The sequence below is a fragment of the Phalacrocorax aristotelis genome, chromosome 15 (genome assembly GCF_949628215.1).
Source record: "Phalacrocorax aristotelis chromosome 15, bGulAri2.1, whole genome shotgun sequence".
In the NCBI taxonomy this organism is placed as follows: domain Eukaryota; kingdom Metazoa; phylum Chordata; class Aves; order Suliformes; family Phalacrocoracidae; genus Phalacrocorax; species Phalacrocorax aristotelis.
The window spans coordinates 13,324,513-13,468,691 of record NC_134290.1 but is presented as its reverse complement, the minus strand read 5'-3'; the positions used below and the strand labels follow the sequence as shown (position 1 = coordinate 13,468,691).

The window sequence follows — 144,179 nt, the reverse complement described above, 5'->3', positions numbered from 1 at the left end:
GGGAAAACACGCAAGAAGCAGGAATTAGAATACGATTAAAGCAAATCAGTATTTGCTGGTGCCTGTGTTGTTTCACTGATCTTTATATATTTCTTGTGGGATCAGGAACATCTTAGGTACTGTGGGAGGATAAGAGTTCTTGACTAAATAAGTAGATCTCCTGACATCTATCTTTCACATCCTTTGCTCTGCACACATACTAGATGTGGGAAAGCTATTGTATCCCTCTGTCAAATTTTTCCCTACAAAAAAAAAAAATTATAACATTAAAAGAGACGACATATTTGGAAAATAAAAGACCTGCAGAGGTCTGATTTGAAATTCATCACACCATCACACCTCCTGCTCCAGAGACATGCCTAAGGACAGATACTTCAGAACATATAAAACTATTTTCAAACTAAGACATGTCCTGCCTGCCTGTTTTGCTCTGATATTTGCTTCAAGAAAAAAAGCATCACAGGGGCTGCTGCAAAGACTTTAAAGGTAGAAAAGACCCCTTTGGTGCCAAGAGAGGCAAGCAGTCCCGTAAAGGGAGAAAGGCACTACATTGTATCAATAGGGAGTTTGACAGATAAAGTGTTTTATTTGTAGAAACTAGCAATAAATCCCCAAACAACTCACCGTTCATGATAACCAGAGAAATTAAGAGAATGTCCTGTTATCCCCCCTTCAAACTAATCTCGCCAAAACAAAGCACTTCTTCATTCTGATGCTTAAAGGACTGCCATGAAGATCTAAGAGTTAAAATAGAACCATTCATTTCAAAAGGTTGTAGTAAAAGATATATAATTTTAGCAGCAGTTGCCTGTGGGCAGCGGGAAGAGAGCTGCTGAGTGTGCCATCAGCAGAGAGGCTGAAGAAAGGTTAAAGAGGAGAGCTGGGAGAAGACATTCACCTTCCTGAATGGGCCATAAACTCGAATGACTAACTGCAGCCAAGTAAAAAGCAAGGATATTTCCATTGTGTATCAAAATAACAGTCAGGAGGCTTGCTGGAGCCCCAAGGATGCTTTAGTGGAGCATCTGACATGAAGTGCTGTTTTATACAGGGAGCAATGCAATTATCAACCACCACAGTCAAAGCGATTAGCCCTGTCCCAGAGCTGAACACCAGCATGAGCGTTGGCCTCCTTAGGTAGTGCTGTGTTGGTAAATTGAGATCTCTGACACCAAAAACCCCGCAGTTTGCCCATCTATTAGCTATTGACAGTCATTTCCCCAGTCCTTAAATCACTCAGTGGCAAACATGGGGTGACTGGATGCACCAGACCAGCTGATTTGCAGGTTACTGGTGCCCACCTAAGCCCATGATCTCCCAGGGTCCTGGCTTAGCCTCAGCAGCCTTGTTCCCAGCTGGACAGCAGGTAAAACACTTGGAAAGAGCCTACATCAAGTAGCCACGAGCAGAGGCATTGTCGCACCCTAGCATTAGTATTGTGCCATTAGCCACCGCACACCAAAGGGACGACGAGGAGGCAGGATGGGTGGGCACTGAGGAGGAAAGGAAAGGGACAGCCTGTCCCAGCCGCTGGGCTTGGCGATGGAAGTGGGTTGGGTTACAGCCAGGCACTCACAGGTGCTTTGAGGAGAGGTTTTGCACCTTCCAAAACACGACAGGGGTGAAGTTCGTCAGATGATGCACCTGCGACCACCCCGTGGCTCCTGTGCTGCGGGGATGGGGAACAACTCCCTGCACACCTCCGATCTGCTTGGAGGCAGCCTGGACTCCTGGTGTTAGACCCGACACCAAGTCCCCATCGAGCACAAGAATTGGCCTCTTCTGAAACCATTGCACCAAGGAGAGAGAGGCACACACAACAGACCCAGCTGGGTGGGCTTCTTTGGCAGCATAAGGCAGAAAACACAATGCCATGGGTGCCCACCACCCTGCCAGAGAGGGGCTGCTGCTCTTCCCAGTTACTTCCAGGGAGGAAGACACGCTGTGTGGACTAAAGAACAAGGTGGTGAGAGCAGTTCTGGGGCTTCACATAACAGATTTATGCCCCCAAAAGAAATCCAAATAAAAAGACCAGTTGATTATATTTGCAGCATTAATAAACCATTTCGGAGGCAGGCAGATGCCCCCATGTTTGACATGGCCGCACACCAGCTCTCCCCAAGCTTAGACCAAGTGAAAAGTACATTTCATTGGTGCCAGGCTTTGTCAGATGCTCAGCAGTTTCTGGAACTCAGGTTTCTCCCCTGAACTCTCTCAAATCCAGGTCATCCCTGTCACCGGGTACTCGGGCCCCAAGAAACCCATGCAGGTGGGAAGGAAGGATGGAGGCAGGATGTGGAGGTGGCAGTGTCCCAGAGGAGCAAGCGAAAGCACAGGCAGGCGTTGCTGGAGAGGTAGGAAAGACTGAGCACACAGAGGGTTTTTGTTCATAGCTGTGGGGACGCCCACAAGAGGGGCTGTTCATGCAGGGGAGATGGAGCCAGAGGAAAACCAGAGCCTCTTCCCAGGCAGCGACCAGAGCAGGAGAGACAGCCCCAGCTCTCGTGCAAGCCATAAAGAGGAGAGACTCTCCGAACTAGCCTGCCGCAGTGCCCCTTGCGAGCCTGGCAGCGTTTAAACTCAGTAAGTGATGCTCCAAGTCAGCCACGTGCACTTTATGAGACCCAGGAGCCAAACAGCAGCTCCTTACTCACAGATTTATAGTGCTGCAGACTTAGACCACCTTCCACCACCCCACCCAGAAAGCCACTTCGGGATGCATCAGGGCAGCACCCCCCATCAGCCTCCTCAACCCCACCGTGGCTGGAGCTGCCTAGCCAGGGGCACAGGAGCATCCCCCATCCCTGCCAAGGTCCTGCTTTGCACTTTTCACTGCTACTATTGCTGGGTTTTTCCCCTCTGTTTTCATCCCCCCACCAAGCTTTTCCTTACAGCCCGTCACCTTTACGGCTGCAATCGAGGGGGCAGAAAAATTCTGCCATCTTGTAAGAGCTGGAAATTCTTTCAAGCACCTTTTATTGACACCATAACAGAGAGAAGGGAAACAGACCCAAAGCTTTATAGATTTATGTACACAAATTGCACACAAACACATCAGAAGCCTCACTCAACCCTTGCTCTCCACACAGGGAGCAGCCCAAAGAGCCTTCCCGCTCTGCTCCTCAGCTTCCAGGCAGGCTCTCCCGGAGCCCACAGCACTCAGCCCAGCCCCAGACTTGCCCTCCGCGGCATTTCTCAGCAGTCAGAGAGCTTTGCTACCCTAAGGCAAAAGAAGCAGCAATTACTCCAGGCTGGTAAATGGGTCACGGCACTCGCTGCTCCAGAGCGGTTTAAGGGAGGAAACGTGCTGCACAACCCAGGGTCGCCCCATGGCAGCCGCACCCCGGGCACCCAGCGGCAGAGCGAACCAGAAGAAAAGCTGCCCTGTTAAGGTTTTTCTAGTTTACCTGAACTGAACAAGGAGGTGGCAGTAAAACCTGTGTATTTCTACAGCTTCTTTGCACACAGGCACCCCTTTTTCTTGGGCAGGGCCAGAGCCTCATGGCCCCGGCCCAGGGCATGTTTATGCCCCAGTCGCAATCAAAATCCATCTGGTTTGAAGCACCAGGAGCTGGAAAAAGCTCTACTGCTCTGGAGCACTCAACAGATGGAGCAGCGGTCAGATCTCTCACCATGACAGCAGCCAGTGACCGAACCCCAGCAAGAACTGAGCAGCAATAAATACAAGAAAAATCACTGAAACACAGCATGGAGTTTACAGAAAACAAATACCTGAAGCGCTAAGAAACCAGTTATTAAAGGTTTTCTCTTATCTGAAAGAGTTACATGCTTGAGGAACCTCTTTTGCAAACAGATCTAGGTTTATTTTAAAACAGTCATCATTTTCTTTAAAGGAAGACTCCTCTCTTCTAGAAAAAAAAATATTTCACCCTGAAAAAGCAGAACCACTCCACTTTCTGCTGCCTTACTAACTGCACTCCAGATCACTTTTCCCCTTTCCTATCTCCTTCTCACTCCTACCCCCACACTTATATACCTACAGAAATTATACAATACACATGTTTAGCTTTACCTGTGCCATTTCCCCTCAGACACGCTCTCCCGCATCTCCAAGCCATGCCTTGCTCCGTGCTGCCCCTCCTCTGCTCCGCAGGACCCGGCCAGTCCAGGCAAGATGGTGCAAGAGCACCAACCACCCACCCTGCTGTGAACCATTTACTGCAAACTCTCAGGGGCCTCTCCCTCTGCCCCTGAGCAGCTGGGCCCCATCACTCGCCCTGAGCTGCCTCCCAGCTCCTCTGCATTAAGCAATCAGACATGCCAGACCTTACACATCTGCATCCCCCAGCTATGCAAACCAGCAGATGTGGCTTAAGAAAAACCTTACTGTGGGGCAGAGGCCCCCACCTGCAGAGTGTTAGGAGTCTGATGCTGTACTCAAGCAAAATTGCTGAAAACTTTATATAGATGTAAAAGGGCACTGATTTCTTTCCTTCTGCTTTTTAATATGCTTTGAGCTGTTCATTAAAAAAAAAAAAAAGGTTTTAAACTAGTTGGAGTTTTCCTCCCAAAATATATGTCTTTATTGCTTAAAAATATGAGCAAGGCTCCTGCTTGTTCAGTAGCTAACCTTGCACACGTGGGGCTAAACTTGATCCTTTCTGGGATGTGCCCTCCCTGCACAGAGATCAGGACTCTGCAGTGGATGGGAGAATCAGGGATGGTTGCTGTGGTTTATGAATGGAGAAATTCAGCCATTCTGGGCAACCTGGTGGGCCCAGTGCTGGAGAGTGAAATCCCAGCACGCCCACAGGCTCCCACAGGGGAAGGTCCTGCTGGAGCTGGGGCAGGTGCTGCCTGGGAGCTACAGCACGCTCCGGGCAGCAGCAGCTCCATGGGCACAGGTAGGGCAAGTGCAAGCAAACTCTGAGATGTTGGGCACGTTCATATTTCAAGATATTATTTTTTCTGCAGAAATAAGAGGGTTGAGTCAAGCTCTATAGCTCTCCTTCAGCGGTTTGGGTTTCCAAACATTTTCATACTGGGAGAGGAAAGAAATGCCTCCAAAGCCAGGGAAAGCTGGGGAGGTCAGTAGCTGGGGCGTCCAGCCTTGATGCGGTCCCATCCATCAGGTGCAGAGCAGCTGGTGGCAGAGGCAGTTGTGAAAACAAGTCAGATATCCCAAAGGCAAAGACCATTTCATCCACCATGTCATGCCCAGCACCGCTGGAAGATAGGAAGTGCCCCCAGGGACAGCCCTGGTTTTGCAGCCTGGGCAGGGCCGGGACTGGCTTCTTCCCAGGGAAACGGTCCCCAGTGAGAGTCCTGGGCTGGGGTGAACCTGCTGGGTCAGAGCCTGGCACTGACAGGTTTAGTTAAATCTTGTCTTTTGAGCTGAAATGCATAAAATGAGCTGGAGAAAATGAATCATGGGAGTAAATGATAAGGTGAGAAATCTGCTTAGTAAAACCAACTGCCTTGTGCCTCCTGCACATGAAAGGACTCGAAATGGTGCTGTGGTGATGGAGAAATGGTGGAGTTCCAGGAGAAAACCCAGAGAAACTTTGTTTAAACTTGGAGTACTTGAAAGAACAATGGGAAAATTGATACAGAAAGCTTTGTGTTCAGGGCCTGCTGCCGCCCGTGTGTGTCCCCCTCCCCTCCCGGGGTCCTGCTGCTCCCACGGGGATTATGTGTATGCAAATGTGTGCACAGCCTGTGCCAGGACCAGGCTGCTGCGATCGCCTCGAAAACTGCTCAGTTTTTGCTCAAAGTCACAGGAAATCTCCTGCCTCCCACCTGCACTGCAGCGGCGTGGTTGGTGCCCGTCGCTTGTGTGACGTGTAGGTTAAGCACACGCATGGATGCCACTTGATGGGTGTGTGCCAGTTTTGGTGCAGGTCTGCTGGAAAACACATCAATGCCTGTTCTTCCCACTGCTGTCCTCAGCACCCCCAGGCTGGTGGCAGGGCTGCGGGAAGCTGCTGGTCCGGTGGCTGTGGGAAGGGGCCGCCGCGGCTGGGCCGAACCAGCTCTCCTGCCTGCTGAGCACGAGCTCTGCGCATCTTTCCCATATGCATAGTCAGTGATGCTAATGCAAAGTTTAGGGTTTCCCACAGGATGCACGCTGCGAGTGCTCAGCATGCAGTCCATGGCCAGGGACAACAGAATAATTTGAGCAAGAGTTGTCCAGAGCTCTTGGAAATGTCAGCCTTGTGCGGCTCCAGAGTGCTGGGGCAGCATTTCCCCATCCGCAGAGCAGGCAGGGAGTTAAATGTCAATACTGGTGAGTCTCCGTTGGCAAGCATCCAGGGCTTTCACCACATGGATTCCCACCCTGCTTCCCTTTTCCCCCACCTGCCAGCCCCAAGAGCCAGACACCACAGCCAGTCCTTGTGGATGGAGAGGAGGTGGCTGGAGGGGACGCTGGAGGAGCCTGGACCTTAAATCTAGGCTTCTTGGCTCCATGAACAGCCCTTACCCCAGCCGGAGCGTGTCTGAGTGCCCAGCGAGGGTCTGTTCCGCAAGGGCCATGCCTCAGGCATTGCAGAGCAAACTCCTGCCGTGGGACAGCCCGTTTCAGGAAAGCTCGTGTGCCCCACGCAGCAAGGGGTGGCAGGCACACCATGTCAGTATTTCGCTCCTCACCTCCCATGCAGTGTCCCACTGATGCCCCACTGAACAAAGCTCCCAGCGAGCCCAGTCTGACCATCACTGTGGGTCTGGCCTCGCTGCTGGAGGCTCATTGGCACAGGAGCAACCCTACGCATCGCAGGGTGCCGGAGCCCAGTGGGTCTCACTGCAGAGGATGCCAGGGAACGTCCCAACCCCTGGCTGAGGGCAGCACTGCATCCCCCACGCAGGGGCTGTGCAACACTCAGCCTTTTCGGGGAAGCCTCATGTATGGGTCAAATCCTGGGCTAGAGGTCTGAAAATCATGTCTTCTAACAGCTCATCCTCCTGCAGGCTGGAGAGCTGGTGTGAACACAAGGAAAGACGCTTGATCCCCATTATAATGCTAATCTCCTATAGAGAGTGACTTGGTGTCCCTCCGACTCCCAGTAGGAGCTGAGTAGCATCCTGTTAATGAAATTATAACCATGGCTCACACAGTACATTTCTGCTGAAGATATCTGAAATCTCTTTCCCTCAGAGGCTACATAACTAACGCCTGGGAGTTATCTCGTTGTTCTTATAAAGGCAACACGATTAGAGTGCTGAAGCTAATTTAAATCCCGTTGAACGCTATTGTAAAGCAGCAAGAGACAAGCCGGTATGTAACATGTCATTGAGGCATCCTCAGAGTGGGCACATCAGTCTGATACCCAAAAGTTTAAGGGCTAAATTCAGAGACTTTAACATAAATTGCAAATCCTGCATGAACAGGTTCTGTTTGAAGAGACTTTCGGGTACTTAAGGTACAAGTCTCTTTTATTTGTGTGACCACTTGAGGACTCTTAGCTGGCCATAGACTGAAGTATCTTCTTGGATCCTCAGTTATCCTGAGCATCCTCTGGGTGTCATGGCATCTCTGCCCCCACTGTGAGCAACCAGTGGGGAGCTGGGGGAAATGCTCCGAGGGCTGGAGCCCCTCTGCTGCGAGGCCGGGCTGGGAGAGCTGGGGTTGTTCAGCCTGGGGAAGAGAAGGCTGCGGGGAGACCTTATTGCGGCCTCCCAGGGCTTAAAGGGGGCTGTAGGAAGGGTGGGGGCAAGCTCTTTAGCAAGACCTGTTGTGACAGGACAAGGGGTGGTGGTTTTAAGCTAACGGAGGGGAGATTTAGACTGGATATAAGGAAAAATTTTTTTATGATGAGGGAGGTGAACCCCTGGCCCAGGTTGTCCAGAGAGGTGGTCAGTGCCCCATCCCTGGAACCATTCGAGGTGAGGCTGGACGGGGCTCTGAGCAACCTGGTCTAGCTGAAGATGTCCCTGCTCACTGCAGGGGGGTTGGACTCGATGGCCTCTGAAGGTCCCTTCCAACCCAAACCGTGCTATGATTCTATGACTGATAAACCTGAGCACTGGTAGCGAGGCCAAAGTGGAGTTTAACGCTACAGGTCAGCTGTGTTGGAGGTTCTTCTAATCCCTTGCTCTATGGGCTTTGTAGGGATTTAGGGGGTGTGTATTTTTTAAGGGCTGTGTTTTGTAGCTCTTAAAGAAGCGCCTTGGTGCCCACATCGCCAAAAGGCAATGCCACCCCCACACACAGCCAGGACATCGCCCTGGGAGAGACAAAGTGGCCCCCGCACTACACAACAGCCCTGTCAGCCCAGGTCATGACAAACAAAGCAGACACTGAGCTAAAAGGTTTTGCCTTGACCTTTACTAGCTGCAGCAACACCCCAGAGCTCCAGCAACCGCCGCCTTGCAGAGCCTGAGCAAACAAACTGCCGATTCAGCAGGGAGAAGTGACTCGGTCAGTACCCGAGCATGACAGCAGACTGCAGCACTCAACTGCTCTCCCGAGCCTGGCGGTGCAGAGATGCGCTCCTAACATTTGCATTTAATAATTGTTCCTGCTATATGAAGGAGGGTTGAATTGTGCCTTTTTCTCCCCTCCCTTTCCCAGCACACCTGAAGGTGCACCTGGAGATCGCAGAGATGCAGCTGGGCTACGTGGCTGGTTTTCCCCAGCGCTGAGCAGAGGCCTCCTGATTACTCCGTGGACAGTCACGGAGCATTCTGCCCCATCTCCAGCCAGCCCCATTGCTGGCTCTAGGCTGTGCCTGACATAGATTTCATGCCCCACTCCATTTTCCCCCTCACCTGACACTATCGGGATGTCCTCATCGGGCTGGTGGGCAGCGTTGCATGAGTTTCAGCCCTTCATGGGAGCGTTGTCCTGGAGTCACTGCCCCTGGTCCAGCCAGCTCATGATTTCCTACTGCATAATTTAACATATTGTGCCACAAAATCATAACATAAGCGTGGGGAGGGGAAGAGGAAGGAGAAATGTCTGCAAGTGTATGGGAAGGTGAGCAGCAAGGAAGCCTAGGCCGTTGCCTGCAGACCACAAGGGTTAAGAAGAAAGGTTACCTGCCTTGCAGGAAACATAAACCTTATCCTGGGCATACTCCTGCCCCATCAGGTGTTTCACAGGCTGTAAAAAAACCTGTTTAGTAATGAAAAATTGAACAAGAGCAATAAGTAAGCAGAGTTTTAAAATCAGCTTGGCTTTAGGGAGCCCCCCAAAAAGAGAGAGGCCATTGCCAAAGCAAAGAGGCGAGGGGGTCTGCCCTCTTGGCTTTCCACCTGCGAAGTAGGGCTGATAGATCCTCACCAAGGGAGGTGAGGTTTGACGGATCCCCTCAGCATGAGCTGCATGAAGGTCAGCAGCCTCCCAGATTAACTCCACAGCTGGGTTCCCTGAATAACACTGCCGTACCTCTAGATTATGCATTCTGGGCAGCTCCCATGGCTTCTCCAAGGAGACAAGGTAGCTGCTCCTGCTCCTTAAATGACTTCAAAATCAGTGCTGGAGGCTTGATCTGACAGGATTAATGACCTTGAAGGCAGGTGAAGGTGGAAGACCAATGGAATGATGTGATCCAGGTGGCCTAATCCATGGTCAAAGTGAGCAGCAGCACCCAGCCCAAGTCGGAGACAACTCTCACACACCAAATGCTACAGTCTCCCTGCCTGGCCATGACCCACACCAGCATCACCTATTTTCTGGCTTCAAGGAAAGATGGGGAAGACCTCTAACTCTGCACCCCCCAACACAGGATGGCTGCCTTCCTTGAAGCAAGACTTCTCTCTCTGTTCCTGCTTGTATTCTCATCCAGAAATTAATAGTTCTTTCCAGAACTACCTTTCCCCACTGAGAGCTCTCACACAGCCATATTACTCTTCTCCAGCACTCCTGCTGTTAGGACCTCACCAACCCTTGGCCAGAGTTTGTGCATCTCCTGGGGGCCCCACAGCTGTTTCTTCTCTATAGGCCTCATTTATATTGCAATGAGGCTGAATTTTTAATTCTGTGACTCAGTGCAAATTCTAATCTTCCTCCAAGATCCCTTCCAAGTCAGGACTCTCGTCTCACAGTCCGTGCCCTATTAACTAGCCTGTGACTCCCCCACCAAGGTAGGTGGGACTGTCCACATTGCACTTAGCGCAGGTGAGTCTGTTTGGTCATCCACTCATTATTTTATATTTACTATCCATTTAAAATACTTAATTTTGTGATACTTTCTTCTTGCTGCTGGAATAGGGCATCACTAAGATCAGAACTGGGTTTGGCTCTATCACGGGGAAAGACTTGCCCAAACTGAGGTATCAGCCCAGGGTTCAGTAGCAGAGCTGGAAACTGGGTTCTCCTGAGCATTAAAGCCCAACTTAGCCCTCAGCCTCTCCATCGCTCTTCATTTGGTCACCAACATCACCCTGCTCTTTCAGAGCTGCTGGGGCCAGACACGTACCTGCTGTGACTAGAAATAGATAGCAAAGTATTTTAGGAGGGGAGTCAACACTCCCCAGATGAACTCACCCTTTCAGTTCATGTGCCAGCAGCATGGGCTGTCACAGCTTTATTTTTAAATGGCCTTTCCCTTTATCACCAGAAAAATGTCTTCCCATTGACCTGAACAGCACTAGCAAAGTCAAGTGGAATACGTACATTCTTTCCCATTCACCGAACATAGTCATTGTTAATCTGAGCGTGTTAAAACCAAAAGGGACAAGATGTGGAAGGTGGTTAACGCTAACGTGTTTGGAGCAAAGGTGATGGGGTGAAGACTGATCTTGTTGAAGGCAGAACTGGATGTTTAAAAGGGAAGTGAACTGACTATCCGTCCTGGACTTGCGGTACCTACCTCTGTCTCAGGGACCATGGCTGTGGCACAAGGACTCTTCACTGAGAAAAGACAAAGAACCAATGGTCTGTGGAGTTAAAAGCAGCATGAGAAACATGGATATGTGCTTGCATGTATAAAACTGTGGGAGATCCAGAATAAGAAACCAGCAAAAGCCGGCTGCACAGCGTTTGCAGCGCGCGCTGCTGTCGGGTCACCGGGAAAACATTTTGTAGCCCCTTTGAAAACCGTGAGCCAAGACAACAGAGACTGAGACCCTCTAACATCCTTCTAAGTCAGACCTTTGTGTAGTTTCAAGGTCGGGGGACAAAATGCATTTTTAATAAGCAATAATCAGCAATTAGTTATGCAAATACTTTGCATAAACAGCATTCGAGGGTCAGCACGTAGCAGGACTGTCTCATGCGAAGACAGAGGGAGGACCAGCCCTGCGTTCAGATCATACCCTGCTGCCAGTGTCGATGGTCCTTGGCAAAACAAACTCACCCGGAGCCCACTCTCTGCAGCGGGCTGGGAACGATCCTACAAGCTTTAGTAGCTCTCCCTTTCCAAGGAGAGGGGAAAGAAAAGTCTATAGAGGAAGAGTTTTAGCATGCAGCAAGCAGAGATGGGAATGTTTGACTAGCAGAGAGGACAAGTGTACCGTTCTTTCCATCCTGAGAGTTTTATAGGAGTAAAATGTACCTGTATAATCCACCCAAGGCTTGACAGCACTTAAATCAGTCTGAAAGCACCTGTGGTAGCTGCTGGAGGGGAGAGGGAGGAGTAGGGAGCTACAGAGCCGAGAGGAGTGACCCCTTCTGCAGGACAGCAGGCAAGTCTCCTCCCCAAAATCGGTCCCCACCAGCCTCCTCTGCTCAGTGTTTATGTGAGAAATTCAAAAGCAGGAGCTAAGCTTATGCATTGGAATGATTTTTAATACAGCAAATTCTAATTTTAACAGTGAATTTCATCTTCAGGGGGAAAAAAAAACAACGCAAAAAACCCGAAGGAAGTGCCAAATCTCACCAATCCATCAGGAGCTGTCAAAACTGTCTTTGCTGGTACAAACGTGTGTCTTTCTCATTCACACAGTGCTAGAGGTTTAGGGCAGAGCAGAAAATCTCTTGCAGAGTTCTATGGACGGTGTTTAACTATCCTACAAAATGTGGGTCTAATTAATCCCTGAAATCGGTGACGTTACACTTGGGGTGAGTCTGCCCGCTAAGCCTGAGGAGGTGGGAAGGAGAAGAATAAAAATATACATATGCTTCAATTTGATTTCAGTGCAGGCAAAGACCGAGCAAACACAGTTGCTTATTAGAGATTAGTCTTCATTTAAAAGTTAATTAGAACTGTACTGAAAAACTTAGGGGCCGAAGATGGTAAAGGTGAAATTTAATGAAGGTTTAATCACTAAAACGACCATGAAGTACTTTGGTTCGCCTGCCCTCTGCGGCAGCACGGCGCTGCGGCGGCATCTCCGCTCTGGGTACCGCACCCGGCGCATCAGGAAGAAACAGTCGAACACCACAAGGAAACCCCAAGTTCAGAAGGCCCCAGCGGACAAGGTTTTTGGACAAAGCTGCCAACAATGCAGAATGGAAACAGACTCTGTTCCACACATGGGATGATCGTTACTCTGCTGCCAATATTTTTTTTAAACTTGGAAAGCCAAAGTGGCCTCATTTCTGGAAGCGATGAGCCGAGCTCTGTTTTGCCTGTAATGGCAGTTCGGTGCATTAGTACCTACACCTCCTCTCTAAAAACGCGTGTTACCGTCCTACAGCAAATTCCCATTAAGAAAAACAAAATTATGAAAACGCCCTAACAAAGTGGGACAGAGCTATTTTAATGAAAATGGATGCAATTTCATTAATAAGAAAAATATTTGCTTTTTCCTAGGCACATCGCTGTAGCAGCCACAGTGACTTAGTGACCCCTGCAATAAGCAACACTTTCTAACTGGAAACAACAGAAGCAATGCCTAGTGCATCTGGAAAAATAATTTATCTTCAAGGCATTGCTAATCACTGCAACGAACGCCAGAGTCACAATGGCTACGACCCATTCTATCAAGCTATAGCTTTAATTATCTGAATTAGTATCAACTTGGAGTTCAAATTAACATGAAAATGACAGGTCTGACACTGTATTTTTAAATGTTTTTTTTAAAAAATGATTAAAAAAAGAAGTACCCATTATCTTCACCCAAGTGAAAATGAGACAGTCCATCTTCTGCTCTCCAAGATGCCTGTTGAGCTTCCCCACTGAGACAGACCCGTCCTGCTCCCGCTGATGCCCCTACGTGCAGCCGAGGCACTCGGGGCTCAGAACAACCCCGTCACCTCTGTTTTGCCGACGAGCCTCTCTGCCCCCAGCTCAGCTCACTGACCCCCACCCTCCTCCTCACGAGCAGACGGGCTCACGCGTGCGCAGAGCTGTGGGGTCCTTGCTGGATGCTCCTACCCGAGCGCGAGGACCGCCGTCACCTCCCAGGCCCACAGCTAACTCATCGTTTGATGGTGAAGAAGCCTGACCTTGGGCCAGCCATTGCCTCGCTGCTACTTCCAGAGACGGTTCCTTTCCCTTTGGGCACTGCTCTTCCGGATCGCTGCTAGGTGTTTTAAAGCTTTTTCCAGCTGTCACCCCAAAGTGGAGCGCTCTCATGTTTCTTTCAGTGCCCATTTCTTCCAGGATTTCAGCTTATCGATCACAAGCGATGCAGAGAGCCGCAGCCAGCCGGGTAGCCGCACCTCTGCCGTCCTCCGCCTGCAGGTGCTGCCCAGTCCCACGGCCCCAGCCACCCCGCAGGCAGAGCTGCAGCACCCAGCCACGCCGTGGAGATACCTCCAATGTCCCAAGTGCTGCCTACTCGCGTGCTCTGCCAGCTAAGCTGGCTTTGACAGTCACTGCCTCTAATCAGGTGTCCCTAAAGATTTTAATAACATGATTATATGATGGCAAGAAAAACCAATAACCCAAACCCTGATGTAAGCTGTTTTTGTCACAATCTTGAGTCTCCTGCTTGGAGCAGATGCCTTATTAGCCATTTAATTCTCAGCTTCATGGCAAGGCACTACAATGAGAGGAAGTATAAAATCAACAAGGCAGCTGCAAACTATCTTCATGTTCTCTCTCAAATTTAATAGAGATTCATGAGGCTTTACACTAATGTGTAGAGAGAAAAGGATTACAGGGCTCTTGCACCTCGCCTAGGTATAAGGAAGGTGAGTATCAGTAATCAGCATGCAGATGATAAAGGCCTGGCAGAAGTTATACCAAGAACCGACTGTGCTAATGTCAAAGGCGGCTCTTTTGGCTAACGTGGTGTGTCCAGTTCAGGCCAAGCTGTCTCAGAAACATGAGCCCAGAGGTAAAGGAGCAGATCCATAACGAGACACATCAACGCTGTGTGCGATGAGAGAAGATGGACCATTTCCCTTCCAGAGCGCACGTGCAGCAGGAGCTGCAGCAGGAGCTGCAACAGAGCTGCCCAATCTAGTGGATGGCAGAGGGGAGAAGTTGGGTGTTGCTATTTCTCCTTCCCCACCATGCCAAAGAGCAGCGGAAGGCAGTAAATTTTTAAAGATGGAAGATTGTACTACACGCTTTTGTTTAACCAAATAATAAAGAGTGGGGGGAGAGGGTGATGGTGCCTGGCAGCGCCCCCCGGCAGCCCCGCTCCACTCAGATCCGCAGCCCCGAGGCGGGCAAAGGCGGGTGGTATCTGCTCTCCCCAAGACCGCGCAGGAGCCGGGTTGCTTCGCTCCCTGCCACGAGGTTTTCAGCCATCGGGCAGTCGTGTGCCCGTGCTCTCTGAAGCTGCCCGTGCCGGCGGGCTGCGCCAGTCCCAGCGGGTCCTGCGGCGGTGCCAACGCTCCGCTCCCTCTCCCCACAGACGTTGGCGCAGGGCTCAGGGCAGCACCTCGAGGGGCAGAACCAGACCCACATTTCTTCCCCTTCGCCGGCGCCTGGCTGACGGCTCCGGTCACGCTCAGTCAAAAACCACTGACACAATTGACTTCGCTACGCCAGTACTACGTACTTGTACAGCCACCGCTCGGTTCCTTTAACTCCTCATCCCTTGGGTATTTCATGCAAGACAAAAACCAGCTGAGCATTAATCCTGCAGCCGCTGGACTGTGGTACCCAGCCCTCCACCTCCCCCTGCCACCCCCATGCGTCCTCCTGCTCTTTTCCCTCTCGCTCCGAATTCATTTCTCCATGGGGGTGGTCCCATCTGGGACCTGCCACCGGCATCGCTGCTGCGAGGCGAGCGAGGAGCGCCTCGGGGCGAGCTGGGCGCATTAGCAGGGGCTGATCGCTGAGCTGCAGATCCAAGTCAGTGAGCTGTCAGCCCAGGCAGTGAAGTTCGTAGCAGCAGATGAGAGAGAGTCCCTCGTGCTAGAAAACACACCCTATACGCTTTCCAGCACATAAGGAAAATGGATAACCTCTTTATTTTAAAATGCAGCGCACTCACGTGAAAACGAACATGCCCTAAGAAAGACTTTCCACCTTGCATCCTTTGCCGTACTCTCAGGAAGTCATAAAACTTGTCGCTATATATTTTCTTTACCAGGCAGGGAACCTTGGCTGCCATTCAGGAATACAACTGGGATATAATGGTACCATCCAGCCCCAAGCCAACCCACATACGGTTGTATTAATCAGTACGAAAACAGCCCTGAAAGGGCTTGACTGAGACCTGGCCGTAGCGTAGCCGGTACAGGACACAGGTACTAAAAGAGAATCCTGACCCTAAAAACCTTAATGAGGCTGCAGGAAGGAGACAGGAATTATTTTTACTCTGGTTTATTACTGTGGAAGCTGTTTGCCAAAAGGATGACATAAATTGCACAAACCTTGGGCTGAGCCAAGAAAGAAGCCCGAGGAATAACGCCGATTTACTGCCCTACCTGCAGCCCTCGAGCCGCGGCGTGAGCAGCCCGGGGCCGCCAGCCTCGCCGCAGGTGGGGACGCTTGTTAAACGTGGGGACGTGTGTTTTACGAGCGCACATCCAGAGCCGTTGTAAATAAGGCAGGGCATTACGCAGTAGTTAATCCAGCGCTTTTTTTGCTGATCGCGTTGAAGATACCGACCTGCTTATGCCCTGCACGTCTCTTATTGAAAATAATGGAGCAGATTTCACCTAGTGGCTTACTTCCATCGAGTCAGCCTCCATGCCCCTAAATGAATGATAATAGCTGCCATGCCATTGTAATTCCTGCGCAGTAAAGCATGTTGAAACCCGTTACCTCCTGTTTGTTCTCAGCATGGATCATTGCTTCTTCCACCACTGTGAGAGCCAGACCAAAAGAAAAACCAGTGGTCTCCCAGCAGAGGTGTTTAATAAATTTGCCACACATCAGTGAGGAGATGCTGATACCAACAGGCAGGGGAAGCTCTGAAAGGCACCAGGGCTTCCCGGTGCTGGCACCGGACAGATCCCCGGCACCTGGAAATGGCCACCCTCATTAGCAAAAGGGAAGCACGAAACATTGGGCGCTTTCAGTCCCAGCCAGCAGCCGGGGCCGAGGGCACAACAAAAGCCTTATTGCTCCGATTTGCTTTATTAGAGAAAGGAGGGCTGCTTCGCCTTTTTTGTACCTCTGAGGTACTGTCAGCCGTAAGCCAAGGAGATATAAATGCAAGAATTATTTTCAGCAATTCAGGGTTGGTTGTTGTTGTCCTTATTTTTTTTTTTTAAAAACTTTCCAGAAGCAATCCATTTTTATTCTGCACATGGACACATTCAATATCGCAGGCACTGAGTGCACTTAGGCAAAGCAAAGGCAAGAATTCATGTAAAGCAAAAAAAAAAAAAAAAAAAAAAATCTCGGTTTTTGTCCAGTCTTCCAATTAACTTTGCTGGCAATTTGTAGCAAGGAATTCATAAAAATCCTCAGGCACTTTTTACAGGCAAGATGGAAAGTGGTTTATTTTTTTTTTCATCTTGCAGTAAATTTCCTTTTCTTTCTCTGAAGCAAAAGAAAACATGTTAATAAATAAAGAATGAACTCCAAAAACTTTCTCTGACTCAAAGGCAACCTGAAATTATACAGCCTAATTCACTTCAAACACTCCTGCCTCGCCATTCCCAGAGGCAAATACTGCATTTCTAAAGGACAGTCCATTAAGCACCACCAAAGCCCCCCTCTCTGCCTTCGACATATTGGGTTAGACTGCACACCGACTCGGTGTCCTCGTCCCCGCTCTGCGTCAAGTCCCTTAACTCGGCTCCGATTGCTGGCACAAACAGCAGAGTCCTCTGCAAGCATCACCGCTCCTTGCCGAGGTCTCTCCTACACATCGGGAATCTGATAATACAAAAAGAAACCCCTGCTGTTCTGGCTGCAAAATACCTGCAGAAAACAAGCTGGGATCTTTGCTCCCTCCCTGCCCTTGCTCAGCGGCTGCCTCTGGGGCTTGACGCGTGTATCGTGATGGATGTTAGCAGGGAGCAACAACTCCGAGCCCGGCGGCGACCGCGGCTGCGCCGCTACCTGGCTTCCACCCTCGGAGCGTTTTGGCGCTTGACGAAAGCGTGTTGGCAATTTCAGCTAATCCCTTAAGTTCGGGGGGGGGGGGGGGGGGGATGTTACTGAGGAGGAGTCAGATGTCATTTCCTTTGCAAGAAAAGCAAGTGTCATAAAAAAGGCACTTGAGCTGCTCTGGTTGCCTCCAGCAGCCGGGAATGTATCAGGTGTGTCAGGTCACAACAAGCACCGAGAGGGGCACGGATTTTGTCTTTCTACCTGCTCAGCCTCTGAGAAGCTGAGAGTCATTTGGAGAAGGCTTAAACCAGTGCAAATTGGCACTGAGACAGCAGTGGGATTTCTGGGGGGGGGGGGGTGTGTGTGTGGAATAATAAATTCATTCTCAGCTCTTGGATTAGACAGAACTCAGGGTTTCAGGGCACTTTGTGGAAAGGACTGTTAAAAAGTGGCCATGAGAGGGGTACGCTGTTACCTCTTGAGACTACGTCCGCAGCGGGTGTTTCTCACCAGGCCTGAGCCCGTGGCTTTGGCCAAGATCGGTGCACATCCCTGCAGGGAAACGGCAGCACCAGCAGCCACCGTCCCTGTGCTGGATGGCTCGGGGACGCTCAGGGGTGAGCCCTGGCAGACCCAGGCTGGGGACAGTCATCTCGGCCCCTCCACTCCAGCTCCGGGCGTGCTTTGGAGTTGCATAACAGGCAGAGTAGGTAAGGAAAGACCCAGGTTTGGGTTTGGATCTCAGCACACATGTGGACGCACCAAAGACACTTCTGCTGCAGCACAGCAAGGGTTGCCCGAGACGTTTTTGACAAAATTAAACCATTCTGCCTTGGCAGACTGTCCATGGGGGGTTGCTGCAGGGAGGGATGTCAGTAAGGGAGGCGGTGGAGGTTCAAGGCCCCCAGCTCTGCTCAGGGTAGGTTTACTGCCCATCAGATGAACAGCTCTACCACCGAGGCATCGGCAGCCTTTCCCTGATCAAATGCATATTAATTACATGGAGCAGCTGAAGCCCCAGGGCTTTGCCACGGGACTGGGCTCCAGCTGGCAGAGCACAGCCCTCTGTCCCAGGATGGAGCCCAGCCCGGCCCCGGAGCAGCAAGGTGCGGGGCCGCCTCTATCATAGCACGGCACAGGGGCTGCAAGAAAGGTTTTGGTTTTGCCCTAGAGGAAAACAAAAACACATTTGGAAAACTCTGGATTTTCTCCATAAAACAGCTTTTCAGCCACTCTGTTTCCTTTTCCCCCTCCCCAAGAGAAGGCAAACCCGCTCTCGCAGCCAGCCATGCCAGTTCTCCTGCTCAAAAGCTGGTGGTCTTGGATCGCTCCCCCAAACATCTCCATTGAAGCAGTTTCCCACTCTTCCATCAACAGCTACTTCACAGGCTTTGCTCTTCCCACATCCCTCGTTTTACCTCCCATTCGCTAACAGCACTTTATCCCGTGCACCTCTCAAGTCAATGACCGATATCCACATTCCCTTCGACCCTACATCTGCCGGCGCTTGCGGTACAGACGTATTTTCAGATGCCTGTTTGAAGGCTGCCTTAAAACCTTAATCACAACTGTTTCTCCCAGTCTGAGATAATTGGGTGTTAGAGATTGCTGCCCTTATTTTTAGCAGAAGGTAAGACACTTTTACAGGTGTTTCAGCACGCAGGGGGAGGGGGAGAAGGATGAAGTGAATTATATGATCAAAAACTTTCCATATTCCATCCCCAGCTCCCTTCCCTCCTGTGCAGATATTACCAGTGCGTTGAGACGGGAGGACATGCCCCAGCGGCATAAAGGTCATGTTTTACCTGTCTCAGAGTTCCTTGTCTTCAGCAAACAGCCAGATCCCCACCATTTCTAGAGAACAGAAAATGCTCTGATCTAGCCAATTTTAAATGCATGTAACAATTCAGTAACCTTGTGTAAATTTGGGTTTCCTTGGGTACATTTAGCTAATCATCTGGGATTTTAAAGTGCAAACATAACACATTTTTCAACAGCCAGCAACAAGAAGGATGCGCTCTGAGTCCTGCCCCGCTGGTAATGCCTCTTGATCAGAAGGATTTAAATAATGAAGAATTGATCAACATAGCTTTGTGCATGCTAAAACAAAACAAAACAAAAAACCCCAAAGCCCCCCAAACCAACCCACAAAAAGGAAAAAAAGGGGCTGGTGGGTGCTTAGCTGCCGGCCAAGGTCAACCCACCGCAGTCCTTTGAGCTGAGGCCATGGGACATGAGGCCCTATTGCCTATGTTCCTATTTGCAAACAGGGTCCGGGCAAAGAGGTTGCTTTGCCCCAAGTTACTTAGGAAATTTATTGGGGTTGATCCTCAGAACTGAATTCAGATTTCCTGAACCCACCCCCGCCCCGGTTCTGTAGCAACAAGACCACCAACAGCACACGGGTTTAACCGGCTGAAGAGTAGCTGAAATGCCAATGAAGGCAATAGAACGGGACCCACTGGCTGCAGACTGACCTCGGTAGGGCTGGCTTCTGAAATAACACACATACCGTCATCTTTTAACTATATTGACAGTACGAGTTGCATGAATGCTCGTAAATCTGTCATTTGCCATCTAAGTTTGATTTTTAATAAAAACCATCATAAAAAGCTAATCTACACTTAGCAGAGGAAAGAATATAATTATTTAAAGGAACCTCTCTGTTTTTCTGTGCTGTGTACAAAATAATGTGGATATGTGAAGAGGGCACAGGGAAAATAAATGCAATAAATGCATTTAAAGCTCTTTCTGCAGTACTGGAGGACGCAGCACATAGGCGGGATCAGAGTTGCATGGGGCAGTGTGGATAAGTCCTCTTGGCTTTCTGTGTAAGGCAAGGATCACGGAGATGTCTGCAGTGATTTGAGGCAAGGATTTCACCTCCTTTTGACTGCACTCAAATCTGCCTCACTGGGGAGCGCACGCGTTGTGGGCAAGTAAGGACAGGGCAGAGGAGGGTGGAAGGATGACACAGAGGCAGCAAGCACGGCCGTGCACCGGTATCTCCGTCTTTGCAGTCCCCATCGCGCACCCAGACACGCTGCCCCGTGGGAAGACCTGGTTTACCGGAGATTTCAGGATCAGGCTCCCGTCCTGGCAACCTGCTCTCGGTTCATTTGCGTACGTGAATTCGCCAGCAGCTATAGAAATATTTGTACAGGGCAGTCAAAGGAGTGGGTGGATTTCTCCATTAAGTCACCCCTCTGTTATTTCTCCTGGAAAAATTGTGTGCATTGCTTCAATTCTACTGAGATGCAGTTAAAGAAAATGCGAGGGTCAACAAATGGGCTGTTAATATTACACACATGTAGAGATGAAGGCGGCAGCAGTTTGTCACTCACAGGAAAGCTGACAGGAATATGTCAGTACAACGGGGTCCCGTGCACGTTCAGACTGTAACGCTGCTCTGAACACCCGCACCTCGTGATAGCTTTTTGCTGAGGAGGAGAGGGAAAAACAAAGCTTTGCTTTGCACCTGATAAATGGATCTCCCTGGAGAACTCCAGAAGATCTGCAAGGGATAAAAAGGCACAGAATCCTGTACTTATATGAATTATGCATCAGGAGCTTTTGTAGGACTGGGGCTTTGTCATGAAACAATAATTTTCGGAAGAATAAGGAGAGGTAGGCAGTGTGCTTCTGAAGGTTGTAAACCATGGTATAATGTGTTACGGAGATGGTCATAAATGACTGTATTTCCCTGCTTATATCTATCCACACTTGCACTTATGCAAGTTCATACAGGCCTCTCCCTATTATGCACTTTTCTCTCCTTGGAATTCTCAATTTTCCCTATTCTTGCCCATTCCCACTGCTCCTGTATCCCTTCCTCATCCCTGCACCCCAGCCTGTGTTCCTTGGGCTACCCCCCCACAGCTGTCCTGTTACAAATTCTTCCCTCCTTTCAATCTCTTTCCCAGTCTGCTCTGATGCCCCGGACTGTCTTGGCAAGCCTAGGATTTTCCATTCAGAAAGGCGATAGGACTGGTCCCTCGCTAGGGCTACTTGATCAGTAAAACCCAAACCCATCAGCCAGAAACAGAGCTGAGTCTCTCAAATCCATTGCTCAACAAGTGTCTCAGGCGTAGCACCATCTCCTTTTATCACCACTTAGGGCCAGTACCCCCCAAGGTCGGCTTTCTGGGTGCTAACGGGCTTCTCGTGACTCAAGAGTCTGCAAAAACAGACCATCCTTGCTCGTGCTGCCTTACCTGGTGGGCTTGCAGCTTGGAGAACAACGCAGGGATTCTGTGCTGGTGTCAGTAATAAGGGCTAAACGCGGTGCCAGATTCCAACGAGCTCCACCGGCACTAACTGGTTTCCTACCGAGGAGACGGAGATCCCACCACGCCATCCATATGCTGCTGCTTCCGCTCTGCCCCTCCGCAGAAAGCACTGGAAAAAGCTGTTATGTCGCATGGTAATACTCAACTAGTAGCTCAAAGTAAAAAGAAAACCGTATGTTCAAAACTCAGCATGCTGATTATCAAGTTCATTGCTGGTTTAAGAAAACAGAGATTGAACAGAATCAATGAATTGTGCCAGCTGCAAAACTTCTGGCAGATGGAGCAGGAAAAAAGCAGCCCTGGATGATGCTGGGAACCATCTTCACCTCTTCTGAGGGAGATATTTCTACACTGAATATATTCAAGTAATGAAAAAAAAACCCCACACCTCTTGTGCAAAGATGATCTTGCTGTTTTCTTCAATCTTTCTTTGAAATAATTATTTCAAACACAACAGCTCTTCACAAGATCAATAGCTAGGATTACAAAAATATCCCAGCACAGACTGATTGCTGCTGAAGAAAGAATTATTACTAAGGTTCAGCTTCACTTTTTTGTATTAAATAGAGACTATTTACAGCCCAGAAAATTCCATGTTTCAAGATCTGGGATGTCATTTTTAGCTATGCATTCATCTTTTTGGTTCACATCAACCACCATCATCCATTAAGTCAATAGTTATCTTCCCTACCTACCTCCGAGGAGTCCCGAATAAACGCATCAGTCAAGGAAGTCTGCTCTTGCTGCTGGAAAGAAGAAAAAGCACACGCATCAGAGGGAACCAGGCAAGAAAAGTTTCTTCATACATCATCACCGAGCTTGTTTTCTTAAACAAAAGCACAAACTATTGCCTTATCTATGTGAGGGGATTTAGGATGCAAAACGAAAGAAAATTGCTATGCTAGATTATGCGCACTGTAAGATTCTAATAGTCAAGAATTTAATCTATTTAAAATTAACTCCAAAGCCAATTTTAATGCCTTGGTGCAGCTGGAAATCGAGGAAGCTCTAAGCTCCAGAACAGGGGAAAAAAATGCAGTTTCAAAAGTTGGAGCAGCAACTCTGGCACCAGGAAATCTCAGTCCATCTCCACGCTGCTGGAAGCGCATCTCTTACCACGCGCCTGCGTATGCAGGAGGACATCGTGCTTGCAGAAGAGGGGTGCAGGTAGCTCGGTATGAGATTGCTACCTGCATTACCGTGCCGTCTCCAGAAGATTTTAGCCTCATTGCACAGAACAACAAATATACAGGGCTCACAGTTGAGAGCAGTCTTCAACCATACATTACAACCGCAGCACCATGCTCTGTTCTCCCTCTTGGGCTCGGTTTAAGCTTCTCTTTCTTGTCCCCTCTGAGCTATGCTCTAAGATCTTAGAAACAACACACGGCCCTTAAGCCCAGGGTTACGCACCACTGACCAAAGAAAGTAAAATTTCCTCCATGTTTCCTACGTAGAACTGAAGTGATCTATGGGAGATCACGTAAGGAGACGGTTGGAGAGCTGGGATCTGAACGCGCTCCCACCAAGTGCCAGCCTGGTGCTCTGACCGCACCTCGGTTCTGCCTTACTTCCAGAGAGCCACAGTTTTCAGCTTCATTTTCTCCTCTCCCAGATGCCCTGCTTGGCACGTTAATACACTGTTACAGGGGATAACGCTTTAGCCGCCCAGCCTGGAAACACGCCGTCTGAGAGGATGGTGACAGGCGATAGGCGCGATTCATGAATAGCTGTTAATTATCAAAGCCTTTTGATAATATTTATCCCAATAAATTAACAGGTAGAAAGCTCAGTGCGATCAGCAGAAGAGCCCAAGGCCTGATGTTGTGCACTTGGCCAGACTTTAATTAGTCAAATAGCAACATTTTTGTACAAATCCTGACAATTAAAGCCAGCAGCTAATAACATCCACAATCCTAGGCTAAACTGTGCACAGATAAAAATTGTAATGAATATAAATTAAAACTGAAGCTATTACGCAGGTTCCTAAAGGTACTTCCTGCAGATCTCCCTGAGCAGCAGTATTTGGGGACAGCAGAGCTGTGTGCTGCCGGGGTTCAGGTTATATTTTGGTTGTGGAAAGATTTTGTTACTTCTTTTTCTTAACTTAAACCCAGAAACACTTCTAAATTTTGTAGCAGCCAACACAGGAGCAACAGAACACCGCCAAACATCCCTTCTTGGTGCCTTTACTTGTAATTAGTGCACCCCTGCCGCTGCCTACGGCCTCGACGCAAACACCTTCCAGCCAGGAGCAGCGCTCCTCCGAGGACACACCGACTGCCGCACCTTCAGCGGTCCTCCTTCATCAACGGGGTTGCAGGACGTAGGCTGAAGGACACAGGTAGCTGAACACCTCTCACCGCAGCCAACAACACAGGCTACAGCCCGACCGGGAGCAAGGGGAAGCGCTCCCGGGACTCCAGTCCTCGGGCAGCAGCGACTGCCGCGAGCCCACAGGCGCGAGCACCAACTCCATCGCCCGGGGGTCCCCCCAGATAAAGCTCCTGCATTTTTGCTATGAACACGGGTTGATAAAGATAACAGGAGATTCTGAAATGTAGAGCTCCTCCTACTCACCAAATTTTGTTTCTAAAGCTCTAAGCAATGTAATTTAAAATATTAAAAAGGCAAATTCCTCTGCTTTCTATGTGGCAGCAGAGAGCTCTGCCCCTCCCTTTGGTGAGGGTGAGCGTTTTCGCAGAACACCTTTCAGTGCTGCTCCAAGGGGATGAGAGGATTTTCTCTGACAGCACCAGCCCCTCTCCCCGTTTCCCACTCAGTGCAGCACGCCATTACCTGCAGCTGTACCAATAACAAAGAGCATTTGACAGCGAGGAATTAGCCTGTTATGATTTCTGTTGATAAGGAGGACGGAAAGGGCAGACTGGCACCATGCTACAAATTAGCTGCTTTGCTATATTCCTTTTCTCCCTTTTGAGTTTTCATGGGTACTTCTAGACACTGCAAAGGCTCATCCTCCAGACAGTCCAATTAAAAGTTAGATTGGGTGACTCTGTTTCAGCACAACACTGTTTAGAGCATTTTTCTTTGTTATTTCAGGACATCAACAGTTCGCAGAATAAAAACCATGCAGTCTGATTTGCTGCTCGTGGGGCTGACTTCCTCTCCATTTACAGGCCGCTGACTTTTTTGAAAGGAACATTTTTATATCGCAATGACAGTGTTTCATTTTCTTCATAAAAAGAGGTCTCCCGGAGTTGTGCTGTGGTTACGGTCACACATTTGAACGAGGCTTAAGTATTTTAAGCTTTAACCCTTACCTCTCCCTCCCTTCTTATGAGAATTAAAGTCTCCCAAACCTTTCGGTTGGCAGCACTGCTTTCTCAAACACGGTGGCGAAGTTATTAGTCCCATCAGTCATGCAAGAGCTCAGCGCCGGCGTGAACCAGCAGACGTGCTCGAGGAGCGTAGCTTGCAGAAGGCAAGATCTCGTACAGTGCACCTTGCCAGCGGGACAGCACCGCACCGTGTCCTCTCCGCCCCAGCCCCGCGGCAGTGCGGCCAGCGGCCCCGTCCCCAACTGGCACTTCTTAGCCGCTATTTTCATACCGCTTTGGCTGTTAAGTGTGGAATACTTCCCTCTTTTCCTGCCATCATCTGAAGTCACGCCTAATAAACCCACACGTGTAACTCAAATTACAGCCGCACACCAGCAAATAGCCACCTATCTACATAACGCAGCGTTATTTGACACAATGAGTGATCATCTGGAATGCTTTTCAGAGAGTTCAGTGACGCGCTGAACGCTGAAATAGCCCTCTAAGAAGGTGGAGAAAAGCAACTGTGACTGACATGTCATTTCTGTTTACTGGCAGGTCATTCAGAGTCCTGGCCTCTGTGGTAGGAGCACCAGGAGGACTTGGAAGGCTTTCTACAAGCAGTCCATTCTGCAAAGATCATGCATTTTCAGGGAGGTTCTGCGAAACCTCCCCATTGCTAATTTCTGTCTAGGCAATAGAAATGGTATTGAAAGCTTTTCATAACACAGTGAACAAGATTTCAGTTGAACTCAAACTCTGTGATATGGATAGAAAAAGTAACTATGTAAGAACAAGTAATGGGAAGCCGTTTCTTAAGGTAACAGTCCATTTATAAAAGAGTGTTGAGAAGCTGCTTTTGTACCGCTGACAATGCCTGAATGAAATCAGTGACTCTTCGGTGACTTGAAAGAAATTGCAGGTGGATCCTACTTTGCTGGAGCTTTTATTAAGGTGTAGAACTCATTACTAGCAAAGGGCTAAAAGCTGTAAAACTTCGGTCTTGAAAGTTCCAGTATTAAGATGATGAGACACCTTGAAAAAATGGGTTTTGACTGGGCTGTCAAGTTCAGTGTTAGAACTGAGCTTTGAGGTCCCTGTTATTAGGAACACAAAAATCGAGCATGGGGTACTACTTCAGGGCCACAGCTGCTTATTTCTTTCCTAAGAGAATGTTGTGGCTTTCGGCATAAGACAGGGACTTTCCAGAGGCCCAGGATTAAGCTGGAGCAGTCAGAAGTGAGCCACTGGTCAAGCAGAAAGCATGTTGCACAGGGAAAACGGTGCTTATAAGCATCTGGGGTCTAGCTGCTTTCATCCAGCAGAGAGCGACTCGCAAACAGAACAATAAATTAGAGAGACTCTATGGAGGTACTGGCCACCAGCCTTTTAAGGGGCCAGGAAAGCATTTCCCTGAGAGGATCGAATCAATTGACAGCTGCCCAAACTTGCCAAACTTTCAGACTTCGCAAGATGTTCTCTAGATCTCCAGCAAGGTGAAATGTGAAGAGGCAACTTCGAAGCATTAAAAACAGCAGCCAAGTGCATTACCTTCAGCCACAGCTACGGACCACTGGCACTGGAGGCGTAGCTCCCCAGGCAGGCTCTCACCCGTGCACCTACCGCTGCTTTTAGATACAGCGTACATAAAGACAGACTTGGTTTGACATCCCCATCCCTTGTCAATCACCTGTCATCGTTCAGATGTCTCAGCCAAGTTGTTAATTTCTTAAGACTTAGTTTTTCACAACTCGGTTGTTGAATCTGTGAGCACGTTAAGTCACAGTACTGCTCCCCTTCTTCACTCCTGAATGAGAAAGAACATCAGTAAGTCTGAGCCAAACACAACGAAATACGGAACTACGTCTTCTGTGGTTAGATACTGACCTTGCTTTTACAATCTCAAAAAAGCTGAAAATCTTAAAAAAAGCTGAAACTGGACATCACCCTGCTTGGTTCAATTTTACCTACGGTCTGACGTCCCACATGATGCCAGCTGCGGGATCTAAGCTGTGTTTGCTGGAACCTGAACAAGTCTCCACGTGCAATCTGTAACACCCATTTGAATCTATTCTTGGCGTTTTTAACTCTGTGCACTATTTTAGTTGATATTTAGAACATATTCTATTATCTTTTCCCATGCAGACAGGCCACTGATGGAAGGTTTCCCACAACATAACTGTTATTTAAGGATAAATAGTAGTAGTTACTGTGTCTGCATATTCTTAGAGCATAAGAGCAAAGAATTACAGAAGAGTTGATATCTTGTGTTTGCTTGTAGCTTGAATAAAACCATTGCACTTGTGCTCTTCTGCATCGTCACAAGAAAATACTGAGAAGTTAGCAAGATACAAAACTTACCTTTCAGTGATGTTTCAGAGTACCTGTGGCGGTGCAAACTCCACCACGCTGCTGCAAGACAGCGAGTCTCTAAACTGAGCCGCTGGGGAATCTACGTACTGCCCTGCCTCATCACGAGCAGCCAGTCCATAGAGCAGGGGGCTCTCACCCACGCACAACCTCAAGAGCTGTTCCTATTTCTGTCTCTCTGTGAGATGTCACCCACTTAGCCAAAGGAAAGAGCAAACTGCTTGTTGCTTCAGGGACACAGACAATTAAAGCAAACCCCTAGTTATAAAATGCCATTTGCTCTCTACAAAGCAGGACCTACCTAGCTTAGACATTACAGAAAGCATATTCCTAGCTTTCCTAAATCAGCACTTCTGCGCTGGGCTTGGAGGATTGGCAAAAAGAGGAAGTTCAATGATTTTCAAGGCCAGTAGCTCAGTCATTTCTGGAAAGCAAGCAGTCTGATTGCACGCTGCCTGTTATCCGCAGCTCCATGTAAAGCAGTCATTATCAAGATAATGTGGAATAGCTTTGCAGAGGTATACTGAGTCCAAAGGTGAATGCTCTCTGTCTTACTACAATTCTGTGGAAGGAACCACAGAATTGCTTCTGCCTCTAAAGATTTGAGACTTCATTCGTTGGCAAAGTTGCACCGGCCTTAAAATCCAGCAAATTTTCACTGTCACGGTATGAGAACAACAGCTTTTGAACACCACTTATTGTACCCGTGCTCAAAAAACTATCACAGTGTCATCAAAATCATTAGGTTGTCAGAACCAAGTCAATGTCTCTCTGCCAGTTAAGAAACACTGGACAAATGCCATCAGATTCACCAGCATTGCTCAATCATTTTTACAGTATTCTCTTAAATTCAATGTATAGTATCACTCTCTGTCCACTTTGTCTCCTTATCTACAATGCCTTAAAATAGGAATAGCTTTAGGAAAGGATGAAAGATGTGTTTAATTTTTGCCAAGTGCGATACCATTAAAGTCATTAGCCAATATTGGTTCCAACGGGAGATTACGAACAGCAGGAATTTAACGTCCTCTTTCTGCAGGATTAATAGATACATGTCTCATAATGTTTTTGTGCACACTGACAGCTTGAGGCTGTCAATTTCTACCATTTCCTGATTAAAAAACATCAGGCAAGCTTACACCCATTCAAGAAGCACGAACAGAAGATGCAACTGAAGACAAATCGTTATGTGATGTAAAAAGGTTTAAAGCATGGCAAGTTTTTGGCAGTGGGATGTGCGGGCTCAGGGAGCGTTTTAATTGGATCTCGAAGCTGCCAATGTTCAGCTAGGAGGTTTCCCAGGTCACATAGCATATTATTTTATTTTTAAATGTATCTTTTATTAAGAGGAAGGAGTTCAATAAAAGCTTCTTTAGCACACTGGCTTTTTTCAGTCTTTGCGACAATTTCTATTGACTATTGTAGTAAGACAGAGAGCATTCACCTTTGGACTCAGTATACCTCTGCAAAGCTATTCCACAGACACAGGGGACAGCTTCACCTAGAACATGCAGAGTGGAGGCAAACCCGGTCGCTTCCATCCTGATTAAGACAGCCAGCCTTGGAGTGTTTGCAAATGAACCACAGAATCGCTGAGGGTGGCAGAGACCTCTGGAGATCGTCTCATCTGAGCCCTCTGCTCAAAGCAAGACGAGCAGGGTGCCTAGGACTGCGCGCACTCGGGTTTTGTCTGTCTCCAAGACGGAGACTCCACTACCTCTCTGGGCAATGCCGACAGCCAGTGAGTTAGACTTGCGCAGCGAGAGCCAGGGAGCAGCGAGGGCCAACTGCTCCCTGAAGGACAGGAGCTGGGAGCTCAGCGCGATACCGCAGGCGGCAGGGCAGGGACCTCACCAGCCCGGGCGCAGCCCCATGGCGCCCAAGCGAGCAGGGCTGGCCCAGCTAGGATCAGCCCAGTCCAGATTGCCTGACAGACGTGTAGTGACAAGGCAGCTCTGGGATCAAGCCAGGGAGCCAGCCTGTGGGTCAAGGCCCGAGTCAACAGGGTCCACAGGCAGGCGCAGGCATCACGGCGACAGAGCTGGAGATGGACACACCTACAAGCAGCTTAGCAAAGAGCGAAGGAGCGGAGCTGAAAGGTAGCCTCTGGTCAGAGGCTGTGGGTGAAGGTCCCATGTGAGGCTGGTCAGGACCATTAAGGTCTATTACTGCATTCAGGGCCCTGACGGAGAGAACACAAATGAGCTGGAAATATCTTCCCACTGATAAACTGCAGCACAACTCAGAGGGACAGTGCGAACCCAAACACATAAGGGACCCCCACAAAAGAATAACGATCGTCTATTCTCTCTTTGCAATGGCAATCCTGAGAAAACTATTAACTTACAAACTCCAAGGCTTTCACAATTCATCATTCAACTGAGTAAACAGGTGGCTTCTTATTATGGAAATACATGAAGTGTTTTGTTCTGGGAATGTAAAACAATAGACTGGGGCATCTAAAGAACCTTTATTCCTCTGTCCGTCATTATTATACCAACACACTTAAATCCTGCATATTTTACCATAAGAATCCCAGGGAATAAGAGGTTTCCCCGCTAGAAATACACTTCTGGAGTAGTTGCCTTTTCACTCTTCATTGAGTATTCACTGGGAGAAGGTTCCTAGGTGAGGTCAACGTCACAGAGCTTTCTAACTTCTCTCGCAGCACAGACAGCTTACAATGGCATTGTTACAGTCCGTTTTCAGTAACGGAGGCTTCACCTGTCCCACCATTTTTTTAATCACACTTGGTGATTTGTAATCTTCACTGTGCATACGCTAGGGCACTCAAAGACCTGAGGACAGCGTGCTTTTGATTGTCTCAACAGCTTAAGGCTGAAATATCTTCTCACACTTACTCTACTCAAGGTGGAAAAAATATTCACCTTTTCATCAGTCCTTACAAAATGAATTTTTCGTTTCCATTTTTCCTTAGAAAATGAATTCAATTATTAGAGCTTCAGAAAGGAGGAGCAGAGAGCACAGATTACTTTGTTTCCTTCCTTGTGATGCCAAACCCTCTGACCTGTTTCTTGATCAGCATTAAGGTTAGGTTTTTTTTCAAGCTTTGGCATTTCTGAAGGAGAAAAGCTGTTTTAACAAGCGAGAGCAATAATTTAACAGACAGTTACCAAGGCTACCATATCCTAATAAATAAAGTTGCAGATAAACATCTTTGGACTGCATTTTAACAAGAAACCCCAAATCCTCCTACTTTTAAATAGAGGAAATATGAGCATATATGGGACTTGTCCCTAGAAGAATATATCCTTAGAATTTATTTTATGAGAAATGGGACAAGGAGACGCTTGGATGCCAAATTACGCCAGTTTCAGTGAAGTAAGGTATCATGTCTGCCACTCTGTGCTGTCGGGGGAAGTCGGCGTCTGCCCTTCTCTGCTCTTGCATACGGGGATTTCTCTCACCCTACCAGGCAGCTGTATTTATAACACTGTCAAACATCATCAAGAAGTCATCATCACACTTTCTAGTTAGAGATCAACAGTTTAATACTCAGTCTAAAGAGAAAAACGAGTTGTTAGCATGCATCTAGATGTGCAGCCATTTTGTCCTTATCACAAAAAACAAGTCCTAGCACGTCTCCCGAGGAGAGTATGCAGGGATTCAGAAATGGCAGATTATCACCATCGGGTTTAAAAGGGTCTGGCAGAGCATTTTATAATGTTTGTCATGCTACATGTTCAGGATTAATTGTTGCCAAGAGATTATCATCTTCATTCAAATTAAAGATATTAAATTAATACCATGGAATTTTCAAGTTCACTGGAAGGTAAAAGTGGATTTGTTATAAACAGTCAGGACTTGCTTTAAGATTATACAGAATCCAGTAGGGTATTTCCATACCTATATTCACCTCCTGGGTAATCCAGATCGGGGAAAATTAAAGCAAAAATCAAAGACATGCTTTGCATCAAGAATTATCAAGAATCCTTCGATGGTTCAAACAGAATAACAAAGGCAGTACCACACCAGCCGGCCACCAGGAAGATTGAAACCTAATTAGCATGCAGGCAGGTATTAGTTTCCAACCAACCGCTCCAAAAAGCCTTCCCTTTTATACGTAATACTTCACCAAACTACACTTTTGGTCCTGAAGGGATTGGTCTAAAGGCAAACCAAAATATTCAGAACATGTTCATATTCAAATCACAACAGAAAAAAAAAATCAAACACTGAGCTTTCAACTTTGAAATTCTCCTAAATGCAGCTCTTAAAACAAATTTTCATAAAGTTATAGCCAAGTTAATTTACACGATGAAAATAAGGATGTCAGATCAGTGCAATGCTCTGTTTCATGCTGTCAGATCACGAGGCAAAAGAAAAATTAGTAAAGAAGTTGCTTTAGCATTTTGCTAACCTCAATCCACAGGTCTTTTACTTCTTTGCTTTGTATAATTAGTTACTGGGAGAAGAGGAATAGATGATAAACGCAATTTAATTGAATAGAAATTTAATTAAATAGAATTTCCCAATAAAACTTCTTCACAAAAGATAGTAGAAATTGCCTTAAATTCATGAAAACATGTATTCTAAACGTTATCGTTTGTTGCCCCACTGAAAAATGGAGAGTACAGTTTTGATTGCCTCTAATGCATCAAGTTTACAAGTGAGAAAGTGGAGGTTCCAAAATAATTGGTGTCCAACAAAACGTTATGGTACAAAGAGCTACAAGCGACAACAGATGTGAAATCATGATCACCACCAAGGGACCGCAAATACCCCTCACTGGCTGTCAGCTTCCTGACAGAGCCAAATTGTTCAATGCCGAACCATCAGCTCAGCTCGACAGAAGCTGCCTTGCAAGTGAAAGCAAGGTTTCTTCACCTGTAGAAAACCAAAAAGTATATACTGAGATGGCCAAATATTTTTAACAGTTTTTACAACAAACAGGTTGCCCACCAGCTGACTGAGGAGCCAAGCAGGAAGCTGTTGAACACATCTAATTAATTCAAATTAGAGCATCTTTAATACAAATTATTACTAATCCACCTCTCGAACTACGAAGATTATACCTAGGTGGGCAGATCGAGCAAAGCTGATGAAGTCTGTACTGAGAAATATGCTCTGAAAGTAACCGGTAACAGGGACTGGAGGACAGAGGTATACAAGCACCTAGCACTTATCATCTATTTCACCTCCACTTGACAAAGAAAGGCGGAGAACTTAAGGCTACCCACTACCTCTGCTGTAGCAATGCCTGTGCCCTGTTGGCTTTGTTTCATCAAGCTGCCCCTCACTGAGAAAGAATGCCTCTAACACCCACAAATAGCCAAGTCTGCAAATGATTTAGTGGCTCAAAACTTAAAGTTGTCCATTTTCTGACATCTCAGGTGAATCTGAAACTCCACAGAGAAAAAACCTGATACCTCCTGAGCAGCTCCTACTCTCTGTCAGTGGAATTTCTTTTGCGAGCAGGCTACTCTGCACAAATAGAGAGGGAAGAAACTTTTGTTGTATAAACTGACAATTTTTTAAAATTCTTTTTATCTTCAAAACTATGATCTGGAACTCCCAAGACCCTGAGGAAAGACTGGCTAGCACATTCCAGACAAAAAGGCCCTTCCGAAGCACTTTGGAAAGCGAGCGTTAACGTTCCCAGTCCTTCCGCCGTGTTACCTGCAGGCAGAGGAAAGAATTCAAAGTACCTACAGCGAAAGAGTTGCTTAAATTACTGTATTTGACCAAATTTAAAGCAAAGCAATCTCACGTTGTATTGTTTCCACAAAACTGAGAAATCTGAAAAACTAAGTTGCTGACAGCTCAGAGCTACCACAGTGCCTTCCTCACGACTGCTCGAAGCCCGCTTTCTTCCACCTGAATCTCTCCCAGTTTCCTAACTCCCCGTTGTAGCAACCTCGTGTATCTCCCATCAGAAACAAGACTCTGGCAATGCAGCCAGGAGACACAGGGCCTTTCGGCCCCTTGGTGCGTGGCCACACTGCAAAGAATTGAGTACGTACGGTTTTCGTGGATGGGAGATGGGGTGGGAGATGCAAATCCCTTTTCTGCAAAGCTCAGACCTGCTGCCTGTGGTCCCAGATGCTCAGACACGGTCCTGTAACTGGGTCCACAGAGAGGTCTCTTCCACTGAAAATCTGTACCAGGAAAAATAGAAATTTGAAAATTTTCCAGTTTGAAGTTCTTCAGACACTTTCCTGATATGGGTTACACATTCTCCTGATATACCAGACACCAGAAATTGTACTGATTGTATCAGCACCTCCCTGCTGTGATACGCAAGCAGTTACAACACATCTAGTGCCTGTGAAGACAGACCAAAAACGCAGCATCGCTTTCCAAATGTGAACACATACAAAGGAATTATTCTGGTAAAGCAGCTCAAGGCCCTCTCATAAGGTGAAAATGTCCATTCTGGTTGGAAAGAAAAAAAATAATGCAATAAAAACACTACTACTTTTTAAATTCTGGAGAATTCAACTACCCATGAGAGAGTGCTAAATGCAAACAAACCTTAGTAAACAATAAAAAGTGTACAAAAATGCAGTTTAATCTAAATTTTCCTGGAGCTACACGCTCCGTCTCACTTCATACTGCAAAAGGGAGTAAGGAGGGGGGAAAAACAAAAAGGAAGAAAAAAAGAAAAACACTTGCTCACAGGGAGGCAAAATATTTTAAGTTGTCATTAAAGCAACAACCTTCCCAAAGAGAATAAATCTGCACAGCAGCAGCAAAACAAGCTGCCCAGTCTATTTTATCAAAGAGCTGGGCTTTTTTCCTATTACATGACAAACAACTGGCATCCAAGCTGCCAATTATTTAACCATGGTGAGATTTTTAACTCCATTTAGGAGGGAAAAATAAAGCTGCTGTAAATTTAACAGTGCACAACAATCTACAACAGCTGCCTACAAAATTTACTTTATGTCCTTTTTTATCTCTGTCTCTACCAGCGCTGTTTCATCAATGCGTAGAGAAAACACTCTCTCTCTCTCTCTCGCACTGGTTTAAAGTTATTTTTGTTCTAGTCAAAAACATTACAAATAACTTAGAATTAATTAGGTAAATGGTGGATAACTGGATCCTACATGACCACTGCAATGGCTGTTTCATCACAATTTATGTGCGCAATGAAATTTGTCTGCACCGGACACGGCTTTTTATATTGTTCGTAGGAGCATCAACTCTGCTAATTATTGCTGGCCGAAACCTGAAACGAAACCCGATCGATTATTGTTTCCAATGGTTTAAATATCGTCCTCTCGTTCCAAGTGAACCCGGGCAAGTGACACACCGACTACCATTTCGACCAGCACGTTACTCAAAGCTTGAATTACATCGATGCAGTTTCTCCTCCCCTCGCTTTGAACACAAAGATTTTTGCACTGGAGTTATCAATTTGTGTAGTTCAAACTTACCAACTAGTCTGTGAGTAAGTATAAACTACCACATTAATTTCTCTAATCCATCTCTGACCTCTACCCACTCTCTGTAAAATTTGAGAAAATTAGGACATGAGTCACTATAACCAGACTCTTTCTGATAACAGACCCCAGTGTTTTTCAGGCGTCATTAACAGCCCTGGTTCCACTCCTTATGGAATTGGATAACTGCCAGTAAGGGCACCTTTTGAATGCACCAACTATTACAACACCTCAGAGTTCAAGCAGGCTTGGCAAAAGATTCACACGTGCCTTTTTGTCCTCATTTTAAGAATATTTCAATTAAAAAATTAAATAGTCAGTGTGCAACAAAGAACATATAATAAACAAACGTGCAATCATCATACTGAGGCCACAAGCTTTCTGAAAAGCGCAGACCGGTGGCGTATGTCAGTAAAACCTAAGTTAGTAAACATCTTTCTCAGCCGGACGGAAGATGCTGAATCAGAATGCAGGGTTTCTGTGAAGTATAACTGTTGAATGACCAGAAAAATATACTCTCTCTTCTGTAGCTAACTAGAGAGGACAAGGCAAAGGGGCTACTGACCACTAGTTACTGACCTCAAAGGGACAACTCCTCAACTGGAGGCTCAGAGATCTTTCTAAATGATGGACAGAAAATCATGTCCCTTGTCCAAAAACTGTCCGCTACTAACGCCCAAGCAAACAAGCATTCTCAGGTCGTTCTGTGCATGAAGGAAGATAAAAAGTATTTCTCAGCTTAAGGTGGCCAGGCAGGCTAGGCAGCTGTTATTTCAAAAAGCAGAAAATGCTAAAGAAAAACAAAATTAATTTGTAACAACAGTCAGCCGCAAACAATTAAGGACTCCACAAAAACTCTAGCTAATGAAAGATGTTTCCTTCTTTATTATTGTGTAATACTTCTTTCACAGAAACATGGTATTTACAAATATACACATATAGACGGCTGATCATAAAATGTTACTGAAGAATTAGTCAAAAAATCAATTTACAAAAACCAAAAACTTTCCAAAGATATTCTGGCTGAAAAAGTTTAATGAAATTTCAAGGAGATGCTTCTGTACAGAAAGATAGGTTTTAGCTCCTTGAGTTCTGGTAATATTAGACGAGTTGTGAACCAAGTGAGCTCAGCTGTACATTTGAGATGAGGCAGTTTTTAATATTGTTCCTTTTCACACGATTTCTTGACGGTCAGTTCAACAGGTCTCAGGAGGCACTAGTGTGGATGTTTTTGGAAGCTGCAAGCATTGCTCTCACTTTGGCCATAAGATCCTGTAGAAAATAAAAGGAAAACGATCAGACGTGGCTGGGCTTTGAACAGAGCTAAAGCATGTGATTGCAGAGATCTGCGTGAAAGGTTAGCTTATGCTCCCGTCACAGAACACTTGGAGTCACGAGCATCAGATATGAACAGTCCCTGGGCTAAATGAGTGAAATGATTTGGAGAAAGTTCCTACAACAGCAACTGTTTTTACTAAAATGCTACAGAGCCCTCTGTATAAATATTTAGAGCAGTTTCTAAACAACAAACCATAGAAATCACGTCAACTGAAATGGAAAGAAACCACGACCGTATCTTCACAAAAATGTTAATGAACACACAACTACTAACAAATGAGGGTTTGAAACAGGAAAAAAAAGCAAAAAGAGAAAAGAAAAGAGAGGGAGCTGGTAAGAAGAGAGTGCTAGCAATTACGCTATAACATAAAGCCTTTTTTGTCTGCTTTGTAAACCCGAACCAAAAATTTACATAGCAGCGGTATTTTCACATACGAGAGAGAGACTGAAACATTAAGACTGTTGTGAAACCAAATAGCAACTCTCAGCCTTGTCTGAGTATCCAGTGGGAACAGCATTACAAAAGGAAATGAAGTTTCATGTCAATGGCATCGAATGATTCGTTTGCAAATAACGACCACAAAATGAAAAGCGTATCAGTAATGAATTAAAGTTACTTAAAACATTTCCTCACAAATGCAACATAAATGAATTAAAATCCTTAGTTCTTTAAACGCATTTTTCAACTGAAGCTCTCAAAACACTTCATAGGGAATTCAGCATCATGATTCCACTTTACAGATGGAAGGATGTGAATGAGACAAGACACTGAATTGGTCCGGGTCAGCCAGCACATGGGCAGCAAAATAATCTTACTAATAATTAGGTAAATCACATTTCTTCAGGCCCTTAAAGACAAAAAGATGCTGAACTAACCAATGTTGGGAAATACCTTGCAGAGTCACAGAGGTTTCGTTCCTCTTTTTTACTTTCTGGAAATAGTAACCAAGAACTGCATTTCAATATAGTAATTTTTCCTCTTACAGCTGCACCTCAAGCAAGCAGCCTACTACTAAACTAGCAAGTGCTAAGCCATAAGCACTATTTAACCCAAGAAATGCAGGAACCAATTGTCTTTGTCTGAAGGGTGTATGTTTTTAAAGGGTGGGATGTTTACTCTGATGGCTAAGATGTAGTTCCTATTTCATTTCCTACACCAGGAATTTCCATGCATTTGTTTGGTAGCCTAAGAAGTGCTATGGCGTTAGTACTCCATTTTCTTCCTCCAGGGCCTGTACTTGCTGTCTTCTGTTCTCCTGAATGTTCTTGTTTTGTTTTTTTCATCGAAAATAGATCAGATATGGTAGGTCAGGTACTAGCCTATTAGTATTAACTCCCAGCTATCACTGTTTCCCTAGCAGAACAAAATCTTAGAACAATATTAATTCATTGAAAGAATAGTCTATTGATTGGAAAAAAAAAAAAAAAGAATATAAAAAGCAACTCTGATTTTATATTGTAAAATTTCCAAAGCATAATCAACAGCTTCCCTCCTCTAAATGTGCCATATTCAACTGAAAGGAAGTTAAATATACATGAAGACTCTAAGAGGATGAGTGAAATGTAAAAAGTGATACCATGCCGTAGCTTTTAAAAAAGGAACAGAATTATTTTGATGGAAGTTGAGTATCTTAAAACTGTGTTAGGGAAGCTGAATGCATTTAGATTATTGCACAGCATAGAGGCAAATGCCTGATATGCCATGATTCACAGAAAAATTGAATGTATCAACAAAATCATAACAACCATAGTTCAGAGACATAAACAGCAACAAGGGTAAGATAAGCGAGTTGAAGACACTGCTTAAAGCAAAGCACACACTTACTTCAGTTTGCAAGAGGACATATTTTTCCTCTACTGCCAACACTACAAACTTAGCCTTTGCCAAGGTATTTCTCCTTCCTTCTTTCTTCCACGAAACTTGTTAAGAGCACTACATGGTGAGATGGGCTCTCTGTAATACCTGCTATTGGTAACTGGGGTACTGCAGCACACCTTGGGCTTTCATATCTTAACAGCGGATATCCTGCAGCATAATGAATTCAGCTTGGTCTTTAGAGGCTTGATTAAACTTGAAAGGACAGTAGCTAGAGGAGCCACAAAACTGGTTTCCTCATCAGCAAACAGATTAAGAATGACAATGAACATGTCTCCATGCCATATGCAAAGGTCAGAATTGTACAAGGTAGTAAGAGAAGAAAACAGTATGATGGACATGCTTAATTAGGCAACATAGTCTGCATTTGCTTAGTTGTACCTGAGTGATTTTACTCTGCACTGAAGACACGATTTCTGAAGAGATTTGGCCATCTTTTTCCTGAGAAACTCCCCTACAAAAGGGAAATATGAAATTCATAGTAAGTATTTTAAAAATGCATTTCACTCACCATCACGATTTTGGGTTTTACAGTACAAGTCTCACACATTAGTCACCAGTTCTTTCATTCAACTAGAGGCCACGACAAGTCACAGTCAGAAGAGTCACTCGTACAACTGATACAGAGAAACCTGAACAACGGCCTAGGAATTTTTAACTGGAGTGTTCCACATTCTGTAGAAATAAGTTAATTATGGACCTTGCAAACACATTACAGTTCAAACCACTCCATTAAAGTTCTACTTCAGAGTTATATCCCGTTCAGTGAGAGTTTCCAAATTCTAACTTAGAACTACGTTGCAGAATTTTCTGCGCCAGTTTTAGTGTAAAAGTATGTGGAGGTGTTTACTCCAGTAGGCAAGACCGATGCACACAGTGCTGTGCTCCCAGGGTCTTCTGCTTTTAAAATGCACACATTACACCCACACACAGAGCTCCTCAGCATACAAGTCAGGTATGTGACCTAACAGGCAACAGACATCAGCACTGCAGTATTACAGTAAAAGAGCATATTACCTGGAGCGTTCCTGGCTGGATTCCCTGCTCTCCACAGGAGAGACACTAGTTGAATGTACAGAATTTTTGTGTGTGGATGGTTTGCCTGGTGACATGGATGGTGAAGGAGACCTAGCTTTAGACTTGGTACGTGACCTAGACCGCCTCTTCTTCTTCTTTTCATGGGGACTTCTGTGAGAAGAAAATATTTTATTGAATAATATTTAAAGCAACAATACACTAGCTCACTTTTCAGGCTTCTAAAAGCTTATGTAGCCCTCTTCCACAGGATACATCTCACGCATTCAGCCAGCGTTAGAGTCTTATCCCAATACCACACTTCTATGGTTCTGCAAAATACTTTTTCAGAAGCTGTTTTTAACATACTACATTAGGCAACTACTAGTACCTGGGGTTCTCACTTGGAATGCTGCTTCATGGGTACACAGGCATTACTGGCCAGTATTTGATAGTTTGAAGGATGACAATGAGAAGCCTTTCACTGGAGATTTGCAGAACGACTTTGCTAGAGGGAAGTTCCTTCCCAACAACATCAGACAGAATATAATGAGAAACGTAGGAGTTTACATCCCTTACATTTTTCCTAGCTCATAAATGAGCAAACCATGGAATCATAGCTACACAAAAGATCTACAAGACAAATCCATGGCTTGCTTGTTTGCTTTTTAGAAGAAATTACCCCTTTCATTGTGATTCAGTCCATCATGCAACAAACCACAGGCTCAAAATTATAAACAAGCTCTTGTATGCCACTCAAACAAACGTAGACTTCGCAACATGTTTTAAGTGCAAACTGTTTATGACTTGGAAATTAGATACACAAATGTTTGTCACTATGACAGCTAGAACAAAGGACCCACGGCTACCTCACATGTTCATTATTGACAGAAGGGGAAAATAGAGGTAGCCTCCTCATACACAGCACGAAGCTCAAAGAGAATTCAATTAGTAATATCCCAGAGACGGAACTACCACAATCTTTATGCATGGTTATGAATTTATCTCTGTATGACTTACATACCAGTATTGATATTACCATAATTAGAATTACTAGAGTAATGCCTTCATCAGAGTTAGGCAATAGCTCATTATGGGCATCCTTCTCTCGCATGCACTGCTAGAAGTCTGTTCTGAAGAATGTTGTTGAAGCTTCTGGAACATCTTAAGACACTGTAAAACTATGAGATATCTTTTAAGTATTGCATTACTGGTTCCTTTACTTTGATTTTCTTAGGAATTTGCTACTTTAAAAGCAGCTACACTGTAACATATTAAATTCCCATATAAACACTTTGCACCTCTGACGCTTAGAATTTTATATAGAATTTAACATTCAAGACTTAAAATTGCAAAACCTCCTTACACTTTTCTTGCATAAATAATCATTAAGTGGCAGAAGAAAAACCCCACAGCTCTACCGGCCTCTAATGTTTTCATGACTATACAAAAAACATGAGCTACAAAGTCAGTTATTCCTTGACTAGCCAATTATATACTCTAATTGCTCGGTTTCTTAAAACATCATAATGTAATCAAGCTGTGAACGTATTCCATACTTAACTCTTGAAAAATCATGCAATAAGAATATTTTACAGTAAGTTTTTTCGGTGTTTTTCATCTCAGATTATGATGAACAAACATCGTAACAGCTGAATGTGTCTATCAATTTTCTATTTTTAGAACAGCCGTTTTGCTAACACTAGGCTTATTTTTAAATATTTTGCTAGGTACAAAGGCCAGCATAAAAGAACTACGCGCATTCTCTGGGGAAAGGAATTCACTGCAGTCAGATTAAAACACTAATTTACATTAGACTTCTTTTTAAAGCAACTATGATGGCAACTGAGGTACCGGATAAGCAGAAGAAAAAACAACTGTTATATTTATTCTGCAGTACGGTTCATTCTACAAGCAGCGAGCCAGTAATTCCCAACCAAGACAAAGGAAAGCATGGCTTCCTAGTTCTTCCGTATTTTCTTCTGGAAATACACCTACAAATTTACAAGCAGGGCTAGCTATTGAGCATCACAACTGACACCAAATTAACGCCCTGAGCAAGTTTAAAACATTGCAGTATTTATTAATTCTAATTTTCAGTCCTCTGACAGTACTGGATTCTAAAGCTTGCCTACTAAGTGCAACTACAGTTAATAAAAACCACTCAGCTGACTGCTGCCGCCTAAGAATGAAAACTGCTCTCAGTTATCTGGCAAAATACACATCACTCACTCGTAGAAAGCCCAAGTAAACTAATTAGCTTTTACCAGACCTTGAACCCAAACCTTGCTTCCATTACACCATTGTGAAGAATCTAGTCCGTAACTGAAGATGAAAACAGGTCCATCACAGCATCTACATTTTTACTTGAAAATGAAACACGTCAGTCCTACCAGGGCTGAAACAGCAGGCTTTCTGCAATCAGAGCTGCAGAATATCCTCCTCTATGTTTAACTACCATATTGTTTCTTCAGCCTACATTTTTTTGCACTTACTGCTATATTTTATGGTGTAGTGTTCTGCTCTCCTGTCTGAGGCCTAACAAAAGTTTACAATTCTTACCTATATATACAATATTGTTTAAAGGGGAATCTAGTTTGTTTCACAACTGTCATCATAATTTACCACCCGGAGTGGCATAACTCTAAAAATAATGTATATCTTAGAATGCTGAGTGGTCAAGCAGCAGACACACCAACACTGCATGAAAAATAGCACAGGGCTGTGAAAAAATTCTTGTGTGTGCTTATAGGAAGAAAAACATTTTAAGCTTCCATGTCTTTTCTGCTTAACCAAATTTGCATGGTGAATTCCACAGAAGCCTCTATCATCTCAAGTTGATGAATGTGAAAAACTGAATTAGTTAAAGTATTCTGATGAAGTTCTCAATTATACATACCACACATCAATTGGTTAGAGGCTGTCAAGAGATGGAAAGAAACAACAGAAACTTTCTCGTTTACGTTTTTAAAGGTAAAGTTTTAGGTTTAGTTTAGGTATTTAAAAACAGGTTTTTATTGCTTAAGAAACAACAAATTTTTTAATAATCACAAAATTGAAAGTGATTTCTTCCCTTCCTATTCCACAAGAGATATGGAGAAACAGGTTAAAGACTAAATCTTCACCAATGAGGAGAAAAATACTGTATGCTCAGTTTAGTAACTTCAGTGAGTTGGGTTCTGTGCACACTTTAGGTGTGCACGTAGACAAGCATGAAAAATTGTCACTTCTTTGCATGTTGAAGACACAACCTGCCACAAAACATTTCAAAACCTTCTGGGCACACACTTTGCAGGTGTTTTCCCTCTGCAGTTGGCGAGCTGAAATACTGGCTGGTAGGCCACTTTGATTATCAGAGGTTCAGAGAGACTATAGGCAAGGTGCTCTCAGAAAAGGCACCTTTTGATTCATATTCCATATTTCACTCTGCCAGTAAAATAATTGCTAAGTGTAAAGCATGCCATTTGCTAAACTGGAGTTTCCCCGTATCTGTGCAGATATGATGAGATGTCAAGCAATACCAGCAGGAATAACATAACACAACACCACTATGTGACCATATTGCTTGGACAAGCAGAGCGAGAGAAAATGACCCAATAAGAAGGAAATATGAAGTCCAAATAAAATCTGAACTCCCACAGCCAGGAGGTAGTAGCGTATTCACATTCACTTATTTGGTTGTACATTTATTCTTCAAATACAGGCAAGAATGGAAGAAGAATGAGTAACTTTTTTTTTTTTTCCCACGGAAGTATTTGCCTATTAAAATAAAGCTCCAGAACATAAAAAAACCCCCGTAAGTTCTACCTAGGGATTATACAACAAATCAGGTAACATTTAAAGTCTCTTATGAATCCAGGACATAACCTTCTCCAGGAGCGGGTATACTTACTTGGAGCGGGGGCGTTTCCTACTATTTCCAGGACTATTACTAATACGGTAAGCTGTCGGAACGCTTCTTTCATCTCTCCGCCTTTCTGGTGTGTGAGCCCTTCTCCTAGGTGACCTTGATCGCGACCTAAGCAGGAAAAAAAACATCCAAAAGTTTGCTTTTTGTTACTTTTTTTCATTACTTTCATTTCAGTGGAATTGTGCTGTCACCAAACGCAAATATAACACCTTTCAAATGCCTATTTTATGCCAACATGGGGTATTTATTCTCCAAGACTTGTCAGCTGCATAAAAATTTCTTACCCATCCCAGACATTCAGGATGTAGTTATCGATTGCTTTTCGCTGCCAACAGTGGGGGTGGGGAAGAAAATTATTTTTTGGTATTGTGTGCTAATGTCAACTTCTGTATTAGCAGGCAGGGAAGTTTTACTTTAGTCACGTCACCTTTTGGGCAACAGAGTTTACTAACGTTGATATGCCGAAGTCCAATTTGGCTCAGGGCCTGGGACTGCCAGGCCTGACCTTGTCTTCTCAAATTAGTGGTATGTGTTTAGAACTGCTGCATCACAGAGATAAAGGCAAGTTTTTTGTTTTCAGCCCATCTCCAACACTGACAAGTCCAGGAAATTTTCTCCCTGATGCTGCAGGATAATCCTAGCACAGCCAGTATTTTCACCTGTGCGAGTGTCCAACAACCCATGACTGGTGTTGTTTGGCACTAGCACTTTGACTTGAGATATTTTTCCTAGAAAAGTGAGAGAAAGAGATCAAGAGGGAATAAAGAAAGCATGCCCAGTTAAGATCAGAGATCAACTTAAGAGCTTAACTCTTTTTCTCTGTGATTTGGAATTAAGCGGATGTGCAAGTAAAACCTGAGTACTTCTTAATAGCAAAACAAATGGAATGAGATGGAGGAGAGAGGGGAAGATGGAGAAGGGGGCAATTCAGGGGCCCAGTTTGGAAAAAAGAAAAAAAAACAAACCCCAGATCTGCCCCAAATTCCTGATAGTAACGATTAGTTTTGTTCTCACTAAAATATATAGTTCTAATTAACTTTACTTCTATTTGCTTATTTATTTTAAAGCCTTTCTTATTTACTACAGGCATGTCATTCCATGTATACCAAACATTCATGTTCTTGAAAATACCTATTTTGTAGTGACTAAAAGACAAGCTATTTGTGAAATCACTGATCTTCAGCAGACTCACACCATATCTATAATATATATACACACACACTCCCGAGCCATTTCTCTTACACCTACAACAAAAGAGATCAACTGAAAAGGAAAAAAAAAAGTAATCGCAATGGCAGTTAAGTGTTGCAAATTAACTGCTTTGTCACTTAGAAATCTGATCTTTACCAGGCCATTCAGAAGGATTAAAAAAGGAAAAAAACCAACAGATTATAAAGTTTGGGGTCAGTCAGACACCTTGACATTTTACCAGGATTTCCCTCAAAAGAGCTCCAGCAGTCAAATCTTTTCGTTGTCGAAGTTGCCTGATAATTTTCCCGCTCTGTTGCTGCTGCCATTGATGAGCTGCTCAGACTCGGCTCCATGCTCAGTGTCCCTGTGGATGCTGTGAGTCTGTGATACGGAGGCACACACTTCACATTCAGAATAAAATGTGCTAGTTTTGGTATTAACTAGAATCCTGAAAAGGCTCAGTCCCTTAACCAAAAGCTGAACCTTAGTGAAACATGCCTATATGGACCAGCCTAAAAAAAGTCCAAACAATCAGAAAGAAAAAGGCATTAGCTTCATTTTTATGAACTGATGTTTGTGGTTCTACAACATTCTTCCAATCACCAAATGTTAAGAACTTTGGCCATTAGCTTCAAACAATAAAAAACAGCTTAAGAGTTTTACTGCAATACATCAATTATTAGACTTTCATTAGACTGTTATTTCAAAAGGCACTCTACTCCTTTAAAGTCAATATCACTTGTATTTAGCAGGGTCCCAAAAGTTCCAAGGGTTACGAAGCCTGGCACGTCTCATTACAAACTAGGAATTAAAACTACATGAATAGACACTGCCTCAGCAATAAGAGAATCAGTTCAGAAGGAGGAAAAAAAAAACCAAACCCCAAGCAACCTTTTTTACAACAAACGGCTCCTGCCAAGTCTCTTAAATTCCTAACACTGAGGCAAAAAGCCTCACGCAAACACACACACAGGTGTACTTTATCCAAACTTATTGAAAAGTGACCTGTTAATAAAAGTATGCCACTACTAACTCCTTTTTATAACTCATTAACTGCATAAATTACATGGCTTAGGACTACTCTATTACTAGACAGTATAAAAAGGATCAATAGCAAAGAGAAGTTTAGACTTTCCATCTCTGCTCTGGTTCAAAATGCACACCCAAATTTCATCTAACCAAATCACTAAATCGTTCCATACATAACGAGTGCCTCTGCTTCCCTTCCTCCCCTCTCTCTCTCTCTCTCTCTCACACTCACACACACACACACACACACAAATACATCGTTAGCTCAGACCACGCACTACAAAGATCTCTTGGTAGAAAGCAGAGGTTCAGAACACCACTGTCATCATTCACACTTACTGCCAACCACTGTGGAAGGTAACCGCTCAGCTAGCACAGCGCACTGAAAACTCCAGCGACTGACAACCTCCGCTTCTCTGCGGAGCGCCACTGTCAGGTATGTTTCACATCCAACTTTTTAATGGTACTTTGAAGTCGATTAGGAAAAAAAAAGACACCGATGAAGCGCTTACTACAGACAACCGAAAGGTACCAAAGGCTGCTTGTTTTCCAAGATGTAACAAACGCGCTCCATCTTTGATATTAAATACTTATTTGCAACAATTAATTAACCCTTTGGGACTAACAGCTCCAAAGCAATCCCCGCTGCCAAACCTTACAGCACTTTTGGATGCAGTTTACTGTTTCCACAACTTTTGTTTAATTTAATCTGTCCTGTTGGTCTAGAACTAAAACTGTACGATACCAGGAGCTTTATGGGACTAGTCTTGGTACAGAAATTTTGTTCCAGAAAATAGCATGCATTTATACAGAACTGCTGTTAGCACACGACATGCCACAATTAAGCCAATACATCTGGGTTCCTTACGCAGCTACAATTTTTTAAACTTGTTTCTGTAAAACCAGTTTGGTTATGCTACTAAATGAATATCCAAAACATGCTTTGCATCAACTTCATGTTAATTGAACACAGTTTTTCAACTTTAATACTGCTGAAGATGCATTAGAAAATATATTAAAAAAGCAACAGTACAAAAATTGTGTCTTACCACCAAAGACTATTTTTAAATGAAGCAGAGCCTCTAGATCTCTAACAATGCAATGGTACACCCAAGTATACTGCAAAATTCATCTGTAGGATTTCTAAGCACAATATGCATTTTAGAAAAAAAATAAGACACACAAACCAAAAAGGAAGAGCTTGGCAAATATACCGAACATCACTTGAACACAGAGCAAAGCAAGTTACTGCAAATTCCTGTGCTGAACTTCACTTCCCGCATCTCATTCCCTATTAACTTGCCACAATAAGGTAAAGGCGATTTTTAATCTTACTTTTTGAAACAAACTTATACCATTAAACTACTCAGAGTTTTAAAATAGAAGCTCAACTAACGTCTATATAGAAACCTCACAAAATCTAAGGCTTTAAGACTATTCCCCAAATACAGGGTATGTGCTGAGTGGTCATTATTACAATTTAGGGATTACAGTTCATTATCATCTGAATGTAATATAGTCCAAGGAAAAACTATTAAATAATAAGCATAGCTCCTCTTTTGGCTGTCACAGTTAATTTAAATATAATAGGTTAAATAACTTCAAAATCAAAATACTTATTTTCACTGTGCAGATACTTTAAACCTAATAAGCTACTCTAAGAAAGTTACGAAAGTTTATTTATTTAGAAAAAGATCTTGTTCGTTGTTCTAAATTATTTGGTTAACAGAACCTGAGCAGTAATTACTACACAAAGGGAAAATTCCAGCTTTTTTCAACTCCTGAGGTAAAATAAAGCATCAATAAACACCTTATATCGAGATTTGTAAGTTGTAGGTAGAATATACATTTTGAACAGAATAAAATAAGGCAACAAAATCTCAAACATACAACATTAGAGTGAGGCATTCAAATAAAGCACAGTTACTCAAAATAGGGACGTTTCAGTATTATTTAGCATAGAAATCCACACAATAAAGACTATCTCTAAGTGCCACCCACTTAACACAAGATGAACACATTAACTTCTGCAAATAGTTTAAACTTTATCCCAGGAGGGTGTGACTCTACATAACTACTCATTCAGCACTAAGCTGTAACATCCAATGTTTTGGGAATCTAGGAAAAAAATATTGTTCTAGGTGAAGCACTGGGAAAACTGAAGAGCAAAGCGATGTGAAAGGTGCCATATTTGAATGAGACAAGACAATGCATGGAAATAATTTTTTCTGAATCAACACTAAATGTATGACCAAGTTTTTTTTTAAAGAGAAAGAAAACCAGTCATATCTTCTAGGCAGGCAACAACATTTGCTTTTTTTGGGCAATTACTAAGACAAGGCATTATTTTTGCCTAAACATTTGAGAGACAAAACACATCGGTATCTGACTGGGTTATGAATCAGCCTCTCATTCTTCATTACTCTACAATTTTTCCGGTTTCAGGAGCAAGAGCTTTAATTTTGGGAATACAGTGAGTATGTTAAGGCGTAGCAAACACCTCCAGTAAAGCAAACCTTCAATCATCACCATTTCTTGTACAATGTGAGACCACGTGGACTCTAATTAGAAAGGCAGGGCTAGAAAAGACTTCAAGAATTACGGCTATTCAATATTCTCCAAACTATAATTCTTGACACAGAAATTTCCCGCAGTGGAGCATTCACAAGCCGTATTAACTGCCTTTACCACTGAGACACTATGAAAAGCTTTCTAGTCTCTCTGTTATCAATTTAAATCCATTACTTATTGTCCAAACCCCAAGGACTGAAGAAGAATGTTCTATTCGCTCTTTTTTGGCGTACATGAAGACTCATTTCATCTTTCTTCAGTCTTCCCGAACAGTCATTCCAACTCTTTTTTTTTTTTTTTTTAATTCTGCAAATTTTTTTGATGATTCCTTCTAAACTCCCTCCAGCTGGTCTAATTCCTTCTAAAGGATGCACAAAAACTGTATACAGTACTCTAGCTGAGGCCAAACAGAAATTATCATCTTCCAGATGAGGAGACACTTGATGCATCCTGCGTAAGACTTGCTTGTCTTTGCAGACTACATTAAAGTAAACCAACACAGTCACTACATTAATTATCACATGCAGGAGAAAGGTATTCATTACAGCTGAATTACAAGAGGTCCTTGGGCAGAAGTTTACCTTTAGCCACGTTGCTGTGAAATGCTATAGATAGGAAGGTACACTCAGACTTCTAACAGGTCTGCCACCTGATATAATTACCACTAAAAGCATTTCATATGGCCTGCAAAAAGCTCAAAGGGAATGGGCACGCACTCAGGACTGATGATACTGCCTTAAGATCCCAGGAGCAACGGGGTTCTGAATGGGAGGGAGAGAGACATTCCAGAGCGCTTTGCTTAAACTGGTACTCACAGAACAGAAAGACAGGCTGAACGGAAAGCCCTTTCCCATTCAGCTCTAACTTCTGTCAAGTTTTATAATGTGCAAAATGTTTTCAGTGCACGACGTGGAACAGCTGTTCTGAAACAATTTTAAAATTCAGCTAGGCAGCATCAAGCTTATTGGTCTTCTCAGGCTGCAGAATTCAACAGCCGATCTAGGAAATATCCAGCCAGATTTAATCAGGTGTTGTGCTGATTCATGATGTTAAGGCTTTTATGCGCCTGTTGTTTGATTGGTGCCAGGAGGCATGCTCTAGATGGCACGCAAAGGTTAGCTCCAGTAGATTAACTATGCTTGGTGATTTTTGTGCAATTTCTCCACCAGCTGAGCTATGGCCACCAAAAAAACCCTCAAACCCAATCAAAACGTTATGAGACTGTCCACTATGTATGTCGTAGACTTCAGTAGACTGTGGTTTGTCTTTTCACCAGCAGAACCAAATGTAGACCAGTTGGTGGAAGTATTCAAGCCTCTGTAAAGGACCTGATATCTCCCTGAAGTCACTGAAGACGTATCTCAGTATACATCAAACTGGACTTGCAAGTTCCTGTTAATCCAGTTACTGCTCGATGCAAACTCATGCAACATGCAGGATTATCTTTATCCTGTTGAGTAGCATACCCAAGTACTGGTAAGGATCTTCTCAGGTGATTCTTTGTCCTTTTCGAGGTACCACGAAGATGATTTTTTTTTTTTTTTAAGCATTACTGTGATGTTTCTCTTTGGTTTTACCATGTATCTGTAAAATCATGGATAAATATATGCAACATAGCTTGGATGAAGCGACACAGATGGTTCAAGTGAAGATCTGGCTTGACAGGGAGTTGAAAAGGTGAGTGATTCACCTGAGACTTTTCCCCAAGATATCCTTAACCCAGAGAAGACTTGCATTCACTTCTTAAACAAGGAAAGCTTCATTCAACATCATTCCCTTTACACACTGGTAAGCACAGAAAAGGAACGGCACACGCTATTTTGGAACATGCCTTATAAAATAGCGCATCATGACCACCTACTGTCAAAGGCAGTCAAATAAGCAGCATGTCAGACTGATGTTTTCAGCCCGTTATTGTCATGTCATTCCTTGCATCTCTGAATAGCAGAGATATCTTCAGCAACGTACTGTATTTAACCTTAAAAATCTAGTAAAAAACAATTTGTAACACGTTAACAGTTACTCACGTTAGTGTAGTTAGGCACTTTGTTAAACAAACAAACAAAATCGCACAAGGAAAATATAAGATGAGAAGTTCTGTCACATGGCTGTAAAGGGCTAGAAGCTGTTCTTCAGGAAGAAGCATACATGTCATAGGCATGGCCACAAAGAAAGGAATGTATGATTTTGCATGCATCACATACATATATAACTGTGGTAGTATTTATCTGCACAATTCGTTTGAACTACAAGTTACTTAAAATGCTGTTCTGTAGCATGATCCAGAGAATACAACCTCAAGAATGAGCCCTTCCTACCGACCACAGTAACTGCGATCTGGCAGGGCATTCAGATATGACAGATTTTACAGGCAGTAAACTTTAAAGGTGCCTAGACCCAGATGTCTTAGATGTAATTAACAGTATTAATATAACACAATTATATCATATTATAGCTGGACAATTAATATGGTGAATTTAATCTCATTAATGATTAAATATAGAGTTAACTGCACTGGGCCACATTCTTGTATAGACCCCCTTCCTCATCAACTCTGCTTTCACCCTTCTTGGATTCCTGTCATATCTCTCCTGCCATTCATCCATCATATTTTTTTCCACACGCTACCCAACTGCTTTTTTTCCTTCTGAGCTTTGCTGTTCAACCACCCAGTTCTCTATTTCGTACCTTAATATCGTCTGGTTACTTTATTCCAGCAACAGCCACAGACTTATTAGCAAGTTCTCTTCCTGCTATAATCACATTCCTACATATTATTGCCAGGTATTTCACAGACCAGAGTGAAAAAGGCATTTACTGGTACAAAGTTTGCACTATATAATTAGAAATTAATGATTCATTATTTCATTAAAACTATATTCAAAGACCTTCCACATTTGATGATATTTACTGTCTTCAAGGTGACTATACCCTTCGTAATGGGTGCAAAGACACTTATATAATGGAAGAAGTGCAAAAATATTTTAAGTGTTAGCCCACACAGAATTCTAAAGAATACATTTGGTTTCCAAACCCACCTTGAATGCCTGACAGTTCTATAGGCAGTGGGAAGTGAGTGCTTTGCTTTTGAATGTGATCTAGATCTGGACTTAGACGATGAATGATACTTGAATGGCGATCGAGATCTTGTCCGAGATCTTTTCTTGTGTTTTTTCCTTTTCTTTTCTTTTTCTTCATCCCTAGGAAGATCTTTGCTTTTGCTTGAAGGCCTTTCTGTTTGTTTAACTTCCAAGGTGGGTAAAGTTCTGACTGCAGTCGCAGGACACGGTATACTATTGACGCTCTGAAATCAATTGTAAACAAAGAACAGTGTTCAGTTTTCAAAGTTGCATGCAAAGTTTTAATTTGAGAAGGTCCTATAAGTGTGGACAACACAAAAGCATCTCTAGTCCTTTACACTAGATGAAGGGCTACCTCTACTCCTGTGCATGCCACGTGCGCGCGCGTTCTGGCAAAGAAACTTCAGATATCCTGCTAGGTAGAGTTGCCAATATACAATATAGGGTTTTTTTCAGAAATGCTGGATAACGAGCACAACAGTGAGAAAAATAATAACTAGCAATCACCTTACATTTTTTGACTCATGAAAGTGTGAGAAATACATCCATCTTAAGAAAGTAGCTGTTAAATCAATAACAATCTAACCTCCCACTAATGCTTTATAACCTCACAGTGCTGCATCAGTATTATGTAAAGTGTACATAAGTAAGGCTGACATCTTGAAAAACACACATCTAGTAGTATTTAACAAAGGCCTATACAGTTCCCCAAAGATACATACACAAGTTGGGATATATATGCTAAAACTGTCAGTTTAACTAGGACATAGTTCTGGAGTTTTCATCTTTAAGTTTTAGAAGAAATATGTCCTAAGAAATGGGTACTATCGGGTGTCTTTTCACCTGTTCACCCGTTTATTTAAAAAAAAGGATAAGCCTGAAAATACAGTCAGGAACTACCAACATTCAAAGTTAAGTTTTAGTGTCACTTTCATCCCTAAACTGAGTTGTTCAGATTACAACCTCAAGAAAAACAGCAAAATTAATTAGTGCCAATACAAATTATTTCTGCACTTTGCCAAAGAAATGCTTTGCATGTAAAGGGTTGTGAAGATCACAGAAACTGTTAGTCTCAAAGACACAACAGATCCATACACGATTCATGCTCAGTGAGTAATTTCGACTGCAGTCAGTTAAGCAAAAAATACCATACTCCAAGAAATATTCAAATTATCAGCTTGTACCTGAGAGAATTCTGCTCAATACCTTGTTTAGAACAATACCAGCCAGGCACTATAGATATGCCTCCTCATTTCAAAGGCTGTCATTCCCCCAGCTGCCATTTCAAGGCAGCTGGAGAAATCAGTTTCCTTCTGTCATAATTTCTGCTCCACCTGGTCTGACACTTTCACTGTTTGATACAAGGATGCTTACCGTGATAGGAATAAAAAGTAATACATTAAAACCTGAAATAACCAAATTAGAAACAGGTGATCTTTTCCTTTCTTTTTACCCTTCCCCTACTGTGAATATGTCAAGGCAATAACTGACCACATCTGAACAATCAGAAATCCAGCTTTGCTTCACGTTCAGGAGCCATGAGAATTTTCCGAGCTCTAACTGATAACTGCCATCACAATATTTACAAAAATAGCAATAAAGCAGTATTAAAGTAGTTTGCTTCGAGGATTACGAACATTTTATAGCATGATCGTTTGAGTCACTGGTTTACCAGAGGCCCATTTCCAGTTTCACTAACTTCTCAATCCCTGTGTAATTGCAGACACCTCAACTCCAAACTCCAGTTTCCCAAGAGACCACCTGCAGCCGACTTTTGTTCCTTGATGATGTCATTCACCTCTTTATCCTGTATCTTAGACTTCACTTTGAACACTACTGAATATGTAATAGAACAGTTTGCCTTGAAGTAGACACTTTTAATAGCTTGAAACGAAATAGCTGTAGGCAAAGTAGAGTTAAGAGGAAAACAAGAGAGGCAAGGAAAAAAAAAACCGTTTTTCCGTGCCCAAGTTCATTTGGCTGCATAAAACACTGCTGAGAAGGAAGTTAATGAATGACACATTTACTTTTAGTTCACAGGTAGAGATTCTCTCAGCAGTCAGAATGAAGAGCCCCACGATGCTAAGCATTCATAGGTATCCACCAAAAGCATCGGATGCTGAAACCGTGGGTTCTCGTTGACCTTCAGGATGCTTACACATCCTGAGTGACAATGCTGCCCAGATACCTCTGAGGAAAGCACAGCTGCAGGCTGTAGATTCAGACACCACTGCTTCAGGTTACTAATTAATCATGTTTGCAAAGCTGTACAGAAGTAGCTAATTACCCCAGGGTGAATATGTAGGTTCTGGAGTGCAAGACAACAGCTAACACACAGGGAGAAGCCGCCCACGTGTCCAAACCTACACACAGCACCACTGCGACCAGGAGCTCAGGTGATAGTTGTCAGGTCGCAACGGTACGATCAACTGTGAACAAATGTGCCGATTCCCTCAGTGGCAACTCTGGTTGCCTTCAAGAAAAAAAAAAATCACCAGCAAAATGACCTGATTCATCACCAGAGCACAACATAAAACCTCAGTGAAAGAACTTAATGTCAGCAAGTTGCAGGCTACAGAAAAATTTCTAGGTGTATAAATAATGCTGCTGAATAAAAATATTTGGAAAAAAATAAACTGTCTTAGCATCTGGCAAAGAGAAGCTGTCAGTGGTTTGTGTTTTTACTAGTGAAAGCTGATCCAGGCAAAGTAAGGTAACAGGAACTAAAATTGGAGGCACAAATGCAGAAAAAAAATCCCGAACCTCAAAGCTAGTAGGGATCCTGGGAGATTAATAAGCATTTCCCAAAGGCACCAACACTCTGTTTTACTGACCGCGCTCTGCAAACCTGCAGGCCAGTAGAACAGAGTTTTGGAAAGCATGGCAACAAACTGGTTACCTGATGAATTGTATTATATGCATCTCAAAGGATGGGAGATTTAAGGTTTTTGAGAGCTCTTCTAAGAAGTTACACTGCAAACATTCAGATAGCATTCATTAAATTCCACTTCTTTGTCCATTTTGGGTAAGGCGCATCTTTTTGGCCCTCACTAAATGCAACAGTTTCAGGTAATTTCACTGGCAGTTGCTCTTCAGCGTTTTTATTTGCATGACTGAAGCAAATCTGACTAAAATAATGCTTCCTACAGTAAACACTTGGTACAAAAAATATTTCAGAGATCCCTTTTTGGAAAACAAAGATGATTCAACAACTCTTGTTTAGCAGGAATAGATTAGGGAATATCTCTGTATCAGGAAGAATTTATAGCTATATGAGAACAGAAACGAGTACTTCAGTTCAGTACAAGACATTTGCATATTTGCAGTATTCATAAGACCAGAACACACATTAGTTATTCTGGGGTTACGCTACTTAATCAATACACAAAGCCAACGTTGGAAGTGAACCAAAAGGCGCTTATTGCACAGAACAAAACACTAGCATTGTTCCTGGTACAAACAAAATCAACTGGTAAAGTACGTTATTAATAATGTTACTAACACTTTTACAACTGGCTAATATTCTGTTTCTGAACAGCTGAATATTGCAGTAATTTGAATCCTTCGTTAGATCAAAATTGGCAGGAGTGAAGAATGTTAATCAACAATTAAACAAGAAAGTTAATCAACAATTCTTTTACTTCATTAAAATCTGAAAATACTCCAGATGCCTTTCTCCTGCTGTACCTTTCTTACTGCAGGTTCCCCAAAGCATATGATGAAGTATTCCCTGGCTGAGAATTAATAAGCAATGGAAGTGTATGGTTGCTCTGTGCATCAAAGCAAGCAGTTACTGCTTTTAGAAGAGTTTGTCACTCCTAATCTCAATAAATTGGCCTTCAATACAAGTGATAAAAACATTTCTTATAGAATAAGTTCCTATACACCAAATTAAATACTCAATACTCAAAGACTCAACAGTTTCATCAGGGTTTAGCTGCTGTACTGAAACATTGCTATTAACAGTAACTGCCTGTCATAAGTTCTTCAAAAACAGAATTTTGCATTCTCAGTTTTGAAGGGCCAACTGAAACGAAAATAGTGGCTGTGAATCTGTTTGCTGCATGGATCAATACGCCTTTTTATCTTGAATACTTTGAAGACTAAAAATCAAGGCACAGAACATTCTTAGCTCCCTCACCTATCTTAATTAAGATGGCAGTTCCTAATATTTACCTTCCCCTCCCTTAGATATTAATTAAAGCATTTACAGTACGAGGAATTACAACTCTCATTTAGTTTTTTATAGTAGGGTTCTTGCAATAAAGGAAGTTCCAAATGCCAGCAAGCTATCCACCCCTTAAATGCCCACATTAGTATGTGACATTTTGGTTTATGTTTTCACCTGTCCTTTTGAAAAAGCAAGATAAAGAAAATTTACAAACACACACAAACACACACATACACACACACACCCCCCCTTCCATGCTAAACAGAAGATATAGATACCTATAGCCTGGACAAAAAAACCCAAACAACCAACAAAGAAAAATGTAAAGAAAAAATTGAAGGGCCCTGAAATACTCTAAAGCATTTTTTCTTTAAATACTTATTGGATGGTTTTCATAAGACAATTATACTTTTCCCACAAATTAACATTAAGAAAATATGCAAACATAATATTATGTTATACGTTACTATTCTAAAGAGGCACGTGGTAATATCTACAGTCCGTTGCTAAAAAAGTACACTGTCTACAGTTGTTGATAGCCCTGTTATGCTTGGCAAAACTTGAATAGCATCTTATTTTTAAACATGGCACTTCTATTTCACTTGTAAACGGACTACCTTCCACAGAGGGGGAAAAAATTGTTACATACAGGACAAAAGTAAGGACAAGCCATCTAAAGAAATAAAGGATAAAACAGGGCTTCAAAATAGGCAAGATGAAAGAGCCAAAAGAAGTTCAGTTCTGCTTTGTGCTACAGAATCTTTATATTCAGATGACATTTGGGACAAGCCATTAAAATAAGAGTTACTTTCAAATCATGGGCTCGTCTGTTTTTGCATCATTATGATTGTGGATTTCTCTCCTTGTTTAAATCTGATCCTGAGGTTTATACAGGTAACAGATTGGGTATAGCCAATGGTCCTTTACAAGCCTATCGAAGTACTATCACCCCTAAAGCATTTCTGACATAGGATAAAATACGAGAGATTAGCAGAGTAAACCGTATTAGAATCCCATCAGACACACTATGAGTTAAATCATGCCCTGCAGACAAAAATTGGACTCTACTACACTTGCAGAACACCTGTCACTACACCAGGTCGCTTCTTTGAAGAAGTTAAATGCGCTGTGCCTTGTCTAGCCAGCCACTGGTGCTGGCCCCTTCTATTTTTGTCAGGTATTACCAGCACCAGTAGACTCTGGGAAAGACTTTATCAATTAAATTACTTTAACGGTCACTTCGTCAAAGATTTCTTTGTCAAAGAATGCAGGTCTGCAGGCTTTCCTTTGACAGGGACAACAGGGAGGGGACTTTACCTACACAAATTATATTTACCAAAACTTTTTGCTGAACGCAATGATTTGCCAGCTTAGATCTTCCCTCTGCATGACTCCTGTAACTGCTACCATTATCAACCACTGTTAACAAAAACATTAAGCACGTGTTCACCAGCAAGACACTGAACCACGCCAATTTTCTTCTGCGAGGCTTGGCTGCACACAGATGGACAACCACGGCTCCAAAACTGATTCTTTTCCTTTCTCTTTTTCAAGCTTTTCCTCCCAGGCTCACCTAAGAACAATGCTGCTCAGACAGACAGGGTTAGGGATAATCGAAAGTTTTGAATTGGCACATTTGCAAGCAAATGACATTTTAATCCCTGAAAAAGGTGGCAAAAATGTTGCAGGCCTACTATACCAAGTGGACTGTACCAAGGCCCCCTACCAAGGGTGACACCTCTATTCAGGGTTCAACTCGTGCCAATAGCCAGCATATTTGATTTATTAAGCTGAAAAATTAAAACCCAAACGAACAAATACACCAAACCAAACCAAAGATATCATCTTAACATGAGCTCTCCCAGTGTCTGATCTACTTAATTCAGGGTTTGGTAAATATACATAGGAATGAGCACAACTAGCCTTTATTCTACTTAAAGATATTTGCATTTCAGGTTATGAAAAACCTTACTTGATTTGTTTAAAAATAAAAAAGCACTTCAACGCAGCGCTCCAGATAACCTGGCGTACCCCAGCTCTGCACATCAAGAAGAACAGCAGCTGTTAAAACCGCAGGTTGTTTGCTGTTGTAGGACAAAGAACCTACATTCTCTGCAGAATGACTGCAACTCCTCTTTACTGACACTACCTGTCAGATGCGCCAGTTGGTGTGACTTTCTTGTTACAGAAACGTCTATCTGAATTATATGTATATCTAAACACAAGAAGTGAGATGCCACCCAGGTACTGTTTACCCATGTCCTGAAAAACGGCAGACTTTACTAGCTACAACATTACTGGAAGCAGATCGGCTTCAGAAACTGAGCGAAGCTACGTGTTTTCCAAGTAGTGGTTCGAGGGAATTTTATGCACAACTGTACTGTTGTAACGCATGCAAGAATGGTGAGGAGGCATTTGTGAAAAGCTGTGCAGCTTCGCTGCTCAAGCTCATTTTTCAGCCTTTCGTTCCGCTTGCTTGATTTCACTTTAAGGAAAAACAGGAAACTATATAAAAGAAATAATTCAGCTATGGAAAAAGTAGATCTGACTATTTTTAAGATTCAGCTGAAGCCAAAAAAGCTTAAAAGCACTATGTTCTGTGGTATCAACTGTCCTTCACATGCAGTTAGTAAAACCAATCTCGTTCAAAGGTATAATGTATACTCCGTACCAGCATTTCTTTCAAGAAACACTAGGTATCGGGAAAATCTGACAGAGGTCAAAAAAAGCTTTGCTCATTTAATGCATTTCTACACAGTGTGGTAAGCAGGTTTTCAGCACAAATGTACGCTGCGTATACACATAAAAAGCATCACTGGTTCTTACACAGTTATTAAGCAGGGGCTATCTCATGGGAGTTATGCATCTCCCATGGACATTCTCAACTCCTTCTCGTGCTTTATTATACATCTCAGTCATTACTCCATTTTTGGGACACATTTTAAGCCACAAAAAAAAAAATCATTCCACTATATTAACTCTATAACCATTGCGCATCAGTCTTGGTTTCCTGGACTCCTCATTGGCTGCTCCTTCCCCCAAAATGGGAGATGAAATATATTAAGTGGCATTTTTAGTCGGCTTAAATATTTGGGGTTTTTTTTCTTCATTTTCTGAAATTTCCTGAATTAGTTCCATTGACCAAACTACAAAACTAATTTTACCGATCTCTTTTGACTTTATTAATATACTTTTCCTTTTTAATTATAGCCACTGTAGTTCCTTCTTGTTCCTTTGCAATCAGTGTTTTTAAATGCATCTTTTTGTTTCTGAAACATGACTGGAAAAGCTTAAAAAACCCTGTGCTACGTATTTATTTATAAACTGCTTCAGACATCATGATGCAGCTTACTGGATTCTCAGTGTATATACAACGGAGGTTTACAAATCCACAATATGACTTCACTTATCTTTTTCCACTATTTCCTGAATCAAATGGGCTCTTATGAACTGGCAAACCTGGCAAGCAGAGCAAAAGGCAGATTATGCATTTGAAGAAATGTAGATGGAAGCTTTTTCAAGTATCGCAAAATGGAAAGACAACACCTTGAAGAACATTGACATTTCAAAATAAGTGTTTATATGCAAAAATCTATATGTATATATCTATATAAACATATATAAGCATGTCAAGAAGCAAACTGCTCTTGGGAGGAATATTACTTCCAAAGACATTATGGCATTTTAGACTGTTCATTAACACAGTAGTAGCATTCCCAACATAAGAATCAATTTTATTTCAAAAAGCAAGGTCACATCAGTAACATTTAAATATATATTTGAAATTCTAAATAAGCCCTTTTATAAAGAAAGCACCTCCAAGCCATTTCTACTGGTAAGGAGCAATTAATTAATTAAACCAGTAAGAAACTGGTTACTTTAAATTCTTAAATACAATGCATTTCTTTGTGTGAAAAACAGAGATGACCTCCCTGAAACTTTATATACGGGGAAAAAGAAGATTTTAGCAAATCCGTTTACTGAAAAGTGGGATTAAGGTGCGAGCTCTGTTGAAAAGTTCATTTGCTTTTTAGTCAGTTCAGCTTAGAACTTCAGTAAGTTCAGGTGTGAGTGAGGACACTCATCTGCTCTTCTGAAAAGGCAGCCGTCCCTGCAGTTACTGGTTATTTCAGGCATTCTCTTAAAGCAAATTATCAAAAGAACCTTAGCTTAGAAATATCTATGTCCTTGACAAATCCCCTTGAGAAGCAGAGCAGAACTGTGAGTCTGGGGAGTTTTGCACTGTTATTGTCTCTTTGCTTTCACTCTTCAGTACGTAACTGGAAAAAAAGAACTGAACCTTGTGCCAGTCAGGGAAAACCTGTCAGCAGCAGCACTGAGAATCCCGAGCGGCATCTCTTTTGGGATGTGACCACGCTCAATTCACAGATCTGCTACCCCGTGCCGATATGGATCACCTAAACTGCAGGTATGTTTCTTTCAACTGTCTGTTCTCTGTGAAGTGTTTTGAGGTGTAATCCATGATTTATTTGGAAAAAAAAAATACATCAAGAACTGGGCAATGAATTACTTGTTAGGTGCTGGAATTCTTTCTGTGGGAAAGGATTTGATGGAAAGCCATGCTATCCATTTGTGTAACCATTCTGTCACAATCAATATCTGAAATTTTCTATGAGTACCCAGAGAGGAAGTTTTGTTTGATTAGTGCAACCAAGAGCGATTTACCAGCTTTTCTGGAAGCAATATAATTCCAAGACCAGGAAACTAAGGTTCTACTTCCCTCAATATTTGTATTTGCAATGTGCAGGGAAGGTCCCACTGCAGCGTATACAAACAAACACAGGAGTTTCACTCTGGCTTGTGAAGGATCCCACACTAGTACCCCAAGCTGCGTAAATTTCCAGCCCTATTTAGGTTAAGTTTCAGGAAACTACATTGCCTACACCAAACCCCATTCCTCCTTATTCCTCTCAGCTGCTTACAGCTATTGCAGTGAAGACATTAAGACTAAGGTGACTTTGCTGAAAATGGATTTTGACAGTTTTTCTTCCATTAAGAAGAGAGATTGTCCAGACTTGTTGGAGGAGTCCGTACAGGTACTGGAAACACAGACTCCTGTCTTTTAGGAAGCATGCATCAGGTAACACTGGACTGGGATGTGCTCATGACAAAATGATGCTGAGGCTAAATAGAAATGAGTGACACTCCCAGAAGTAAAATTATCACTTCTTAAGCTAGGACAAGCACTATAGTGGCAGAAAGAGAGAGTGGCTCAGTGAAAAAGCTGGAACAAGGGGAAAAGAAAGAGCAGAAACCGAGTAGGAAAAATAGCCTATTCTCCTTCTGTGGATGAAGGTAAGCAATTAGGAACTGAAATGGAAAATAAAAAATGTAAATGGGAAAGTGACTCTCTGATAGAGAACATAGCTCTGCTGCCAAAACCCGCAGATGGAGAGAAAAGCTTCAGGACAGCGCTACAATGCATGAACAAATCAATACTTGAAGGATTTTCCTATACCATAAATTCAAATCCCTCATTTAGGCTTTTAGAACTGTAGTTATTTTATTGAAATCAGAAAAGGTTTATGTGAAACACGTTATTTCTTAGCTATTTTAAACAGCATTTTCTGTTTATTAGTACGGAAAAAAGCAAATGTGTCTTTGATCAATACAGGTTTTTAGAGTTTGGTTTTATATTTCATTACTGAAGTTTCATTACTGAAGTCTTTTGTCCCAAGATTCTTCTTTAATCTTACCTACTCATAAATTTTAAGTCTTATAAAACAGATTTCTAGAGGCTTTACCCAAAAAGATATTTTTATAACTACTCATCGACAGACTGACTAGAAATAGTTCTGTTCGCTGCAGAAGATAATGCCAACTAACTGATTAGCAGTTACATCTGCATAAGTCCTCTTTTTACTCTTTGTGATAAATTCTAGTAATCCAGTGTATGGCTATCAGAAATCAGCTTTTAATTTCCTTTGGAAACAATAGTCCAAACAGCCAAATGGCAAGGGAACTTATTAGCCATTTTATTGTGCTCCTGACACCTAATAAGAAGTCATCATCAATTGCCAGGTACTCTTAGATTTGGCCTAAGAGTGCAATATCATGACAACCCACTCGAAACAGAGCTGCTGAAAGCCCTCAGACTGACATTACCTGAGTTTTATCTATTGTGGTTTACTACCCAAACACTGAAAATGGGTGCACATGGACACGAGGATTACAAGGCAGAAGACAGATGGAAAGCAGTCTGCCTCTGCCACAAGACTATTTCCTAGTAGTTTTCTAGAAAGAAGCAGAGGGTTTGAATTTCTAACACAACTATGAAAAATTGTTCTTTGAACGCAGTGCAGGAATACCAACACTCCAAACAGATTTGCTATAGAAAGATGCTTGCTTCTGTTCTCCAAAATAAGAGATTCTGCTGAGCAAACCCAATGGATTAGGTCATTTCATGATCAAGTGCCTACTTCCAGTTCTCTGGAAGGCAGCTCCCAGAATAATGAGCCCCTTCAATTATTTCACTGTGAGTTTTTTGGTTTGACTCTTCATTGACTATGCCCAGTGAATAATGTACATACAGTTTTTTGAATTTTGGGCCACTATCTGTAAATCTAGCTTTAGTTTTAAAATCACATCCTTATAATAAAACAAAATTTTTTAACTCCCATACTAAACTTGGGCCTAGTTTTCTCCCACCTATGTATCTGTTTTCTCGATTAAGACTGTCCCAGATAGAAACCTTAAATCACATAAATCAGTTCGTTAACTATTCATCTCAGTTTCATACCAGTAAAATTCATTTAAAAAAAAAAATCAAAACCCAGCAGAGCAGGTGCAAAGTAATTTTCAAAGTAAGCTCAGTTGCCTGTAAATTGTTTCTGCCCTTGAAGATGTCCACTTGCATCGAAATGCACATTAAGTAAATATCACAACAGATACCCAAAGAACGCTTACCTTCCAAGTGTATATCTCATAGACCACCAGTAGAGAGTTAAACTTGCAAGCTTATTTTCCTTTCTGTAACTGGCTATCTGACCTCTGAATTATGCATTGTATCTCTCTACCAGTTCTTTAATGACAGATGAGACACACATGTAAGATCACTGAAAAAGTGCTTAAAATTCAAATTTCTTCCCTTTTAGAAAAGCTTCTATTTCTTCAGTCAACTTCATAACACACCATCAGATTCACACTCTACAGGTAAGTTTCCTGCTAGCTTTATGGTAAACAGAAATTTATTTCCTGCTTACCTCGTTATTGAAGGAATTCTCTTCAATTTTCTCAGTTTCTGCCTCTGCCAGAGGGTTTTTCAGGGTCTGCAAGAACAGCGCAGCTTTCCTTTTGCGTTCTGCTTGTAGCTGCTTTTCTTTTGATTCTTTGGAGGCCTGTGCAAGCTTCTCTCTTGCTGCAGCTGCTAATCTATCCTCTAGTTTCTGCTTTGCTATGAAAGACAATTAAGCATAAATTTAGAGTGAGTCTCGCTTGGGGAGCTTAGGTTTCCTTGAAACAAACACAAACAACCGAACAGCCCCTCCAACCATTCTCAAACCTTTCCAATACCTCAACTCAAAGACATAATAAGGACGTATCAGCTTGAAGTTACGAAATTCCAGGCATCTTAATTCATAGATATATAATTTCTTGATGAAAAGCAGTACAGGTAAAGTAAAAATTTTTAAGGTCAGAAAATGACATGGAAATCCAATCCTGAAAATTCAGGATACTTGTCCTTTTCTATTTACAAAGGGTATCTGAAACAGTAGCACTGTAAATTCAGAAGCTTTTTCTTGTACTTGTTAAAGCAATGCAAACTCTCATTTTGCTCTTTCCGCCGATCTGATCATTACCTTACATTGTCCAGCCCTACTTACATACATCTCAAAATGTTTACGCAAAGGGCTGCTCCAGAAATTTGCAGAAACTGTTTCACCATTGTTAAAACCAACAGTTATTGTTATGTGATTACAGAAAGAGAATAAGCCAATTTACTCCTCTATGCACCTAACGGATATTTTGTCTATTCTTTTGCTTTCTGTGCATGTAAAAGACAACTGGGTTTTTTGTTCAGTTGCACAGTTTTTCCAACACACAGCGTTTTCCAAACCTATTTTACACTTCATCTTCATTATCATACAAAATATCTCATATTTGCTTTAGATATGTATCACCATAGCATACTTTGTGCTACTGAAATTTACAAAGGAACTGCTCCTTGTAAGTAACAAAAAAAAAAACCAACCCTGCAACATTTTAAAAATGAAAAATTAAATTCCTGTGGCATACCCATAGTTGTAAGAGAGAAATACTAAGTTTTTAAGCTGGTAACCACTGACACCATCTCCGCTTTATTAAACAATCTCTGCTGTGCAACAGCCTTGGGGAGGAATGGGGGAAATTTGATCCCTTTCAAAGATTTCATTCAAATTCACAGAGCATACCCTTCTGCCCTTACATGCATAAGCACAGGAACAGGAAAAACCCATACAAAGACTTAATGGCATTGCATTATAAGAGTAACAAACAATCAACAAGGTGATATTAGTGTATATGGGAGTGCTACATAATTGAAAAATAGCTTGAAGCATTTCACTATTCTCTGAAGAAAATGAGAAATGGACATGGCTTTTTCTGGGCTCTGTTAAAGCAATCTGGAAACCAGAAGTTTAGTGTTTTACTCGGAGGTTGTAATGGAAAAACAAAATAAAATTCAGAAGGATCACGCATTAGGGCAAAGTACTCAACTCCCGTGTGTTACAAGTTTGATTCTAGCTGAACAACCAAGGAAGATTTCACTCTCAACAATACGCAGGAAACTGTGGGAAAAGAATTCTGATTCCTGTTAACAGGACGTAGTGAAGATTCAAAATACCTACAATGCCATACTTATGCACATGACAGTTCTGTGCTGTACCTGAAGGACTCAATCTTTCATTTTGGTTTCAGTGTGACAGGGGATACCTTGTTTAGCTTCCAACTCCTCCTGTGTAAGCTGAGGTTTCTTCTCTTCAGGAGCAGTGCAAGGAGTGGTAACAGCTGGAGTATGGTTTGAAGTGCTATTAGCATTCTCTTGGCCTTCCTTGCCCTCTTCTTCCTCCTCGTCGCTGTCATCGTCTAATTTAACACGGTTTTTCTCCAAAGGAAGAAGGTCATTTTCTTTGGCCTTGATTGCAAAACTTATTGGAGCAAATGATGCTGTGAATGAATGGGTAAGATTTTACACATCATTAGACTACAGTAGAAAGCAGGTTGAATTTATTGACTTTATCTATTACTTCTGCAGACTATACCAGAGAAAAAAGAAACTTGTATCATCCTTACATTATGCTAATTATTGGGGGAAAAGGAAAATCTTTTTTTTTTTAAAAAAAAAACCCAAAAGTTGGAAACTTCATTTGCCCTGTAAGGATCTATCTCAAAGTCTTTTTCTAATACTTCAGTAGCAGCAGGGAAAAAGAAAGGTATTCTAAGCCATCTCTGGAATTACATTTCCTGAGATGAGATAAATAATTTCATATTCTGTCCCAAATAAATTTTTCTTTCAGTACTTCTTCTCTTCCCAAATGAACAATCTACTCTTCCAGGCTTAAGATGAAAACGCTCTGTGCTCAGGCTCCTATCTGACACACTCCAGCATGATATGGTCCCTTATGTTTCCTTCACACTACGTCGATGGTTTGCACAACAATAGCATTTGACAGGCTCACAGAACAGTATTTAAAGACTTATTTCCATCTATGTGAAAATTAATTACCTTGGGGAGTTTACAACATTTCATTACAGGAGATATACACGGACAAGCTAAGTACTTTTCCCCAAATGCCTGTAGCTAGTCTTGCTGTAGCAAGATTGGTGGTCAACTATTCCTTTCAAGCAGCCCCTACGACTCCAACACAAAAGGACAGCACAACACACTCGTGCCAGCACACTCAAAGGAAAAAGAATGCCTGTAAAAACCACGAACACCACAATAAAAAGGGAATTATGGACTATTTCAAGCTAGGCTGCATTAATGGATCATAAAAAAAAAGCATACCTAACATATAACTACATTTGAGTTTGAACTAACCCTTTTGCCTCACAGAATTTCCCTTGAAACATTTCTGAGAAACATTTTCTGAAAAAAATATAGAATTCATCTTTACACCATCTATCCAAAATGCAACTTCTAAGAATAAAGAACGGAATTTCTCACACATCTCAAGCAAAGCCACCTACTACCATATGGTCTGCTGCAATATTTACCTTTCTCGGGATGCCTTTTGCTTATATATCCTGTCGGGTTTCAATTAGGGCAACTTAAATACAGTAATTAAATTACATACCAAGGCTTCTAATATATAAGCTTTGCATGTTGTAATTCTGGCATAAGCAAATAGACTCAGAAATAAAGAACTCAGGAATTCCAAGAGAAGAGATATTATAATAGTGATTTTCCAACTTTTTTATATGACAAAACAAACCCTAAAATGGGATTTTACTCCCTCAGAGGCAGAAGAAAAATCTAGTGTGGATGTTATGTCTGTCTTGCAGCCAAGTACTGTATTTAGGTTACAAGAAAGTGGGATTTGTACCGTATTAGAGGAAATGAAAATAAGTTTATAGGAATAGGATTGTCACACAATGACTCACTGGTTACATTCCATCATCTAAATTTGAGCAAATTATTTTTATTATTATTAAACCAGAGGCTCCAGTTTGCCATTTATTAGTAACACAACAATAAATGATGTAATTTTCTGGTGTATATTACATTCTCTTAACAGCGCATCTTTGAAGACAGGGAAGACTGCTCTTTCCCTGGGGAAGCTTCTCAACCTGCCCAGAGAAGTAACTGGAGAGCACAGACGGCCAAACAACCATGGCAAAGAGCCTCGAGCTTGCAGCCCATGGAGGGAGAGAAATTGCAGTGAGGGGCAGGAAGAGAGATTTACAGCAATTAAGAAAGCCAGTGAAGTGGGAGGAAGGCAGCACCCATCCATGGCAGCACAGGTCAAGAGTGGTTTTCCTGTTTGTTTGTTTTTTTCGTTTGTTGTTGTTTTTTTTTCTCCCAGTGGCTTTCAGCTCTACTTGAAAATATTTAAGCTTTTAGTTTTTACTAAAAAGAAGAGATTTTAAGTTGTCTTTTCCCTGATAGGCCAGGAAATCAGTTCCTAGGTATAAATAATCACTTCAACTCAGGACACTAACAGTGAGTTAGCTGACTTTGTTTGACTGGCTCCTCAGAGATCCTCCCATTTTGTCCCTCTGCTGCTACGACTGCAAGAGGAAAAACATTCCCCTTAGACATGAAAGGGTCTTTTTTTCCCAGCATGACTAACGTCCAACACAGGAAGACGGAGCAACTGTGTAATAAGCCTAGCGTACTTCCTCCATACGTATGGTTTCAAATAAGACGACTGCTTTTATTCACAAGGAATAACTTCTTTCTTGCACAGAGCATGTAACTGTCAAGTTCAAAATGACAAAAATAAGATTCTACTGGGGTCACTGATGAAAGCCTTCAACTTTGCACAAAACTGAAATAAAACAATTTATTCTGTCAGACCATAAATACCTGATAGTTTGATAAGAAAGAAATACGAAAGCAACCGAATTACTTATTGCAGTCCTTTTTTGATGCTTCCAGCAAAAATATTTTCTGCGTGATGAAATTCTTCTCCCTACTTTCCCCTGCCTCTCCCCCCGCCTTTTTTTTTTCTTCCCCCTCTTAAGTGTACACTAACAAGTATTTCCACGCCCAACCAATCATGCTCACATACCTTTCACCAATTTACCATCGCTGACCGTCTTAGAAGGAGGAACATCCTTTTTAGTTCCTGGAACTCCCTTAGCACTTGGTTCAGATGCATCTTCAGGTGCATGTTCATCTGCAAATTGAGTCTCACTTGGTGTATCACCGGCAGTATCTGCTGGAACATCTTCAGATGAAGATACTCCCTTTTCAAGAGAAATGCGCAAGCTTACTAACTGGATAGCTCATGAAAGAATTAATGCAGCGTCTGTGGAGCTGCAATTTTGCCAGCCATTTCAAAAATCGCGTTATCAGCTAATCAAGTAACAGCTAATTTTACATCAATAAGCATTCATGACCAAAGTCTGCGTATAAATGCCCTGCTTCATGTAAACCCACACGCTGCAAAAACTACAGACCTACATTAAGAATGTATTGTTAGTTTACAGAGAATAAAATGTTCTTCAGCTGGTATGCTTTTGCCAACAACTGCTTTAAAAATTACGTTTTTTAGAATTAGACCCTAAAAGCATATGCTTTCTTCCAAAGTATATTCTTTTAGGTCTTGATCTCCAGGGTCCAGGACAAATATCCATTCAAGTTAATTCACAGCGACAGAATGAAAGCTTATGTCACTTCCTCGTAACGTACAATTGCATGATACCTTCTTTACAAAATCTAGTTTTACAGGGGTCAACACAGGTTAATGCCTTTGATTTGTTCTAGCACTTCGCTGAAGAACATCGGGCCTATCGATGGTTTTTGTGGCACTAAATTGATACAGCACAGATGTGCTGAGATTTTCAAAAGAGTAAAGTATTACTGTTTCTACTATTACATGACAGAGTCATTCCAGATGACCCCTAAACTCACAGTCTAAAAATTTTAAGATGGATATTGTAGAACATTAAAAGTATTTACATGCTGAGCCAGGTAATGGCATTATGTAATTAAATATTTAAATGAGACTCTCTCAATAAATAGTTTGGTTGATTTCCACTGGCTGCTGTTAAGTACACTTAATGTTGAAATACCAGGTACCGAAGAGATCCTTTCATTGCTCCCTACAGCCATTCCCTGACCAACAGAACTAATTTTTGAAAATCCTCGAAGGGGAATAACACAAGGAAATCAAGGACTTCATCCTGTATTTACTGAAGCCAGTAGTACAATTTCTTATTAACTTTAATGGCCAAAAGGAGAACAATCAATTGCATTAGTTGCCTATATGTACATTGCTAAAGCATACAGATAATATTGAAATCATTATTCTAAAAAATTAAAGAGAATGGCATTATCTACAAAACCATGCAGTAGGAAAATATGCATTGCTACATATGACCTCAAGGGACTTAAACTAGTTTCTGCTTGCTTCTTAGCTGTACTCATTCGAACACTTAAAAGACTTCTTTATTATTACACTTCGGTTAGTATACAATTTCCCCCGAAATAAATGTTAACAAGTCCTTCTTAATTATGTAAATATTATGAATTCAACCCACTGGTTTGCAAATAAGAAATTCTAGAATAACAGTCAGCGTTATGGTACAGGACAGTTTTGCATGGAATTTATCAACTGAATAAGACAATATTTACCACAGCTTATCTTTAAAAAAACAGTGTTTTCAAAATATTTTTCACTATTAAAACAAAGTATTAGACACAAGTGTTTCAAACAGCAACTAGTATTGAATGTCTTCATTTTCCACAAAGCGATTTTGAGGAGTTTACCCACAGGCCTACCTTCTTCAGTTTAAGGCTCCCCAATCTAAGCCTTGAGATGACAAATGACATAGGGCCTAAAAAAAAAATAGCTCTTTCCCATGAAAAGTTAACATCAGATAATGTATTTCTGATACTATTTGCAATTTTCTTTTCAGTAAGAGAACAATCTAATGAGATTAGCTAACATGAGAACAGTTAAAAACAAGGATGCCAAGTCTGGGTATCACTTTCTAATAACATGGACTAGAAGAAACAAAGCAAGTAGGAAACTGATGTGAGATTTTGAAGCTCCAGTATTGTTTCAGTCAGTCATGACAGGACTCTTCTTTAACAAAACCTCCCTCAGAAAAAAAAAACATGTCAGAAAAGTAGTTTAGCTCCTGTGCTACTGTTCTACAAAGAACCATTCAAGATGGTATGGTTGTTAAAAAGCTATACCTAACCTTTCTGACAACAGAACGCTAATCCCAATCCTACCAAGCTCTAAGCCCCCACAAAGCATATATTCCTTCGTATAGAAAGCTGTAAGATTTTCAGGTTGCCATTTTATATTACGACCACACTGAGTGGCTGCTTATTCTAAAAAGCAAGAACTAAGTATCACAACACCTCACATATCCTTCTTTAAATGCTATACAAAACTAAAGAGCAACAAAAAAGAAGCACTCACATCCTTTGCTGAACAATTTCTCCATAATTCAGTATTCCATTTTTAAAATGTCTCACGGTAAACGCAGCAGATAAACGAGTCCTTTTCTCGCTTACATTACATTTTTAATATATACAAACACACATGTACCTGACAGTTGTCACTGCTCTCTTTTTGAAGGAAGAACTGTTTTTTAAATTCATAATAAGCATTATACTGGTGCCATGGTTGCAGGAACTCAAATCTGTTAAAAGAAAACTGAATGTGAGAAAATGCACACAAACAAAGTAAATACCAACAATCCTTTGCTATCTAATTTCCTCTAGCAAACGGAAGGCTATTTGATGTTTGGAAGCACTGTAAGTATGCCTAAACTTCCTGGGATACACATTCAGAGCACGCTTCCTAGAGACATTTTTGTTAGTTGGTTGTTTTGAGGATTTCGGCAATAATGCTTTGGCATTACCTTGAAGTAGGTCCCTGAATTTCAATAAAGAAAAAAAAATAATTATAGTACTTCTCTTCCTGAGACCCGCATGTCCTGGCAATATATTTAAAAATGAAAACCTCACTTTTAAAATAGAAGTTAAAGTCACGTTTTCTCTTACCTGAGATCATTCTTGGCACGAACACTGGTTTCGAATTTTATCCCATTCCTAGCAACGTACTCAGCTAGCTTATCAATAACAGGTTGGATATCTGGGGGTGGAGGTATAATGGCAACCACTGGAGCAATTGTGCTGAAAACATCAAAAGTACATCGTTTTTATAAATAGAACACAAATATCTTTCAGACTCTTGCTGTAACAAAAAACACATTACATAGAGGTTTGCTCTCTGGGTTCATTATGCAGTTAAAATAACTTGATTTTCCATCATGTGAAAATTTCACACTAGCTGAGTAACAATAACCACAGACAGTATCAAAGTCCAAAGTGGACATCATCAAAGCTGTATAAACACTGGCGAATGTTACTGAGGACTCACCAATAATAGAACCCTTACTGAATACTTCATACTGAAGTGCAGGAAAGAGACCCCTCCAACCAACAAGCAAATCTATACGTGGTACCTTGTAGATGTTGTGGTAGACGTCAAGCCACTGCTGCTGTCGGTTGTGTCTGGGGGAGGGGGAGGTGTAGTACCAGGGGGCGGAGGTACTGTTGCTACCCCTGTAGTGCTTGATACAGTCACCCCTGCGGGCAACGCATTGTAGTAGGTGGCAACATCTATTCCTGGAGGTGGAGGAGCGAGGCAATAGGTTCCATCAGGCAGCATATAGTAACTATAATACATGGCTGCCACGGTTGCTATAAAAAGACATATTTAAGAACAATGTTCTAATTAGAAGAAAAGCACCCAGTAAAAACCGAAAACATTATTGCATCATTACAAATACATTGAGAACCCAGATTCACACAGCACGTGAAAGAAATGGTGTCTAATTTCTTGTGTAAAAAAAAAAAAAAAAAGAACAAAGGAAAAGAAAGAATACTCATACTAACGCACTTAGGATGAATAAGAAGTACGTAGATTAAGGAACAGAATCAGAACGTACTGAAGGTCAGTCAGAAGCCAACTGGGTATGAATAAAGAAGTGAACCAGTGAAGGCCTATTAAAAAGTGACCTAATATGAAATCATTCTTCCTAATCTAATTCACCCCTGGCAGTTTAACTCAGTTAAAACTATATACACATTAAGAAAGAAATGCACATATATTCCAAACTGACACTGAGAAATTAAACCACTAGTATCACTATATATATATTTTTTTATATATTTATATATATAACGCCACTGTATCAGTATATACACACCTATTTACTGAAACTTCAAAAAGCAGACAGGTTTTGCAGTTTAACACCAGTACAATGAACAACTAATTTGAGCAAGTTTTCCACACTAGAGGCTTCTCTGATTCTAAATATTTATTTCTGAGGAGTGCAAAGGCCTATGGTTTTCTTTAAGGACAATATTTTATAATGCCTTAATTAGCTTAACACTTTTAAATGGCAGTTACTTCTTGTAAATCTAAAGATTTTCTGCAGAAAGATGTAGAAACAAAGTGTTCAGGTAAAATTTTTCAAAGGATTTACAGTAAGAGTTTACATTTCTGGAGGCAAAGTTTAATCAATACATTAAATTATAATGCGTTATCCTCTTAAATGTTTCATGAACATTCCTGTGGCAGTATTTACCTTCTTCAAAGAATAAGTTATCTATAAGGAGAGCAGAATAAACATCTGTTAAGTTTTAAAGGCAGGGAGAGGAGTTGCAAACTTAACTGGTATTGCTACTAAATTATCATCTCCCAGTTTGCATCGCAGACATTCAGGTTCAGGCCTGACACAAAAGTAATCAGAAAACCGATGAGCATTATTCTACAGAGATACATATTCTGATTTTAGTCTTTCTTGAAATAACCTGTATTTTAAAATTTCTCCACAGAAATCTTATTTCAGTTTTATTAAGATTCTCTGAAGGTACAGTTTTCAATAAAAATTACTTCCATGCATAGTCGTCTCCATATATTACACTCTGACACCTCCTGTAATCCTTTGGCAGGTTCTGAACCTATAATGCATCAAAATCAACTCAGATGATTATGGTGATACCTATTTCTAACAACTTCACTAAAAAAACAAGAACTCCATCACCACCCACCACTCTGGACACTACCCAGAACCTACAAATCTATATTATCATGAAACTCTACCGTGCTGAACAATGCAAAATAAATTTTCTTCTATCTCAGTAATGTCAAATGCAAAGTCCCATACATGAAAGGGTAAGTTTCATTTCTCTATTTAACGAATTAAGGACTTGTAGAATTCTGAAATTTGAAAACAATTAGAGGCACATAAACCCATTTAAGTTTGACTTCAACTTTTTGAGTATCAGAATTTAAAAAAATCTGTAGGAGCTTTATACAAGGCCTGCATTAAGCAGTTCAAAGATAATGGAAACCAGACATATCTGAAGAAGTAAAGATAATGTTGCTAAAAATTTCATAGCAAATTTGATTCTTAAGAGAGGTTATAAATAGGAGAGTATTTACCTTTATCTGAAATGGCTCAAGAAAATCTAAGATTTAATAATAATTTGGAGGAGAAAGTCTTGGTATTTCATTATCAGGCATGGAAAGGGCAGTTCAGCATGCAACTTTCCACATTGATCACTTGTATTTTAAATACACCGTTGCTTTTGCTCTTTTGGGGGGGAGGGGGGGGAAGAGTATGTACCTCTTTATTAAAGAATGCCCTCTGTAGCTATGGAACTTAAAAGTTAGTAGTCCCTCTCCGTTATTGTAATGAGAAAGATAATTTAAAAGATCAATTTTTAATTTTGAATCTTGCATATACCTGAATTTTATTTTCTACCTATAACGTTGTACCAATGCACAGAATAAAAGGTAAACTAAAAAATTACAGGAATTGACTGTATAATAAAAGACTTATTTATTTACCATAAAACTACTTCCAACTCTAGAACAGAATATTATACTAAAACCTGGTTTTATCACTTCAATGGGATCCTTCAATTTGCATGATTTTACATTTGCAGATCTCTCTTCACGTTAGACACTCCAGCAAAACTGTTTAAAGTAGATTTACCATCTGCATTTTGCTTAATATAGTAAGCTTTATTTTATGGGAAACTCATGAATTATTTTATAGGATAGTTTTATATTCAACAGTGAAGGCATTCATTAGACTTCATTAATAGAAATTGATGGAAGTTATCAAAAAACATTAAGGCTACTGTGCTAACCACATTCACAGACTGGAGACTTAGCCTCCTGCCTGCCCACCCCTCCACCCCATTTCTGTTTTTCCTAAGCAGCTAACAGCTCAACAAATACTCAGTGGAAGAATGCACCTTCAAAGATTCAGGAGATTGAAAAACAGTAAATATCAGTTACAAATGATCAAGTATGAAGCTAACGTATTTTCTTCCCACCGGCATCCGGATACAAATCATCAAGACACACCACTGGCTGCCTAATCACAATGCACTTACAATCAGAAGAATATTCTGCTTGTGATGTCTGTACAGCTGCCCCATCTGTTGTCTGTGTTGTCGATGAATTATTATCTGATTGCGCTTTGCGCACCAGTGCTGCAAGTGGATGATCAGGGTCTACTACCTTCAAAGGCTGAAAAAATTTTGAGAATAGGAAGAAAGATTAAAATTTGAAGTACACATTTAAGGCATGACAGCATCAACCTGATGTGGAGAGCAAATTTATCTAAGTTAATAGGCATCAATAATATTGTCCAAACACTGAAGTTACTGTTCTTGTAGCTCTAATCGGAATCAACTTCTTTTGAAAATTAGTGGAAAACAAAACAAAAAATACTTTAATTTATTATGAACAGAAATCTTTGAGATTAAAAAAAAAAAAAGGTATCACTCTTGCTTGTTTACTGCCAAGGCTGGGATAAGACACAGAACCTGACTTGTGTAAATATCAGACAGCACCACTGCCATGCCTCTGAAAGCCTCAGATGTGTACAACCATCTGTCATTCCCATTATCCCATCACTGATCAAACTCAGAAAATAAAAACAACTCGCACATCCAGCAAAATTTACATTTAATGAGTAGTACGTTCTGCTGAAAAATTATTCCCTGAAACTATTACTTCATGTCAACATTTTATCTACTAAAAATCTAAAACAAAAAAAATATCCCATTCTCTCTCAGCTTACATACAGAAGGCATTTTCAGCTTCAACACAGGTTCTGCAGAACAAATCCTTGACTGACGCCCTCAATATCGGAGGGCACCAAAATCAGAAATATAACTCCTTACAAATGGAAAAATAATAACTTAGGTACTAGAGGAAAAAGTACTATGAGGTTTACCAGAACAGATTTCAATTACTAAGACAGTCTGGGGTGGTGGCGGTGGGGAAATGATCTTTGTAAACAAAAGATCTTAACACCTGCGTATTAGAATTTTTGTGCACATGAATCAGATGTTTTGCAAGGTAGAAAGTAATTTTAACAGGGTCAAGTACCTTCACGAGTTCTTCAAGCCTACTGCATTTTTTAGATGCAAAGAGACTTGGATGCAGATAATTTCCATCATCGTCGTCATCATCATCATCTTCTTCCTCAGACTTGGCTCTTGAGTCTAAATAAAAAGCAATGGCTGAATCTATCCAGGTTTGCTATGGATTTGCATTGGGAGAGAAGGATGCTACGGAACAAGCACCATTCTTAAGACGCTACTGTTTTCATTAATTCACAAAAAGAAGATACTGCTAGCCATCAATAAAACTATAACCTAAGTACACAGACCAACTTTCTGTTGGACTAGAGCTATACAAGAGTTTCTAGAAGCTCCAAGATCGCAGCAGCTCTCGTATCTGAAAGTTTCCCAAAACAGTCTTTCCTTTTAAAAATCTCCTCCAATTTAAGGAAAATTTTGAATCATCACATCAATCTCAGCTGCAGCATAAGAGCATTGTCATTGCAATGCACCAAAGAGACGTGGCTATTTCACCAAAAAAGACCAGCGGATGTTTCAATGATGCCCACCCTGAAGCCATCCATTTAACAAGCAACAACTTACGTTTCTTCTCATCTGCTTTATTTTCAGAAGGAGCAGCGTATCGTCCCTCTTTCATAGCCTTCTGAATGAATTTGTAGTAGGGATTGAGGTAGTGATCAAATCGCAAGAAGTCAAACTGGGAGTTGCGTGCTTGCTTGGCTTTTAGCATAATCTCAAACTGTGCTCCCTGCTTGCAGACAAAGTTTGCAGTTCGTTCTATAATCGCGTGCATTTTTGCTGTTGGTGGCTGCGGGAGTAAAATAACATATATTTGTATTTTCATAAGCAGCTTGTAAAGTGTGTTAGAACTCCAGAGGGAAGTAGAAAGAGCAGTAGTTCCCTGCCCCTCTTCTCAGCTTTCTCTAGCAACTCAGTCTCATAATCACTTTCAACTAGGGAAAGCATATCAGCACTAAAAAAAACCCCAACAGTCCCCATCTTCCCTAGCTTCTCATTCATTGCCTTTTGCAAGATCCTCTCCTCCTATCAGCACGACTGTTTTTGCCGTTGCACACCAAACTGAAGAGGGGAACAAATCCTGCTTGAGTTTTCCATAGGAAAAAAAAAATTCTCTTAAGCCAGGTACATTCCATAGCTGTACAGACACTTCTGCTGGCACAAGACAGGAGCTGATGTGTTTCTTGACACCGCAGTGCCAACTTAAAGCAGCCCTACCTTACAATACGTCAAGGTGCTCTGAAGCCTCAGTATGTGCAGCCTTCTTCCCAACAGCTGTCCTTTATTCTGTTATCACCGAATGTGCAAATATTGTTCCCTAAACTAGAAAAGCTTGTTACTACACATTTGCTTGAAAGGAACATGTTGCATCTTAAAACCAACGCGAGAACTGCAATTCCTACGTGCTGTCATATTCCCATAAAGAGGCATTGAACACGTTAGCAGTAAAAGAAAAAAGAAAATTAATAAAGTTAAGCAGCATCTATGCATTTCCACTCCTGAAATCCCATCTAAGGAGCACTGCCATATCAAACCCAAGAAGTAAAAAGAACCAAAATATAGTTAAAGAATGAACGAACTTCACCATTCACTGTCTTTAATTTCATACTCAGATAGCTCTGTTTTGTCTTGTGCTCAATAAACTGTAGAAACCCATACTCTTGTGCTTATGAAGACTGAACTGTCACATTAATGATTCGTTTTAGCTTTGAATTTTTATTGGTCTAGATACAGTAGTACATTGCAAACCTCAGAAAATCTTTTTCAGAAGACTGGAAGCACATGAGACAGTGCTGCTCTATTTAGGGAAAAAAATCTGAATGTGATCAAACACCACATTTTTAGAAATTATTTTCAGCCAATTGGATCCTTCACTAGAACAACATGTTCAACATGGAAAAGAATTCGTTGTTTCAAGTTTTACTTGTCCCTCTAAAACACTACCAAAGCTTATTTTAATTAGAGGCAATGAAGTTCTCAAACTGATAGCATTTTGTGCATTGCCAGCTTCACTCTTCAGTCATACAGCAAGTTTCTTTATTTCTACGGTCTTGCACAGAAATACGAAATACCCTTAAGGCCGAGAGATTCGTAAACAAAGCTGCAAATCAGCAAGGAAGCTCAAAAAAGACTGTATCTGAAATTACTATCTGGTCTTGAATTTGAAACTGATACCACCATAAGCTCTGGAAAACAGGCGCTATGAATATTAATATGCTTTTAATTGATTTTTAAGATTACCAACACCACTGATCTACAAGACTTGAGAAACTTTACAAAGTGAAAAACATTAAATGGCAGACATGCAGATATCATAGACGTATTCTAGTTTGCTATTACATTTAATAAAAACACTAAACATTTAAACTGAGAACCATTAAAACTTCTGAGAGTACTTGCCAGAGCAGAGAAAAAACCCTTCTGAAAAATACTCCAGTGACATAAGCGCTATCACCTGCTCATATATTCTGTTCCAATTTTTAATTAGTATTGTAATTAAAAGTTTTTCATAGAATCACAGAACATCCTGAGTTGGAAGGGACCCACAAGGATCATCAAGTCCAACTCCTGTCCCTGCACAGGACAACCTACAAGTTGAATTCATGAGTGAGCCTCCCTTACTGCAAGTCAAGCAACTATCTGCCAATCTTCAGTAAGCCTGGAAAAGAGCTGCAAGTCTTATGTTGCCTCTCAATTTTCTCAAGATAAGAATATAAAGCAATTTTCAATCTCTCCTCCTAAGTTTAACTGATAATTTCCTCTTATGGCCCACTTCCATAGCATCCACGTGCTTTTTAAAAGGCAACGGTCAAGAACAGTCGTCTTTGCCCACAACACTGATACCAACAGTTTTAAGCAGCAGCAGAGTTCCTGCATCCTCGACACAACTCTGAAGTTCCAGAGCACCATGACTGCTGCGGCTGGAGTTGCCGTACACTGAACAGCTCACTACAGCCTCTGGATCTTTTTTGCAGTAGTGCTGCCTAACTACTTCGTCTTCATTTAACATTTGCACTTCGGATTGCTTTGTCTTACAGGAACTATTTTATACCTGTCTTTAATAAACAGTACATTGCAGATTATGAACAAAGTCTCCAAGTTAGCAAGCTGACTCTCAAATTTTATCTTATTTCCAAGCACTAGTTTCCTCCCCAAAATGACTCAAAGTCTTCAAGTGTTCTCTCCCTCCACCATGACCATCACCAAGTGCCATGTCTTTTAACTTGAAAGTTAATTAACAGTAAACTCGGGAGAGACCTAGAACACCGCTCTGTCATTTCCACAAATCAGCAATGTATCTGTACCCCTTTTCCAATCACTTGTGGATCAACATAATGGCAATGGAATTTATGATGTACTTCTCACTCTTTTTTTTTTTTTTTTTTTTTTTCAAATGAGAGCAGGGTAGAATGAGAAGTGTTTTTCAAACATGCCTATAAAACCCCACCAATAACTCACCAGGCTTCTACCCTTACCAGCAACTGAATTAAAAAATACAGAATAAAAACATTCGGTGTCAAAACTGAATGACTTGACTAGAACAACAACAACAAAGGCTTACAAAAAAAAATCCTCACAGTGCCCAATCCACGGTCAAGTATACATAAGCATACATTGTTTCCAGAGCTGCTGTCTAAACATTTTAATTTGTTTTTTCTTTAAAATCAAAACATTTGCGTTCTATTCATGTCAATATACTAGAGTTCAAGAGCTGACTGACAAATCACTTCCGTAAGCCCCACACTGCATTCTGCAACTTACATGTAAAATATATCCTAAGTTTCAGAACAAAATTCAAGCAAAGCATCTATCTAAAACAGCAAACATCCTTTCAGCAGCAGTTACTTTTTGGAAACAGTATCCAAATGCTAAAGAAGCTGCTTCTTGCTGAGAACTCCACATTCTTATTCTACGACTGAAGCGTAACTCATAATTTAGAGGCAATAACATATAAAAATCTTCCCTGAACTCAGAATTAGGTCTGTGAGCACTGCACTAACAAAATGTATTATAAGACTGTAAAGAAAAGTAGAGGAAGTAAAATTAGAACATGTAAAGTTGCACATTAGATCTGTTAAATAGCTCTTGTTTAATATAAAAACCAGAACAAGATAAAAATTTTCAATTAAAAGCTAATGAAGCAGAAAAACACCCTTACACAAATACCCTGTGTTCACTATTATTTATTTTAACAGTGCTTTGAATCTTTACTGGCCAAGGTTATCAAGTTGAGAAACGAGCCCAAATATAAATTAACACTTTCATGACCACGACATAGCAGAAAGACTACTATCTGACTTCCCAGTATCTTTTATGAAACTTGAAATAAATTGAAAATCCTTATGGTTACAACTGTATTCAACCAGGCAACTGTTCAGCTCCCTTCAGGAAAAATACCCCAGTTGCAATCATGTTTACAGCTTACTATGTAGCAAATTCTGGTAACATCACACCAAGGAAAGAGCTTCTACATGTTAATACTTTCAAGTTATTTCATAATTTGCTAGAAATAAACTATTGCTTTTCTCCTTGAATAGGCTAGTCTTAAATACAGCCTTTATATTTGTTCACTTCCTACCCTCTTCAGATTGGGACTCAATTAAAAAGAATCCAGGAAAAAAAAATATCTTGAACAGAAGCAATCTTTTGGTTTAACGGTCCTTTATATTTGGACCGTCAACCCTGACATCTCAGTAAGTATCCATTCCAAGAACAACTGCCTTTTTTCCTGCATTATCTAAAATAGTATCACAAGTGATACTAAATGCACTTAGCATAAGCACTGCAATAATTTCAGTGTGAAAAACAAGATTCAGGAGAGTTGACAGAAGTCAAGAATTCAAGACAGAACATTTGAAATTAAGCTACTATTTTAGAACAATTTAAAAATGTACCTCACTAAAGTTAATGGGGGGTGGGAGGAGGGAAAATCAGTAAAGCACCACAAACTCCTTGAAAATTGACAGAGATGTAGGTTGCATTAAATGTACACACATACCAGTTCCACATCAGAAGGTACGTTCAGCCCCGGAGGGGCAACAAAAGGTTCTTCATTTTCTTCTACATTTTCTGTCTGAGCTGTTTCTACAAGAAATGACAGAATAAAATACTTTAGGACAAAGCATGTCACAGTACCCAAACGTTAACAAAAAGTTATTAAAATAAAGTATATCTAAAAGGATGTGCAATCAAGGAGGTTATCAAATCAAACTCTAACCAGCATTTGCACTGAAGAAATTTAAATATGGTTCCTCTCCCTGGTGTTATATGTAGTTTATTCACGATTGCATAAATTTTGTCTAATAAAGGTATTAGGAAGAATAAAACCCTATAAACCTTAGCCCTGACTACAGTGCTGAAGACAAACAAGCGTCAAATCAAATAGAAAACATTATTTTCCATCAATAACTTTTTGCCTTTAAAAGAAAACCCATGCAAAATTAAGGGGAACCATTTTCAATACACTGGGTGAATCCTTTCCTAACAATGACTAAAATGTTACAGATATCCTATATCCCTAAAGCTAATAAGACCCACACGTCCAGTCTATCTGATTTAAGTTCCCTGTTAATCAACCATTTCAGCCTATGCAAACAAACCTACGTACTTTCATCAGCTTCCTAACCCTAATGGAAGTTGTACAGGAATGCAATAGGGAGGCTAAAATCCACTTTCATCGCCTACAGAGATTATCAATTATTAAGGCAACTACTGGTTTAACATAAATGTTGCCATTCATCTGTGAGTTAAGCCTGAAGTTGGTACGGTTCCTTTTATATCAAGTTTAACATATCCAAATATTTAACAGATTTATCACATGAACTACTCACCTAAAATAGTTACATCCTTTTATGAAGGCCTATTTGTATTACATTCTGTTATTTGGTATACCAGCAACGTTCCTCTGAAAATATTTTGCTTTACTAATTTTTACAATAATTGAAGCAGAAAGTTTATTTTCTAAAGTAACTTTTAGTATGATGTATTCTACTAGCTTTAAGGGAAAATGTATTCCAGCTTCATCCTAGCAAATTAGATGGCACAAACTGCATGAAAACCTGACTATGGGAACCATGGACACAGCCACCAGAACAGCCCAGTCATGCATGAGATGTCATAGCAATTACGGCATACAAGCTCTTATCCAGGCAAGAAAGAGAGTTAACTTTTTTGTTGCTGTCTGGTGGGCTGTTTTTTTTAAATGAACTCAAATAGTTTAACTCCACAAAGGCACAGGGAAATTTTAGCATCAAGGAAAGTAGGAAGAAGCAGCAGACAAAGCAGCATAGAACTGTTTCTTTTGGCAGCAACTTGAGCTAACCCTTGAAGTGTTCACAGAACTACAGACTGTAATTCACAATACTGTTACTTGCATCTTCCAATACTGGATTTTACTCTACTACAATTTATAAGAAAATGAATGTTAAGAATTTATAGTCCTGTATTATTGGAAATTGTTACCCTCTAGCAATTCTCACATTACACTGCAAGATTCTGTAATAGCTTACCATGACACTTCCACACTGCATCAAATATTAATTAACTAAATATTAACTTGTTGGAAGACTGGGTAGTTATATCCCTCTTTGCCAATGACTGGGTAGTTATATCCCTCTTTGCCAATGACTAAGTTGTCACTTTTTAGCGTTATTCCTAAAAATATTACTTCATTAAGACTGAAATACATTATTCTAGGTATCTCACCATTCCAGGAAAGAAAAATGTAACGTGGAACGACCCAGACACAACTTGAATTCATGACAGCTCTCTTACCAAACAAAAACTGGAATTTTTATTTATTCCTTATACACTTGATCAAAATAGATTCTGTAACATTATGGCACATTTTCATGCAGTTTTGCAAAGGCCTCCTACAATACAGACAACCCTGTAAGGTTCAGCAGATTCCCGTTTTAGTAACCAACAGAGAGAGGGCATTCATCTTTTTAACTTCCGTGCAGTAGAGAAAGATGGGGGAGCTGAGCTACAGACATGTTCTCTATCACCTCCAATTTTTCAGTGGGCTTATCCCGATACATACACAGATCCAGACAACATGGAAAACACGCCTATCACAAGAAACACTCAAAAACTATGTAAAGAGAACTTAGAAACTGTCTGGTTATGGAACCTACCAGACAAATGAGAGTAACACAAATGAACCCCACAAAAGACACTGCAATTCAGCATCGGTACTAAAGAGTACAGGAGAAACCCTTGGTAGAATGCAAGCAGCATTGTGCCCTGACACAACCTCCCCCACAGAGCAGCAAAACACACCAACTAAGCTTTAGCCCCTAAAATGGTCCTGCATTGTAGCACACACCAAGGTGAAAAAAAGCACATCTCATACCACTGTAACCCACCAATACATAGTTAGACAACCCAGTAGTTAATTAAACAATCCTAACTTTGCTAAGACATATTCAATAACACTTGAAAGCTTCCTTAAGACTTGATGTTAAAAATGCAAAGCTATCATAATTAAAGATGGGAACATGAGAATCTGAATTCTGCAATTTTTAAGATCATGGAGAGAGACACGCTAATTGCGCTGAAAACAGACTCGTTTGTAATTACCAAGATGACAAAATCTAGACTTAAAGAACCACATATTCTTGTTAATTACTATTCTATGTTTGTAATGATCTCTTCCTGCTTGACCAAGAAACATAGTGTTAACAGACAGCCATGTGATGAATTACTAGTCTTTTCTGAATAAGAATCTGCAAGACAGCAGAATTAGATTTCCTGACTAGTGTAGCATTAGCTGTGCCGCAGCAGCAAAACATTTAAGCATATCAAGAGCGAAATTTGCAAATACTCAGTAACACAGATCCATAAAGACTTTACTGAAATGCTCTGAGATATTTTATTTGCATTTTAATGAAATGCACGTTTTCAACCTTCAACTGTAAATGAGAGACACAGAGGTGCCATGTTCTTCCTCTCAATTAACCCTTGCGCTTTTTACCCCTTACCTCTTTGTTTTGCAGGCTGATGCTCTTCCTCCTCGGTGGGCTCTGAAGGGTCATAATAGTCACTGCCATAACGGAATCCCACTGCATTATAGGTACCATCCTCTGCCAAAGCTTCACTCAACCTTTTATATTCCTCCTCTTGAACAAAAATGCAGTTACCAATCATTAGAACATACTTAAAAGCTAATTTGCTAAAAAAAAAAGTAATATTTCTTACTTCAGTTTTTAAATTAGAAGTTTTCACCCAATCATTTTAACTGTCATTACAAATTGAACAGAAAAACACAGCATGTGCATATGCTGACCATTTATTTCTTCCTGAAGAGATAAAGGCTGCGGGTTAAAACACTGTAATGTAATTAAGCATACCAGAGCACAGAATTTCGTTTATACAACACTAAAAAAGAAGCAGAATGTGTTTATTTTGGGTTTTTTTGGGTCTCATATGCCAGTCTGCCCTCAGTATCTGTGCAATTTCTGTGTGGATCTATATTTAAACTATCCTGAGGTCCTCTCACATACGCAAAGACTCCCGTTTTTCGAATCCACTGGGTACTGTCAAGATAACATCAGAAAAAGAGAGTATAAAATTAGGAGTAAATTTAATGTCATAATTGTTTATTTAAACATGTGCTAAACTCAGGAAGTTTCCTTGAGCAATACCTTGCCTCGCCTCCTCCTCAAGCAAGTCCGTATGCAAGGCTAAATACCTCTCTTCATCACAGAGGGCTTCTATTCTAGCTTCCTCTTCAGACAATTGATAATCTCTGTTCCACGTGGAATATTCAGCATCATATTCAGAAAGGTCATGTAGGTGACCACGCCCATCATACCTGCAAGATGAAACAGCTGGTCAATGCAAAAAACTTAGGGCTTGGGTTTATGCGACTATTTAAATACTTACCCATTAAAAATGAAAAAAAAAAGCAACCAAACTTATACGTTAAAGCATATTTCCTTTTAGAAATTACGTTTAATTTTGTTAATCATTTGTCACCAACTATTGAAAATTTGTTTAATAGTCTAAATTCCTCTCAAAGAAGCTAATAAATTATTACAATTAAAGGCAAAGGTATCCTTTAATAGTTTACGTGGGATCCATTTCCTTAACAGCTCTTACCGTACGTGCTTCAACCAACCAATCAATGTCACTTGCAAAATACGTTTTTCTGGAAAGTCAAATAGCTTACATTCACACAAACCCGAATACATAAATACCTATCCGTAAGAACCAAACGGTCGAAATTTCCTCGCTTCTTTCTGCTAGTCCCGAACTCTCAGGAGATATCTTCACCATAGAAACTTGCGTCCATTGGAGGTAAAATCATGGCTAGGCTCGGCCCCTAGCCATTTGGCTGAGGAAATAAGTTCTGGGTTATGTGATAGAGAGACACACATACATAGGAACAGTAACATATACATGCAATTTAAGGAGGTTCACCGTAAAAACGGCAAAGATCAATGACGTACAGTTCCTTTCTACTAAGCAGAAATAATTTCATTTGCAGGAAAAGCACTGCATTGGGATAATGTTTATGCATCAGTAAGAGAAACTGATTGAAAAGTAAAGTGACAGTAAACTCGACTCCGCTGAGGTGTCTTCCCACACACAACTCTTGATTTGTGCCAACTTGCTAGACCAAAAACAAAGAAAGTAAATATTCTTATAGTAAAAAGTTAATGAAACACGTAGGTCTGGTTAATCAAGCTCTGTCCACAGGCAAACTTCAACCCATGTCTTCTCATAGCAATGTGCTTTTCTCAAAATGGAGAAAAATGAAGACTTCCTGCTGCTGGAGATAAAAAGAATCTAAGCTTCCAAAGGAGTTTATAAGATTAGTAATTGCAAGCTACCTTAACTTACAAATGCATGTTATTTAGGTTTTTTGGCATTATATGTACATACATGCACATACTTAGTTTTTGCTCCCAACAATTTCCGTAACGACTGTAAACTGGGTTACTGTTGCACAGGACCACAAAAATGGCCTCTAATGAAATCTATCACAAAAGTGATCTGGATTAGAAGTGTGCATCGTAACACTTCTATTCTCAGAAATTATACATAGCTATAAATATTTATGGTTGGTTTTTTTCACATCTTTATGTTTGTTCCAATTCAGCAAGTTAATTTCAATCACAAAAAATATTAATGGTGTAAACCCCAACACAGTGCATGGGCATTTCTTTTTTTCTCCAGTCTTATAGAAGGAAATGAAAAGACATTCCCTTGCTGATATACTTCCAAGCCAAATACAGTTGTTAAATCAAAACGAGAACAATTGTGCTATGTATAGCACCAAAGCAATGATGAAATTGAGGGGACAAATATCTATAGTATGTCATGTGATCCTTTTCAAACCAAAATCCTTCCATCTTTCCCACTGAGGTTCTCAGGGTCAGCCACAACTCTTAAATTGTACTTTCAGTGCTTCACTCAAATATACCCAACCTGACCGCCCATCTTCCCTCTCTCCAGAAAAATATTCAGAAAATTCATTCTGAATTCATTTATTTCTAAATCCCACCCCATATTGCTGAAACAACTTAGAGGCCAGAAGAAATGTCAAAGCAGAGTCTATTACTCTTTCTGGCCACGAACATGCACCTAATGCAGAACAACGAAAAAAAGCCACGCCTGACATAAAATTTGAAAAGCAAGCACCCAAAATCAAAGCCATTCTGCCTAATACAACGAATCACGGCACAAGGAAAAGTAATTAGGCCAAGAATTGCTCCTGGGATATCCCACCGACAGCTTGCAGCCAGATTACAAAGGAGAAATAAGAAAACCCCATTTCCCCTAAGGTGGATAAATACCTTTCCAGTCCCCACACTGCACCCTTCTCGCTTAGAGAACATGTAAAGTGCCTAATACGTGCTCCCATGCAATAAGGCTCCCTTGGTTTCCAAGTGAGAAAAGATGATGTTTGCGGTTTGCATTGAAAAGGAACAGATAATTCCCACTCTCCACTCCACCTTGCAAACCCTACCCTGTCAAGTGGAGCAGAGAGACCCAGCGCACACTGACTGTCAGAAGGAGGGGAACCTCCCAGCACTGCCAGAGCGGGGAACCCCAAGTTCCCGCTGCCGGGGGGACGGCCCTGCAGCGTTCCAGACGCAGCACTCGCAGCGCTCTACCAGGAGGAGCTGCCCTCCATCTCTGCCAGCAAAGAAGATCCCCACACGTCTGCCAGAGTGAGCCCTTTGCTCATCCCCCGCCCTCACCTGCCCACAGCATAAGGGGAGGAACAGAAAGAGGCTATAACAGGAGATCTCGCAGCAGAGTCTGGGGGTTGTGTTACACCGACCTATCGATCATGATCTTGGGGTCTCCCATCCAAGGAATAAGGTGTCGCCCCTGCTCCTGGTACTGAGCCTTCTCATCATCTCGAAACAGCTTGCAGGCATAGCCGAAAACCAGCAGCTCCACACGGCTACTCCCACCTCCACCTCCTCCTCCACCTCCTCCGGGGGGCCCGGGGACCGCTCCCCCGCCTGACAACAACATTAGGGGCGGCGGGCCTGCTTCTTCTGCAGTCCGTCGAGAACCTCCGACCCCTCCGTACATCACCAGGGGATGCAGCGAGGAGGAGGAAACTCGCAGTAACAACGACTGTCCGAGAAGCGAGTCCCCCAGGAGGCCGGGCCCGCACTAAACTCCCCAGCTCCAGAGCACCACAGTCGCCATCACCCGAAACAAAATGGCGACCCTTCCGCTTCCGCTGGCAGAGCAGAGGCTAGGCTGGCCGCCCGCAGCCCGCAGATTCGCCCTCGGCTTTGGCAGCCCGAGAGTGAACTCGAAGGGAAAGGCGGCGCGGCTCCGCGCTACCGGCGGGGCAGCGCCGCGTTCGGCGGCACCGTCCGATTGCCAGGCGGGGACTGTGACGGCACCGGCCGTGACGAAAGTGCGGAATAAGGGGAGGGCGGAGGAGCGGCGGGGCGGGTCCCCCGGGGCGGTGGGAGCGGGGCCGCGCCGTTCCTGCCGCCGCCCCGGGGCCGGGGGCGGGGCGGGTTCGGATGCTTTTGTGGTACATCTCCGCTGAAATGCGTACGGAGAGTTTAAAAAGAGAGCGAGGGAGGCCGCGGGTGCGCCGCGCGGGGCAGGAGCCGTGTGTCCCGGTGCCTGTCGGGAGTCCCGGAGGGGCGGCGCCGGCCGGAGCGGGGACGCCGGGGCTCTCGCACGGGGAGCTGCGGGAAGGCGTAGCAGAGAGCGGGGATTCGCCTCAGGATTCACCTCAGCCTGGAAGCTGGAGGGGAGAGTGGGCCTGGGAGCCGAAGCGGGAGGGGAAAGGCTGTGGCGCTGAGGAAGAGTTTTCAAAGAAACTGATGAAGCGGACTGTTTTTGCTAAAAATTATGTAATCCTGACTGAAATTTTCAGTATTTTTTACGTCAGGATTCTTATTTTTGTCAGTCTTCAAGAAGTATGAAGAAACATTGTTTTGCAGATGTTCTAATAAAGTGTAACGGAGCACGTCGTGTTTTGCAGTTCACAGTGGAAGTTAATTCACAGCCTTTGTTAGGAGAGATTCTGGGCACTCGCAAATATAGGCAGAACCGCTGGGGCTTTCTTGTGCTAACAACTTACTGGCATCATAGTACACAAAGGAATGAAATATGTAAAAAAGTGTGAGAAAAGCACTGCACAAACACTGAAAAGGGATGGATATCTTGTGCCAGCGTTTACAAATACCTGCTACCATGTAAACTTGCTGAAGGAGGAGTCTGGAAACTTCCTTGGATGCTTCTTGATTCGTCTAAAGTAATGAAATTAAAAGCAATAGTACATGGGGTTTCACAGTATCTTTCAAAGTGAAGTTCAAAATCTGAGTAAACTCTGTAATGCTGCTTTTAGGTGATTGTGATGCATACACAGTTCCACCTGTCACTCCATGTCCTAGAAAAGATGGTTAAAAACATACAAAAGTTAACATCTGTATCCTTCGAAATGAATATGTGGAAGTTACCAGTCATTATCTGACACTTCAAAGCTATCGGTGAACAAATCTGCTAAAGGTAGATGCTTCAGATGTATCTTACTGTTTTATAAAAGCAATGACTGAGTTGTTTTAATGAAGAGAGAAGTTGTAGGTGTAACACTTGCCTTTGGGGAAACAAAATACAGAACTGAACACCAAGGAGACAGGTGGGAACACACTTGAGTGTTGTGCAACAGTTTTATACCAGCTGGGAAACGTTTGGAGTAAACAAAAGAGCAGGAGAAAACAATAGAAAGGACTTCAAGAAAAAAATTAAACAGTTTTTGATGGGGAGTACAAGAGGCAATTGGACACTGATATGTGGCAAGGATTTTGTGACTTCCGTTAGGTTTTCTGGTAATGCAAATGACTCAGCAAAAAGATGGTCCGGCACAAAAATGGGTCTGTGCAGTTGACGTGTAATAAGATAACTTCAGACCATTTTAGTGGGACATGAGTCAGATAAAGGACAAAAATGAAAATCTTGGTTACAAAGAATGCAATTACAGAAAGATGGAGGGAGTATTTTAATCATCTCTTTAATGGTGAAATGGATAAAGGTGAACAAACAGCAATTTTCCAGCCAGCTGAGCCTGTAGAAGAACCAGGGACACCCAGGAACAATAAAGCACCAGGTGTTGATAATGTTCTCAGTGAATTATTAAGAACAGGAGGGGATAAGACTTTAAAAAACTAATTTGTGTTAGTTTGGTGGTTTGAAAATAATGTAAAGAAATGGAAAAGGGGAACCATATGTCTATTTTTGAGAAAGGGGTCAAAATGAAACCCGAGGCCTGCAGCAGCATCTTGCCATTTATTACAGCATGGGGTGTTCTAGGCTATTTGTTCACATGTATTTAGCCTGTAAGCAGAAGAGAGATTAAGAGAGGTTTCTAGAAGAGCAGGACTACAGCACAACAGTTATTTTCAGATTACTGAGTACCTGAGGAAAAGAAGTAGGAACACAAGCAGAGTACATACAGGGATCTTTAATGTATTTAAGAAAGTATGTCATAATGAATTACAAATTTGCATTCTAGTAAAAAAGCATCTATTCCTCCTTTTGGACAGTTAATATTCTTTTTTCTCCAGTATGTGTAAAAAAGTAAACTTTTTTCCATTTTTTTGGTGTTTTCCAGTGTATATCATCATTGGGAAGGAAACCTGGTGCTAGTCATAATAAGGGCTGTGCTTTTTTACCACATTTAAAGACACATCCAACTTTAATATCTACTAATAGGGAAAAATACTCTGAAATCACTGTAGGCTTCTGTTTCAAAGTCTTTATATGGTAGGATGCCCATGTTATTTCATTCAGACCCTTGATTAGTCCCAGCTGTTCTGGCTGTGTTGAAGAGTGGCTAGCTGTAACAGGAAAAAAATTACAAAATTAATCTCTCTCCCTTTCACTTTTTGTATTTTCATTTTGCTATAGGAAAGAAAACCAGTACAGAGCAAGTAAAAACAAGCCTTTCCTTCCTAGGCTGATACCAGTCTTTTTTGCTCTATACGAATGGAAGTGTAGTCATCTAGTATTGTTTTGCAGTTTATCTTTAGCTACAAGTGTAGAATAACACATTATTTTTCAGCTCTGAAGTAGGTTTGAAAGAAAAGCATTGTGCTGATTGTAGAGAAAAATGCAATTTCTATCACGTTTCAGCAATCTAAAGGAATTTTCAGCATACCAAAAGAACACATCAAATGTTATTCCAAGCGCATGGGAGATATGAAATCTGAAGGTCTGGAGTTAGAGATCCTGCAGAAAACAAAGTGCAGGATGGGTAAGCAGTTCTTTACAGAAACACATGCAATTTTTCAGTGATTAAGAAACTCTAATTTGGGAGTGGGATTTGGTATAAGTTCAAAGAACAGGCTCGTAGTCTTCTGTATTGGTTACAAGGGGACAAACCTGTATATGAGAGGTACGATAAAGGATTTTGTTGATCAACACAAGCGCAATGTTTTTTACAGTAAAAATAGAAACCTTGTGTATCACTGTATTAATCTTGGCATTAGCGCTCTCAAGCTATAGAAGTAGGTTTGTTATTTTTGTAGAAAATGCTCTGTTTAGTCAGGCTGGAGCCGAGATTAAATTTTTTTTTTTTTCTTGGTCATCGTTTGTTCATTATGGAACTTGGCATGGACCTCACTGCCGCCAGACTTCTTTATTCTCAGTGGTGTCTTCTAACAAAGGAGCTGCTGTGTTCTTTAGGGAAGGATGCACAGACCCTGTGAGGTTTCCTTGAACGCAAAAATTGTACATAATTATTCTCTTAAAGAAGATATTCTCTAAATTGTCATGACTTTGAGCAGATTTTATTGTTATTTCTGCTGTTACTGTAGCATCCACCTATAAAACATACGGTAATTCCCATCCAATTGAATTGGAATCACATTTTAAATACAGAATGGCTGTGTAACAGTAGCTAGGTAAACAATATATGGGTATGTTAATGACTGCAGTATGTAACTGGATGCATTAATGACTGGGTGCAAAGTAGTCGTTAAGGATTTCCGGTTCTTTTTAATTATTATCTTCCTGTAATTCATAGCTTAGTTGCTCACTTTATACCCAGAGAGTTACTTAGCTTTTGTGTTAATTGTATAGAGATTCTACTTACCTCTGTCTCTTGAAAAAATGAGGTAAACCCCCCTCTCATCTTTTTAGCACAGTGTTTTTATTTATTGACCACCTTTTTTATTCTGGCAAGTTACACAGATCCACCATGTAACCCTTGGTAGGATTTTTGCTTGTGTTTGTTTTGTTTTGGGTTTGTGTGTGTGTTTCAAGCCTGCCAATTTCTGTGACTAATGTGTTTGGTTACTCTCTTTAGGCCAGAGAACTCCTTTCTTGTGTGTGGTTGTAAGAAGCAAAGATGCACTTAAATATAAACAGAAAACAATACACAAAGTTTGTCCCTTTTCCCTTTCCTTTGCTTTCTCTTCTCTTTATTCAAAACCATCTTCACTGTTGTATTTTATAAGGCGTTTTATTACTGTGTGCTTAAGAAGTGTAAATTAAAGCATATGAGTAGTGCTAACAATCAATATTGGGTTTGCTCTTGAATCCTCTTACATCAGTAGCTTTGTTTTCTTACATTTTTTCCAAAAAAAGGTGCTTGTGTATGAGACATTTTCAGTTAAAGTGTGCAACAAGCAACTTCTGTTATAGTACAAAAGATTTGTAAAGAAAATGAAATAGTCTTAAAATATAATCAGTTTGTAATTAACCAAATTCTTTACGTTCATCTTTCATTATAGCTTTGCTTTTGTTGTTACTGAGAAACCCATGACACAAGCTCCATACGGAATGTGTTTGTGGTTTTGTTCGCAAAGCAGAGTATCGCTGGATGTGCTTTGGTTTTGTTTTTTAAGTGATGTTCTGTCTTGCAGATAACACAGTCAAAATGAACTGCTACTTTGTAGGCAGACTGATGGGTTTAAGAGCAGCCTTCAAAGTTGATAGTACATCTGTCTTATGGCAGGGAAGTTTTACACTAAATTCTTTGTGCAACAAAGCAGCCAACCCTGTGTTACAGTCTGGGTATTTAATGTCCTCTTGGTTGTTAAGAGGAGTCCTCTCTGCAAAAGAAGAGAAGGTCGTAGCTGAGCAGGATTACTGCATACAGAAAATAAACTTATTTTTCCTATGAGCGGTACCATTTGTCTAACAGTGTGATAACATTCCTAACTAAACCTTGACAATCACTGACCTGCTGCTTGAAGCACCACTTGATACATAAAGAAATAAGTGCTTTCTGCTCTTTTTTTTTTTTTTTTTGGGGGGGGGTGGGGGGCAGAATATACAGATATTGAAATGTCAAAGTCTGCCCTTATGTAACCCTGTATTAAAGCAGTTCTTATTTATTTTTAATAGTAGCATGCTTAAAGACCCCAAGACAGATTCATTAGCTTTGATAGATTGTGAGACCATATTTATTAATAATAACAACAAGGAAATACAGATTATTAATGGCTGTCATTTTATAAGATAAAATGAATGTAGAAGCCAGGGAAAGGCTTACTTGCAGACCTCATGGTCCTGGCAATTTGGGTTTTTTGCAAATGAAGTAAATGTTGCTCTTCAGCAGCCACTGCTTTTTTGAGGCTTCTCTGTCAAATGATGCTAAAGCACTCCTGGCCCTCTGTGTGCTTTAGAGAAATCAATACTGCACTCCTTTGTGGAAGTAATTATTAAAGATTTGCACTGGGTAGCCTACCACTCATTGCTAGAGGAAAAAGGTAGAGCAGCAGCAGTTTGTGTTGTTTAATAGCTTCTTTACTGTTCCGTGATCTTCTGTTCTACAGAGTATTTTTTGAAGATTTTCATTTTATTTGCACTTAATTTTTCAATGCTTTACCAAAGGTTAATCAGTCAAGATAACGTGTTGAAAAGTTTCATAGGTAGGAGACATCAGAGGAGCTCTTAAGCCTCCCATGGCTCTACTGGGTGGTGATCTTGTTTTATTTTTAATGCTGGTAGTTGAGTGTCAATAAACTTAGTTCATTGGTTCCTTTAATGCATGAAAAGAGTCACAGGAATGTGTAAAAAGATAAAAATAAACCACCCCAAAAATTGTCCCCCCTTTGTTGGCATACTGTTTGTGAACAGATTGAAGTATGCTTTACTATCTTTTAGTTTTGATTTTTTACTTGTTGTTTGCCTTACAACTACTTTCTAATTCCTGTGAATGTTCACAAACAGCAATTCCTTAAGTCTATTAATCCATCTGCACAGCGAGTCATCTGCTTGCTAGACTGGCATTCACATCATAGGGGATTTTGTTGATCCATAATGGAAAGCAAAATGTTCGGTCCCACATTGTAGGATGTGAACTGTGAATATAATTGCGATATGCTTAGGTCTGATGGAAAATGAACTTAAAGTTTGACTAGGTTGAGTTCTAATGTTGATTGTTGTCAAATAGAAATCAACATCTCTGCACCTTTGTGTGAGGGTGAAGAGGAGAGGAGTTGTCTTCTGAAAGGTTTGCATGCAGAATTGCTGATGGAGCCTGCCTGGACTGCAAGAACAACCGGTACATGGACAGTTTGCCTAACAAGCCCGTAGGCAGAAACGTTGCTGTCAAGCCCTTGATAGCATGCATGCGACGATGTGATCATATGGACTTGGGAGTAGAAGTTTGCTTTGTGAGGTCCTTAATAAACAACTGCTGTAACTGTGATATTTCATACATGCTTTTTTATTGAATCTTACTGCAGCAAAATTTCTAAGTCTAAAACATTTGAAAAATACTTCTTGAAATAAACATTTCTTTGAGTCAGAATATAACTTTAAAAAATGGTAATTTTTGGGTAGACAGCTTACAAATCAAAGTAGACTACAATTGACCTATCAGTTATGCAGCTGAGTAATAGCTTGTCAGGAGTGAAAGCAGTGGCTGATAGACACATTAACCCAGTGCCAGATGGCACGGCGGGACAATACACTGCATGCTGTTGCGTATGGCTCTCTGCATCTTGAAGCTGACGACTGCACAAAGACCTCCAGCAACACCGTCTTTTGTAAGGCTGCGTGATTCACAGAGATGCCAAATAAGAAGGCTGAAGTGCCTTCACATTGATATTGCGAGTTTGAGTAATCAAATCCAGTTAATTCTTCCCTCTAAGGCTTCAAATTTTCTTGGATAAAAACCCCTTAAGTTTCTCTTTCAGTGTTCGATGTTTGACTTCCAAATGTCTCAGCAGTGTCAAGTGTTTTATACTGAACAGCTGGTGCTTTTGGAGTGTGCTACGCACAGCGCCTTCAAATCAGTCGGTGTAAAGCCGTATGTAATTTGCCATTTTCTTTGCGTGTTTTTTCTCTAGTGCAACTTGCCGTCATCCCTTGCAAAACTCTTGTCTTTCCCGTTCACGCATCGGCTGGGATAGAGTGAGGGACATGGGAAGCCAGTGGAGCTGTTGTCCCTTCATGGTGGATCTGATGGATATAAATTGTTAGGGTTTCCGTAATGGCAATATCTGAGACCTGAATCCAAAATAAAAAGAAAGCTCACCGCCGCTGTTCATTGAGGTATGCTATAATACCTTAGCCTCTGCTATATACAGTTGAGATAACATCCATTTCTGAAGGTGGAAAAGATACCTGTACTTAAAGGCGTGTACTTGGATCCAATGATTTATTTGAAATACCTCAATCTGAAACACAGCTGAGTAGAAAATGATAATTAAGTGATGAAAGAGACACCCTATATTAGAATTTATTATTCTAAAATTCATTGACTTTATTTCAAAATTGTGCCTGTCGTGCTGTCTTCCTCTACTGATGTCAATTCCCACAGCTTCTTTCTTTCTTGATGCTGCTTTTCGTAATACATAATTCTATGTGCAAGGCTCAGAACATCATTGCTGTGAGGGGAGAAACCTGAGCTACCAAATCTGGAAGCAAACTGCTCCAAGATCTGTTGATGCTTCATAAAGATGCCTCTCGGCCTAATGAAATGGTTATGGCTTTCTTAGCTTTGAAGTCTGAACTGCATAAGACATTTAGGTTAATACGACTTACCTGTACAGGAGAAGCAAAGCCAAGTGCTTCATAGTACAGGGTAAGCTAATAAATTTTGCTCTGATTAGTAAAGAGACACAGAAAAAGTGTATTTGCCGTCTCTATACTGTGTGCAGGTTTGATGTAAAAGGAAAGCACACATAGTTAGGAGACAATATTGATCAGCATGTTAAGCTGAAGTCTCAGCATACAAGCAATCCAAGCCTTGTGATGCTTTTCCTATTTTTTGTAGGCTTTATAATATAGAAGAACTTCAAAGAGGAAGACCTCAGCCTGGTATCTGCCTCTATACAGCCGAAATGATCCGTGTATCAGTACAGCTCCTCAGGGATGTCTGTGTGCCTCTGCTGGGCTGGTGGTAGGATGAGGCTTTTAGTAATGCTTTCTTCTTGACTTGCTACTGTTTGCAATCTTAAATCTTTATTCATTCACATTTTGTATGGGAGTATGCTTGTGCTGAAGACATTAAAACGTATCTCAGAATAACTGGCAGGGTGGTTCTTGAATAATCTGATGGGTCAAATAAAAACTTTACAAGCAATACGTTTGTGTCAACTTCTTCAGTAATCCCGAGGGTTTCTACTGCTATGGACATGAGGCAGAAAGACTCCATAATTATCATTGTATTGCTTCTGTTCTGACCTGCACAATCTTGGTCATATCTTGTTGTGCTAAATAGGTGTCAGACCGAAGGAGAGCGCACCTAAATGTGTTAACATGAAAGGAAATAAATGCTGCTCAGCAGTCAGTTGTTCCTGAAGTTCCTTCCAGTAGAAGTAATTTATGTTCAATACCTTGGTGGCTTCTGTTTAAGAACTTAGGGGTTTGAAATATTGGATCAGACAGCTGGTTTGTGTTTCAAAGGAAAATAAAGCAATAACATCGTATAGGTGTTTGATATGTCTTGGGAAATAGAATTAATGTCTTAGAGATCTAATTTATGGCATAAGCAGCAACATTGTGGTGACGGGAACTCACGTTAGGATGGACAACGATAACATGAAAACTGAAATGAGAAAGTTAATTACACCCATAACACGCTGTGTTGGGAAACTGCTTGATATCTTTGTCCTAATGATAAAAGCAAGAAAAAATAGGATCGACCACACACAGTGATCCCTAAAATCTGGAGTATTGAACTCTCCCCTGAGGCTCAGGGTTGGTATTTCTTGGCAAACTTCTTATTCTCCAGGGAACTTTACAGACAAGTTGATTTCTTCAAGCTTCACTTCATGCAGTTTCCATAAATTCAGTTTCTGGAAGAGGAAGTATCTTCAGAAAATTATAACAGATACAAAAACCTGAAAGACAATACCCAGCCCGAGGATTTGGCTTAAGCCATGAGTAACCTGGTCTGACTTCATAGCAACCCTGCTTCGAACAGGAGGTTGGACTGATGACCTCCTGACATCCCTTCTGATCTGAACCATCCTGGGAATCCATACACCTCTTCCACTGACGTGTACTCAGTGTGAGGAATACATGACCCCAATCATTTCAAGAGGGTCTGTCTCCCTGAGGGATGCAAGCAGTGGTGGGCAGATAGTGGGGACTATGCTGCCCTAAAACCGAAATGTAGATTTTGTTCATTTTTAAGTTTTCCTCCGTAGCCACTGTTCCACTTGTTCTCCAGCATTTTGGCTTGGGTTGTGTTGCTCTTTATTATCAAGGCTTCTTAAATTACGTGTCATGCAGGACGCTGCCACTGCTGAAGGGTCCTCATTTTTCCCCCTCTTTTCAGTGCAGTTTGTTACTGTTCCCCTGTTGCATTTCCTGGGAACTCGCGCTTGCCAGCAGATGAGATGACAATCTTCAAAAGACTAGTGGTATTTCATTGAGCAAGAGAGATTCACATACAGCTATGTCAATTATATTTGTACTCTTCTGCCAAGAAGTGGATCAATGAAAAGCTTTTAATTTTAAATAACTTGCATGGGTGGGTACTTGCGTGTACATGAGGGTGTGACTGCCTTGCTAGCAACAGGAGAATGAAGAGCTCTTACTGCCTTGAATTTCTGGTCTTGTCTCATAATCTAAGAGCGGATTTAAAGGGCCTTGACAAGGAGCACTAGAGGAAGGCGTCAGGGATTACACTGTATTAATAATCGCCTGTGTCTGACTTGTGCAAATTGATCACTGAACTTCTGTTTGAGTGTGGAGACCAGGGGGCAGACTGAGTTTGGGCTCAATGAACATCAGATGGTCTTGATCATACCTCTGAGGGTTGGAGGCATGAACTGCTAGATTCAAACTTTAAGCAGGATGCGAACTTTAAGATGAAGACTTAGAAAATATTTTCTTTTAAAACACAGAGGCTGACTAACAAGCTTTGAAAGTCTTTGTGGGAGAACTTTGACAGCAGAGTAGATGTCTCAAATATAATATTATATCAATTTGTGTAAACAGAACATCAGGATTAGAGAAATCCTAGAACTCCTGCAAATGTAAAATCTGCATTTTGAGCTCAGACACCAGTGAACCCACACTGGAAAAAGACCTTAATGCTGTCACACCTAGTGTTGTCTTAGCAAAGCTGGAGGAACCCAAATTTGCTCTGCTCTAAAAAGCTACATGATTTAACAGAGGTGGAATGGGATGATCTTTGTACTGCAGCAGGGGCACAGACACATCTTGATTTTTCAGCTGTTATCTGGGTGACTCCTGACCACGTGCTGTCTTCATAAGATTTGCTTTTGGAAACTGCTATATTAATTAACTATTGGTCTAATTCTACCTGCAAAATGTCAGTGTGGTTGTGGAATTTGTTCTAGGAATGGAGTACTTTGTCTGCAGTGTTAGTCCTCATAACTACAAAAATAATCTAAAGGCGACTCTCTTGTTCCACCTAGTTTCTGCTGGCTTGTTTGGAAAAAGAAACAGTGCTTATAAAAAGAAACTCAGACTTTCAACCATGTCAGAAATACTCACTTGGAGCACTTCAGTGTTGTTTTCCTTGTTTTCCATGGGCACTCTTACTGTAATAAAAAGCTTGAGAAGGTCTAACACGGTGTTTCAGAACTGCAAGAAGCAAATACCACTGTGTTCTCAAATGGATAGTTGTCTGCAGAAATACTTTATCTAAGAAACCACTGCACAGTTTTGCCGTTAGACAGGCTCTGACCACGCAAACCTTTCCCAGATGTGTACTCTGAGCAGGATTATTTAAGGCTGACTTTCTCCTGGGATGCTTCTGTCATGACAGGCTAGCAAAGCAGCACTTTCTTTTCTTCCCACGGCAACCTGTTCTTGATGTAACCTCCCAAAAGTTCATTTCTTTGGTGTTTTTATTGCTAAATCTATTAGTGTTTTTCAAAGGTTTATGCTCAGCAAAAAAAATAGGTTTTCTTATCCCAAAGGAAGACTTTTTTTCTATCATGAGTCTTACAATTCATGCTGCCAGAAATGTAATGCCAGAAATTACTCCACTCTATGCCTTTCTCATGTGTGATAATCTGCTCTAACTGCTTTTTTGAAGTCTGGTAAGTTTATTCTTTCTCTGAGATCTGATCATTTCACAAGATGCAGAAAATTATAATCTTTTCACTCCCCTTCCAAAATCAGTTCCACTTTGCATCTGATCTTTGTCTTTCTTTATAAGCAGTTTATTGACCAAAACAAAAAAAAAGTCTTAAAATACATCTTTCCTGTGCTGGTCTTTGTGTTGTTCTACTATAAATCCAGTACAACGCACTTGTTCCCGTAAAAGCATATCTTACTCAGATGTAATGAAGACCACTCACAACAAATAAAACTAAAATTCCCAAATGACTCCGCACACTGAACCAGCGAAGTGTGACTACTTAGTGTGAGGCTGCAGCGTGGGGTTTAATTATTTTCTGTGCAATTATTCTGGCATTTTTACCTGGTTCCTTCCTTAGGCAGAAATCTCTGATGTTATTGAGGTATTGCTGAGAGAAGCCTGAGTACAATATGAATATAAATAACTTCAGATCTGGCCAAAATTCCAAAATAATAAAAACAGTGTTAAACTGGCCTTGTAGCTCTCCTTTTAAGGCTGCCTAAAAATTTCACCTGAAAAATATTTTTCATCTTCAAAAACTGCAACAGTATCAAGCTTTAAGTGTTGTGTCTGACATTTTCCACTCCTGCATAAATTTTCACCCTGTATCTTTGTTACCAGAAAAGTGGCTTAGATCGGGGCATGGGGCATGTTTTGGCAACTTTTCTTGATATTACATTTTTTTTGGGGTAGTAATACCCCTAGGTTTTGGAAGAAGCACAACTTAGAATTTGGCAGTGGGGTTTGAAAATGGTAAAATGTTTTGCTGTGAGTGTCAGCCATTCTTGCTGTCAGAAGCTTTTGAAAATCACCCTTTGGCAAAACTGCCTGAATATCCTATGAGCCTCTACACGTGCCAATGCCCCGCTCCAGGCTAAAGGGAAAATAAACCCCATGGTACTCCATTTGGCTGACTTTAAGAAAAGGGCAGCTTTGCTCAGTGATTTCAGAAGGACTGAACAGCTCAGTGAAGTCCTGTAATTGGAATATATTGCACATTTAGATCTGTTACGGAGTAATTTGATGGTGGACAATATTCAGGGCTAACAGCACAAGCTAATGAGAAGATCAATGGCACTGGTGCTTTCATGTTCGGTGCAGTGATGGTAGAAGGAAAAATCTGTATTCTTAGACTATGGAAAAGGGATTATCCTCTATCATGGTTTCCTCTGTGTTCAAAAGTATAATTTAGTTCTCCTCTGCTATTTTTCAAGTGGTGTGTGCCCAGAAAGTTCTGCTGGTCTGGACAGCAGGCTGCAATATTCCTGAGCCTTTATTTATGCCTTCTCAGCAAATGGCCTGTTAGCCTGAATCTTTAAGATGCTTCTTAAAATTTCATGGTATTTAGCGCAATGCAATGCCTCGTCCTCTCTAAAGTTCACTGGGAAACTGCTTAGTAATTAGATAAACAAACAAACAAAAAGTTGAAACTTTCGTATTTATTATCTACATTCGCCACCTGAAACAAACACTCTGTTTTAGTAAATGTTCTGCATTTAGCACAGAAATCCTAAGAATGTTTGTTTCTTCCCAAGTGTTTGGTAATACATGCTTTCTAGCCTCATGGCTTTAATCCCCTGGATGGGGAGGAGGAAAACTTGGCTGGATTTCCAGAAAAATAGGAAGCCGAGTACAGTAGTTGCCAACTGTTAACAGATTTTTTTTCTTCCCTCAAACTGTTATGTTAGAGAAATGCTGCTGTAATTTAGTAATACTTTACATGGGATTATTTACTGAAGAAATCAGTATTTCTTCATTTTAGCCTTGTTCAGAAAGGCCATTGAAATGGTATGCTTTGCTTTCAATGTAACAGCAGAAAGCCAAAAAAAAAAAAGAGGCCAGATTTGTTTACTCAACCATTTAAAAAGCATATTCAATCTATTGTCATTTTTTGATAGCTTTCCACGTTACATCTGATTGCCAAAGTCCTTCTCCTCAGCTGCCTTTGCCAAAAGCCTAGGTCTGAAAGGTATTTTGTCAGCATCAATATGTGAAGACTCCAGGTGTATTTTTTTGTCTCAAATAATGTCAGAAGAAAGGCAAAGGCCCTAGATAAAATTAAAGATTAGGGTTTCTTCTCCCCCCTCTTTCTTTCTTTGTTTCCCAGGTGAAAGTTATTCAACTTTTATAAGAGCTGCAGTTTCTGTGTAACAAAAGGTAATGTTATTGTAGTCTTCAGTACAAAGAAAACACTGCTAGCAAAGTGTTTTCTCTGTATCAAGGAATCAGTTACTACTTAGATTTCCTTTTAACTGTTTAAAAAATAAAGCTCTTAAGTAGCACCCATTCACCTTTCTAGAATGTGATCGTAACTTTTACTGCAGAAGGAGGAAAGCTATTAAAGAAACATTTTCTGTGTGTCACAAGGTTAAGTATGTAAGAGCTTGCCATTGTTTTTGAGCAGCCTGCTTGATTTCTGGGCCGTGTAGGCTCTTCATATCCTCTTCTCCAGCCGTTAGATATCTAGAAATGTCCAAAACATTTTCCTTCTGAAATCACCAGCTGCTTTTTCAGACATGGAGAAAGCTGCTAACTTAGATGGTTACATTACTCTGCCATGGCTGTTGACTAATCATTGATGCTTAAAAGGACAGAAAAAGCACTAGTTTGATCCAACTCCCCTGTCCCTGGAGCATGAAGCCATTTTAAAAACCTTTTCTGCAATTGCCTCTGTCAGATAATGGAGAGCATTGGTCAGGACTGCACTGAAAGTTGAAAGAAAAAAACAACCCATAAAAACCCAAACCAGAAAAAAAAAAAAACCAAAACAAAAACCAAAACCAACAAAAAAACCCCAACAACAAACCCAAAATGACAAAAACAAAACCCAAAAACCAACCCAAGAAATGGACAGAAAATACCAGGAAAAGAACTTAACATACAGCACTTTAATGTTCACTTAAAGGATCCTGTGTTCCTCTGCCCAGATCTGTTAGCTGTTTGGGTGGGTCCCAGACAAACGTGTCCCTGTAATTAGTTACTTCTTTCTCTGATGTATTTTCCATTAAATGTAAATTTAAGGACAGAACCAACTGTGTTTTCAAGCAAATTAACATTTGTATAGCAAATATTTTCATGATTATACTTTAATGTATGCATATTCTAGAGACAATTTTCTTCTTAAGCAATCTTAAAATACCAAGTAAAAGTTCCCAGCTAGGAAGAAGTAGTTTATTAGCCAGTCGTGGCCTCTTCTGATTTTGGATGAATAGAACTGAATTTCATCTAAGTTTCTCCTTACCATGTCATTTTAGAACTGTCCTGTAATTAAATGATTGTATGAGCAATATAAAAGCCTTAACTGAAAAGGCAGAGCCTCTCCCTCGACAACGTGATGTAAAAAGCTTCTGTTGTTGAGAAATATTCCCTTTTAAATGAAATATGTGAAAATTATTCTTCCTTGTCTTTCTAAAAGCCTCCTTTTTAGTGTCAGCTAGCTATGGAAGCACTGGCCATTGCACCGAGATTCAGCACAAGCCCAGGATGCAGAGCTTTGAGAAATAAGTGGGTTTACATGCCCCACCACTGGGAGCTGCTGCTTATGGATTGAGACCTGACGTCACATGGGCTTGTGCTCAACACCTGCCAGATTGCTGAAAGTGGCCCCGGCTGGCGGGTGGTCTGTAGGGTTCTGCCCCCTTCTCTACACAGAAATTTGGAGGACAAAATATCTCTCTTCAAAATACATTTAATGTGCTCTTACTTACCCTGGATATTTGTCAGTGAAAAAGGGTGGACCAATCTGTAGTTATTTTGAAACCATTCTGTCTCTGTCTCTGGGCAGCTTTAAACATACAAAAAGAATTTAAGGTTTCCCTGAAATTTCCACCAGTGCGTGCCAGAGCAGTAAATGCTGCCAAGCAGCACCATCCCTGTCATGATCTGTAAAGATAACTATCGGCTCTACGCAGGGTCTAGTCAATCAGGTGCTCCCCAGATAGTGCCCTTTTATCTCCAGTCACAAGAGTAACTGCTGGAAGGTTGCAGTGAATGCTTCTGAGCACCAGAAACCTTGTTGTTTGGGGAAATTAAAGCAAAACAAGCCGTATTTGTATAATCCCAGTTTGGGGCAGGAGGATGGTTTGGAAAAGTGCATAGCCAAGATTGCAAGTGTAAATGGAAATGGGCTGAGCGTTTCTGTTTTTAGTGTATGTAGTTATTAAAGGGAATGAGAGAGGTTTCAGTTACAATGAAGTAGTATTTTCATGGGAAAAGAAGTGTTGGATCCTAAATAGTGTTTTTGTAAGAATCAGCAGATGGAAACTGAACAGAAGCCAGGCAAATGCCAATTAAAAAAGATTAGACATACATCACAACTGCTGCACTAAATCCATAGTCCTCTGCCCTGAAACGCCTTTGAACTAAGCTTAAGTATCTTTTTGGAAGAGTAACTTCAGCAAAATATGCATTAAGCTTAAGTCAAATGTAAATAATTGCACTACATCTAAGAGTGATACTTCTCCATAAAGCCATTCGATTAGACCTTCTGGTACCTGGCTCAGGATGGAGGGCGACTGCCTCCGAGGGGGCTGGGAGTGGAGTTGTGGCATTAGGCAGACGCATGATTCTGAATGAAGAGCATATTTCATATTAGATTTGAACGGAAGTGTGAACGGAATGTGAACAGAAAATAGTGATGGGCCCCGGGACGGTATTGTGTATGTGGAAATAGCTAATGGAAGAGCATTTTGGGGAGGATGAGCAATGTACATATTGCACACCATGCAGAAATAGCGTTAGCACAGCTACCAGGCTAATAACCTACTGTGAAAACATCTTGAACATGATGGGAGATGGGAACATTGCAGCTTCACACTTGTGTAAGCTAATGCAGTCTCCAAAACAGGATGTTTCCCCATCAGCCATTAATGATGAAGAGGGATCTTGCTGTTCTAGGGACTTCTTTTCCCTTTACGAGTGGGGGTAACTGAACGGCAGGCATTCGGAAGAGGCAGAAGGAATTTCTACAGATTTATCTGTGAACCAGAGCATTTGCTGAACTCCTAACTTCCGCTGGTTGTGTGTTCAGGCTGATGCAGAGTATACGTACGACTCACCTCCGTAACAGAGCGTAACCTCTGCTACCTCCTCACAGCCTTTGATTTGACTTACGTGCCCATAGATCCAAATGTGTCAAATACATCACTGAAACACTGTTCACTGACAATTTATCGGTCTTCATTCTCAAAGCTGTGCTCAAGAAACCAACAGCATAAATGTAATAAAGGATCTTAGGGTGTCCACCAGGGCAATTCAAATGCTTCTATGCTCGCAAATAGCAGATAAGGTGCTGTGCCAACACCCATTGTTTTGTTTTCATAAAAATGTATTCTTGTGCTCTGAGCTACTTGTTATTGTCCTCAGTGCTGATAGCACAGGGAAAGAATGGCACATTTACTATAAATCAGCACATGGTGCTGGCTTTCTGTTGAGAGAAATATTGTTTATTAGAGCAGCAGTTGGCAGCACTTGCTGGCAACTTTTCTCATCTATTTAAGTGATAGATAGTAGCAGCCTTCCTGTGTGGCCAGATGCGTCTTTGGTCACATGCTGGTTTTGTTCTTCATATAGGAATAATGTATGGTTGAGCCACTTACGAATGGGTTGTAGTCTTCTATAAAAAACATATTTCCCAATAGCTGAAGCATATAATTTCTTTTAAGGTTTGTTTCATTGATACGGCACAAGTTGTGGGGATTAAGCTCTTGTAAAAAATGTACTGATGCTTTGTACAGAGAAATCTGATTGTACCGTGAAATTACAAAAAGGCAAATATATTGTCTTGGATAACTCCCACCTACTTACTATTAGTGATGCACCAACTGGTGAGTGTTCTTGTTCTGCAGAGACAAGGCAGGGTCTCCCCAGGAGAAAGGAGACTTTTGTTGTCTTCCTTGGCCAGAAGATGGTGTTGGCAATGCATGAGGAATATAGCAAAACTGAGAACCAGCTACAGATTTTCAGTCCCAGATCAGTTCTTTGAGCCCAGGCCCGAATTTTTAAACTATTCAAAGTTAGCTGTCCCTCAGTGGAGTCCACATAAAGGTTTCACTCTAGGAAATTTTTGAAACTGAGCTACATTGGTTGCTACCAAATTTAAGAATATGCCCAATACCTAATTTTCTGAAGAAAGCCCTTAGAAAATATTAATATAACTGTGAGCTGAAGCTGAGTGATAAAACTTGGACCCTGGTCAAAGCTAAATTACACCCAAAAGTGTTTTGCGATCATTTTGGTCTGATCCTTCAGTGCAGTGAAAGGTCAGTCACAAGCTTGACCACAGGGTTGGACCTCGGTGTTCTGTCTCATGTAAATCTTGGGTCTAGTTATCATTCCTCTTTCAAACCGTAGTGGTATCTTGGAGTTTTTGTGTGCCAATCGAACTCCTCACTGGGAACACCTATGAGTCAGGGGCTCATCTGAGCTTCAGCTCATCTGCAGAGAGCCAGATTAGTTATAACTGCTTTACCAAGTAAGTGATGGCTAGCGGTGAAGAACAGATTGCTGTATTCACTTGGGTCTTGCCCCACTAGTCATTAGTTATGCTAGTCATTATTTTGCTTAGACAGTAAGTCAGGGATAGGTCTTATGGGATAGTTTTCTGCCTTAGAGGCTTCCTGTTCCTTGGGCAGTATGTACTGCAGTACTAAGGAATATCATCTCTGCAGGTTCTCGGGTCAAAATTGCTAGATGCAGTATTGACTTCCAGCCTAATGGCACCGAGGTCCGGGCCTATTTTTACGTTTGTCAGCTGTAACTATTAAATGCAGGACAGGTGTATCAAATTATCTCCTATGTGCTGTATTGCCTTAGTGTCCTTAGCTAAAACAATAAAAAAACCCCAGCTCTTGACTGCAGCAAGTAGTAGCATCACAAGAAAAATAAAGCACAAAAATATGCACCAAACAAGCCTAGGATTTTGCTCAAATGAGGGAAAAAAAAAAAAGAAGGAAGCTTGTTATTCTTCCACCAAGCAGCTACTGCGATTGGTAATTAGGGAAAGAAATGAAAAGCCGTCAGTTCATTTCTGCACTTTGTTTTTGATGCACCAGTGGAGGAGCAGACACACCGGAGCCTGTGAGAGATTTTTCACTTGATCTTCAAAGGGCAGGGGAGTTCTCTGCTGAGCAAGGTAATGCTGCTTCTGATAACCGGTGTGAACATTGCAAATATGTTGAGAACCTACTTATTTTCTCTTTAAAGAAGATACTTCGAAAACAAATAAATCTAAAAGCTAGTCTAGTCACCTTACTCTCCTTCATCCTGCAACACAGACGTGTGAGCATCAGGTGTGCTTGACGTTATTGTGAGTTTACTTAAAATAAGGCACACATTGAACTCAGTGATTTGTAAGACTGGGTTTACAAGGCTTTTCTGAGGGACAGAATAATACATGACCTCTCCAGCCGTGAACACAGGCACACACACCCACTGCCATTAGGCTGTACTGCTAAGGAACTGTATAGATGCTTGCATATTGCACCTAAAAGGGTAGCATTAATCTGACTAAATCACAGGACTGGAGGTCAGAGGACTGATGCTTTCACCTACCTGCGCCATCAGTGCTCTTTGTAACGGTGTCTTGTTTTACATCTACCACTCAGTGCAGCACGGCAGCTTCTGGAGGTTGTACATGGCTGAATGAGGCTGGCTTTATAGAATCTCTCGAGGAATACCTCTGACTTTGCGGGGTTTCAGCAGAGGCTTTTTTGCAGTGCACTCACATCTGTATTTTTATTTATCTATCATCTGAAACATTTTCCAAACAGTCTGGGAGTTTCAGCACATCACTAGCAACATCCCTTTTTTCCCCTCCCTTTTCTTCTTTCAGTTCAGTTCTAATATCTAAACAACCCTGAGTTCACATGCAGTTTTTGAGACTTCCCCCAGTAATAGTTCAGAACTGAATTCTATTCTGCTAAATAGAATAGAGTGGAAAATATGCCATTGATTTTCTGTACTGCTTTAATTGCCAGTAGGTGTGTGAAGGGGCAGAGACAAAGAAAGAAAACTCTGACCCAGAGACCTTACATGCCAAGAAGAGACCTGTCAGGGGAAGCTGGGAAACACAGGGGGGTGGAAAAACGAGGTAACAATTGCTGATGACAATTTTGACATTGATCATCTGTTAAACTGCTTGCAGAACTCACAGTACAGGCGGTTTCATTTCAATAACAGCACATGAGGACCGCTGTCCTCATTACACAGCTATCATTATAAGGTGCGAGTTACAAGAATACTGGGCATCTGACAGCACAACTTTTTTGTTGTCACTGTGCTGTTTTCCTCTCCCATTCCCCAGCTGTGGCAGGTGTAATTGCTCACTAGGCTTTGTAACGAGAGAGGAGACTGTGGGGACGTGCTGCTTGTCTGGCTTTGGCAGAAACACGTTCTAACTGCTTGGATAACTAAGGAGGGAATTAGGAGGGATGGTTAGTTTTTGTAGACAAGGTGAAAAGTCATTGGTAGATTTTCTGTGAATGTTACTGGTCATTAAAAGAGAGAATCAGTTGCATCCGTTCACATCAAAGTGAGGACTGCTGGCTGTCAAAGACTTGGCATTGGTCTTCTGCTTGTTGTGTAGGAGGGCTGATCTTTGTGGTTGATTTGAAGTTCTGCTTTTAGATGAACTAAAGGCTTGAACAGAACCAGTCATCAATGTCATTATTTATATCCTGATGACTCTGTGGCATAGGTAACTGACTTTTGGACTGTGCAATTTTTTTTTCTAAATCATCTATGCTAACTGGAGGTTGCAGATTGTGCAGGTTACAAGGTAAGTAAAATAAGTGAAGTGACTGAGCACTGCTTGTAGCATGGAAAGCTCTCTGGCCCGATTTGTATCTGCACTGACCCACTTGGTCTGTGCAAGGCAGAGGACGGGCCTTGGCTCCCTGGAAGTGCTTGTAGTTCCTTGATACTCAAGAGCGCTCTGACAGATTATAACTCCTTCCCACCATTGCTATGACTTACTTTATTGGTGATGTGTCCCTTATCTCTCCCACTTTTCTGGTATGACAGAATTGGCTGGTGTTGGTGACAACTTTGACATCCCTCTGCCGAGCAACAGCAGCCTTTTTCTAGCAAGTGGAGGGAGATGCAGACAGCATGAATGGAAGCTCAGAAAGGGTCATTGTAGAAACCAGTATCTTTCAATTTTTGGATCCCTACAAGGGAAGACCTTTGAAGCCTGAGTTTTGCATCCTTTATCACCTCTTCTCAGTAAACGTTGGATGGAAAATGAAATGCAAACCTTCAAGCCAACAGTACTAGGAGAGACTGGAAGCAGATGCTTATTTAGAATTATCAGCAGCTGGGCAGTAAGAACCACATTAGTGTTAGGATGGAGTCTCCTTAACAGTGCAAAGTCCTGCTTTCACTAAACACTTGTATAAAGACATTTTCACAGTGACACTATTCCATTTTCAAAGGACTGAGTCCAGCCCCATTTACAGATGTGATGTATGTGGGTGGAAATTACTGCACGTGGACTGCGTGTGCTTTCCTGCTTAGGCCAACAACATCTATTGGGTTTGCTTGCATAATGTTTGTTAGAGACACATGATAAATGCTTGTTTGGTCAATATTCCGTGCCTGCAAGAGGATGAGCTGAAGGAGATTAGCCAGCAAATAATCACCATTGAAATGCCAGAGTTACGTGAAGCAGAATTAACTGAGAAAGTTAGTTTGAGTCTGCATCAAGCACACACAACTCCTTGGAAACGAGAGCGTGGGGTTCTCTGCCGGCTGGTGGGAGTCCTTTGGGAGGAAGCAGCTATTAATGAACATTGTATTGCTTACTAGCTATGGATTTTTTTTGTTTGGCATGACACTTTATTTGTGCCTCTTTTACAACCTCCCAGTCAGCCAAATCATGATCGTGTTGAACTCTGTCATAAGCATTACAGAAATGGGGGAGTAGTAGAAATTATCATAATTGCTTTATGCAGTGGATCAGGAAGAGATTTTGTTATTTGAAGTACCAGTTGAGATACTGAATTTTATGCTGTCTTAAAGAAAAGCCTTTGCAATAGGTGTAATCTGTTTCTTTGTATGCATTATACATTCATATAACAGTGACATTTCTTACATATGAATTGTCTGAAAATATACTGATTATAGCAGCAAGTTTATCTGCAACAAAATATTATTTTATGCCTGCAAGTTACATGTGAAATGACTGAAATTAGAGAAGACAGATTAATCCACAGACTCATGCAGATTAACACCATAACATGGCTGACAGTATTTATGTGGTGCTACTGTAACCCTCTTCCACGATTGTAATCTCTGTCTCTGTTGCTGCTTTTACACCTCTGGCCTGGTTATTGCATTAGCAATCCTACAACAGGGGCAGAAGTCAGGGATAATTCATGCCGGTATTTTGGAGTAGTTTGAAGCTGTCACCTGAGTTATACGTAGTAAGAAGCAAATCCTGATTTCATTAAAGTTGCTGGCAAAATTCCCATTGACTTAAGTGGGATCTGTATTCTGACTCCAAATAGGAAATGAGTTGTCCTAAGTATGTATACTATAAATATGCAAATAACTCGAATGGCATAGGACTGCAAATAAAATACCTCTTTAATATCTCACAAAAATTAGTTGAGTAATATGCTTTCTAAATAACATCTGTTGATGACCTCTCTTTCAGAGGTGCTTGGGGTTTTGTTTCTTTCTACTGTATATTAGGTTAAATATCCTTCGTGTGATGACAATCCAATCACAATTCCTTCCAAATAAATGGCTTGAAAATGCAAAGTATATTTAATCTCATTAAGGGTGACCACATGGAAACAAAATTAGCATCCCATGTAATGAAGCTGTCAGAGATGTCATATGGAGGGCGAATAGTGCGAATCAGTATAAGTTGTTCTGCTTGTCAGTATTCAGGAAATGAGTATGTTAAAACCTGGCAGTGAAATCTTAAAATATAGACAGAAATGAATTTAATTTTAAAAATATTAATTTCCCTGTCTTACAGTAACTTGATTTAGCTAGATTTGTACAAAGCCTATTACTAGCTGCAGAGGGAAGAGCTATTGAGCAGGCACAGAGAATGTCACAGATTAACAAAGATATGAACAAAACTGAAACTTCATTAAGGCCCTTGAACTTCACAGCTCCCCCAGAGTCAATGGTAGACCTGCTCGACTCTCAGGAGCCTGTATTATGTGCAGAGTAATTATCAGCTGAGCTGCTCACATCTGTATGTAGCAGTCAAATGAAAAAGACCCAGAAAAGTGGCACCTAAGTTTTGTAGCATTAACTTTTGTAGCTTTGTTTCTGTAAAGTGAATTTCCTATCTTGCTACTTTTTGGCTTCATAGCTTGTTCTTGTGCAAAGTATAGACTGATTTTCAACAGCAAAAGGAAGAACATCGTATTTGAGTGCAGCAGAAATAAATTTCTCTGAGTTATAAAACAAAATCCACTTGAATGACATCCTTGGAGTAACTGTACCCGGAATAACTGAGCAGAAATAGCATGATGAGATCAACAAGTATTATGATCCCTATAGCTGGAGTCCTTTCTTCCCCCAAAACCTGTTTGTTTCTTGTATCTTGTACATATGAGAGAGGTCACTTGGATTTATACCTTCATCTGCTGTTAATTAGGTGATATCTCTACTCTCCTTCTTACTTGCCTGTCTTTTGCTGAATATCATATATTATAATGAACTGCTTATATCGATATGTTGTGAGTCTGCAGTGTTAACTTACCTTCTGTATCCTCCTAGGACTGTAACTTTAAAATCCACAGTTTAAAAAGTAAGAGCAGTTGAGAAAACAGGACAGTGGGTTGATATTGCTCAGTGCCTTGTAATAAAACCAGCAGAATCAGGACCATGCCTGTCCCCTCAGACACTCGTTATATGTTTCTAGATGACAAATTGCAGACCTACAGTAATGTTTTGCCCTTTAGTTTGGGGTGCAGACAAAGGGCCGTTTTACAAGTGTTTTGTCTGAGCTCAGATAAAAGTGTTAGTAAATAGTCCTTTATTTGCAGGAGTGATTAATGCTTTCAGCTTTGGAGCAGCGTTTGTGTTATAATCACTGTGGTTCAGTTTTGATGGCTAAGTCTTTGTGCCCTATGCCAGGGTGACGCTTCTAAAAATTCAAAAAAAATTTAATGGGCATGTGAAAACATGGAAGGGAGAATATAGCAGCTGAGCCACTCCATTATTTCTTTGCCGCGGGGGCGGAAATAGGTCAGGTCCACTAAAAATCTAATTGTGATACTTAGCAGTTATGTATTCAAAGGACTTTATAAGCTTTACCTGAGCCTATTCACAGGGGAGAAGCTGTTGGGAAGCAGGCTAAGAGATGAATTGGAGTATAAACACTGTCCTGCCCTACTGCACTGGAATGCTTTTCCACTGGAAGGCATCTAGAAGCATAGCCTGCTTCTACAACCCATCTGAAACGAGTATGTAGGATCACTTGAGTCATCTGAATAGCCCTTTCCTTAGTCAAGGGTGTAGCTGTTAGACAGGTCTGGGCTCGAAGGCCACCCTGACTAGTTGGTATAAGCACAGCCAAGGCCAAGGTTACATGCTGCAATGCAGCATCAACAGAAAGCACTGAAGTAACTCCAGACAGGCTAGGGTGGTGCAATGCTGTACAGCTCAGGTACAGAAGAAGAGCAGAAGCAAATGTAGCGCTGTGGCCCAAGACAAGTAACCCGGCTCCAGTTAATTTAAAAGCAGCTGGTTTATCCAGCAAGGCTGAGGATCTCGGTGCCACGCTGCATTATGCACAGCAGGATAAACTGCCCACGTGGTAACGGAGATGCAGGTGTTCTGCAAGGGCTGCAGCACTTCTCTGCCTTAGTAACACCTTCAGTTTTATCTACACAGAGTTCGTGCTGGTTTAACCACTTCTTTGCTGCACTGGTTGTAACCGAATTAACGTGAAAATTCATGGTCTTCACCACGGGCTGCAGGGGAATCTCCGCTCTGGTGCCGAGATCACATCTTCCCCCTCCTTCTTCACTCACCTTGGTGTCTGCAGAGTTGTTCCTCTCACATATTCTCACTCCTCTCTCCGGCTGCAGTTGCACAGGTATTTTCCCCCACCTTCTTAAATATGTTATCCCAGAGGTGCCACCACCGTCGCTGATGGGCTTGGCCTTGGCCAGCAGCGGGCCCATCTTGGAGCCAGCTGGCATGGGCTCTGTCGGACGTGGGGGAAGCTTCTGGCAGCTTCTCACAGAAGATGCCTCTGTAGCACCCCCCCCACTACCAAAACCTGGCTGCGCAAACCCAAATCAGTAGACAAATCCCAGTTGTTAGAGTATTAACGTCCGAGAGGAGAGGTTGCATTGCCTTGGGACTCTGTATGCTGACACCTGCTCATACTCGCAAACAGGGCTAGAACAGGCTCAAACAAAGCGCCACGAATGATTGAGTGAGTTAATAATTCGTGGTCTATACAAGCCTGCTTTCTTCTTAAGGATTCTCAAAACACTTTCTGCACTTTAAGAATATAGAGGTGATGACTTTGCTACCAAACTGCTGCATTTGTCAAGCAAAGCTTGGCAGCTACTTAGCTCCTATTAGCAGTACTATAAAAGTGCCATATAGCAGCCAGCACAGCTGCTTACATAGAAAAGTGGGCCGATAAGAAGCAGGTAAATTTCTTAATTAGAAATTTAAGATTCTGTTAGAAGGAAGTTGTAGATGAACTTAAATGTCACTGTATGAGCTGTTGCATACATCTGTGTAAATCTCTTCATGGATTACCTGGCTTGATGGATCTGCTATTGGTAAAAATAACTTGAGATCATTACCAGCTCTCGTGAGTTAACAGTTCCAGGAAGTACTTTAGGCGCATTGTAGGAGTCTCCTACAATAGTATCGTCCTACTCTGCTTAGTGGGGAGGTCTGGCTGATTTGCTGCCCTCAAGAGTAGGCTGCATGGTTTGACAAATTGTTCTCTGATTTTTAGAGAGGAATATATGTTTTCCCTCCCGCATTGTCAGTTCATATACCTTTTTAAATGGACACATTTGTGGCCAGATTATTATCCTTTTGTCATTGTGGTTAAATTGAGAAGAGCATTGTATTCAAATGACAGCACTATGTATGTTTTGATATTGCTGAACCTAAACAATACGCTTTTCGTCTGATAACCGCATCCATCTGTAATCTTCCTTTCCCTCCGCTGTCTCTAGAACAACAGCAGCGGAGCAGCTGCTTGCTCACATGTGGAGAGCATATTGTAAGGCATCTAACTTGTATTCAAATCATGAGATGACTTGCTACTTACAAAGCAAAGGATTCCGTGGGCTGGAGGTATGCTGCAGTCTCGTGTAACTGGAGACGGCACCAATAGTAAGTTTAGGTTGGGTTTTTGGTTTTTATGAGTAGTTCTTTTACACTCGTGCCCTATTTATTCTTAGAGGGCAGCACATCTGACAAAAACATACCATCATAATCCCTTACAAAACTAGGAGGATTGCAAGAATGTGCTTAATAGCTAAATTCATCCATTTGATGAAAATCAAACGGAATTAGTTAAAAGAGCCAACGTAGAAATGCTCAGTCCCTATTTTGATCTGAATTGTCACAGCTCTGACCTTACAGAACACTGATCAAACTGCAGCAACACATGTAACATCCCTGGTCTAAGTATAATTTAGCTAGTTTAGGCAATATAGAGTGAAGGTATTGTAGGAAGTACTCCAGGTACTGGCTTGCACTGCTGTGTGTGCTGTCCGCATCTGCTGTGATGTTTACCTGGAATATCTGGACCGCAGTCACACCCTCCACAGTGGTGTTTGAGCAAGTTGATGACTGTTCCTTCTCTGGGAAGGCCCAGGGCTGTTTCCACCCCACAACACTCCTTGCTCAGCCTTACCTCCTAGCCTAGGGCTTGCATGTCTGAAGGACGCGTCATCTGGTAGAGATTCTGAAGGACCTAGCTCAGAGCAGTAGCACAACAGCTGCTGCTTCTGGGCATGTTCCTCCTGCTCTGGGTCCCCTGTTGTCGCCTGCTAACACTGCTGTGACTCTTTCGGGTGCCAGGCTGGTGTTTCTGCAGGCTGCTGTTCTGGGATGCGCAGGCTGATTTCTGAGAGCTCCCTCAGTGGTCCTTGCAGAACCCGACCTTACAGAACCCCACATGTGGGCCTCAGAGGCACGGAGCTTTTTACTAAATCTCTGAGTGGCAAATGACTTAAATTTAGCAGAAAAATTCTCACTTACCCTCATTTTTAGAGGCAGCTGGAGTGACATGGGCAGCAAGGTGTTAGCCTTCCTTTTGACACTTTGGCTTTTATCAAGGTCTTGTGGGAACTAACAACTACAGTGAGGCAGAATTTATTAAAGCCAAAGACGGTTATAAAGGGTTATAAATCAGTTCCCAAAGGTGTGAGGTATGTGTAAATTAGTTCCCTGCTGTGTGTATCTCTTTCCTAATTCTTTTGAATCAGAGAAATGCAGGAACTCTAAGGAATTATGTATTTTCATGGTCATCAAGAAGGTTAGAGAGAAATTACTTCTCCTGCTGTTAGGAGTAATCTCTTCAAATGAGAAACACAGTCATTTCGACACTGGCCCCTCAAACCATGCAGTGTGGAACAGAGATTGGAAATACGCTGTTTTGTGGGCTTGAGGAAAGGGGGGAGGGGGTTCCTGGCAGAGCTTGTGTTAGATTAGAGCTGGGACTCTGAACTGCGCCTTCACCTGCATGGAGAGCGTGCAGATTGCCCTGGAGTATTCTTTCCATCCATGCATCCCATTGAGAGATATAGCCCATAAAGAAATAAGGGTGTTGGAGCGGTCATATTGTTTAGGCCTCCAGATCAATATAGTGTTTGATAGCAGATGGTATGGAAGAATGGTTCGAGAAGCTGAGTATAATAGCTCAGCCGGGAATAACCTGGATCAAGACGCTTACAACCCTTCAGCCCATAGCAGTTGTTGTTTGTTTGGGTTTTTTTTTCCCCTCTGAAAATGATGAACTAATTCTCCCTCCAAAATTCCTGTGAGGAGGAGATGGGTTTAATTTTGTTATCTGTTTTGTAATGCATGATATGATCAGAGCATATACTTACTTAGAGAAACATCCAGAGCAGCATTTTACAATCCTGTTGAGTTTTCCTTCATTCCTTCTTTTTTACTTTCTAATTAGTAGAGCTATTTATAACATGTGGGAGAGGAGTGTAAAAAAACCAAAACAAACCACACACACACACCCCCCACACCCCTGGCCAAAAACCCCTCCCTCAAAACAACACGAAGGCATTGTGTAGTAGAGAAAAATTTGTTTTTACAAGTTTTGTTGTTTAAATGAAATGTTCAAACAAGCTCCCATGACATTTGGAAACTGTATAATCAGTTATGCTAAATTTCCCAAAGCTTTGGGATTCCTGCTCCTTTTATATTTCTGAAAAACACTGCCACCGTGCTGGAACAGCGTTGGTGATGAGCCACGGAGTCTTTATCCTCACCGCTCCCTCCCCACCTTTGGTAAATTCCAGGTACCTTTGTTTCAGCTACCTTCGAGAGGACATCTCAGTCAGGCACATGGTCTAGTTGTAACACCAGCGAGGCTCAGTCCCTGTCCTCTGAAGCCCCTGTCTTTACTCCTTTCCTGTCTTTCCCACCCCAGGATGTCAAGGGAAACCACTTCCCTGTGTTTCCATCGTGTCCCAGGCAGTTGGCAGAGCTGGGAATGGACCCAGATTTCCGAACGCCGAGGGCAGCGTCCTCCCTGCTGCGCTACATTTTGCGAAGCATGTGATGTGAACGGGCCCTTAGTTTACTTCACATAGTTGTTAATTAACTCTGCAATCAACTTGGTGAGTGGAACGTGCATGCTGAATTTGTGTATTTGCTTATTTCAGTCTTCTGTAGATATGTCCGTGTAATGAAAACTCAATATAATTTTAATGTTTTTTTAAAAAAAAAGCCTAGACAGCAAACCAACCCTTTCATCAGCAGATCATTATCTCATTGCAGGCAGGTCATGCCAGAGTGTCACTGGCCCAGAATCTAAACAGCATCTAACCAGGAGAAGTCAGTCTTCAAACACGAATCCCAGAATGAACCGTTGCATTATATAAGATCTATGAATTATTCATCGGCTCTGATTTAACATTCATCCTGCCACTGAGGCTAAAGCTAGCCATATATTTGCTGGTAAAAATAACAATTTGCATTACAGTGGATAATAATGCAAATTGTTATTTTATCCTTAACTGACAATATAATTACCATGATAACTTTACGTACAGATAGAAATTGTATCACTTCATACTTTGAAGTCCTCTGAGACTCAATAGTCATTTTTGTTAAGTTGTTTTATATATGTGTATGTGTACGTGCGTGTGTGTTTTTATATGGATCTACACAGTCACACACAGCTGAAACACAACCTTTGGATTTTGAATAATATTAGAGAGGCAAAATAAAAGGACTGTGCGAATAACAATATATTCAAGGACTTAGTATTGCATTATACTCTTGGCTCTATGCTAAGCAATCCTTCATGTCTACTTCTCTTTCTCTCTCCATTCATTTTGCACACTGTGCGTTCAGTATCTCCTTTTATTCAGCTGAAAATGTTACAAATTATATTCTTTCATTTTTTTCCCTTTGTTTTTGCATAGCAGTTGAATACATTGACTCCTGAGGATAATAACCTACAGTGGTCAGCTCTGCCTGGAATACTGAATGTATAAATCAATATAATTGACTGGTGGTATTAATTATTTCAGCAAATTTTCCCAGCCCAGTGTTGCAGCTTTTGTTCAATTTCATGTTGTTTAGTCCCCCGTAGTTATGTAGGACAGCGGCAACGTGGGTTATGTAACCTAAAGGACAAGTTCTTTCTACTTTGAAAGTAATTAGTGTTTTCTTCCTACAGTATAAAGGGTCAGATCCTCACCCCCTTGCCCATTAGGCTGACTAAGAAGGCACAAAAGGCGTTTCAGTTGCATTGCGGCACTCTGGATGTTGGTCCATTGCCATGAATGGAGCATTTCCACTTTTATTCGGTTTCAGCATCTTGTGGGACCAAAGGGCAATAAAATTAACTCTCTGCAGTTTGCTCGTCTGGCCTGCATAGCCTCCATCCTCTTCCTCAGCACCTCCAGAAAACTTGTAAAAGTCCCTGAAAGAGAGGTCTGAAATAGAGCAAAAGAGCAAGCCCTCACTGTACCCAGGTGGAGGTGAGAAGTGTAACATTGACCTTAAGAGGCAATATGTTTGATTTTAAAGTCAGATGGAGTTTATCCAAGGTCCCTAAACACATATGATATGACTTAAAAAAGAAAATGATTGGCAAATATGGGTGATCAAGGTCTCCATTTTGTAGTGTTTGTGAATAATGATGGTGAGGGAGACTATCGCGGCCGTTCGTTATGTTTTCCCTTGCGTTCAAAGCAAAATTCTGCTTTTTGTAACATTCACCGAGATTTTGTTTTCTTTGACTTTGTGTGGAAAGCTTTGTATGCAGGGCATGCTGCAAAGCACAAAACCCACCAGCACTCCAATGCAAAACCGGTGTGAACCGTTGTCTGCCTGCTCACAGTCCTGCTGGGCTCTGGACACGCAAGCCAAAACAGCTCGCGCAGACGTCGTTTTTCTTGGCACCGTTAATGTTCCGAGCTGAATCTGGTTTGCTCTTATTAGCCTTCAGCCATCAGAGATACAAACATCACTGTTTATGCACTGTCAGAAGCAGATGTTTCTCCTTGTGCGTAATGGAGGGACTTTCCTATGGAGAAATAGAAACGTTTCTAAGGAGAGCCACTTGTCGTGAGGGAAGGAAGAATTATATTTACTGGTCCATACGGTGTATCTGGATCTATTTTTTACATTTGAAATAGTAGAAAATCATTTTTAATCACTGTGGGTAGGAGAAAATAGATTTACGTCCCCTTCACCACAGGTACAAGCTGCTTTAATCAGCAGAGGCCTTGCTCTGTGAGGTAAAATCCAGCATGTCCAGCCTTTTATCATTCGCAGGTACAGGCTTGCTTACACGGACAGACTGTTTCTGTCATCAAATATTTTTGCAGGTCTGGACATGAGACTGGAGAGTAGGTTGGTGGCTGTTTCTAGCAGGTGTATCAAACGCTGCTGTATACAGGGCCTCCTGCGTCTGTTGGAGACCCAGCCAGCTCCTCCGCGGAGCTTTTGCAGCCTGCCCATCCTAATGCAACCACTCCGCTTCCCTTTGCCTACCCCTCCTCCTACTTACCATGCTGAAATATTGGGCAGGTATGAACTAGTAGCAACCCTAAAGGGTGAGCTAAAAGTGTGAGGACAGAGGGGCTAGAAGAGGAACAGGCAGGTAGAGGAGGCCCTCCAGGGACTTGGTAGTTGCCAGAACCCAAAGGAATGTACCCAGTAATGATACCCCTTTCAGGAGCCAGGTTTGGGTCCCGTACAAGCTGAGTCCTTGTAGTTTGCAGCTCTGAGGGATCGGCTGCCCCAGTCTCTGGGGTTGGGGATCCCCAGTGCCTAGGCAGACTATCCAAATCCACATTTAGGATTTCAGAAGAGGACTAGAAAATGGTGAAGATCAGTCTGTCTCATGCATGCATGAGACCTAAAATTTAACAGTAATGGGCCTTGATGTATGAAACAGTAGGAGCACCCTTACATGAAAATTGAGCTTCTCTCTGCTGTTCATTTTGAAGTACCTGTAACTGCTGATTACATATTGTGTGTATCCACTAAAGCAATGTTTCATAACCACTGATTAGATTGCTTTCGTTCTACCTTTGTCTTTTCTTTTTTTAATTTTTTTTTGTCCTTTACCATTGTGCTAAGCCTAATGTTGACATTAGAAAACCTTAGAGCAGACGCAGATATATTAGTATGAATTCAGCCCTATGCTTTCCACTCCAGATCAAAGCTATGGCACAAAAGGCACTGCAGATTCAGTTCCTGTCCCAGGGGACTTAGTGCTAGTGTAGAGGCTATCAGCAGTGGGATTATGATGGGAGATTTGGTTTGATAGCATGCTGTAATCTGTTGTCACATTCCTGGGCCAAGTGTGCAGCTCTTGAAGAAGCCAGGTATCTCCAGCAGTTTCGACAAAGTGGAAAAAATCTTCTTCAAATTCCCCACATTGTTATTCCATGCTATTGCTCGTTATGGTAGAAATATAACTCTTGCTAATTAAAATGGGTACTAGCAATTAAATTAAACAATGCCTTAAAGTGGCAGCTTTGCGTAATGTTCAATAATGGCTGTTTCTGCAGGGGATAGTTTCTCATGTGCATATGTTTTTCTAAGATGATTATGACCTGCTTTCCTTTGTTTCAGAGCACTGAATTCTTCCAGGGCTTGACCAGAACCTCAGCCTCCTAATGAGATAGGTAGTAGCAGAAGGGGAGGAGGGAAGGAAAGAGAAAGTAGTCAGCAAGCTGAACAACTTGGAAAGTAAAACAGAGGATCACATCCTCAGATTATTGGATAACCAGCTAATTTCAGTTTTTATTATGGCCCATTTGATCTATGAGTCAAGGATATATAGAACATTTTTCTTGATCTCGGTAGTTTATTATTCGTAAAATAGCCAAAGTCTGTCTCCGTTATTTCTCAACTGTTATGGTGAGGTATAAAGCAGAAGAACATTAGATAATGTGTGTATCAGTATATTTAGAACTGTTGTAGTAATTTTTATGGTATTTCAGATTAGAATCCAGATGGGTGCCCCATGCTGAAACATATTTTAACCGGGAAAACTGAAGTCTATGCAAGTGCTCACTGCAGAGGAGAGTACATATTCAAGCAGATATTGGTGTCTCCCTCTGAGTTGTTTCAGAAGTTGCCCATCAAAATTTGTTCTTCCAGCACTGAACAAAATGAGATTCCTCTCATCTCTTCAGCACACAAAAGGAAGCACAGAGATAGATATAAAATACGATTTCGCTTGAAACATCAGCTTACAAATGAGCCATCTACAACTACAGGGTTTTTTTCTGATTGCCTGTCTTCTAACATTGACCGTAGGACTAGACAGTCACTGTGGGTTACCTGTTTCAGGTGCCTAGCAGTGACAGTTCACTGGCCAAATCCTGCTCTGTAATCTTCCTGAATTTCTCACTAGCTTTGATGGTGTAAATTTAGCGTGACTTTTATGTTTTTATTTCAAGAAATCCACTAACATTAGGAAACAAAACTGCTGTTCAAGGCAAGTTCTCATCTGACTTTGTGTGACTGACTCATAGCTTACAGGTCAGAAGATACTTTGCCAAATTTGAACTGAATTTGTGGAAGGAAATCAAATGGAAACCTAGGAGTGTACATTTTTTTTCAGTGTGACTTTCTAGCCTAGACCACCATTATAAGATGGGTTGAAATCACTTGTTGCTGGACCTTTTCCCGATGGACCAAATGATCTATGTTCTGGGGTTTATGCCAGTAATTTTTATGAACCAAACTGGAATTCTGAGTGTGGAGAAATTAGATTCACATCTGCACTTTACTTTCTCAGTTTGTGTTGTTTCCCCTTTCCTTTCCAATTTTATTTATCCTATACTGTGCTGTGTTGTGCCTTCCAGTTTACTGCCATGTGGAACTGAATCCGAGTTAACTTTCTCATATTGCTCTCATATAACTTTTCATATTGCTGCAGCACCCACCATGAAGAACTTGGCAGTTAGAAAGCCCCGCTAGAAGGAACAGTTTTAGTGGGTTTCCGTGGACCCCATTTTAAGTATTTTGTTTTGTTTCTCTTCTAAATGGTATCACAAATAGGCACAGAGTAGAGAAGATTTTCTTAATACTTGCAGTTAAAACCTAGTGGGACTACTAGTATTTCTCTCTTTGGAGTCCTGTCCTGAGAGACGAACTGCCCAGCTGGAGTCTCCACTCTCCTGTTCAAAGCAGGGTTCTGCTCCTGCTCTGAATGCTATTTATTTTGGGAAGGAAAGGCTCAAGTTTTGTCTGACAAAGAGCCCTCTCTTGATTTAGACCACACAGACAAATTCGAATGCAAAGCGGCATTTTGCAGACCTGCACGGCAGAAAGCAGCTGTCACCTGAGGAAACTGTTGGAAAGCAAAACCCATCCTTCTGAAGTGCCTTTGCTTTTTGTAAACCAAGATTTTTCTGACCACTTTCTTATGCCTTCACTTGCCCAAGTCTTCCTTCTCTGTCAAGGAAGCACAACTTCCTTGTCGTGCTTCTGTCAAGAGCACAACTTTCACTGACTTCACCAAATGGGAGGATTAGGCCCATGAAACTCCTGTCGTTGCAGGGTGCGGGTGCTCGCACACAGTGACCGGTCTGTGTGGAAGAAACTGTTGAACAAGCAGTGGGCTCAGTGCTTTTAATCCCAGTTATGGTGTTGGTAGAGAAAGAGACAGAAGCATAAGGCACACCAGCCTGGGATCTCATTTCGTTTGCAGCTCCGGCGGGGGAATGCCAAATGGATTGCAACGAGGGCAGGTTTCTAGCAGCAGCAATCAGCATGTGACTGGTTTTGTGGCTGGCATCTTCTTGGCTGCTCTGTAGGTTCTACATTATGTGCGGTTGCTAGAGACCTGTGAAACTATCTATAGGTGAGGGAGTGCGAATTTACTGCTGTGCCATTGCCTTTTTTTTTTTTTTTTTGATGTGTCTTTAATTTTTCTATGCCAAAACCACTTGCATCACCCTATCTAGGAACGCTTTATGGTAAAAGCAGCCAATTCTTCCTCTGCTTACAGTTATATTTTCTAGAAGAGTGCATTTAATATGCCTTAAACACCTCTAAGCTGATGAAAACGGTATCTCTTTCATCGCCTGGTTTGTAAACGCCATGCCAGGTCTGGTACACGTTCCAGTGCAGCCTGCACAGGAAAAGCTCAGCACAATTTGCATCCCAAGGTCCGCCCCACCCCACCATTATTCCCCTACAATCTCCCCACTTTAATGCTGATGAGGTGAGCGGCGCAGGATCGACCGACTGTAGGTCACTAGAGGCGGGGCCCCAAAGAAAGGGTCGGAAGGCACGGGGTGTGGGGTTGGGGCATTGCTGGCTGTTGTAAAGAGGACAGGAATAAGACACGGTGGTGACCGTCTTGAGGCCAAGGCAGACTGAAGTGAAGGAGATAGCGGTGAGTACCAGTTTTTCAAGCGAGGGTTGGCTGCAGGTAATTTGGGAATAGCTAACAGGGATGACATAGCCTGCTGTTTATTTGAAAGCTGTGCTGTACTTAACAGCTGCTTTCCCAAAACTAGTTTCTTTCACCTCGGCTGAGCTGCTGTGTATTTGTTTGGCTTTTGGAAAGGACTGGGACAGGGTTTCTCTTTTGAGACACGTCCATTTTATTCTTGGCTAAGAGATGCCAAATTGTTATGCTAGTGTCCTGTCAGATGAGCACTAGAGCATCCTTTGGAAGGCGTGCTGGCGCTTCTGGAAGTGAAAACTGTGCTGGATCCAAGTGCCTCTTCTGGCAGTGATGGGAGAGGGCAACATTCAGCTGGCAGCACAGCACAGCCCTGCGGTGAGCGATCATTACAGAGATACGCTCATTATTGCATATCTTGGAGATGATTCTGTTCCGTTTCGCTTCTGTTTTGTATGTCCAGATGAGAACAGAGCCTCTCAAAGGGGAACATGAATATTAGCTCCACACATTTGTACCCTGAGTCCCCTAGCAAGCAGCTAGTTGAAAGCTGGGTGTGCTGAGCAGGGGTTCTGTCACTGCCTGGCAGGACACGGCTGGGGCAGGGGCATAACCTCCTTTCTCTTGATTGAGGGTGTAATTTGGGTCTTACTCCCTGTTAGCTGCCAGTTTTTACTGGGCCTAGAGGCATTCACTTAGAGAACTTTTCTTCTGCCAATTTTGTTTGAAACCAGCCAACAGGTTCAGAAATGAGGTGGAAGGAGTATTAACAGCACATGAATAAGCAGATGGCACAACTGTGTGTGTTTCATTTCCTGTGGGAAACCAGACACAGTTTTCCACCAGAAACATGCAGTTTTGAAACATTTCATGGGAAGTCATTCAAAACAAACTTCTGTAAATTGCAGAAACTTCAATGCAATGCCTTAGTCTTTGTGCATAGTTAAGTGATGTGTGAATAATACATATACTAAAAAAAGCCTGTATCTGAAGTGACTCATATTTTGCTAAATTTAGTGTTACCTCTGTGCCGGCATTTCCCGTCTGTGAAATGGGAATAGCACTACCTCTTACCTCCTGTCAGCACTGTAGATTTAACTTCACAAAAATCCTGTAAGAAGTGCTACTGAAAAGCTGACAAGGAAACAGAATTTTGTTTGCAAACTAGGATTTACCTGTGATGCAGGAAGAAGGGTCAAATGCTAGGCAATAAAACAAAGATTGCACGTCAGTCAAACTGAATGCTGCTGCCCGTTCTGTGCACTGAATGAGGCTGCAGTCCTGTGGAAAACCAGTATGCGGTCACATAACTAGAGGCACTGATATAATGCATTCGTACAAGGTGGTTTAACTAAGGTTGCATAAATGACATTGGTTCTGGCATTTCCCAATGCCTGAATGCTTGGCTTTTTTACTTTAATAACACTCTTGCAAGCTCCTTTGCATGTATGTCTATATAAGGGCTAACTTCTTTCTCCCCTGCCAAAGTGCCTCGCTGCACAGGAAATACAGGGACATGCTCCAGGTGGTGCAGAAGGTCAGCAGACACGATCTGATTTTGGTTAGCATTTCCATCTGTCTTTTTCATTTCCCCTGTATAATTTTCCTTTGTGCCTGAAGTTAACACATGCTCTGTGGTAGAATTTGTTTTCCCTCTGCCAGGAAGCGGCCCTTTCCACTGTCGATTTAAAGGGATCTATTTATTCTGTGTCTGCATCACACCGAGACCTCTAGGTATAGATATAGCCCATCACATGATCTAATGAAGCCAAACCTTTTAAATCCTGGTGATCAATAGGACAGAATAATAGTATTCATTTAACCCATTTGTGAAATATCTGCCTCACCATAAAGCAGTTCCAAATCCAAAATTTCACTGGAACAGTCATGCAAAAATCTCTGCAAACGTACCGGGAACACCACCTGTCTTCTGCTTCCTTACACCCAACACACTGGAAGCAGAAGCTGTGAGCAGGTCTTTTGCATTTCATAGTTGGAAGTGGTTTGACACTGCATTGATATGATAAAAATATCAGAGAAACTGCATGCCACAGAAATACAGCTGCTCTGTATAATTTTTTTTCACTACACAGATCATAGATTTCAGGAATGAATAACTCAGTATCCCACCTGGCTTCTTTTTTGTCAACAGTTTGCTCACATCATGAGACAACATTTCCCAAATGCGGTGAAAGAATCAGTCTTTGGTAACATTCCCCTAACTGACTTTGACAAATGGCGTGTCATCCTGAAAACATATACTCAACAATTCCTCGGTGTATCTGGAGTGCTACCAAATGTGTCTGCTCTTCCATGAGAGCTTAGATCTCCCTGGGGCTAGCAAGCCTCATCAACTTCTTAAACCCGAGTCTTGGAGATCAGCTTGCCATGAGAGGAGTGATAAATAATGTACAGGTCTGACACCGGAAGGAGTTCTTGTGTTCTTGTTCTCATTTGGCTGTCGACATGTGATGAGGATGTGTTGGGAACACAGGATTCCTTGCAAATCAATTAATGCACCTGTGGCTGAGGCCTGGATGGATTAGGGAGGAGAAAATTCATGTCAATGGATGTCGGTGGAAACCTGTAAGAAAGTTTTCTACAGAGATTAGCTGGAACGCAGCAAGTAAAACCTTTCTTATTGATCCAGTAGTTATCTCCTCTGCAGTATTAACTGCCAGTGTAGAAGTGCTCTTTGTTTACAGTCTTCGTACTTTATATCCTGTGGTACAAAACCTGCCATTGGATTGCTGACACCTGGAAACAAGAACACTTAACGGCTTCTAGGCTGTCCTGGGAACTATTTTGGTTTGTCAGTAGTTTTACAGTACGTGCCTTCCATGTCAGCGGTCACTTCTGAAACATTGGAGAGTAACTGTTACCTGCCAAAATGACACAACTCTTTTATTAAGGACTTCTTATTCCTTAACCATGTGCTCGGAAAATAACCTTGCGATCATTACCCCACACTGCTGAGTTATAGTAGAACAAAGACACAAATTTTGAGATTTTATCCTTTTAGTGCTCACTGCTCTCTCTTTTTTGTCTTCATCTTCTGAAGGGCACAAAGAAGAAGAAAAAGGTTAAAACCTGCAATGGTTTTCTGTGCTCATGTCTTTGAGCACAAAGGCTAGCCTTTGAGCCGTGATGGCAGTTACATGTGGTAGGCGACAGGAATAGGTGGTAGGATTCTCACATGAAAAAAATTTATTCCAGGTAAAGATTCAGGAGAGCTGCTCTCTTCCATTCCAAGGAACGCATCTGTCTCATGGGGACTGTTGTTTATGAGGGCTGTGCTCCAACAGGCCTCTTCTGCTGCTTTGTTTTCTCCTTTGCACAAGTTCCTCTATTTCACTTAGAAGGATTATGTGCCCCGAGATGCTGGAGTATTCCAAGTTGTGGATGTTTCAACATCACGTCATGCACAGTGTCATGCACAAAGAAGTAAATGATGACTTAAAGAGTCAAAACAGTAGGAGATGAGGTATTTCAGGCAAGACTTTCAAGTGTGACTGCAGACTCTCTGGTACTTCAGTTCAGGTACTTTGAGAGCATAGACCACCGAATCTCCAAAAACTGTCTTTCTGTGCTGTCTCTAAGTTGGTCTCTAGAATTAGACAGACACTCTGAAAGCCACTGTGCTCTCCTGTTTTCTAGCGAAGGCTCTTATCTTAAAAAGAGAGACTAGAAAAGATACTAGGAGAATCTAAAAAGGAGAATATGGCAAAGGCTGAAAAAGTTTATTCATAGGAACTTTCCAAAATTCATCACTGTCTACGCACCTGAAAATATGACTGCTGTTTTGCCCTTGAAATACCAGATAGGCTAAGTTATTAACTAAAGCTTTTATTAATGGGGGAAAGAGGGAATATAGACACCTTAAGAGCCTTCTGTTCTCATTATTGAAGTAGTATGTCCTTTGTTTTTGTAATCATTGTTAGAGTAAAAGGTGCAGCTCCTTGATAAGAAGCGATATATAGTTAAAGATGTACCATCACTTCTGCCTTTCCAGGGAATTGTTTCAAATCAAGAGACAGTGTCTATCAGCTCTCCGTGAAGAAAGGTCGGGCCGTCAGCCACCTTGCTTGTGTTATGCCAGCCAAATGAATCATGAACAGATTGCTGCTGCCTTACAAGTTCCTCAAACAGTTTGCAGCTTCTGTTGCCAATTAGGAGCTCGTATAGGTCCCCCAAACTGCTGATTCCTCGTCATATTGGGCTATACATTACAATAGCTACTTTTTCCTCTCTGGTGATTCTCCATCCATATGTCTGATGTGTTTCCTTCTTACATGCGCAGAAGAAATACTTTGGGGAATGAAATTATCCTGGGATGTGCTCATGACAGTTTTGATTAAACTGTCTTTCTACTTCCTTGGCAGCGAGGCTACTAGACGTACGCCAAATCAGCTAAGACAGCAGTTTGCACAGTCATGTGAAACCGCGAAGCCTATGGGCTCTCAGGCAATACGCGTCTTACGCCAGTTTTGTTTCCGGCCCTACGTGCATCGTACTACCTGCCTTGTGGGTTGGTTCTGCTTGTCATGATGAACTGCTCACCCTGAAGACTTCTTATCTGGGAGTCTGGATTAATCAGTTTTCCCATGGGAGTGAGGCTGTAACATAAAATAATGGTTGCTTATTTTAAAATTGAAGCATGCTTTCCAGAACGGTGTGTTTAAGTTCACTGTGGATTAAGAATGACAGAACACCGAAGATGAAGGGGGCATTTTGAGGCAAGAAATCAAAACTGACAGCCTCCAAAAATGGATTAAAGGGGTAGGTAACTCGTTGCAGTGCCACGGAGCAACGATAGGCAATCATGTTTACTGGTGGAAGTTGAGTAATGAGAAGCAGTCAACGGGGGAAGTGATAGAAGGCAATAATTGAGGTGAATAGCAAAGTAGTTCTAATTCATTGCATTTTTTTTCCTTATTAATAAGCCAACAGCCAAAAAAACCCCACCCATTCCTAAACAGCCATAGCTATGAGGCTGTATTGCTAAAGAAACCTAGCAGTGTATTAGAAGCTTTCACTATATTTTGAAGAGTTTAATTTGCGCAGTGCTCCTATGAACTGGAATGAGTTTCATCTCCATGTTATATTTGGGAACTATGGCACAGAAGGGTGAGAGCACAAGGTGATTTGTTTAAGATCACACAGAGTATGAGTCTTCCTGGCTTGGGCATGGGCCTTAGTTAACGTGTCTAAATGGCTTGTTAGCACTGGTTTCTGCTCTGCCACCTTCCAGGTAGGAGAGCTAGCTCTGACTGTATAGCACTGCAGCAAGCAGAGCTGATTATCCGTGTCATAAATGCACACCCAAGGTGCTTTCTTTCACTGCTCGCGATCACGGTGGGTTGTTGCTTCCATTATAGCAAAGGCTAGGGATTCAAATATCAGTTTAAGTTACACTGTGGGAAATTTTGTATGAACACAGTACAAGTTGTCTGCTTGTCCTAAAGGTCTCATATGTATGATCTGAAACGAGAAGCAATGTCTTCATCCTGCCGTTAACCGGCATCTTTGCTTGGATGTGGATTTTCACAGTGGCTGCAGAGCAGTTAGGATTTGCCTATTCAATTAGTAGTGTAACTGTATGTGATAGAGAGAGCTCCCTTCAAATGCAGTGAAGTGAGGTCTGTGAGCCCTGTCAGTGCAATTGCTATGTGGGAATAGCACCGGGAACTAACTGCATCTTCTGAGGAGTTTTTCTAGGGATACCAACAGTTAGAGGAATACCAATCAATGCATGGGGTGACAGAGGCATTAATCAGAGTTGTTGCTACTTCTATATTGTCTGAGGACTTGTCTCTTTGAGATAAATCTGCACAAAGAGAGGAGACTGTTGGTGTCCTTCATGATATATGAAGTAGAAAAAAGACTCCAGTCAGCCTCCAAAGTTTGAAAACTATTTTTGTATTTAAGAAATTCCTTAATTCCTTTATTAAAAACTAGCAGAATCTAAATCATGCAGAATCTTGTGGATGTTGTGTTTGAATCAGTTCCTCTTTTGCTTGCATTTATTTGCCCAACCATAGCACTCTGTGCTAGCCACTGACTGCGAAGTGTAAGTGATGGTGTTTCTTTATGTCCTTCAGCTGTTCCTTGAAATTTTAACTTTTTTTAAAATTTGAAATAATTAAAGAATTAGATGCCCAATTCCATTTGAAATTCAGTGGATGATGGATATCAGTTCCCTTAGGCTTCTTCAAAAATCTGATTTGCTCTGTCTTGTGACAATTATCTAATTGTCTGTCTTTCAGCTAATAAATAACGCTAGGCAGCAAACAGCCTGTGTCCTTCTCTGACACAGAGGAAATGGCACCTTTCCCTGCAACTGTGGGAAAATTGTGCAGGCAGAACCGAGAGTAAATAATTAGAAAGGCCAAAATATGGATATCTTTTAATATTCCTTGTCCTACTTTTCCTACATACACGAGAGAAGTTTGCATATGTGATGCAATGTTTCTGAGTTAATTTAATAGTAAAAGTGTGCTGAGGTGTCGATGTCTCTAATTCAGTGTTTGGCAAAATACTTGTGGCTTTGGCTTCACACCTAGGTGTAGGAAATTAAGGTCATACTTTTAATTTCTTAAGGAGAAGGAGGATTTGGTGGCCACATCTAGGAAAAACCAGAAAACAGGAAAGAATCATGAAAATACAAAAAATCCTTGAATGATTTGACATTACTTTGGGCATTAGGTGACAACAATATGTGGTTCCTTCCTCCTGTCCCCAAGCGCCTATGCTCCAGTAGAATGCAGATGGTTATTGAAAGTCAGAGCAGGTCAGAGTACGTCAAGGAGAGGTAATGATTTATGGGAGAGCAACAAATCTTTTACACAAAAATGAGAGAGATGGGAAAGAGCTGTAAAAAGAATGAGGAATGTCATGTATAGATGCTTAATAGATTCTGCCTTATCTTTGTCAAGAAGGTCAAATGGGAAATATACATCTCTATCTCCTCACCCTACTATTCTCTCCTTTCCTTCCTGTGTACTTCCTTAAAGTGACTGATCCATGTTAGAGAAAAAAAGATACTGAGATGTAACTGACTTGGAAATAAGTTTTCAAAAGGGAGATTAAGAAATAAATGGTGTAATTTATGCACTGAGATTCCTTAGGGTTTTTTTCTCAGTTGCAGATATAAAAAGTGTGTATGTGTTAGCAAAAACCAGTTCCACTCTTAATTTGTCTATAATCCCTTCAGATGGACACATTTATTTGGATAAGTAGAGGTTATAAGAGTGTAAGTTTTTTCTTTCTACGTCTACTCCTCTTCTCTGTGAGTGGTCACAGCTTGGTAAGAGGAACAGGTACAATTGCAGAGGATCAGTTCGATGTCTTTATGCTGAAGACAACTGAGCAAAAAATGTCCAGTTTTTGATACTGTCTCTCCCTCTTTCTGTCCTGAATTCAGCAGCTTCCCAGTAAAATCATGTTGGGCAACTTCCTGGGTTTTATGTTTTCTCAATGTTTATATGCTAGTAACATGCAGAGGTCCCAGAAACCACGAACACACAAAAGAGAACTATTTTTCCTAAATTACTGTATTTAAATAATATTGATAATCTTATCAGCTTGGTATTTGTGCTTATAACATGAATTAGGATGAGGTCTAGTTCCAAGTGACTTCTTGCAGATAGGGTCCTGGGGTCCCTCATTCAGGCATAAAACAAATTTAAATTTGATTTTGATAAAGACATAGCAATCTTTGTAACAGAAAAGCAGTGATAGTAGAGGAGGGAAAGCAAGCTTTTAATTCTTCAGTAATTCATCTAAAAGCTTTGGAAAAATTAAAGGAAAAGTGGTCCTGATATACGTGTTACCTGCGAGGTACCTGCTTGGAAAAAAGTGCTCCAGCCTAAATCCTGCTTCTCCTATACTATACATGTGCTGGCCCTTCAGTCTTTTGTCTTAAGGGCATGGTTTTGTTTGCACAATAGAAGGTTAATTAATAATCATTGACATAGGTGATGACTGTAGGATGCAATGGGCCACCATATAACTATTTCAATTTATGTGTTTAAAACTGATCCATGCCTACGATCTATAAAGTACGAAACATACCTATGATACTGTGAGATGCTCAAACGTGAGGGGAGGTGAACAATCTAAGGCCTCAGATTGGTAGGTTTGTTTCTGCAGTTTCTCTACATATTTTTTTAATAGGCAGAAGGATATTTTTTTCTGCATGAAATGGCCTTCCCAACTAGCCATAAGACGGGACTCTTTCAAATGGACTCATTCTTCCTCAGGAACGAGGAGATGTGTTTTTAACAAATGTGAGCAAGAGGTCACAGAAGAGGATCACCAATAACGAGGAGTTTCAGCTGTTAGTTTTTATGGTGCAGACTAATGTCAGAACCACAGACCACCATTAACTTTCACTCTGTAATGGAGCATAATACTAGCCAGGGATAGGATGCTTGGTTAGCATATGTTGGAGTAATTACAGAATTCATATGAAAAGTGCAGCTCTCAATTAGCTGTACAGTCTAAAGGAAAAGAATGACAAATTATCTGTGTAATTCATGACCTGTCTCTGTTAATTTGATGCTGTCATGCATGAAGTTCAACCACCCTGTGTCCTACCAGTCGTTGGAAAATTGTTTATACTGATGCATCTCTGAAAGGACAGAGGTACAAAGGAGAGGATGTACGCTGTGACAAAGAATGAGACGAGCAAAATTTTCTTAAACTGTTGTGCAACATCTACCTTCTTTTAAATTGTGAGCAAAAGCGATACAGCTTGCATAAGCCATTGCCCTCAAGATGTTAGCAGAGTCTTGATTAGAACAGAGTTGGTCCTCAAGTCAGTCTTCCTATGAAAGTGCAATCTGGTGTAACACGTATTCGCATTAAACATCTAATGCCGCTGAAGGAAACACATGTCTTTGCAGAAGACTAAGAGCATTGTCCTTCTGAACAAAGGTAAATCACTTTTTAACCTACCTGGCTTTAAAAATACCACAGAATTTCACTGGAATCTTCTCAGTGATGTGAACGAGCATCACGTCTCGCTCTGAAATAATGAACAATCTAGCGATGTTCATGTTATCCTTTTATCCAAGATAGAAAAGTAATAATTTTGTGTTGAAGTTACTTCATTGCTGATGAAATGCTTTTTATACAACTTTGGTAAAGGTAAAGAGGAAAACTTGTCACTTTCTATGACTGCAGATGAGAAGATTGTGAGAAGGTATTAATGGGAGAGAGCTTTATGAGGAATGCTTTTTCCCCTGTTTTATTCTAAGGCTTCTCAGATGTAGAGTAGTGCCTTGTGAAATCCCCCCACCTGACCTGTCTCCTGCCATAACAGCATTTCCATCCTTACCCCAACATAAGCTCCCATATAGATTGAGAAAAAATACAAGTTTCTAGGAGTGCTAATTGTTCCATTTTTATAGGAAAAAAAATTAAAATAAAAAAAGCCACATCATTTTGCTGTGAGATAATGAGGTAAAACTTATTATCCATCTGTTGTACACACATTTTAGCTAGCAGATTTTTATTACGGTAACACTACAGAGGCCCTTGAAAATTGCAGGATTGCCTTGGTTTAATGTAGCTCACCATGATTCTCCTGCAGCCTTTTGCTTCAGGTTTCCTGTTGTGATCTTCCAAAGGCAACGAGAGTAATTGCATCCATCTCCTGGCACATTATGAAGCCCAGGTAAATGCTCTCACTGCTTTGGCCTGGCATGTTTCTCCAAGGTATACGGCACACATGCCTTTGTGGACATGGAGGAAGAAAGGCTCGGGAGGGAAGAGATGCTGGCTGCTCATGGAAATGTAGCTGTACCTTCCTGCCGCTGTTTCTCTTCCACCACCCCAGCCCCGCTCCAGCTCCACCTCAGCCTTTGAAGGCAATTTGAAATGCAAATACATTTACGTTACCCTTTGATCTAATTTCATCTCGGTAATTTCTCATCATGTTATAAACCACTCAGAGTGAATAGACCAGTAATTAGACATTATGACTGGAGTTAGGTGTAATTAGCTATTTAAAGGAGAGCTAATAATGCTGTTAATGGAATTTCTCATTTTGGGGAGGGAAGGGGGATAGTGCTAAAATACATCTATAAGTAACTCCAGTTAATGCATAGAATTAGCACTCTACTGATTTTATGTGTTTTGTTTTGTAATTCTTCAGGTAAAAGATGCTCCATTTTACTGGCAGATTAGCTCTAACTTTAGTTTATGGGAAACTGTTTCTTGTTAAGTTAATGATATAATTTTTCTGAGCTATGCTTCTCACACTGCAACTACTGCTTGCTTCTAGAGTGGATTTTTTTGACTGATCATTTTATGTTGGTTAGGAAAATGTCTATGCAGCCTGGGTCCCATGGGAGGAGACATTTGTATATTATATATGAAACCTGCCTTAGAGAATGTTTTTACATCATGTATCTTGAGCTAGCGTGGAACATACTGAACAAACAGAGGGCAAACAACTTAGCTGAAACCCCACATAATATGACTCTCTCTGGCTTTCTTCCTCACTCTCCTTGAAGGAAATTAATTGAAAGTGTTGCCTAGTGATGGGTACCGCTTTTTCTAGCTGTACCTGAAACAGCCTGGACTATTACTGGGTTTTCATTTTCTGTTTTGCTTCCCACTATGCTCCTAAATTTCATTTGGCAGTAAGTGATCCTGCCTATTTTAAAAATTCTGTCTATACCTTAGACCATCTATGTATTGAATGGCTGTGAGTAGATATATTTAACTCCCAAAGTGCCATAATTTAATTCAGGAAAAGATTAGCTTTTGAGGGGTCACTTTTTTCCATATATGAATGTTAACAAAAGATAACCCCCCCTGCCCTCCAAATCATTATAAAAGAAGGTATTTCAGTTTGTTTTGAAATGCTTTCAGTAACTTGTAAGTAAGTAAGGTCTTGGAACCTTAGTCAAAATGCTGAAAACATGTTTAAGATCTGAAGCATGTGGAGGTGACAAGGTTAGGCAAAAGCTTCAGTTAAAAAGGGTTGTGGAGAACGAGGTATAGAATCACAGGATAATTCAGGTTAGGAGGGACCTTGGGAGGTCTCTAGTCCGACCTCCTGCTCAGAGCATTGTCAGCTGTGAGGTCAGACCATGTTACTCAAGGTTTTATGTAGTCTCGTCTTAAAAACCTCCAAGGATGGAGACCACACCTCCTCTCTGAGCAGCTTGTTCTATTGCTTGAATGTCCTGGTCATGAAAAAGCTTTTCTTTCTATCCTGTTTGAACCTGTCTTGTTTCAATTTATGGCCATTATTTCTTGTCCTCCTACCATTCAATACCATGAAGAGCCTGGCTCTGTCTTCTTGTTGACCTCCTTGTAGGTATTGGATGATTGATACTGGGTGCCTTTAAGCACAAGATGCTAGTGACTGGGACTGTGATTACTACTCATGCTGGCTCCACCAAACAAGAAAAGAAAAACTGAAAAAAAAAAAGAAAAAAAAGAGGATCTTTCTTAAGAGAGGGTTAAGAGAGAAATGTGCCCACACAGGCTCATGACTGTTCTTGAACAGTGTCCAAAGATTTATCAAACTCTCTAAGTTTTGTGCAAAATAATAACTTAAAAATAGCAGCACTAGAGGAAAGGAAAATGCTGGTAGCAAGCTTGGAAGATCAATTTTCTGTGAGAGTGTTTCCTGTGATAAAGAGCTAACAAGCTTCCTAAGGCCTTGGTGACAGAAACAAATGGTTCAACTGTAGGATCTTAGGGGCTGGGACCATATTTTATTTGGTTTAATGGGAGTGAGGGCTTGAACTACTGTGATACAAATTATAGTATTAGTAAAATTATTACTTCTTAAAGTAAATTCTGCTGTGAGTTTGGCAAGGACAGTGTGAATAACTCCCTGAAAACAAAGCAAGGATCAGTTCAAGCTATGGATCTTATCTGATGTGGGTTTGGGGTTTTTGACATGCAATCTCTGCCATTAGTCTTGTCAAGTTCTTTCAAATACAGTTTGCAAGATCCAGGTGTGGGCCTCATTGCAGGCTTGCACCACCCGGCTCCTTGGGTATAGGGATGCAGGCAAAGGGGAAGAAAAATGAAATTTCCTTCAGCCAAAACGGAAGGGGTACGTCTGTGCAATTCAGCGTTGGGAAGGTTGTGCTTTTGCTTGAGTGGCAAGTCTCTCTGTCTCTCTGTTATAACGCCTGTTGTGGATGGAGGAATCTCTACTGACCACAACATTGGATAGAAAGTGGGTGGCTGAACAGGAGGGCAAAGTCCATCCTATCCCCCGGGCACCAAGTGCGCACAGATGATCCAGACTGTCATGGTCTGAATGGAGTACAGCAGGGCTTGTGTATGGCAAGTTGTCCACCTTCCGCTGACCTGGTCGATTTTGAGGACTCCATGGGGGTGTTCAAGTGGGAACACAGCTGGCTGAGGAGTATAAGGCAGATGTCCGTTATCAGAAAGATTATTATCACATGTTGCAATATGAATCACCAGCTCTTGTTCTGGTTTTGCTGCAAATGTTATGTCAAAGTAATGTAAAGTACCCCAAGGAGAGAGAAGGAGATTTTGGGCAACTGCATACGCGTGAGGACTTCTCACACCCGTGCTCGGCCTGACACAGGCAGCTGTGCACACTTCAGACATTCGATTCACTTTGGCTGCGGCCCCTGGCATGAAAGTCAGCGTAGCTGCTTTCAGGGCTCTGGAGGTTTTCTCTGCATTCAGCTCCTTCTGACCTTTCAAAAAAACTGTCAACTGTAGAGTGATAGAAGGGATGTTGTGCTGCTCATCATGAAAACAAATGCTAATTACTTCTACATGAAGCAGAAGGACATCGTCAGTCTGTTTAAAATCAATCACCAAAGGCAAGGATGTGTTTTCAAGATTAGGGTCAGCTGGATTGGTTGTATGTGCTGGTTTTGGCTGAGAAGGGGTTAATTCTCCTCACTGTGGGGGTCAGCTACCTTTCCAGCTTCCCGCGCTCTGCCGCGTGGCGGGGCGGGGCTGGGAGGGGCAGGGCCATGGTGGGGGCGGCTGACCCCGACTGGCCAATGGCAGGTTCATTCCATACCATGTGACACCATGACCAGTATATTGAGGGGGGGGCAGTGGCAGCGCGGAGGCGACGCGGCGTCGGGTCGGCGGGCGGCGAGCGGCGGCTGCGGCGCGTGGGGTTCGTTCCGGCGGTTCGTTCCCCCTCTCCCCTCCCTTCCCCCCTCCCCCGGGGCTTTGCGCCTCTCGTTGTTCTCCTTTACATTGCATTTCTACTGTTGTTTCTTTTAATTTTCATTATTAAACTGTTCTTATCCCAACCCACGAGCGTTACCCTTCTGATTCTCTCCCCCATCTACCGGTGGGGGAGTGAGCGAGCGGCTGTGTGGGGCTGAGCTGCCGCTAAACCACGACAGTCTTTTTGGCGCCCAACGTGGGGCTCGAGGGTTGGAGATAACAACAGCTGCTGGTCCCAGCACCATGTTGTCCTTTTTGCAGTTGGTGTTAAAAATCGGTGTTGGTTGTTTGAGTCTGCTGTGTTCTGCTGTGATTAGTAATGTTTTGCCTACGAGATTTGTTATACAAACACTCGTTTTCAGCTTTATCTGGTATTTGGGGTTTTTGCTGAAACCGTTACTGTACTTCGGATACCACCTTGTTGAGGCGATTAGCAATTATACCTCCTCCTCTGAGAGATTTTATATGGAGGAAATACAGAATAATACCTTTGCAACTTTGTTCTATGATGTCTGTGCCTTTGTTACAACGACGTTTTTGTATCTTGAACATCCTTGGGTGGTTAAGGTGCAGTCATTGTTAGTTTTTGGGCATGTTGTTTTGGTTTTGACTAAGCAACTTAAGAATATCACCCAGAAATCTGCCCCGAGGCTTGATAGTTACGAGTGGCAGGGCATGTGGGATAGCATGGGCAAATACCTAGGGCAGTGGGCACCCCCAGTGTTTTGGAGTTTCACCCCCGAGCAAGTGCAGAATCCTAAAAAACTAGTAGAATATTTGGAGAAAGTATGTTGTTACGCTGGGAACTCCAGAGAGACACAGATAACTGCAACGTGCTGGGGTCTGGCCCATGCATACCGAGCCCTGCTCAACAGTATTCAGTGCCCCCAGGGGGAAGAGAATGTCTCTGGATTGAAATGCAAAGTGACTGGCACTGTAGACAATCCAGCCCTGACAACAGGCACTGCAGCCACTCAAACCCCCACAACAAGTACCGGAGCTAGCTCAGAAAATAAACCCGTACCAGTATCAGTTGCCCCCATACATAAGACGAAATATTGGAAGCGGACATCAACTCGTTTAGAACGGGATGATGAAGAACCAGGGCCATCGCGGGGAGAGGAGGGAGAAGTAATAAATGAAATAGAGACCACCCGATCCCTGTCCTTAAGCGAGTTGCGAGATATGCGAAAAGATTATAGCCGTCGTTCAGGTGAGCACATTGTCACCTGGCTGCTCCGATGCTGGGATAATGGGGCCAGTAGCCTGGAACTAGAGGGAAAAGAAGCCAAACAATTGGGATCCCTTTCTGGGGAAGGGGGCGTTGACAAAGCAATTGGAAAAAAACCACAAGCCCTCAGCCTCTGGAGGCGACTCCTGTCTGGAGTGAAGAAAAAGTATCCCTTTAAAAAAGATGTTACATATCGCCTAGGAAAATGGACAACCGTGGAGAAAGGCATCCAGTATCTAAGGGAATTAGCTGTGCTTGAGGTGATTTATGGTGACCTGGATGATCAGCGGTCGTCCAAAGATCCAGATGAAGCCGAGTGCACACGACCCATGTGGCGGAAGTTTGTACGGAGCGCACCATCTTCGCATGCAAACTCATTGGCAGTGATGTCCTGGAGAGGGGATGAGAAACCAACAGTGGCAGAGGTGATTAATAGACTAAGGGATACATATTTAGCAAAAGCCACATGGTTAGTCAACATGAGGGGATCTGCCAATCAAGTTGGCCCTGACCAGTCAGAAATCCTACATACTGTGGAAGGGGATAGAGTCCCTGTAGTGCACGCAGAAAGTATGCTGGGCAAAACAGTCTGGGTTCTTCCTGCCTTGGGCAAAGGCAAACCCATTCGTGGGATTGCTTGTGCTCAAGGACCTGGGTGCACTTGGTGGGTGATGTGCGAGGATGGAGAAATCCGATGTGTGCCTCAAGGGGATTTGATTTTGGGTGAAAACAGTCAATGAACTGAATGGCACAATGTGAACTGCTATATAATATTGTGTGTCACCTCTGTGTTGTATCAATGATATCAGAGTACGAGCCTCCCAACCCATGGAAGATCAACTATGAAACAAGCCGTGCAGCAGTGATGGAACGATGACTGACTCGGTATGCAGCAACCCAACGCCACACACCATCTCTCCCACCCGGAAAGACTGATACAACAGATGGAGCCCAGAGTCATGGACTGCGTGAACTCAATGGACATTTTAATGGACATTTTACAGGGAAGATCCATGAACTAAGGGAATGATGTCTGTGTATTATGTTAAAGGATGGGAAGGGGAGGGGTGGTGGTTGGTACGGTTGTATTGCATCATATGGGACCTGGGCATGGTGTAAATGGTATGGAATAAGGGGTGGAGAATGTGCTGGTTTTGGCTGAGAAGGGGTTAATTCTCCTCACTGTGGGGGTCGGCTACCTTTCCAGCTTCCCGCGCTCTGCCGCGTGGCGTGGCAGGGGGGGCTGGGAGGGGCAGGGCCATGGTGGGGGCGGCTGACCCCGACTGGCCAATGGCAGGTTCATTCCATACCATGTGACACCATGACCAGTATATTGAGGGGGGGGCAGTGGCAGCGCGGAGGCGGCGCGGCGTCGGGTCGGCGAGCGGCTGCGGCGCGTGCGGTTTGTTCCGGCGGTTCGTTCCCCCTCTCCCCTCCCTTCCCCCCTACCCCGGGGCTTTGCGCCTCTCGTTGTTCTCCTTTACATTGCATTTCTACTGTTGTTTCTTTTAATTTTCATTATTAAACTGTTCTTATCCCAACCCACGAGCGTTACCCTTCTGATTCTCTCCCCCATCTACCGGTGGGGGAGTGAGCGAGCGACTGTGTGGGGCTGAGCTGCCGCTAAACCACGACATTGTAGAAGGTTGAGAGGTTTTTTTTTCTTTCCAGAAAATACCACTGAGCTTTTAATTTGGGTTAATTGGGGATTAATTCTTTTTCTTTCCATTACATTAATGATTTATTCCACGTAGCATCCTATTTAGTTTAAGAGTGAAGAAAGCTCTCTGGTGGCTCTCAGTAGTCTAGTCCCAGAAGAAAGGAAAAAAGGGTGGCTTCTTTCTGTCCCACATTAAAGATATGTGCTTGTTCCAGGTGTTGCTTAGCCTGTGAAGTCTTATCTGTAATCCAGCTACTTCAGGCTCCATGAGTGTGCGTTGTTTTTTCCTGGAGCCCACAGGGAAGGAGGTTTCTCTCTTTCTTATCCTCTGTGCTCTGAAAACAACAGCTGTTCTGTCTGTGCGGGTCTTCTTTTTCTCTGCTAATTCTTCCTCGAGGATTCATGGATGGAGAGGTACACCACGGAACAGCTAGCAAAAGGCAGGAAAGACGCATTTGTCCTGAAGTGAAGCTTCTTCAGGAGCATCCCTGCTCCTTATCTGGGGTATTTGAATGACAGCTATTGCTAGTCAGAAGTCTCTGGCATAAAAGAGACTTAACCAAAATCACATGCTTCATCACAGCAGATGACTCTGAAGTGGGAGCTGACAAGACTTGGCTGCTAGGAAATTACTACAGCGTCAGATTCACCAGCTCATTGAAACTAGGTTTTTGGGCAGGGACTCCAAAGATATCACAGAGGGACACAGGCGTTTTAAGATTAAAGAGATGACACACAACACAAATGGGTTTTGGCATTAAAACTAAATTCAATTTTTAATGAAAGTGTGAGGACAATAGATGGCAGGGTGGGAACTTGAGCCAATTTTTGTAAAAAAGCATAGAGTTGGGAGCATTTTAGAACAAAGCAAAGATAGCTGGGTCCTGTGCAAAGGTTATTAAATAATCATACATAGGGATGGGATTTAGTTTCAAGTGAAAGCTACATCAAAACTAATCACTTTAAAACATAAACACTGAACATTAACAGAAAATGGCTGAGCCTCTTCTATTTATGTTTTAAAAAAATCAATTTAAATGCCATCTGTCTGATTTTGTGGAGCAGTGAAGAGGAACCAGTAGGAAAACACCAGTCAGTGATTTGTACACCTTCCAAACAGCCTATACCTCCAGATAATAGATAATGCCATATTCACCTCCATATCGGGTGGTATATTTGTCCAGGAGAGCTGCCCAACAGCCCTTTGCCCTCTGCCCAGGGTCTCGCTGTCACGAAGCTTGGCACAGACTGCTGAATGAGGCGTGCTGCAGCCCCCCGCCTCTACCATCGGGGGAAGAGCGAAGGTCTGTGGTTGGCCCACCCCATTGGGAAAGGCAAGCGGCACCGTGCTTACAGGGGACACGGGGCAGCCCCTGGTCACGTCTTTGGCCCAGGGCTTCAGGCTGCAACCGTCTCAAGGAGTGAGTTCCTCAGGTGGGTGCTCACTGCAGGAGTTATTTGTTAACGGTGGGAGCGGTTGGGGAAGGCAGGTATCTCATGCCCTCCTCTTCAGCTGTTCTGTGGTCTCCCTTCAGTGCTTCTCTGGCTGTTTGTTTCACTAGCAGGATGAATCGCCCCTTCCGCCGTCTCTGCTGTCTGGGGGACAGCAGCTGCTGCGTAATAAGTGACGATGCCCTTGAGGGCAAGCCCAATGCCTGCTCTTCAGGTGCCCCAGATAAGAGTCTCTACAAATTCTTGCAGGGAAGAGCCACAGTGAAGGTGGTAGAGTTGTTCCATTTTATTTCCCCTAGACTTGCCATACGTTAACTTGTCCATATTGCTTTGTGCTTCATAGTAAATAATTATTTGTTCTCTTTGAAGTTTACTTTCAATTAGATAAAGCCTTTTATCCCCATCAACACTACTTTATTGCTCATAAATAAATTTCCTTAAGTCCCTGGTATTCTTTTTCTGTTTCCTGAACTGCTCACAGTCTTTCAGCACCTCTGTAGTAATGAATAGTAATAATGATAATGATGCTAATGAAACCGAGTGCTTACAGCAGGCCGGAGAGAGAGGAAAGAGATGTGATTGAAACCCTACACTGTAGCCCTAAGTTCGTTCAATATTGTCTGTTGTTGTTTTACTGAACATTGTATCTAATTTGCTGTCTTTTTATGCTCTTGCATTTCTTTCACTGGTACAGCTTCCCCTGCATCTCTTCCATTGAGTTTTACATTTGACTTGGTTCCCCTAGATGATGAACTATGGTTTTTTTTTTCAACTTTACTTAACCTCCTTCCTGTGTTTCCAACCGTATCAAACATGTTTCTTTAGTGCACTCTTGTCCCTGGCTTTTATTTCAGTTTCCATGTTAGGACAGTCTGCCAACTAATAAAACAATTTATAGATGGTACTTGTTCTACTGCAGTAACACTTTTCCTGTACTGTGGTGAGGCGTTCTATTCCCTAGGGCATGGTGCTGCCACCAATCTTGCCAAGGTTCCCTGCTCAATCCATCCAAAGTGGACTGGGACGATGAAGTTTCTCCCCACAAGTTGCTCAAACTACCTATGTCTACAAGTTTCTTGTAGTAAGATCAACAGCAATGCCAACAGACTACCTACGAGTCTCTGCAAGGCTTTAACACCTCTTTCATCTCCCAGGTTTTCCGGTTTTTGTCTCCTTGCCTCTATGCTCTCCTTTCCTTCAGCCTCAGCTTCTTTTGCTGTCATTTCATCAGGCTGGGAAAGAGAGAAACAGTTATTAAAGCTGGAATGATGTAGTTAAACATGTTTTTAGACATCACACTGTAACTGCAACAGCCATCCAAGCTTTTCTTTCATATTAGCATAAAAAATTAATAGCTATCTAGGAGCAAGTTTCAGATTAATTAATTCCCACCAAAGTTGTCATCCAAAATACTCTTTTGACCAAATGTTCAAGGTAACTCATTAGAGATGGAAAGTAAGGTAGGAAAGTGCTATTAGCCACAGTACAAATAGCAATAAGCTTAGTAACTTTGCTAAATTTTCTTCTGCCATTTTCATGCGCCTTTTGGTGTTGTCCAGGAAAAGGAGAAAAAAGAAAACTTTTGCACCGAGTAAAGCTGTATTGGTTTCTATTTCTTACGTTATCCCACTGAATATCTCAAAATGATATAGTCATGTCTTAATTAAAATCTTAATATGGGAAGGAAAAATAACAGAGTTCCCTTACTTTGGCCACTCAAATGGAGAAACCGGAGGTTATTAGCCATCTAGTAAATTATGTACAGAAATATGGGCAGTGAAGAAATGAAAATAGACCTGAGGTCTTTGCCATTGACCTCATTGGGACACCACTGATTTTATCAGAAGTATGATTTATTCTGCAGTCCATACTGTCATGTAGAGAACTGATATGCCGCATTGATAGTGCTAGCTAATACTTGCTGCTTAAGGCATTAAAGAAATTTAGTGATAAAACACTAAATTTACTATCCCCAAATAGAGCTGTTCTTCCAATTCACTCTCTCCCCAGAACATGAGCCCAGGTTCTTTTCCTACCTTGCAATACAAGGATTTTCTGTGTGATTTATTCCAAGGATAACAGTTTTTCTTCTTTGAGTCTTGAAACGTACATTAACCGCAGGTAATCTTAACCACACGGCCTGTGTGGTGATACTGGCTATTGAATATTTGCTTAGGAATAGCTAGATCAACCTGTCAGTCTTCGAACTTACCATGTCTCTAAAGCTTCACTGGCGATAAATGCTTGAAAACTTTTCCCTCAAAGTTTTTGTTTTAGGTGTTCAGCATTCACCCTGTCTATTAAACAAGATGATAAGTACAGTTCCAAATCCTCTGTGAGGATTACATCACCGCAAACGATGAGGCTTTGGGGAGACTGTGTCTGCCCTTATCCCCTAAAATCTATCTTGGGAGGATTTTTGTAATCTCTCTGAAATCCTGGATTTCCAGAACTCTTCACAGAACTCTCTAAAAGCTCTCCTTGTCAAGAGACGTGCAGGGAGAGAGTCACGTTGCTCCACTGCAATCTGGCTTGATGCTGTTAATAGTTTCTCCACAATTCCTTATATCATCATGCGTTTGTTAGAAGCCTTTTTAAAGAAAGAGTGATACCATGAGGTAAATACATAGAAAATATACTCTGAAGAGTCTGGAGTCTAGTTTTCAGTTTATGATTTTATTTGGAGATGGTACTAGTCATTTTGCTTGTTTAAGGATACAGGAAGAAAAAAGGTTGTGGGCAGAGTTAAAATCCTTTAATAAATCAGGCGATGAAGTGAAACAATGAGTTTTCTGTACCCAGGAACTTGTCTGGAGAAGGGATGTTAAGAAGAACTTGTATAACTAGATGCTTTTCTAATTTGTCCAACAAAATCAGCTGCTCTAATGTAGCTACTTGCAAACTCTGCCTTTTGTTTAAAGGAGAATTGACAAGCTTATATTCAGCTGAATATCTGCAGTTCCTTTGGGATGATCAAGGCTTTATGTAAAAATCTAATTATTATGTTAATCACTATTTAAATGGCAAGGAGTAAACTACAGAGCTCCAATTGCAAAGTAGCGATAGGAAGATATAAAGCGTTAGATTTGGTTCTGAAATACATGAATTTTCATTGTTTGTTGAAACCATCTCTCTGGGGGGAAAAAAATTGCCTTGAAAATCAATGAAGTCATTGCAGTTGTAATTTAGTGTTTTGATAAAACTGAAAATTAGCCAGTTAAAATTCTTGTCAATAATAAATAAGAAATGTGAATGACTGCATGTGCAGTTTTCTGCATGATGGTTGATATATATATATGTATATATATAATTTTCTTTTGCTGTAGTCACAGAGAAATAGGAAACATTATTAGCAATGGAAAAGACAGCTCAGAATCAAAAGATGATTAAAAATGCTTCTTTTCTTGATAGTGCCATTGTGTTAGGGTAGGAATTGAAGAGAGCCTTCAGGGGCTGCTGCATCGTCATGACACTGCAGCAGACAGGCAGTAACAAGTCTAAAAATAACAACATATGGGCAAAGTCAAAGAACGCTAAGCGGTGCCTCTGCAAGACGTTGAGCAGCTCCTGAGTGTTTGGTACCTGGCAGGGCTGAACTGAACGCTGGCACCGGGGTTCTGTTCCTCCACCTTGCTTTGATTTTATCTTCGTCTTTCACAAGCATTGAAGATGAAACAGAGAAACAAGCTGAGCTGAACAAGAAAGTTTGAAATGTGTAAAGTTATGTAGCAAATTGGAAGTGAAGGGGTCATTGCGATCTTGAATTGCTGGAAGGATTTACCTGCAAACGTGAGGCAAAGAGGGAATAGCCCAAAGCTTAGAGCACAAGAATACAACTTGGGAGAGTCTCAAGTCTCCAACAGATTTCTCATAACTTTAGAATAACAACTGGGTTTCATGGGCATCAGTCCCATATTTCAGACACTGACATGTAAAAAACTTCTTTTCACATTCTTCTGTGGAACAAGGACCACTTTCCAAACCCGTGAGACGTGCAGGGACTATGGTGTGGCAAGTTGCATGGTGTAATTCAGTCTAAGCATTTAGGAGGTTGGCCAGATTTGGTGTCCAGATCACAGCCACATCTTCCAGTTTCCATAGTGGGGCTGGGATGAATAATTTTTCAATTGCATTCATTTATATGAACAATAATTAGAGTGCCTTTTGCTTGTCTGGAACTGCTCGCCATAGTACAAGCATAGCCGCGTCTGTTTGGGTGCAGAATCAGCGACTTTGTGTGTGAAGAGGTACTAGGTGTCACATTTCTACTGTGGCAGCTCCTTCTCTCATGAAGACTCAGCCAGTGACTTTTCTTGTGGCGGGATAGGAAAGGAGCCTGTTAGAAATGCCCACTTACAAGTAACGTGACACTGAACGTGCAGGATGTAGCTCACAACAGTCATTTAAGTGTGCTGTCTTAAAGGAGAGCCTTGTTACATCTGCTCTGCTTAGAACCCAGGTGACTTAGCAAGGTGACTGTGGATGGTTACCCGAAAACCTTTCTTGGTCCCCATCTGGGAGAAGAGGCTGATCCTGTATGTCAGGTGGGACTGATTCCTCCTACGCTCCTCCAAATAATTCTGCAAATATTTCCTCCTTAAGGTCAGAACTTGCCATCGCCTCAAGAGCATGTTACAGGACAGTTGGTTCTGGGGCTGCTGTTCTCCTGATGATAGGCAGAATCTTATTTTATGTCAGCACATACACTGAACATCCCATGCACTTTACACAGGGAGGGTGCTCTTTCCTGTGTTCTGGCTCAATTCCATTCCACAAAGTTATTTAATTTCACGTAAGTTCAATTAATGCTTGCAAGCATGTGGTGATGTAAATGGAAGAATGATTGACAAGACTGCAAGTGTTCTGGAAAGCAGAGGAATATTCAGGGGCATTGGTAGACACCAGATTTGCACCATATTCATATAGAATCATAGAACAACCTGATTATACACCTTTGTCCAAGTACAGAGTCAGGAGACTTTGAGCCAAATTGAAGATGACAAATTCAAAAGCCAATGAAGAAAATGTTCTTAATGCACAGCATATAAATAACTTTTTGGAAGAAGTGCTGAATTAGGTGACATAAGGACTAACCGTTACATAAAAGAGGAAGCAAAAATATACCTCTGTAAAAGCGCCTTCCTCAGTTTGACTCAGACAAGTAGTAAAGCACAGACTTCTAACTCATGAAAGTCTTGATTTAGTAGGCTGCTTGAGCATGCACCAGTATTTTAGGCTCTGAGTAATTCCATTGACTCCATTAACATTCCATGCTCACTTAAAGTAAAGCACATGTGAAGATGTTACATTAGAAGTTAGCGCAAGAAAACTGTTAATTAGATGCCATAAGGAAGACTTTTTCCATGAGAGCTCTCTTGGAATTTGTGCCAGTGTATTGCTTTCGCTTGTTGTGGCCATTAGGGACCGAGGGAGACCTGAACGCTTTCGTGGAGCTTGTTAGCCTTATTAGGCTGTCTCTGACATAAAGGTCAAACAACTGAAAAGTACAGTCAATTCCTTTTGCTGGAGTCATGACAAGCTCTGCCTGACAAACAAAGGCTTAGTATTAGTCCTGGTCCAGGTAATGGTGGCTCAAGTAAAAACTGAAATAAATTTATCTTGTCTTAGGCTAAAAATATTTAGTATCACATTCAGGTTTAGAAGTGGGGAATGAGGCTTTGGTGTCTTCGTGGAGAGGATGTACTTTATTTAAAATGTAATTAGATCCACCCCAAAGTGCATGTTCATTTGTCTTTAAATCTCTGTATGGTGCTGCTCGGCTTGCTTTCTTTGCTGAATTTCAGAAAGAAACCTGTGGTCACTGGCATAACTTTGTATGGGGGGGAGTTCCTCTTCTCTGTAGCCCTCTGCCCCCATTATGGGTCTTCTAAAGAAAACTTCCGTTGCGACCCAAGGTGCTGATACCTCAGGGGGGTGGGGAAAGGTGAGTTGGATCTGCAAAGAGCTTTTAGCACCTGCAGCTCTCCTCCAGTGCTGATGTCTAGTGTCTATGCATGTGTATGATACACCTTTGCTAGGGAAGGCAGATTTCACTGTCTTCTGTGTTAGAGCAGAGCTGTTTACTACTCACAGGTCTTCATCTGTTATAAGGTATAAGGTGAATCACTGCAACTTCGCCCTTTCTTAGCGCTACCCCTCACCCTGAAAAGGGGATGGCAACCCCAAAAGAAAGGGTGTTTTTGAGAGCAGTTGGGAAAACTCTGTGCCTGACTTCAGTGCTTAGCATTTGAGACTGGCTGGTTTGGGGCAAATACACATAACGACACAACGAGCCAGGCAGAGGACTCAGAGCCGAATATTCTCAGCCAGCACATGCTTTACAGGATGTGGCTTATATTGGTCATTTCTGTGGGTGAATTTCTTGAGATTTGTGTAGTCTTCTGTGCTTGGGGCCACCTCTTCATTCCCCCTACAGCATCATGAAAGTAGGGTACTGAGCAGCGTTGGTGTAGAAAAATAACTAACCCTTAGCATGTATGATACATGACTTTTTTCACCTTTACAAAGGCATTCAGTAAAGTATCATAAATGGCCAGTGTCTACAACCTGTAAAAAGATGACTGAGGAGGAATATACTATCCTATTACCTTTCTCTTATGCCAGTCATTACAAAATCAGTCACATGTTACGACAGAGTCACAGCACCATACATCAATTTCATT

At 41.8% G+C, this 144,179-nt stretch overlaps 1 protein-coding gene across 5 annotated transcripts; it reads right to left on the bottom strand.

Annotated features, from left to right (window-relative positions):
• Positions 1-35,460: 35,460 nt before the first annotated feature.
• SFSWAP (splicing factor SWAP) lies at positions 35,461-85,577 on the bottom strand. 5 transcript variants are annotated; one of them, XM_075110755.1, is made up of 20 exons: positions 85,168-85,303; positions 83,075-83,211; positions 82,567-82,689; positions 81,857-81,994; positions 78,874-78,959; positions 74,439-74,664; positions 73,882-73,997; positions 72,879-73,014; positions 69,929-70,166; positions 69,465-69,596; positions 69,007-69,100; positions 66,511-66,688; positions 63,710-63,943; positions 62,002-62,192; positions 50,566-50,831; positions 44,153-44,308; positions 42,719-42,844; positions 38,830-39,000; positions 38,194-38,266; positions 35,461-35,870 (listed from the first exon to the last, which is right to left on the bottom strand). In XM_075110755.1, exons 3-20 carry the CDS (start codon positions 82,574-82,576, stop codon positions 35,805-35,807), a joined length of 2,637 nt encoding a protein of 878 aa, XP_074966856.1. In that variant the 5' UTR covers positions 82,577-82,689; positions 83,075-83,211; positions 85,168-85,303; the 3' UTR covers positions 35,461-35,804. The 5 variants fall into 5 exon arrangements, with proteins under 5 accessions (XP_074966856.1, XP_074966852.1, XP_074966853.1 ...); XM_075110751.1 differs by lacking the exon at positions 83,075-83,211 and having other exon boundaries at positions 82,520-82,689; positions 85,168-85,574; XM_075110752.1 differs by lacking the exon at positions 83,075-83,211 and having other exon boundaries at positions 44,166-44,308; positions 82,520-82,689; positions 85,168-85,574.
• Positions 85,578-144,179: the final 58,602 nt, after the last annotated feature.

Coding starts and splice junctions, on each gene's coding strand:
- SFSWAP (XM_075110751.1), bottom strand. CDS start 85,427: ATGTACGGAGGGGTCGGAGGTTCTCGACGGACTGCAGAAGAAGCAGGC. Junction 78,960..81,856: donor TCAGCCTGCAAAACAAAGAG/GTAAGGGGTAAA, acceptor CATTTCTTGTAG/AAACAGCTCAGACAGAAAAT. Junction 69,597..69,928: donor TCTACCACAACATCTACAAG/GTACCACGTATA, acceptor TGATGTTTTCAG/CACAATTGCTCCAGTGGTTG.